Source organism: Leucopleurus acutus (genome assembly GCF_964270905.1).
Source record: "Leucopleurus acutus genome assembly, chromosome: 15".
Taxonomy (NCBI): Eukaryota; Metazoa; Chordata; class Mammalia; order Artiodactyla; family Delphinidae; genus Leucopleurus; species Leucopleurus acutus.
The window spans coordinates 12753914-12893859 of NC_139157.1; the positions used below are offsets into that span (position 1 = coordinate 12753914).

At 39.6% G+C, this 139946-nt stretch overlaps 1 protein-coding gene across 1 annotated transcript; it reads left to right on the forward strand.

Moving 5' to 3' along the window:
• Window positions 1-19979: 19979 nt before the first annotated feature.
• IPCEF1 (interaction protein for cytohesin exchange factors 1) lies at window positions 19980-109717 on the forward strand (the record flags this gene model as incomplete). The annotated part of the gene is made up of 10 exons (XM_082855417.1): window positions 19980-20006; window positions 32795-32834; window positions 33438-33607; window positions 66173-66246; window positions 67656-67727; window positions 73747-73805; window positions 75131-75219; window positions 84973-85345; window positions 100598-100791; window positions 109502-109717. Exons 1-10 carry the CDS (start codon window positions 19983-19985, stop codon window positions 109715-109717), a joined length of 1311 nt encoding a protein of 436 aa, XP_082711543.1. The 5' UTR covers window positions 19980-19982.
• Window positions 109718-139946: the final 30229 nt, after the last annotated feature.

Below are 139946 nucleotides of genomic sequence, written 5' to 3' on the forward strand. Positions count from 1 at the left end.
AGAGGCCACTGCTGCATGGGGTGCACCTATTCCTTTTAGTGAAAAGAGGGTTCAACGGAGGGTTGTTTGGCAAAGCTGAGTTAAAGTGAAGGGCTGCCTCGGAGCAGTGTGAACACAGTCTGGAGTTCACAGGCAGAAACATATACTCTCTTCCAGAAAGCAAAAATATGAATATAACTCATGTGGAGAAATTTAGGGCTGCAAATGACCGAAAGGTAAGGGTGATCATTTGCCATTCTTGTCCGGCCCATCTTAGTGCATTGTATCTGCTCTCACCCCACACAGGCTGGAGTGAAGTGAATTTATGAAGCAGGTGTTGTTACTCAGGGGCTGCCATTGTAGACGACCAGGGTGTGCTTATGCAACAGACTGTTGTTGCCCTAATAACTGATGCTTTGCCTGTGGGCTACCAGTGCTGCCTGTGGTCTTGTCACAGGCCTGGTGGCCCCGTCCCTACTTGATGGAGCATCCTGAGGCTAGTACAAATCGGTGAAGAGGTTCTGTGGGTTTCCATCACAAATCTTTTAAATCCAACCTAAGCACACAGCTAGTTTGGATCTTAGAATGACTGGCTCCTAGAAGTGCCTTGGATCTCTCACTGGTCTAGGAGGCAGGTGCCTTGCAGGTTTTATCTGCATTGGTGCACGAAGCTGCTACTACGGCATGTGTGTGTGTGTGTGTGTGTGTGTGTGTGTTGGGAGGTGTGAAAACATATTTTGCAGGGCCCCTACCTTTATAAATAATTTGAAGAGCCAAAAGTCAGTGTGCTAGCCCGATTCTGGAGGGCTGGTGGGATCAATCACTTACTGGGTGGTGCTGTGGAATTTAAGACAATTGCGGAAACAGAATCAACCCTACAAAGATGAGTTCTGGTGGTCTCTGGGCATCTGGTCGACCTCACTAGCTGGTGAAGGGAAAGCACCTCGGTTGGGAGCAATGGGCACAGGGCGCACATGGGCGGCTCCTGGCTACTGCCCGGAGGTGGATTGGCAGGGCCCTGCCCCCTTGCCAGAGCCCTAAGGGCATGCTGGGACACAGACCATAATCTGTGACTCTTTCGGATTCTGGAGGCTGCACTCGGGCATATACGCCTGCCGCAAGAGATGCGAGGGAGCTTCGTGCCTCCCTAAGGGGCAGGTCCAGCAGCCCTTTCGGTTTGGTGCAGGTTCTTCCAGGACGTAGAAGAGGCAGATTGTTGGTGATCACTTACAGTTTGCCACCTGCTTGTTACTTTGGTAAAATGATCCTTTGGGAATAGAGAATGACATTGTTGGCTGAAAGAAGGGTTTTTTTCCCCCCCTTAGATTTGTTAGATTTTATGTCTAAACCTTGATTGTCAGGGCTGACAGCTTACGTGGGAATGCAGGAGAGTAAGGAAGAAGCCTGCCAGTCTCCTCAGATGATGGATCACGGCATTTCAGTGGTGTTGAAAATAAAATAATTTTATTATAGTTTCTGTTTTAAAAAAGTCGCAGCTCTTAAAACCATCTGTCAGATTATTCTCAAAGTTGAGAGACTGCAGAAAAGAAATGCAGTGAAATGAGTGGAAAAGTTAAAGATAAAAAAGAAAATAAATGACAGAGGAAGAATGAGACTTTTAAAGCGTGTAGGAGATGGATTGGAACAGAAGACAATAGAGCTAAAATTAAAAAGGAAAAAGTTTGAAATAATTTGGATAAATATTTCCATTTTGTAAATTTCCTGGACAAAGTAACAACCCCAGGCCAGCCCACCCCATACATCCCTGCAGGTGTACTCACAGGAAGGTCATCTTGCATTTTGCTCCCTTCCCTCCTGCTCTGCCTTAACAAGAGATTTCCTGCTAAGTAGCAAAGCTAATGGATTGTTTCATGTCCTTTGCTTTTATATCTGAGCAAAGATGAATTTTCTCTCCTGCTTCCCGTGGCATCACTACGATGGACAATCACTTAACAGAAGATGCTTACAGACAGTTCTCATTGTTAGTTAAGCGTACACTTTGTTGTTACATGTTTTCCATGCTTTTCGATGATTGAGACTTCTGCCTCTAGGGTGACCTGCATCTTCTGGCTCCAAAGAGCTCTAGTTTTTGGATTAAGGATAATGCCATTGTTTGCCTCATGGATTGTCCATAAATCCATTCACTGTTCTGAGAATGTCTTGTCAAATGCTAACACTGTAATGTTAAAGGGTAAACATGTGAATTAATCTGTTGGTGTTTTAAATTTTTGTTCAGTTTTGTTGTTTTCACTTAAGGCTCTATGAAAAAGAGAATAAACCTGGCTCATAGTTTTCTTTTAATTGGAAAATTATCTCAAAAATCACAATAAATTGTATTCTTTTAAAAAAATCTTTAAAACAGTAGGCATGGTACTTGTTTTGCTGCATCATCCCAAAGATTATAATGTTCACTGAGGGATAATCAAGACAGTTACTTTGGGATCAATTGAACCTATAACTGCCTTTAGTGAGTTTTTTTTTAAAGATTTTTAAAAAAATACCAGTTATACTATCTACTGTCTGCTTTATCAATAGTGCCTTTGTTGCATATTGATATTCTTGGTTTATTTTCTGGTTTTAAAACGATACAGGACCAGAATCCATATTTCTGACTTAACTGATTTACCAAACAGTTTCTAAAATAAATTGCTAGAATGAACTTTTGTTTGTGTAAAAGGAGAGGGACTGATTCTTCACCAGTGTCTTAGTCAGTTTGGGCTTCTATAACAAAATACTGTAAACTAGGTGGCTTGTCAACAACAGAAATTCATTTCTCACAGTTCTGGAGTCTGGAACTGGCATTATGGTGCCAGCACGGTCAGGTTCTGGTACGAGCCCTTTTCTGGGTTGCAGAGTGCTAACTCTTCTTGTATCTTCACATGGTGGAAAGAGTGAGCTGGCTCTCTGACCCCTTCTTAAAAGGGCACTAATCTCATTTATGAGGGCCCCTGCCATTATGACCTATTTACCTCCCCAAGGCCCCACCTCCAAATACTACCACACTGGGAATTAGATTTCAACATACGAATTTTTCAGGGACACAAACATTCAGTCCATAACAACCAGTATATATTAAGGAAAAAATCTCTTCTTTGAAATTAGCTTTATTATGCATTTGGTAATGAAATGTGTTTCTACTTTTCAGTTACAGAGCTTATCAGAAATACATTTTATGTCATTGCACTAACTTAAAAAGTATTAATAACCTCAGTGTTTTGGCTAAGTCTCATGTTGTGGTGTGTTAAGGAATTGTTCTTTAAAGAAGGTAACTGTCTCAAATATGACTGAGAAAACTATTCCCTTAAACTCTGATATGGTACCAAAAATGTCTAGAGGAGAGTAGGTTAGGGAGTTTAATCCACCTCCAAGTGTGAACGCTATTTTATTTGATGAAAACTGCTGTCACCCTAGCTCAGACCCTTCAGTTGTGTGCTAAGTCCATTAGGAAGAATAGTTTTCTATAACAAAGCTGTTTCTAGGTAATTGCTCCCATTCTATGTAATTGCTACCTCTTTTTGAGCATCCACGTGTTTCCCATATGAGATTTCACTTAATTCTCACAAAAACCCTATCAGCTGGTTATTATCATTTCTGTTTAAGAGATGAAGCTCTTACCATTTATAGAAGTTAAGTGATTTTCCTAAGTTTCCACATTTAGCAAGTGGCAGAGTGAAATCTGTTTGACCATAATCCATGTGTGTGCAGTAGTTTTAAAGCTTTTTTTTTTCTTTTTTTGGTTGTGTACCCATAAAATAATATGGAAACCCTATGTGCTCCTTCACAGTTTACATGGTCACTCAGAGTTTTTATCGTATGTTTAAATAGATGTGAAAGATGTAATTTCTGGCATATTATAAATCTTCATAGTGAAAAAGGTAAAATTTCTCTTTAAATATCACTTAGGCAATATAAACCGAAATCTGACATGTCTTGCTATTTTTTTAAAGTAATCTTTGAAGTTTTACATAGCTCTTTTTTTTTTTTTTTGTGGTATGCGGGCCTCTCCCTGTTGTGGCCTCTCCCGTTGCAGAGCACAGGCTCCAGACGTGCAGGCTCAGCAGCCATGGCTCACGGGCCCAGCCGCTCCACGGCATGTGCGATCTTCCCTGACCGGGGCACGAACCCGTGTCCCCTGCATCAGCAGGCGGACTCTCAACCACTGCGCCACCAGGGGAGCCCTACATAGCTCTTTTTAATTTTTTTCCCCTGGAGCTCATTTTCTCATTCCAGTACTCCATAGATTTTTGTTCAATTATATAATATTTTTATGCTTGAAATTTTACTGAAAATTTATTGATAATAATAATTAATAAAATTATTATTAATAATTTATTGATAATTATGTAATACATTTCAACTATATATATATTTAAAATTAAATTAATTTAAAAAACATGAGGTGACATAATTCTTTAAGCCATAAATGATTTCATTTGGAATGAGTTATTATTATAATTCTTATTGGTACAAAACAAACAATATGAATGTTACACATTTTGATGGATAATGATAACTACAAGAGGTAAATTTTTTTTTTAACATCTTTATTGGAGTATAATTGCTTTACAATGGTGTGTTAGTTTCTGCTTTATAACAAAGTGAACAGTTATACATATACATATGTCCCCATATCTCTTCCCTCTTCAATCTCCTTCCCTCCGACCCTCCCTATCCCACCCCTCTAGGTGGTCACAAAGCACTGAGCTGATCTCCCTGTGCTATGCGGCTGCTTACCACTAGCTATCTACCTTACGTTTGGTAGTGTATATATGTCCATGCCTCTCTCTCGCTTTGTCACAGCTTACCCTTCCTCCTCCCCATATCCTCAGGTCCATTCTCTAGTAGGTCTGTGTCTTTATTCCTGTCTTACCCCTAGGTTCTTCATGACATTTTTTTTCTTAAATTCCATATATATGTGTTAGCATACGGTATTTGTCTTTCTCTTTCTGACTTACTTCACTCTGTATGACAGACTCTAGGTCTATCCACCTCCTTACAAATAGCTCAATTTCGTTTCTTTTTATGGCTGAGTAATATTCCATTGTATATATGTGCCACGTCTTCTTTATCCATTCATCCAATGATGGACACTTAGGTTGCTTCCATGTCCTGGCTATTGTAACTAGAGCTTCAATGAACATTTTGGTCCATGACTCTTTTTGAATTATGGTTTTCTCAGGGTATATGCCCAGTAGTGGGATTGCTGGGTCATATGGTAGCTCTATTTCTAGTTTTTTAAGGAACCTCCATACTGTTCACCACAGTGGCTGTATCAATTTACATTCCCACCAACAGTGCAAGAGGGTTCCCTTTTCTCCACACCCTCTCCAGCATTTATTGTTTCTAGATTTTTTGATGATGGCCATTCTGACCGGTGTAAGATGATATCTCATTGTAGTTTTGATTTTCATTTCTCTAATGATTAATGATGTTGAGCATTCTTTCATGTGTTTGTTGGCAGTCCGTATATCTTCTTTGGAGAAATGTCTATTTAGGTCTTCTGCCCATTTTTGGATTGGGCTGTTTGTTTTTTTGTTATTGAGCTGCACGAGCTGCTTATAAATTTTGGAGATTAATCCTTTGTCAGTTGCTTCATTTGCAAATATTTTCTCCCATTCTGAGGGTTGTCTTTTGGTTTTGTTTATGGTTTCCTTTGCTTTGCAAAAGCTTTGAAGTTTCATTAGGTCCCATTTGTTTATTTTTGTTTTTATTTCCATTTCCCTAGGAGGTGGGTCAAAAAGGATCTTGCTGTGATTTATGTCATAGAGAGTTCTGCCTATGTTTTCCTCTAAGAGTTTGATAGTCTCTGGCCTTACATTTAGGTCTTTAATCCATTTTGAGCTTTTTTTTGTGTATGGTGTTAGGGAGTGATCTAATCGCATACTTTTACATGTAGCTGTCCAGTTTTCCCAGCACCACTTATTGAAGAGGCTGTCCTTTCTCCACTGTACATTCCTGCCTCCTTTATCAAAGATAAGGTGACCATATGTGTGTGGGTTTATCTCTGGGCTTTCTATACTGTTCCATTGATCTATCTTTCTGTTTTAGTGCCAGTACCATACTGTCTTGATTACTGTAGTTTTGTAGTATAGTCTGAAGTGAGGGAGCCTGATTCCTCCAGCTCCGTTTTTTGTTCTCAAGATTGCTTTGGCTATTCGGGGTCTTTTGTGTTTCCATACAAATTGTGAATTTTTTGGTTCTAGTTCTGTAAAAATTGCCAGTGGTAGTTTGATAGGGATTGCATTGAATCTGTAGATTGCTTTGCGTAGTAGAGTCATTTTCACAATGTTGATTCTTCCAATCCAAGAACATGGTATATCTCTCCCTCTATTTGTATCATCTTTAATTTCTTTCATCAGTGTCTTATAATTTTCTGCATACAGGTCTTTTGTCTCGTTAGGTAGGTTTATTCCTAGATATTTTATTCTTTTTGTTGCAGTGGTAAATGGGAGTGTTTTCTTGATTTCACTTTAAGATTTGTCATCATTAGTGTATAGGAATGCCAGAGATTTCTGTGCATTAATTTTGTATCCTGCTACTTTACCAAATTCATTGATTAGCTCTAGTAGTTTTCTGGTAGCATCTTTAGGATTCTCTATGTATAGTATCATGTCATCTGCAAACAGTGACAGCTTTACTTCTTCTTTTCCAATTTGGATTCCTTTTATTTCCTTTTCTTCTCTGATTTCTGTGGCTAAAACTTCCAAAACTATGTTGAATAAGAGTGGTGAGAGTGGGCAACCTTTTCTTGTTCCTGATCTTAGTGGAAATGGTTTCAGTTTTTCACCATTGAGGACGATGTTGGCTGTGGGTTTGTCATATATGGCCTTTATTATGCCTACTTTCTGCAAGGTTTTTATCATAAATGGGTGTTGAATTTTGTCGAAAGCTTTCTCTGCATCTATTGAGATGATCATATGGTTTTTCTCCTTCAATTTGTTAATATGGTGTATCACGTTGATTGATTTGCATATATTGAAGAATCCTTGCATTCCTGGAATAAACCCCACTTGATCATGATGTATGATCCATTTAGTATGCTGTTGGATTCTGTTTGCTAGTATTTTGTTGAGGATTTTTGCATCTATGTTCATCAGTGGTATTGGCCTATAGTTTTCTTTTTTCTTTTCTTTCTTTTCTTTTTTTTTGCGGTATGTGGGCCTCTCACCGTTGTGGCCTCTCCCGTTGCGGAGCACAGGCTCCGGATGCACAGGCTCAGCGGCCATGGCTCACAGGCCCAGCTGCTCCACGGCATGTGGGATCTTCCCAGGCAGGGGCACAAACCCGCGTCCCCTGCATCGGCAGGCGGACTCTCAACCACTGCGCCACCAGGGAAGCCCATATAGTTTTCTTTCTTTGTGACATCCTTGTCTGGTTTTGGTATCAGGGTGATGGTGGCCTCGTAGAATGAGTTTGGGAGTGTTCCTCCCTCTGCTATATTTTGGAAGAGTTTGAGAAGGATAGGTGATAGCTCTTCTCTAAATGTTTGATAGAATTCGCCTGTGAAGCCATCTGGTCCTGGGCTTTTGTTTGTTGGACTATTTTAAATCACAGTTTCAATTTCAGTGCTTGTGATTGGTCTGTTCATATTTTCTATTTCTTCCTGATTCAGGTTTGGCAGGTTGTGCATTTCTAAGAATTTGTCCATTTCTTCCAGGTTGTCCATTTTATTGGCATAGAGTTGCTTGTAGTAATCTCTCATGATCTTTTGTATTTCTGCAGTGTCAGTTGTTACGTCTCCTTTTTTATTTCTAATTCTATTGATTTGAGTCTTCTCCGTTTTTTTCTTGATGAGTCTGGCTAATGGTTTATCAATTTTGTTTATCTTCTCAAAGAAGCAGCTTTTAGTTTTATTGATCTTTGCTATCGTTTCCTTCATTTCTTTTTCCTTTATTTCTGATCTGATCTTTATGATTTCTTTCCTTCTGCTACCTTTGGGGTATTTTTGTTCTTCTTTCTCTAATTGCTTTAGGTGCAACGTTAGTTTGTTTATTCGAGATGTTTCCTGTTTCTTAAGGTAGGGTTGTATTGCTATAAACTTCCCTCTTAGAACTGCTTTTGCTGCATCCCATAGATTTTGGGTCGTCGTGTCTCCATTGTCATTTGTTTCTAGGTATTTTTTTATTTCCTCTTTGATTTCGTCAGTGATCACTTCGTTATTAAGTAGTGTATTGTTTAGCCTCCATGTGTTTGTATTTTTTACAGATCTCTTCCTGTAATTGATATGTAGTCTCATACCATTGTGGTCGGAAAAGATACTTGATACAATTTCAATTTTCTTAAATTTACCAAGGCTTGATTTGTGACCCAAGATACGATCTATCTGGAGAAGTTTCCATGAGCACTTGAGAAAAAAGTGTATTCTGTTGTTTTTGGATGGAATGTCCTATAAATATCAATTAAGTCCATCTTATTTAATGTATCATTTAAAGCCTGTGTTTCCTTACTTACTTTCATATTGGATGATCTGTCAATTGGTGAAAGTGGGGTGTTAAAGTCCCCTACTACGAATGTGTTACTGTCGATTTCCCCTTTTATGGCTGTTAGTATTTGCCTTATGTATTGAGGTGCTCCTATGTTGGGTGCATATTTACAATTGTTATATCTTCTTCTTTGATCGATCCCTTGATCATTATGTAGTGTCCTTCTTTGTCTCTTCTTTTTCTTTCTTTTTTTTTTTAACATCTTTATTGGGGTATAATTGCTTTACAATGGTGTGTTAGTTTCTGCTTTATAACAAAGTGAATCAGTTTGTCTCTTCTAATAGTCTTTATTTTAAAGTCTATTTTTTCTGATATGAGAATTGCTACTCCGCTTTCTTTTGGTTTCCATTTGCATGAAATATCTTTTTCCATCCCCTTACTTTCAGTCTGTATGTGTTTCTAGGTCTGAAGTGCGTCTCTTGTAGACAGAAAATATACGGGTCTTGTCTTTGTATCCATTCAGCCAATCTATGTCTTTTGGTGGGAGCATTTAGTCCATTTACATTTAAGGTAATTATCAATATATATGTTCCTATTCCCATTTTCTTAATTGTTTTGGGTTCGTTATTGTAGGTCTTTTCCTCCTCTTGTGTTTCTTGCCTAGAGAAGTTCCTTTAGCAGTTGTAAAGCTGGTTTGGTGGTGCTGAACTCTCTCAGCTTTTGCTTGTCTGTAAAGGTTTTAATTTCTCCACCAAATCTGAATGAGATCCTTGCTGGGTAGAGTAATCTTGGTTGCAGGTTTTTCTCCTTCATCACTTTAAATATGTCCTGCCAGTCCCTTCTGACTTGCAGAGTTTCTGCTGAAAGATCAGCTGTTAACCTTATGGGGATTCCCTTGTGTGTTATTTGTTGCTTTTCCCTTGCGGCTTTTAATATGTTTTCTTTGTATTTAATTTTTGACAGTTTGATTAATATGTGTCTTGGCGTATTTCTCCTTGGATTTATCCTGTATGGGACTCTCTGTGCTTCCTGGACTTGATTAACTATTTCCTTTCCCATATTATGGAAGTTTTCAACTATAATCTCTTCAAATATTTTCTCAGTCCCTTTCTTTTTCTCTTCTTCTGGAACCCCTATAATTCGAATGTTGGTGCGTTTAATGTTGTCCCAGAGGTCTCTGAGACTGTCCTCAGTTCTTTTCATTCTTTTTTCTTTATTCTGCTCTGCAGTAGTTATTTCCACTATTTTATCTTCCAGGTCACTTATCCGTTCTTCTGCCTCAGTTATTCTGCTATTGATCCCATCTAGAGTATTTTTAATTTCATTTATTGTGTTGTTCATTGTTGTTTGTTTCATCTTTAGTTCTTCTAGGTCCTTGTTAAATGTTTCTTGCATTTTGTCTATTCTATTTCCAAGATTTTGGATCATCTTTACTATCATTATTCTGAATTCTTTTTCAGGTAGACTGCCTATTTCGTCTTCATTTTTTAGGTCTGGTGGGTTTTTATCTTGCTCCTTCATCTGCTGTGTGTTTTTCTGTCTTCTCATTTTGCTTATCTTACTGTGTTTGGGGTCTCCTTTTTGCAGGCTGCAGATTCGTAGTTCCCGTTGTTTTTGGTGTCTGTCACCAGTGGCTAAGGTTGGTTCAGTGGGTTGTGTAGGCTTCCTGGTGGAGGGGACTAGTGCCTGTGTTCTGGTGGATGAGGCTGGATCTTGTCTTTCTGGTGGGCAGGTCCACGTCTGGTGGTGTGTTTTGGGGTGTCTGTGGCCTTATTATGATTTTAGGCAGCCTGTCTGCTAATGGGTGGGGTTGTGTTCCTGTCTTGCTAGTTGTTTGGCATAGGATGTCCAGCACTGTAGCTTGCTGGTCGTTGAGTGAAGCTGGGTGCTGGTGTTGAGATGGAGATCTCTGGAAGATTTTCGCCATTTGTTATTATGTGGAGCTGGGAGGTCTCTTGTGGACCAGTGTCCTGCAGTTGGCTCTCCCACCTCAGAGGCACAGCACTGACTCCTGGCTGCAGCACCAAGAGCCTTTCATCCACACGGCTCAGAATAAAAGGGAGAAAAAGTAGAAGAAAAAATTAGTAGAAGTAGAAAGAAAGAAAGAAAGAAAGGAGGGAGGGAGGGAGGGCAGAAGGAAGGAAGGAAGGAAATAAAGAAAGAAAGAAGATAAAGTAAAATAAAATAAGATAAAATATAATAAAGTTATTAAAATAAAAAAACTTAAGAGAAAATAAAATAAAATAAAATAAAACCAAAAAAACGGACGGATAGAACCCTAGGACCAATGGTGGAAGCAAAGCTAATACAGACAAAATCTCACACAGAAGCATCCACATACACACTCACAAAAAGAGGAAAAGGGGAAAAAATCATACATCTTGCTCTCAAAGTCCACCTCCTCAATTTGGGATGATTCGTTGTCTAAAGGAGGGAAGGAGGGAAAGAAGGAAAGAAAGAAAAAAGATAAAATAAAAATAGAGTTATTAAAATAAAAATTAATTATTAAGAAAAATTTAAAAAACCAAAAAACGGACAGATAGAACTGTAGGAAAAATGGTGGAAGCAAAGCTATACAGACAAAATCTCACACAGAAGCATACACATACACACAAAAAGAGGAAAAGGGGAAAAAAATCATAAATCTTCCTCTCAAAGTCCACCTCCTCAATTTGGGATGATTCCTTGTCTATTCATGTATTCCACAGACATCAAGTTGATTGTGGAGATTTAATCCGCTGCTTCTGAGGCTGCTGGGAGAGATTTCCCTTTCTCTTCTTTGTTCTCATAGCAGCTCCCAGGGGCTCAGCTTTGGATTTGGCCCCGCCTCTGCGTGTAGGTCCCCGGAGGGCGTCTGTTCTTCGCTCAGACAGGACGGGGTTAAAGGAGCCGCGGATTCGGGGAGGGAGGGGCACGGAGTGCGGGGGCGGGCCTGCGGCAGCAGAGGCCAGCGTGACGTTGCACCAGCCTGAGGCGCGCCGTGCGTTCTTCCGGGGGAGTTGGCTCTGGTTCCCGGGACCCTGACAGTGGCGGGCTGCACAGGCTCCGCGGGAGGGGAGGTGTGGACAGTGGCCTGTGCTCGCACACAGGGTTCTTGGTGGCGGCAGCAGCAGCCTTAGCGTCTTAGGCCCGTCTCTGGGGTCCGCCCGTTTGGCCGCGTCTTGCGCCCGTCTCTGGAGTTCCTTTAAGCAGCGCTCTTAATCCCTTCTCGCGCACCAGGAAACAAAGAGGGAAGAAAAAGTCTCTTGCCTCTTCGGCAGCTCCAGACTTTTCCCCGGACTCCCTCCTGGCTAGCCGTGGTGCACTAACCCCCTGCAGGCTGTGTTCATGCCGCCAACCCCAGTCCTCTCCCAGCGCTCTAACCGAAGCCCGAGCCTCAGCTCCAGGCCCCGCCCGCCCCGGCGGGTCAGCAGACAAGCGTCTCGAGCACGTGAGTGCCGGTCGGCCCTGATCCTCTGTGCGGGAATCTCCCCGCTTTGCCCTCCGCACCTCTGTTGCTGTCTGCGCTCTCCTCCGTGGCTCCGAAGCTTCCCCCCTCCGCCACACGCAGTCTCCGCCCACGAAGGGGCTCCTAGTGTGTGGAAACCTTTCCTCCTTCACGGCTCCCTCCCACTGGCGCAGGTCCCGTCCCTATCCTTTTGTCTCTGTTTATTCTTTTTTCTTTTGCCCTACCCAGGTACATGGGGGGTTTCTTGCCTTTTGGGAGGTCTGAGGTCTTCTGCCAGCGTTCATTAGGTGTTCTGTAGGAGTTGTTCCACGTATAGATGTATTTCTGGTGTATCTGTGGGGAGGAAGGTGATCTCCGTGTCTTACTCTTCCGCCATCTTCCCGGAAGCCCAAGAGGTAAATATTTTTTATTGAAAATGCATTGTTTAATGACATAGATGAAGCTTTCCTTCTAATTATGTAACATACCCATGAATATTATTTACTTCTAGAATGAGAGTTCAGAACCAATTTTAATCCTATTATTGTTTTTTATGTATGCTGAGCACTTAAAACTATTTTTCACATAAATAAATAGATGGGAATGGAGCACTTTTTGGACTCCTTCCAAGGATATGCCAAATATTATGGTGATTTATCACAACTACTTTTTTTTTTTTTTTTCGATACGCAGGCCTCTCACTGTTGTGGCCTCTCCCGTTGCGGAGCACAGGCTCTGGACGCGCAGGCTCAGTGGCCATGGCTCATGGGCCCAGCCGCTCAGCGGCATGTGGGATCCTCCCGGACCAGGGCACAAACCCGTGTCCCTTGCATCGGCAGGTGGACTCTCAACCACTGCGCCACCAGGGAAACCCACAACTACTACTTTTAATGATTAAGAGACTTAAAGTAGATTTTTCTTCAATTTTGTTGAAAACAAAGAACTGGAAACTTGACTTACAATGTTATTTGTTACCCTGTCGTTAGGCTCTTATATGTTTTTAATTCCTGGGAACTATACAAAAATTCTTTATCAAGACATATCAAATAACTACTACTTCTTCCTTTAACTCTTTGACTCATGGGCACCTTGCTCAAACTGACATTCTCAGAAAGGTTGGGAAAATGGAAAAATAATTACTTCCGAAGCACTGTTGCCAGCATTATTATTATTTTTCATGAGTTACTTTTATGGTGTGCTTTATAAATATTTTTATCAAATCTTGTAGCTACATATTATTTATCATTGAATCATTTTGGTGAAATTTTAGATTTTATATATGTCAACTACCTCAGGGAACAAAGTACCGAAACTCCAAAATCATTAAGTAAACACTCCCATAGCCTCCACAAAGGTACATTCATTCCTAGGTCCCCTCACCTATGCTTCCTTGCACCAGTGATTGCATATTATTTCTACCCACTTGCTCTTTGATTTGGGAGGTTTGACATCAATCAACACAGTTTCATTTCCATATTCTTCAGATTGGGAAGATTTCTCATGGGATATTCATGACAGTACTATTTCACTAAATGAAAAAATTTGTAATTCATAGGTTTTCTTTATGGAAACTCATCTATAGTTTAGTACTTTCATTTTTTTGTATTTTTAATTCATTTGCTCAACAAATGTCTATTTAATCACCTGGTATACAATGACTGTGGATACAGCAGTAAACAGATAGAAAAGGTAAGACAGAGTGCCTGCCCTTAGACAAGTTATACTATAGTGGGAGGTCAGATGTTAAAGAACTAATTGCAAAATTAATAATTCTGTACAACTCTGAGACCTTCTATAAGTAAAAGATAAAATACTATGAGAGCAAACAAAAGGAGATTGATCTCTAATAAGGATCATGGAAAGCTTTCTTGACTAAATGATATTTGGTCTGAGTGTTGAAAGATTAGATGGTATAAGTCATCTTGGCTGGTGACTGTTGAAGAGCATGCACAAAGGTTCTGAGATTGGTAGAAACATGTTTAAGGAATTTAAAACATATCTAGTGAGTCAGGGAGATGGAAAGAAAGAGACATGGAAATGATCCAAGTTGAGGTTGGAGAAGGAAGCAAAGGGCTGGTAGTACAAAGCCTTCCTTTCATAATTTTGGTCTTTATCTCAAGACTCAACAGCTATTGTAGAAGTGTAAGGAAAGAGATGAATAGTTAGATGTGCATTGAAAAAACATGACTCTGGGCAAGAAGGAAAGCCAGGACATCAGCTAGGATGTTCCTGCAGTGGTCCAAAAGTGGTCCAATTGCTAGGGTGGTAGCAATGGGTATAGACAGAATGGATGCATTTAAGAGACAGTCAAGTGGTAAAGAGGTACAATATGTACAAGGGAAGTATTCCTCGAGTTCCAAGGAAGGCTTAATATCAGTGACTGAAGAAGTGTATTGTCTACCTATCCCAATGCTTAGGAGAAGAATTAGAGGTGAATTTTCCCCTTTGTCTTCCATCATCTCCTGTCATTTCTGTGCTTGTTTTACTGCTAGAAAGCTGGCTGAGTGAAGGGGTTTAGGTTTCCACTGAAAAAATAAAGTTGCCTGAGGGTACAGTCTAAGCTGTGTGCCTCACTGGGCTAGAACATGGGGCATAAAGAAGACTGGGTCTTGGCCTCTGCCTTTTTGACATTCTCATTGTCAAACCAGGGAGACCTGTCCAGAGCATCATGGTACAATACCAGGGCCATTAGGAGTTAGTGGGAGACTTTGAGGGAGCCAGGATAATATTGTGGTGGTTAAGAGAGCAGGCTCTGGAGTCTGGGTTTGAATTTGGAAATACCTATTTACTAACTTCCTCCTCTAAATTGCCTTATCTAAGACATGGGACTAATAATAGTATATTATTCATAAAATGGTTCTAACGATAGTATAGCATGATATATTAAATCATCAATTGGCCAGGCACATAGTAACTGCTTAATAAATGCAATCAATTTATGTTATTATAGGGGAGGGGCCAATTAGCCATCTGCATAGAGTCAGGAAAGGTTACACTGTGATCCCTTACAACTTATTTAAAGAGTATATATAATTGACCTTTAATAAATGCTTGCTTATGGAATGAGTATGTTTTATGACAATAAAATAATTTATTGAGCATTTATTCTATGTTAAGCCCCTTATAAAGGGCCTTATAAAGATATTTTATAGATATAGATAGATATTTTATAGATAAAGAAAATAAAGATATTTTCTCATTTAATTCTTATCTGATCCTAAGAAGAAAATACAATTCTTATCCACATTTCACAGATGGGAGTCCTGAGGTCTCAAAACATCAGTTATTTGCCCACGATTACAGAGTAAAAGCTGTATTTAAGCTGGGATTTAAGTTCAGTCCAGACCAATTCCAAGCTTCGCTTTTAACTTCTACAAGTTCTGCAAGCTTCTTTACCTAAAAGCGCTGCTGAATTAAAACTAGCTTTTACTTATTATGTATTTGCTCAGTTGATTGATACGAAAAATACATTAGTATACAGAATCAAAAAATATTCATAGTATTTTACCTGAACATCTTCATTTTATAAATAAACACTTATTGTAGGAAAATAAATAGGTATGGGAATAAAAAATAACTTATTATTATAACTCATAATTACTATACACATTTTGCTGTGGATTTCTTCAGACTTTTTTCCCCATTGCATTGATGTTTGAGTTGTATGTATGTAAACACACATTTTTATAATAAAAATTGAATGATGTTAAATCGCATATATTTTACCCTACTTTTTCATTAAGAATATATTGAAAACTCAGTAGTACTAAGCATGGTTGATAGCACATAGTAAAGATGCAGCAAATGTCAGCAGCCGTTGTCACCACTGTCATCAACATCATCTTGCCCTCCAGTAAGGCTGTAGTAATTTGACATCCCAACAACAAATTATTCTTTTCACCACACCTCCAGCAAACTTGGCTTCTGACAATTCTTTTGTGTATGCCAATCTTGAAGAATGAAAATGGAATTAGGCTGTTGTTTTACTCTGCACATATTTTATTACTAATGAGATTAAACATTAGTCATTTTTATGTTTTGAATTTTCCTTCACTTGCTATTTTATTCGTTCTCTATTTTATTTTTTTAATTTTTAGTTTTTTTTCTTGAAGTATATTTGATTTACACTGTTGTGTTAGTTTTTGGTGTACAGAAAGGTCATACAGTTATACATATATATGTATCTACACATATGTATATATAGTTTTTCAGATTCTTTTCCGTTGTAGGTTATTATAAGGTATTGAATCTAGTTCCCTATGCTGTACAGTAGGACCTTGTTGCTTATCTGTTTTATATGTAGTAGTGTGGATCTGTTAATACCAAGCTCAGTTTATGATGGAGGATGTTCTGCCTATGTTCTCTTCTAGGAGTTTTAAGGTGTCCTGTCTTATATTTAAGTCTTTAAGTCATTTTGCATTTATTTTTGTGTTTGTTGTGAGGGAGTGTTCTAACTTCATTGATTTACATGCAGCTGTCCAGCTTTCCCAACAACACTTGCTGAAGAGACTGTCTTTTCTCCATTGTATATTCTTGCTTCCTTTGTCGAAGATTAATTGACCATAGGTGTGTGGGTTTATTTCTGGGCTCTCTATTCTGTTTCATTGATCTATATGTCTGTTTTGTGCTAATACCATGCTATTTTGATTATGTAGTTTTGTAGTATTGTCTGAGGTCTGGGAGTGTCATGCCTCTAGCTTTCTTCTTTTTCCTCAGGATTGCTTTAGCAATTCTGGGTCTTTTGTGGTTCCATGTAAATTTTAGGATTATTTGTTCTAGTTCTGTGAAAAATATCATGGGTAATTTGATAGGGTGCATTGCATTAAATCTGTAGATTGCTTTGGGTAATATGGTCATTTTAACAATATTAATTCTTCCAATGCAAGAGCATGGGGTATCTTTCCATTTCTTTGAATCATCTTCAATTTCCTTTATCAGTGTTTTATAGTTCTCAGTGTATAAGTCTTTCACCTCCTTGGTCAAGTTTATTCCTAGGTATTTTATTTTTTTTTGACATGATTTTAAAAGAGGTTTATTTTTTTTTGACATGATTTTAAAAGAGGTTCTTGTTTTTTTTTTTTTTTCTGACAGTTCATTTCATTTCTGTGTTTCCTGTACCTGAATATGTTTCCTTCTTTAGGTTTTGGAAGTTTTCAGCCATAATTTCTTCAAATACTTTTTTGGTCCCCTTTTCTCTTTTTTCTCCTCTGGGATCCCTGTTATGTGTAGATTGGCATGCTTTTTTTTTTTTAACATCTTTATTGGAGTATAATTGCTTTACATTGGTGTGTTAGTTTCTGCTTTATAACAAAGTGAATCAGCTATACATATACCTATATCCCCATATCTCCTCCTTCTGCATCTCGCTCCCACCCTCCCTATCCCAGCCCTCTAGGTGGTCACAAAGCACTGAGCTGATCTTCCTGTGGCACACTTTATATTATCCCGTAGGTCTCATGTTGCTTTCATATTTTTCATTTTTCTTTCTGTCTGCTATTCTGATTGAGTGATTTCCATTATTCTATCTTCCAGATCACTTCTTCTCTCTTCTGCATTATTTAGTTTGCTATTTGTTGCATTTAGCTCAGTTTTCATCTTGGCAATTGAGTTGTCTAATTTTAATTGTTCTCTTTATAGTTTCTATTTCCTCATTACAGTGATCCACACTTCTATCCATAGTCTTTCTTAATTTCTTCAGGATTTTTATTACTTCCTTTTTGAACTTGGGGTCTAGTAAACTGGAGAGGTCTGTCTCATTGTTTGTTCTTTCAGGGGATTTCTCTTCTTTTAATTGGGAATGGTTTCTCCTTCATTTTACTTATATTTCTCTGACTCTATTAATTTAGGAGAAGCAGTTATCTATTGTGGTCTTGAAGGGCTGTTTTTATTTGAGTCTAATATTTTTAGGGTCCTGTATGAGGCTGATATTTTTCGTGCTAGGGCTGTTTTCGGTATGGATGCCTGCCACATCTTTCCTCAGTGTGTGCTGGCCATTATTCCCTTGATAGAGGGTGTGATTGATGTTGTGGTGGCCAAAGCCTGCACTGGACGTTGGAGGGGTCTCCTCTTTGCTCCATGGTTGTCATAGCCCTGTCGGGGGCAGGGCCTGCTCCCCACTTATTGGAATAGAAGCCCTCAGATCTGGTTCTAAGCTGTGGTGCACTCTCGCTGGGAAAGGGACTGGCGCACTCTCGCTGGGAAAGGAGCCAGTGGGTATTCCCCCGCAGGAGCCGTCCACTGAGACGTGTGCTCTGTGATGTTGCCTCTCACCCTTGTGCGTGCTTACAAAGTGCACTGTTGAAACTGCCCTCTGCCCCATCTCAGCAGAGGAAAAGCTGGCAATCAGGCTGCAAGTCCCTCAGGCACTGCGCTCACAAATCTGCCAGTGGCGTAAATCTGTGGAAGTCACGCGCCCACCAGCAATCAGTTCAGATTTCAGCCCCACTTCTGTGTGTGGGCAACCTGCAGGTGTTTGGGTGCGCCCAGAGCTTGTAGAGTTGGGGCTGCACCCTCTGTGAGCAGGCTGAGAATGAGGCTGCTGTGACAGGGCCATGCCCCTCCCTTTGCACTAGCAGTGACAATAGGGCTCCTATTTGCCCTCACACACCGCCAGCTGTGACCTGGACCACTCCTGAGGCCCTTGGGGCTGTCTCTGCGTGGCCTAACTGAATCTGCTCCCTGGGTTTGTCTGCTGAAGCCCGAGTATCAGAACCCAGCTGCCACCGGCGAGCACTCCAGCAGGTATGCGCTTCAGGCTGGGGCGTGCAGTGAGGTGGCCAGGACCTTCTGTGCAGGTCTCTCTTTGTCCTGCCTTCTACAAGCTGGCTGCTGCACTCACCTCTGAGCCCCTGAAGCTTCCTATCTGTCCTGGCTGATCTCCCAGCCAGTGAAGGCGGTTCCCAGGGTGAGGGAACTTTTCACAGCTCCCTCCAGGGGTACAGGTCCCGTCCCGCTTCCTTTTCTCCCCCTTTCATCCTACCCAGTCATGTGGTGGTCTTTCTTGCAGCTGTGGCTGTATGAGACCTTCAGCCAGCACTCAGTGGGTGTTCTGTGAGAACTGCTCCGCATGTGATATAGTTTTGATGTATCTGTGGGAGGAGGTGAGCTCCACGTCCTTCTATTTCACCATCTTCATCTCCCAGTCTGCTTATTATTTTCTTACTGGTGAGTAAGGACTCTTTATGTTATGATTCTCATGTATTAAATGTATATTGCAGATATTTTCATCAGCTTGTGGTTTGATTTTCTATTTATATTTTAGTGTATTTTTTAAACAAGTAATTTAAAAATTAAGTAATTAAATTGGTTGGTCTTTTTATTGTGGTTTTTCTCTTTGGCATTTTACAAATAAATGTTTTATTCATATTTATGTAATATAAATATGGCATTTTTGACATAAAAAAGCGGTATACATCTTTCAGAACTTGGGAACCATTGGTATAAGAAATAAAGTCACATGGGGTTTGGATCTGCATTTATGGTGTCACTGGGAAGAACTGAAAAGCTCTTTGCTTTGGGGAGAGTTTCAGTGGCTTGTGGATGTTTACCAAGTTTCTCGCTTGTCAAAGTCTGAAGATATGAGATTTTTTTTTTCTTTTTGTTTTCATCTCCTTTTCTTGAAACCAGAGTGTCTTGTTTTTCAGGCAATCCACTACAAAGTGCAATACATCAAAAGGGGCTCATCTTTATATTAAAGTTGGGACTTCTGAGGCAGAGGGATTAGTTACATTTTTGAAATTGTTAAATTAACACAATCAGAATAATAGTAATGGATCAAATATTTCTGCATGTTACATTATGTTGTTCATCATGAAGATGAAAATATTTTCACTTTTCAAAGATATACGTTTATGTATTATACAATATTAAGTAGATAAAAAATAGATACATCTTGCTGTAGACTTGAAAAAAATACTGACAGACTTGCAGATGAAATTCTGGCGTATTTTATGAACTCAGTTTTTAACAGTGGGCTTATTCTGGATTAAAAGGCCATGTAATGAATCACTTTTATTGTGAAATTCATCAATCAAAATAGAAATGCCCTTCTTCCCGTCAAAGAGATATACGCTTTTATGAACAATTTAATCCCACATTTAACTGAAAATCCTTCTTTTCTTCTAGTTTTTGTTTCTATCAAGTTGACATCATACATGGCTACTGATGGCAGTGATCTTGTAAGTACCCTTTGGAATACTTCAGACTTGAAATATTAATTGTCAGTTTGATGAATGAGTAAAAAATGTCGATTTTAAGTTTGGCTAGCTATTTATTGTCCTCCATTTGGTTATTCACAATGGAATTAAATGATCCTCTTGTTAGAGTCTGAGGGTTTCTTATGATCACCAAGCATTTGTTTAAGACTCCTAGCTATTTACTTTTTTTTTTTTTTTTTTTTTTGCGGTACGCGGGCCTCTCACTGCTGTGGCCTCTCCCGTTGCGGAGCACAGGCTTCGGACGCGCAGGCTCAGCGGCCATGGCTCACGGGCCCAGCTACTCCGCGGCACGTGGGATCTTCCCGGACCGGGGCACGAACCCGTGTCCCCTGCATTGGCAGGCGGATTCCCAACCACTGTGCCACCAGGGAAGCCCTCACTGTGGTTTGGTCAAGGGCAAAAGCAAATGGATGTCACAGATCTGTAAAGATAGAGTCAGGGAGACTCAGGTTCAGAAAAGCCAAAGTTTATGAAAAGTTTTAAAAAGAAAAAAATGCATGGGATTATAAGCATATGTGTCATGTGTATGTGTTATGTGGAACAAAGATATGAAAAGAAAGAATTAGGACTGTTGGATCCTTGAGAAAGGTAATGGAGGGTTTAATTATTACACTGCTTTGCTTTTTCTGAAGAAAAAATGTAGTCTTCCAGCTGGAAGGAGTTCATCTTATATGTTTAAGGGAATGGAAATTAAGATAATAAGAGACCACTTAAGGACGTTAAATGAATAAGTTCGTTCATTCATTCATTGAGACATTCATTTAATGCTCACTGATTACCTCTCCTGAGTTTATCAAGTGTCAACCACTGTAATAGGTGGGAATTGGAGATTTAATTGTGACTTGAAACAAGTTAACATCTCCACATCTTATAAAAAAAAGTATAGCCTTTGGTTTTGGAGCAAAGATGGCAGATGTGATTACCAAAGGACTAACATATCATTCTGTAGCCCCCAGTCTATAGCTGTTACTGCTGTAATAGGTAACCTGCTTCCCCTTGGTCCTGGGCACAAGTGGATTCTGTTCTTCTTGGTGGGAACTCTGGCTCTTTATGGGTCTTTCTCATTTCATGAGCCATTCTCCACTCCTAGACGCAATCAGCTCAGCTCTCCTTGTGTGTCTATTTACCTGTTATTTTTATCTCACAGCCATCAGCATCTGGGCAGTACTGCTTAATGTCTCTCTTAAGCATTTCTTCCAGCTGCTTTTCAGTGGTTACCCTACTTTATCTTTCCATTCAGAAAATTAGTTCAATTTTCTGCTGTCATTTGTTCTCTAAATAAAATGTAGCACAGGAGACCTATTTTTATGCTAGGTAGTTTCTGTAGGCGTGACACATTTGGCCTAATCGCATCCCGAATTACACCTCATTTCCACTAAACTAACATGTATTGAGCTACATGTGCTGAGCTCTCTGCTTGGTGCTGGGGTACGCAGAGGAGAAGCCGACCACCTGGTCGGGGCAGGGTGATATGGTGAAGTGGTGCTAATAAAACTGTTCAAGAAAGTAGATTCTAAGCATCTGAAATCTCATTATAGTATATTATAGAATAGCATGGTTAAAAAGCATTGCTCGTTTTTTGTTAAGCTGAGTTGCTGGTATCTGCTGGTATTCTTTTCTTTCCTCCGGTTTTCTCTCCTCTGAAGGGAAGGAGCAGAATTTTCAAAGCTAAAGCTTCACACAGAATCAAAAAGTATTAACTCACCAAGTTCTGTCTGTTTTCCCTCCTAAATATTTCTCCGTCTTCGCAGATGCGACGCTTGCCCGTCCTTCTGTTCACTGGGCTCTTTGCCTCTCTCTGCACCTGCTCTCAACTGCCCCGCCCCCGACTACTCTCCGCCGCCTCGCAACGGCCAGGGTGCATTTTCCTAACTGCAGATGCGACTTTGCCACCCCCCTGCTTCTGTCTGTTCATTGGCTTCGCTTGGCTCTCAGATGAACTTCATACTTTCACACATAACTTACATGACGTGGCTTGGCCACTCTGAATGTGACCACGTCCAAAACCTACCTGCACTCGGTGGTCAATGCCTCCTGGCTTGTACCTGCATCTCTGTATCACATCCTCTTAGGCGCAGGTCTTTATCTGGAGGGCGTGCCCTGACTCCCCAGTTCTAGGTAAGCACTGTAATGGTGTGCAGACCTCATTATCCTTGTTCAGCTCTCTTTCGTCTGGGTTTCACTGGAAGCTGTGTTAGAACTTGCTTGCCATTGAATCTCTGGTCCTTGGCACTTAGTAGCTGTGCAGTAAGTGGTGGTAATCACCTGTAGGATCCGGGTCACCTGTAGCTTTTGGGGAAATTTTTATCATAAATGATTAAATTTGGTACAATCGCTAAACATCCATTTGTGTAATTCTTGATGTTTATAAGGCTTTCCATACATTATACTGTGGTGATTAAGCATTATACACCAAATCCGTATGGCTTAGTTTTCTTTTATGATTAGTTTCTTTTTTTTTTTACATCTTTATTGGAGTATAATTGCTTTACAATGGTGTGTTAGTTTCTACTTTATAATAAAATGAATCAGTTATACATATACATATGTCCCCATATCTCGTCCCTCTTGTGTCTCCCTCCCTCCCACCCTCCCTATCCCACCCCTCCAGGCGGTCACAAAGCACTGAGCTGATCTCCCTGTGCCATGCAGCTGCTTCCCACTAGCTATCTACCTTACGTTTGGTAGTGTATATATGTCCCTGCCACTCTCTCGCTTTGTCACAGCTTACCCTTCCCGCCCCCCCATATCCTCAAGTCCATTCTCTAGTAGATCTGTGTCTTTATTCCTGTCTTACCCCTAGGTTCTTCATGACATTTTTTTCCCCTTAAATTCCATATATATATGTGTTAGCATACGGTATTTGTCTTTCTCTTTCTGACTTACTTCACTCTGTATGACAGACTCTAGGTCCATCCACCTCCTTACAAATAGCTCAGTTTTGTTTCTTTTTATGGCTGAGTAATATTCCATTGTATGTATGTGCCACGTCTTCTTTATCCATTCATCCAATGATGGACACTTAGGTTGCTTCCTGTCCTGGCTATTGTAAATAGAGCTGCAATGAACATTTTGGTACATGACTCTTTTTGAATTATGGCTTTCTCAGGGTATATGCGCAGTAGTGGGATTGCTGGGTCATATGGTTATGATTAGTTTCTTATTAAAATAAATAGATAGATAAATAAATAATAACGACCAGCATGTGAATCTTAAGGCTTGGGTAAGAAACTTCTCTGGTCTCAGATTTTAGTAACAACATTCTACCTAGAGAAGGAAAACAGCCTTAATTTAATGGTGACAAGGCTCAGAGGGAATGTACACATCATCTCTTTTACCATCGTACATAATTCTTTTACCTAAAGCTTTCAGGGATTACTTTCAGGGATTGCTCTAGTGGGGAAGAAATGTCAGAATCATCTTAGATCAAAACTTTATGACAGTGTTTTCTCGAAAATTGTTTAAAATAAATTTACTTCAGTAAATATTGCCTGGAAAAAATGTCAAGTGAAAACGTTTTCCTGAAACGAAAGTCTCTGCGTATAAATCATGGTTACATTGCTCAGTTTTCTGCTGATTAGGACAAGCTCACTGAACGTGAATGGACATTTGCTTCTGGCCCTGTGGTCACTGGGTTATCTGCTGTTGCGTGGACTGTCATCTGTGTGGTGATCTAACAGCAGACTGGGCCCCGATGCATTTCTTCACAAGAGAGCTCTCCATTCGTTGTTCACAGAACATGTATTGCCTGGCCTTTATGTGTACTGTGTGCTGTGAGCAGCCCAGATACGATTCCAGCCCCCATGGGAACCTGCTCTGCCCCCCACTCCATCCCTGTGCTCATGGTGTGTGTCTCAGGGATGTGGTGATATTCAGGGATGAAGTGAGGAATCTATTTTCCACCTTTTTGATCAACTAGAAAGAGCTGAAATGTTGGCACCTTGTTTTTTTAGGCTCCATCAACAGAACTCTATGTTGAATTGGCTGTGCCAATGCTGCCTTGGACGCAGGAGACTGTTTTGCATATTTTCTGTCCCAAGTAGGACTCGAGTGGAGAAGTGCATGACAGCTATCTGGGGAACAGATGACTGGGTGAGGGCTTGTTAGCTACCACTGGAAAACTTGTGTCCCTCCTCCCAGCGCCTCTCCTCCACCCCACGCCTTCCTACTTCTTGGGTTCCTGATTCTGAGTATTTGGTGGATATGGTTAAAACAGGATGCTGGAGAGCTACTGTGTTTTTTGAGGAAATAGTATTTTACCTTCAAGGAAACGCCAAGGGTCATCTCTCTGGGTGGGTTCAAGCTTAGTGTCAGCTGATCCCAGGGGCTTTTCTCTATGTATGTGCCTCTCTGGGGGAAGAAAGATGTTGGAGCAACTTTTATGTTGCTTTTCTCTGCTGATGTTAGCAGAGGTATTTTTCAGCTCTGAGTAATCAAACAGTAGAGATGGCTTTCCAGATATTTGTTAAATCTCCACTTGTACCAGGCACTATTATTAAGGCATTATAGGAAGTAAAATTTAATACAAGACCCGGGTAATCTTTTGGTAAATATTTATTGAATGCTTCCTATGTGCCAGGCATCCCTCTAGGTGCTAGATTTTGAAGTCATGACGTGTTCAAGAATGTCAATTCTATCTTGAATGCTTGGCCAATCACTCTAAGCAAAGTCGTCATTCAACTACAGAGCTGATAAAAGAGATTTGATAAAAAGCAACATTAACAGGGGAAGTGATTGAGCAGCTGTGTGGGATAGAGGGTTGGACCATTAGATGGATTGTGTTACTACCATGTATGTACCACTCAGATATATAAACAGATAGATTATAATATCCATTTAAGAGGCATCAGCAATGCATTGTGGAATATGAAAGACAGAAGAAGTAGTAACACTGAGTTAAACAATAGGCGTAGGAGCCTGGCTGGCCTGGGTCCTAGTCTTGGCTCTGCTACTAGCTATGCGTGATCTGAGGGGAAGTTACTTAAGCACACCGAGATGAAGTTCCTTTCGTGAAAAGGAAGGTAAAAATAGTACCTACCATGAAGATCTTTGGGAAATAATATAAATCAATAGTTACAGTGACTACAAATAAATAACACTGGGTGAATGTAAGATTTTTATAAGAGCTCATGCCTTCTAAAGTCAGAAAGGGCTTTATGATGGAGGTGGCATTTGACCTCGATCTGAAAGGATGAGTAAGCATTAAGCAGATGAAAAATGGGGGAAGAGAATAAAGCATTCAGAAGTATGGAGTTGTTAAAGTGCCTGACATTTCTCTAGGATAGAAAAAAGTCTAAGGTGCCAGGAACGGAATTGGACAGATGTCTTGGTGGGATATTGAAGCTACTGTGGGAAGGGACTCGCTTGACACTTAAACTGTGATTTCAAGATGGAATCTCATACATTAAATGACTGGCTTCCATTCAATAATGGTTCTGCAGGTTCACACGTAGACACTCCACTCTGCTGTAAATACAGAGCAGTGACAGACAAAGAGAAACATAGAAAACAGGGAAAGCACAGTTAGGCTCAAAAACACAGTAACCATCTCTATGGATCAGAAATAAAAAGTGGCAACATGACGGAAGCTACGGCCTGCTGGGCACCTACCTCATCTGGAGGCAGGAAGCAGTTTGCCTCCTGGTCCAGGTTAAGGAGGTGGGAAAAGGCTCCACTAAATATGAGAGAACTATGGTCACTTCTTTTTTTAAATTTTATTTATTTTTGGCTGTGTTGGGTCTTGGTTGCTGACCACGGCCTTTGGTTGCGGTGAGCACGGGCTACTCTTCCTTGCAGTACACGGGCTTCTTATTGCGGTGGCTTCTCTTGTTGTGGAGCACGGGCTCTAGGAGCACGGGCTTCAGTAGTTGTGGCTTGTAGGCTTCAGTAGTTGTGGCTCTCGAGCTCAGTAGTTGTGGCTTGCAGGCTCTAGAGCGCAGGCTCAGTAGTTGTGGCGCACGGGCTTAGTTGCTCCGTGGCATGTGGGATCTTCCCTGACCAGGGCTGGAACCTGTGTCCCCTGCACTGGCAGGCGGATTCTTAACGGCTGTGCTACCAGGGAAGCCCCTACGTTCACTTCTCAATGACAGTGGTAAACGGCAGCTCCCCCACTTGTGAAAGGGGCTAAAGATGAAAAGAGAAAACAGTTGTTAAAGCACTGCCTGGGGTTACACAATTCGACAAGCTACCTGAGGGCCTAAGAAGGAAGGAATAGGGACACGTATCAAAATCAGGAGCTAAACCTAGTCACCAGCCAGACCAGCAACTGGATAGGCAGGAGTTCCCATGACGGCGTCAGGACCTGATTGTAGGACCGATTCCACATCCGGTGGAGGCAACGTCCAAACGGATAAGGAGGGAGGTGCGGCCGTAATGGGGGAAAGGGGAGCAGAGAGGGAGGGAGAGACTGAGAGAGAGAGGGGGAGAGAACATAAGGCCCTTCCACTCACAATTCTGCAAACTTAAAAGTCCAAAACAGATTTGAGAAATGCTAAGAAAGATAGACTCTCAAATACAAAATTCAAGTATAGCTTTATTTTACATAAAAACAAAATTTTAAAGCATGACAAAAAAGTTTAAGTATGAAGCTCAAAGAATCTTTTGTACAATTTTGAAAGAAAAGCAGGCACAAATGAAAAAGTATAAAATGCAAGTGGGCTTTGAAAAAACTGAGGTATTGGAAAAGAAACCATAATGTTTGAAATAGAAAGCTCAGTAAATGGCATACCTTCCACGTTGGATACTTTCTAAAAGAGTGTTAGTAAATTGACAAATTTATGCAGGACATGTATGGCACAGGGAGATAAACAGATTAAAAATTAAGACAGAAAATTAAGAGCAGAAAATAATGGAATAGTTAAAATAAAAAAAGAAACAGGTAGAAAGATTGCTGAAATTTTGAAAGAAAAGACCAAAACATATTCCAGTTTGTAGAGAACTAAAAGTTTTATATATTGCAGGAGGGATTATAAGTAGGACACTTTGAAAGCAATTTGGGGATACCTGCAATATTAAAGATGCATGTATCCTATGACCATGAAGTCCACTCTCAGATAAATACTCTAGCCCAGAGGAACACGTGTCCAGGGGCACAGTGCAGTTATACAAAGTTGTTAATTGCAACAGTGTTGTGATAGTAAATTAAATGTGGGTCATTAAGTGAATGGATAAATAAATTGTGTCATTTTCATTCATTACAGTGCTATATTAGAATTAGAGCTACTTGTCTCAACATGGAAAAAAATCTCAGAAACACAATACTAAAAATTAAGTATCTCTATTAATGCTATTATTTATAGTATTGTGAATGTTGCTTATAAATACTAAAATCGCATGGGAATGATAAAAATCACATTCAGCTTAGTGTAACCTGGGGTGAATGAGAGGGAAGTTGTACATAGGGAGACATGAGTGTATTTAGATTTCATTACCTTAAAAGTAAAATCAAAGAGTAAGAAAGAAAAGAAGGAAGAAAGAGCTGTGTGCTCAGTGAGTTAGAATATGATAGAGTTGAGACTCTTGATACCATGTTGTTAAATTGCTTTTCAATTGCCACTCCCCACTATCAGTGAGTAAGTGTGTATCTGGAATTTACTGCAGGAGAGATGATAAGCACAGGAGTGTGGTTTTGAAAAAACACGTGACGATCTCTCTTTTGGCCCTAGGCCCTCCTGTTACTGTCATGTCTCCTCTTTTCAATCAAGGCTCTGGTGAGACTAGTCTTCAGTGCTGTGTTGACTTCTTTAATTCCCATTCCTCCCCAACCCACTGGAATTTGTTTCCCAGCCAACACGACAATGAAACTGTTTTGCCAAGGTCTCCAGTAACTTTTTCTTTCTCTTTGACACTGGTAGTATTTAATGGTTTGGGCTCACCTTTCCCTTCAATCTCTCCCTCACTTCCATGGCAGCTCCTCTCCTGGTTTTCTTTTGTCCTGTGCTGTTCTGCTCAGTCTCCTAGACCTTTCCTGCTGCTTCCGTGTAAACATACTGGTCTTCCTTCGGATTCTGACTTCAACCCTTTGACATTCTACACATCTGGGTTATCTTATCCAAACTCAAGACGTCCACTCTCTGTACACTGATGATTCCTAATTTTATGTCTTTATTCCAGATTTCCTCCAAATTCTTAAACCCTTAAGTACTATATATACTATTTCCATCAGATGCCTCTTATGTACATCAAACTCAATATGTTTATTACTGAATATATTATAATTCAGTATATGTGACCGTGTCCTCTATTGATGTCATTTATCCCATTGCTTAAGCTAGAAACTCTTTCCCTGGCACACTGCTCTCCCTCACTTTCCATGTTCTAAAATCCTCCTCCTCTTCCCCCTCAGCTCCCTGTCCGTGCTTCCTTTTCTCCTCTCTCTTTCTTCTTCCCCTTTGCCCTAGTCTTTCTTTTTTTGTTTTTCGTTTTGTTTTGTTTTTTGCGGTACGTGGGCCTCTCACTGCCGTGGCCTCTCCCGTTGCAGAGCACAGGCTCCGGACACGCAGGCTCAGCGGCCATGGCTCACGGGCCCAGCCGCTCCGCGGCATGTGGGATCTTCCCGGACCGGGGCACGAACCCGTGTCCCCTGCATCGGCAGGCGGACTCTCAACCACTGTGCCACCAGGGAAGCCCCCTAGTCCTTCTTTTATAATATTTCTCGAATTTCTCTTCTGTGTAGAAAGTGCCATTGCTTCCAGCTTCCCCTCAGACTCTAGTTCTTGCTTCTCTGTCCTCTTCCGTTATACAACATCAACAACCAAAGCAAATACCTTAAAGCCTACTACTTTGTGAATTTTACTCTTGAAACAAATATTTGCATTTTACCATTTACTCCTGTGACTTTGGGCACAATACTGAACCTCCGTTTGCCTCAATTTCCTCATCTGTAAAATGTGCATTATAATAGCACCTAAGCCATAAATGTTGTGAGAATTCAATCCAGGTATTTATGAAAAGACTCAGAGCAGTGACTGGCCTATGGCAAACATTATATGAGTATAAGCTTTATATATATTTCTTAGCTATCATTGTTTTCAATTACTGTCTATTGTTATTATAAAGTCTCTTATCTGTCTTCATTTTTCACTATTAGAGATTTTCTTTTCATATTCACTTATTAAGTAATATTAAAGTGGTTAGTCTTCTGAAAAAAACTAAGCAAGTTTTTCATGTATTTTTACAGGTAAAATTTTAATATATAAAAGCTTTAAAATTCTCTTTACAAAGTTGAGTTTATTTTGCCAGGAAGGGGGAAAGATGTTTGTGGGGCAAAGGTGTTTGTGGAGAAACATGCCTAATAGCTTTATCAGCTGGAGCTGGCTTGGATCTAAAATATTTAGGAATTGTTGTGGCTTCGTTAAAGTAGCGCTAAAATTGGCAATCGTGAAGTTTTACACCATGGAACTTGGGTAAATGCCACAAATCAAGACTAGCATAACACTATATAATTTTGCTTAATACCAGGACCATTGTGAAGTTTGATGTAATAACAAACCACTTTATGGTGAATTTTAATATATCATGGGGGGTAAGTTGTACCTGTAAGAGTTAATAGTTACTATATATATTAGAAGTCAATAGAATAATTACCCTGATCTTGGTTGTGAGCACCATCATTCAATATCAGAGGAGGTCCATTTGTATCTTTTACACTGGTTCCTTTTTAAGTTTATACAACGTGTGATTTTGAGTGATTAATGACCAAGTGAATTTTTTTAACCACCTTAAAAAGTAAAAGAAAAATAGTCTTTTTCAATAAAAAGGGAATATTTATTTAAAAGAAAATTTTCTCAAGTTTTAGAACCAAGTTAGGGCAAATTCAGAATTTAGAGTAATTCTTCGGTTTTACCTACAACATGCCAATGGGAAGAAAATTGTGTGAGAAACTCTCTGATTAGGCTTCGGGTATTTGTTATGATTGTTATAATTCCCTGTGGAAAAACTGTCTCATAAAATACACACTGCTTGCTGGGCTTTTTGTCACTCACCAGTGAAATAAACCACATGTAAGACCTTTATGAAACTGACTAGTTTGTGGGTTCCATTTCCTGTTGTGAAGGGTTAGATGTATCTCAAACTCACTAAAGTTCTCAAGATTGTTTTCATTCTTTCATGTAAACCAATTTAGGTTTCAAATTCATATATTTCAAGTGAAACTGAAATCCTCTCTAATTTATCATTTCTATAATATGCAGTTCTGCTTCTGGTTGGGGGAAACAGTTTGAACAGTTATATAGATTTTACGATCATTTGCCTTAGGAGAAGTACTGTCTGAGGAGGGCTGACTCAATGAGTAAACTCCCTGCCCCCCATTAAAAAAGTCTGAATAAAGTCCTCTCGGTGTTGGGTGCTCACATTCCTTGAGGTATGGTCCTGCTTAGAGCCCCACTTCTCATCCAGCCCAGGTGCAAGAATCCAGCGTAGACGGAGGCCTGGCGTGGGGCAAGGTTGAGACGGAGCCTACAGTTTGATAGGGGGCTTTCTCCAGAACCAGCCGTAAGGTTGGGTGGTAGAGCTGGAGAGCCCTTGCTGCACTGGGAGCCCATAAGCGATGGATGGAGGAGATTCACTGGCTCCCAGTCAGGAGGCTTGGAGTGGGTGATGCTTCCCTTTACAGATCCTACAGCTGTCCTCTCCTACTTCCTCTCTCTCTTCTTATCAGAGCTGCTTTTTTTGTATGAGCTAATGTGATTTACCTTGTTCGCATGGGGCCAGAACGTTCTAGGAATGCCTCTGTCTACAACTCCCTTTTCTCCCTATTCCCCTGGTTCTTAGTTTGTCTTGAGTGCTTCCTGGGGTCTCCTGGAGCCCAGATTTTCTAAAGTGTTCCCACTATCTAAATTGACTTACTCTCTTCTTCACCTTTCGTCCTGGCTCTCAACTAAGTTCTAGCTATCCAAGTGGTATACATTATGCAAATAAGATATTTGGGCTAATATATTTTGTTAATAGGTTTTGCTGACCTCAGATCATTGCCTATAGAAAAGACTTCAGGAGACCATTTGAGGGCATGGTGGGAATTTTAGACCAAGATGCAGGTCAGTGTGGGAGATATCTTATGAAGCTGAGACTAGAACTTGGTCAAAAATGCCTAAATTTTAGTTGTGTGTCATGACTCTAGCATGTCTACTCTTGACTAAAATTTAGAGCAATTATTGCCTTTGTCATGTCCTTTTTTCACAAGGATGATTAATTTCTTCAGGAATAAAATTTTCTTCTAACATTTGTAAAATAAAAAGTCGGTATGGGATTTCCCAGGAAATACAATTTAAGCACTTTAACTTCATCATTGTTGCTGAAGGAAATACAAATCCTACCTATCTTGAAAACTAGGAAATTTTTGTTTATTAGATATGAAGTACTTGTTTATATCTATAATCATGTATTGTAGTACATGGTCACATAAAGTATTTTTAGTTTTTAGTGCATTTTCAGGTACAATCTTGTTAAATATTTTTGAGGCCTACAGGATTGGAATTATTATAAATATCTTGATTTTACGAATGAGGAAGTTGGTTTCGAGTGATAAACGGATTTTTCCCCGAGTAACACAGCTACTACGTATGACGACCATGAGTTGATTTCAGGCCTCTGGATTTTAAAATCCCATTTTATTTCCGCTCTGTCATATTCCCTCTTCAAACATATCGTAGAACCATTGTAGCTATTAGATCAATAGTTAGATATGGAGAATACTAGCCAGGTACATCGAAAATAACATTATAAAATCTTGTAATAAGATTGCATACCAATTTTTAGAACTGCTTTTCAATTACGTAGAATGTTTTTCAAATTCTCCACTTGTTACCAGAAAAGATTAAGTCAATTAAACTTGACTAAATTCGGTTTAGATATTGTGGAGGAAAAATGAAACTTCTTTAATCTAAAATGTTGCTCTCTCTGCAGACACACACACAGCCGTTGAAAGCATTTTTTTTTTGTTTTCTATTTTTGCTGATAGTCTGATGATTTTACATGAATTGTTTAAAATGTATTGTGAGAAACATGTATTTCAGATTGTCTTTTGTCTGATTTGAATATTTGAAGAGCTAATATCAAGTAGAAATTGGCAATTAATTTATCTTCCATAAAACATACGAGAAACATTCAGAGATACTTAAGGCAATATGCAATTTAAATCTAGATGTAAATAAGAATTTCCTGATAAGGAGGGTTGATAGGTACTTAGATCTCACCAAAAGAGGTTGTGGAACTTCTTTTTTCTGGGATGTTTACTTCATGTGGCTTAGATGCAACCCCATGGTATTAGCAGGACCATGAATTTAACAATCTGATGTGAACCTGTAGTATTGTGACATTGCAATGGTTATCTTGCAGGTTTATTTAAATAATTGCTGTTATTTAGAAATGGCACAAAAAGAAGCACAACGTAATTTTGTCTTCTCTCACAAAAAATAAAAAGGGAAATATTTTTATTATTTTTAAGAAATTGAGTGAACGGTGTCCTGTCATAACTAAAGCGGTAGTGGGAAAGATGCCTGTGGGTGCAAACAGGAAACATTAGTGATAAATGCTGTTAGGTATTTTTTTCAGGTGCAGCTCCATGTCTATTGATTCTAATTAGCACATTTTGTGCCTCAGCTAGTAGCTCCCCTTTAGCTCTGCTTGGAGAGTTTTTTTTTTTTAGCTTCCATCCTGCTCGTACATACTGCCACCTCCTCCCTCTTTCTCTCGTTACAAATGTTACAACACAATCAGAAATTTCCTCTTTTCTTTCCTTGCTGCATTTCCAGCAGGTTCCCTTGCGTCAGAAGCAGAGAAAGAAAACTAAAGGTAATTAGATCTTTTGTTTCTTTATCCCGTTTGTGTGTGTGTGAGAGTCCTTTTCTCCTGGATGCCTTCTTTAGGATCTGATTTTTGTCCGTCTTAATGCTAGTATCAGAAGGTGGATGGCAGATTAATTTGGGGTTCTTTTGGATCGATTTTAAGAAATGACGGCATGCTGTTCGTTTGGGTTAATCCCCCGTGGTATGTCGATAGAGCTTAGAAAGACTGGCACTGAGTCGGGGAAGTGGCCGTGTTTCTAGGTGGGCATTAACCCTTTAGCATCTCTTGCATAACTACTGCTATTATTGTTGAAACGAGCTGTGTTAGTGCAGTGATGTGCCTGCCAGACTCATGATTTTCATGTTTTCAGCTTATTCCATTGAAGAATATTCTTAGACTAACACTTGCATGTGAGTCTCACTGTTTCCTTGATCATATCTTGTACCTTCTAAGCACCAAATGAATGGTTAAAAAGAAAATCGATAAATTACTTTCTTTTTGCATTTGCTTTGCATAAATCTTGGTACAAAAATCCAACTTCCTGGAGGTAAACAGCGAACACATACATCAGGGTACGATGTTACCTACCTTTTCACATAATTGTTGCAGGTTTTTTCACCATGAGTCGGAGGAGGATATCATGTAAAGACCTGGGGCACGCTGACTGCCAAGGGTGGCTATGTAAGAAAAAGGAAAAAGGAACTTTCCTAGGCAACAAATGGAAAAAGTTCTGGGTGGTCCTGAAGGGATCATCACTGTACTGGTACAGCAATCAAATGGTGAGTCCACTGTCTTCCTCCTGTCCCAGGACCCTTTAACAAAGGGTGGGTCAAAGATCATTGTGGAGCAGGTGAACCCCATGGGAAATATCATTTTTATTTCTGGGACTTGGAACAGGGCAAAGAAACAAATAAGTTCTAGAAACTGTTTCTGTAGGTATGTAGGTTATTCTATTATACTTGATGGAGGAGAAAACCATCCTGCTTGACTAATCTTTGGTTGAAGAGGGGCATCCAAATATATATCCTTATTGAAGGAGGATTTCAGGGCCTATTAATGTTACTCTTCCATGGTCGATGCTAATCATTTCAGGATTTCCTTGGACAGCACTTGATATGGGAACGTGACATTGTTAAGATCTCTACTAAAAAAAAAGGGACTCAACTTTAAGACCTATTGGGGTGTAAATTGATTCAGTCCACAGGAAGCTATTTTCTTTTCTCCTCTGACCTTCTCTATTAGGTGGGTTGGTTTTGGAATCGCTAACCTGTGTGCCGGCATTGTGTTGGTGACTGTCATCTCTCGTTCTTTGGCATGTACAGTGAAGGCATTAAACTAATGATGCTTGGACAGCACTTGATAAGAAACCTGCCTCATTTATCCTGTAATAGGCACTTCACTTTTGTGGTCTGCTTTGCAGGCGAGTTTTCTGTTGGAAAGGGCTGCAAATAAAGTTACTGTTAAAATGTGTACTGATCTTTTCTGGCTTGAAACATTCTGAAAACAACGATATTTGTCGAATACTGAGTAGAGACCTTTCACAAAGGAACTCTCTCCATGAACGCCGAGTAGCCATTTGCTGATCTCAGGAGAGCCTGAGTTTCCCTTTGTGGTAGAGTGAAGGTCAGCAATGGATGTCCTTTAATCCATTAAGGGAAAATCATTTAAAAATTGACCACAAGCCAGAAAAATTCTTTTTACGTGATACCATTATTTTAAAATGACTTGTGTATGCCCATCTCTCAAGCAACAGAGCTTTAGGGCAAATAACTTTATAAATGTAAAATAAGTGCCCCGTGTAGTTTGTGGGTGAAATTTTTAGTCGATAAATTTACATTCACTGGCCACTAATCAAAAAGTTGTGTACCCACATAACCCAAGGCACCTGTCCTGTAAGGATTTGATTAAACTGGACCCAAATCCAATTCCAGTGCCCTGGAATAAGCATCCTCCCCTGTGCTTTTCTCTGTACTCCCCCTCCCCTGTCCCCTGTTCCCAAGCTTACAGATTTGGTTTCACCCAAAACATGGTACAAAATTCTTCACTGAGTTTTATAAAAATATATATTTTTGAGCTTTTGGCGAGTTTTAACAATTTTATCAAATATTTGGGAGCTTCACAAGGAAGAAGCACCTTGCAGAGTATGCAGTCTTCCACTATCTTCTTTTTCTCTCTTTTCTTCTCCCCTCCTGGATACGTTTACCATCTTGTCTAGCATGGGATAATTTTACCCAAATTAAGGCAAACTGGAGCTGGGGTCTCACCTTCTATCCTAAGGGATTTTTCCTGAACAAATACAGCTTCCTTCTTAACGAAGGTTAATGAATTATGGTTAATACAACTTTCTCCCTCTCGTTTATAATATTTTAGGCTCTTGCTTTTGGTTAGTTGTGCAAGTGATAGTTTGCATCTTCTATGAAATGAGAGGGCTTACCGATTTACCTTTTAATAGCTCTCTAGGAATTTTCCGAGGCTGCTGGAAGGATTGGGTGCTGATGGAGCATGACACATCTGTGGGAAGTAACAAAACTCAGATATAAGCATGGCATCAATTTTCTCATTCAGTCACATTATTCTGCACGTATGTTCTGGTACTGCTCCTGTCTTCATAGGATCGAGCCCCCTCGGAACCACACACACTTACAGATTTGGCTTATTTGGCTTCATAAGTTCATTTGGCTTAAGTTTCTCTTAGAAGAGCAATGAATTACCTATTTTAGGCATTAGGAATCTCACGTACTCGAATAGAATTAGATTAGCAACATTGAATGGAGAATAAATTGACTGTTATTTGGCCACAGAATTACTCTATTAAACTTGTGGTATATAACAGAAGGACCCTTTCAACTTCCTAATTCTATGACTCTGTGTTACAGAGGAATAATCTCTACACACACACACACACACACACACACACACACACACACACACACGTGCGCGCACACACCCTGACATCTTAATTATATGTTTGTTTGGGGGAAAAAAGGCTACTCAGTGAATACTTAATTAACGGTCATAGTCCTGCTATCTGTGTGAATATCAATTGTGAAATAATTGCCGAACACATACCCTCAGGCTGAGAATATTTATTTACTTTCTGCCACTCAAGGAATTCAGATTCAACGGAGTAGCTCCCAAGGCACCAACGTCTTATGAACAAACTTCTGTTTCTTCTACCTTCCCTGTTCCCTGTGCTTTCTCATATGGTAATGGAGCTGATAGCATCACAGCCAGAGCCACCTCTTATCGAATGCCTACCATATGTCAAGGGAGAGTCGAGGTACCTTTCATACACACTCTTTTTAACTTCTCCAAAATACCCTCCAAGGTAGCAATTGTCACCACGTTTAGAAAGTTGGGAAGGCTGAGGCTCACAGAACTTGTGTACATTCTTCAAGTGACCCAAGTCCTAAGGGGAGGGGCTACAATAGCTCCTCTTTAGCCCCTTTGACTCTTCAGCCCCCGGTTGTTGTCATATGCCAACCTGACCCCATGCGGGGACCAGGATAAATGATGTGGTTCAACTCCCCTATTGTCTGCGTTCAATGGGGTTTGGAGAGAACAACTCTAGAAGTGAAACGTGGGGCCGTTCTTATGTGCAAGTACAAGTGAGCTCATGGGATCCCTTTGCTTGTCTCTCTTGTTCCCTGACACAACCCCAGGAGACATCACCCTCACCTCTCTCAGCGTTTTGTCATTGTTGTTACCTAGTAACTGACGCATGGTGTACTGCCTTCTTCCGTCACTCTTTGCTGCTTTAAAAAGTACTACGCAGATTTCCTTGAGAAAGGTCAAGTCCAGACACTCATCTACCATTTTTCACACCCCATATTATGTGCATAGAATGTGATGCAGCACACAAGAATTTATGCCATGCCTTACAAAACCGTATTCAAGTTGAACAGCCTTAAAAATCCAGGCTGTTTAAAATCCTGGATTGAAATCCACACAATTGTTTTCCTTTGCCTCTAGATAAAGTACCAATTCATTTCCTGGCTCCTGGGCGTCTTCTGACCTGTACCTATCTTACTTCCCCAGCTTCCCCACCTCCACCCAAGCTTCAACTACACAACTGCTTTTAATTCCTTATTAATGTCCTATATGCCGGCTGTCTCTTTAAGCCTTTGCATATGCTGTTTTTCAGCTCAGCAAACTCTTTGCCTTCATGCTGTACAGTCTTTCTCCCAACCCAATTCCATCAAGCTTATTCCTCCTCATAAGTCAAATTTTAGTTTAAATAGCGCATCCTCGAGGTGTTCTTACCTTTCCTCTGACCCAAATTAGGCTGCCTCTTCTTCTCCCGTAGCAACCTATACTTATTACACTTACCTTCCTCTTTCGTACATGTTGTTAGACTTGCTGTTTTCCATAATTGATAATAATCTCTGTAGAGAAAGACCGTAGTATATCTTTAGTGCCTTAGGTAGTGTCTGATACTTCCTAGGTACTCAAGTAATATTTGTTGATTTCATAAATAAATCAGATTTAGGAATCATCAGCATTTACCTTACCCATGGGAATTTTGAGAAATGGGATGGTGAATAAGGACTGCTTTTTTAAAAAAATTTTATTTTCTTTATTTTTATACAGCAGGTTCTTATTAGTCATCCATTTTATACACATCAGTGTATACATGTCAATCCCAATCTCCCAGTTCATCACACTACCACCCCCACCCCTCCACTTTCCCCCCTTGGTGTCCATACGTTTGTTCTCCCCATCTGTGTCTCTATTTCTGCCCTGCAAACCGGTTCATCTGTACCATTTTTCTAGGTTCCACATATACGTGTTAATATACGATATTTGTTTTTCTCTTTCTGACTTATTTCACTCTGTATGACAGTCTCTAGATTCATCCACGTCTCTACTAATGACCCAATTTCGTTCCTTTTTTTGGCTGAGTAATATTCCATTGTATATATATACCACATCTTCTTTACCCATTCGTCTGTCGATGGGCATTTAGGTTGCTTCCATGACCTGGCTATTGTAAATAGCGCAGCAGTGAACATTGGGGTGCATGTGTCTTTTTGAATGATGGTTTTCTCAGGGTATGTGCCCAGTAGTGGGATTGCTGGGTCATATGGTAGTTCTATTTTTAGTTTTTTTAGGAACCTCCCTACTGTTGATAGTGGCTGTATCAATTTACATTCCCAAAAACAGTGCAAGAGGGTTCCCTTTTCTCCACACCTTCTCCAGCATTTGTTGTTTGTAGATTTTCTGATGATGCCCATTCTAACTGGTGTGAGGTGATACCTCACTGTAGTTTTGATTTGCACTTCTCTGATAATTAGTGATGTTGAGCAGATTTTCATGTGCTTCTTGGCCATCTGTATGTCTTCTTTGGAGAAATGTCTATTTAGGTCTTCTGCCCATTTTTGGACTGGATTGTTTGTTTTTTTAATATTGAGCTGCATGAGCTGTTTATATATTTTGGAGATTAATCCTTTATCCATTGATTCATTTGCAAATATTTTTTCCCATTCTGAGTTTGTCTTTTCGTCTTGTTTGTAGTTTCCTTTGCTTTGCAAAAGCTTTTAAGTTTCATTAGGTCCCATTTGTTTATTTTTGTTTCTATTTCCATTACTCTAGGAGGTGGATCAAAAAAGATCTTGCTGTGATTTATGTCAGAGTGTTCTTCCTATGTTTTCCTCTAAGAGTTTTATAGTGTCCAGTCTTACATTTAGTTCTCTAATCCATTTTCTTTTCTTTGCGGTACGCGGGCCTCTCACTGTTGTGGCCTCTCCCTTTGCGGAGCACAGGCTCTGGACGCGCAGGCTCAGCGGCCATGACTCACGGGCCCAGCCGCTCCGCCGCATGTGGGATCCTCCAGGACCGGGGCACGAACCCGCGTCCCCTGCATTGACAGGCGGACTCCCAACCACTGCGCCACCAGGGAAGCCCCTCTAATCCATTTTGAGTTTATTTTTATATATGGTGTTAAGGAGTGTTCTAATTTCATTCTTTTACATGTAGCTGTCCAGTTTCCCCAGCACCACTTATTGAAGAGACTGTCTTTTCTCCGTTGCATATCATTGCCTACTTTGTCATAGATTAGTTGACCATAGGTGCATGGGTTTATCTCTGGGCTTTCTATCCTGTTCCATTGATCTACATTTCTGTTTTTGTGCCAGTACGATACTGTCTTGATTACTGTAGCTTTGTAGTATAGTCTGAAGTCAGGGAGTCTGATTCCTCCGGCTCTGTTTCTTTCCCTCAAGACTGCTTTGGCTATTCAGGGTCTTTTGTGTCTCCATACAAATTTTAAGATTTTTTTGTTCTAGTTCTGTAAAAAATTCCATTGGTAATTTGATAGAGATTACATTGAATCTGTAAATTGCTTTGGGCAGTATAGTCATTTTCACAATATTGATTCTTCCAATCCAAGAACATGGTATATCTCTCCATCTGTTGGTATCATTTTTAACTTCTTTCAACAGTATCTTATAGTTTTCTGCATACAGGTCTATGGCTCCCTAAGTAGGTTTATTCCTAGGTATTTTATTCTTTTTGTTGCAATGGTAAATGGGAGTGTTTCCTTAATTTCTCTTTCAGATTTTTCATCATTAGTGTATAGGAATGCAAGAGATTTCTGTGCATGAATTTTGTATCCTGCTACTTTACCAAATTCATTGATTAGCTCTAGTAGTTTTCTGGTGGCATCTTTAGGATTCTGTATGTATAGTATCATGTCATCTGCAAACAGTGACAGTTTTACTTCTTTTCCAATTTGTATTCCTTTTATTTCTTTTTCTTCTCTGATTGCTGTGGCTAGGACTTCCCAAACTATGTTGAATAAGAGTGGTGAGAGTGGACATCCTTGCCTTGTTACTGATCTTAGTGGAAATGCTTTCAGTTTTTCACCATTGAGAACGATGTTTGCTGTGGGTTTGTTGTATATGGCCTTTATTATGTTGAGGTAGGTTCCCTCTATGCCCACTTTCTGGAGAGTTTGATCATAAATGGGTGTTGAATTTTGTCAAAAGCTTTTTCTGCATCTATTGAGATGATCATATGGTTTTTCTCCTTCAGTTTGTTAATATGGTGTATCACATTGATTGATTTACATATATTGAAGAATCCTTGCATTCCTGGGATAAATCCCACTTGATCATGGTGTATGATCCTTTTAATGTGTTGTTGGATTCTGTTTGCTAACGTTTTGTTGAGGATTTTTGCATCTATATTCATCAGTGATATTGGGTCTTTTTTTGTAGTATCTTTGTCTGGTCTTGGTGTCAGGGTGATGGTGGCCTCATAGAATGAGTTTGGGAGTATTCCTTCCTCTGCAAGTTTTTGGAAGAGTTTGAGAAGGATGGGTGTTAGCTCTTCTCTAAATGTTTGATTGAATTCACCTGTGAAGCCGTCTGGTCCTGGACTTCTGTTTGTTGGAAGATTTTTAATCACAGTTTCAATTTCATTACTTGTGATTGGTCTGTTCGTATTTTCTATTTCTTCTGGTTCAGTCTTGGAAGGTTATACCTTTCTAAGAATTTGTCCATTTCTGGACTTCCCTGGTGGCGCAGTGGTTGAGAGTCTGCCTGCCGATGCAGGGGACACGGGTTCGTGCCCCGGTGTGGGAAGATCCCACACGCCGTGGAGCTGCTGGGCCCGTGAGCCATGGCTGCTGAACCTGCGCATCCAGAGCCTGTGCTCTGCAATGGGAGATGCCACAACAGCGAGAGGCCCACATACCCCACCCACCCCCCCAAAAAAAAAAAAAAAAGAATTTGTCCATTTCTTTCAGGTTGTCCATTTTATTGGCATAGAGTTGCTTGTAGTAGTCTCTTAGGATGCTTTGAATTTCTGTGGTGTCCGTTGTAATGTCTCCTTTTTCGTTTCTAATTTTATTGATTTGAGTCCTCTCCCTCTTTTTCTTGATGAGTCTGACTAATGGTTTATCAGTTTTGTTTATCTTCTCAAAGAACCAGCTTTTACTTTTATCTTTGCTATTGTTTTCTTTGTTTCTGTTTCATTTATTTCTGCTGTGATCTTTATGATTTCTTTCCTTCTGCTAACTTTGGGTTTTGTTTGTTCTTCTTTCTCTAGCTCCTTCTGGTGTAAGGTTAGATTGTTTATTTGAGATTTTTCTTGTTTCTTGAGGTAGGCTTGTATAGCTATAAACTTCCCTCTTAGAACTGCTTTCGCTGCATCCCATAGGTTTTGGATTGTCATGTTTTCATTGTCATTTGTCTCCAGGTATTTTTTTATTTCCTCTTTGATTTCTTCAGTGATCTCTTGGTTATTTAGTAACGTATTGTTTAGCCTCCATGTGTTTTGTACTTTTTTTTCCCTGTAATTGATTTCTGATCTCACAGCATTGTGGTCAGAAAAGATGCTTGATATGATTTCTATTTTCTTAAATTACTGAGGCTTGATTTGTGACCCAAGATAGATCACAATGTTGTGATCAAGATTTGTGATCTATCCTGGAGAATGTTCTGTGTGCATTTGAGAAAAAAAGTGTAATCTGGTGTTTTTGGATGGAATGTCCTGTAAGTATCAATTAAATGTATCTGGTCTATTGTGTCATTTAAAGCTTGGTTTTCCTCGTTAATTTTCTGTTTGGATGGAATGTCCTTTAAGTATCAATTAAATGTATCTGGTCTATTGTGTCATTTAAAGCTTGGTTTTCCTCGTTAATTTTCTGTTTGGATGATCTGTCCATTGGTGTAAGTGAGGTGTTAAGGTCCCCCACTATTATTGTGTTACTGTCCATTTCCTCTTTTATAGCTGTTAGCACTTGCCTTATGTATTGAAGTGCTCCTATGTTGGGTGCATATATATTTATAATTGTGATATCTTCTTCTTCAGTTGATCCCTTGATCATTATGTAGTGTCCTTCCTTATCTACTGTAACATTCTTTATTTTAAAATCTATTTTATCTGATATGAGTATTGCTACTGCAGCTTACTTTTGATTTCCATTTGCATGGAATATCTTTTTCCATCCACTCACTTTCAGTCTGAATGTGTCCCTAGGTCTGAAGTGGGTGTCTTTTAGATAGCGTATATATAGATCTTGTTTTTGTATCCATTCAACAAGCCTGTGTCTTTTGGTTGGAGCATTTAATGCATTCACATTTAAGGTAATTATCGATACGTATGTTCCTATGACCATTTTCTTAACTGTTTTGGGTTTGTTTTCGTAGGTCCTTGTCTCCTCTTGTGTTTCCCACTTAGAGAAGTTCCTTTAGCATTTGTTGTAGAGCTGGTTTGGTGTTGCTGAATTCTCTTAGCTTCGCTTGTCTGTAAAGCTTTTGATTTCTCCATCGAATCTGAATGAGATCCTTGCAAGTAGAGTAATCTTGGTTGTAGGTTCTTCCCTTTCATCACTTTAAGTATATCGTGCCACTCCCTTCTGGCTTGTAGAGTTTCTGCTGAGAAATCAGCTGTTATGGGAGTTCCCTTGTATGTTTTTTGTCGTTTTTCCCTTCCTGCTTTCAATAATTTTTCTTTTTCTTTAATTTTTGCTAATTTGATTACTATGTGTCTCAGCATGTTTCTCCTTGGGTTTATCCTGTATGGCACTCGCTGTGCTTCCTGGACTTGGATGGCTGTTTTCTTTCCAATGTTAGAGAAGTTTTCAACTATAATCTCTTCAAATTTTTTCTCAGACCCTTTCTTTTTCTCTTCTCCTTCTGGGTCCCCTGTAATGTGAATGTTGTTGCGTTTAATGTTTTCCCAGAAGTCTCTTAGGCTGTCTTCATTTCCTTTCATTCTTTTTTCTTTATTCTGTTCCGCAGCAGTGAATTCCACCAGTGTGTCTTCCAGGTCACGTATCCATTCTTCTCCCTCAGTTATTCTGCTATTGATTCCTTCTAGTGTATTTTTCATTTCAGTTATTGTGTTGTTCATCTCTGTTTGTTTGTTCTTTAATTCTTCTAGATCTTTGTTAAACATTTCTTGCAACTTCTCAATCTTTGCCTCCATTTTTTTTCTGAGGTCCTGGATCATCTTCACTATCATTATTCTGAATTATTTTTCTGGAAGGTTGCCTATCTCCACTTCATTTAGTTGTTTTTCTGTGGTTTTATCTTATTCCTTCATCTGGTACATAGCCCTCTGCCTTTTCATCTTGTGGTTTTTGTTCCACAGGCTGCAGGATTGTAGTTCTTGCTTCTGCTGTCTGCCCTCTGGTGGATGAGGCTATCTAAGAGGCTTGTGCAAGCTTCCTGATGGGAGGGACTGGTGGTGGGTAGAGCTGGCTATTGCTCTGGTGGGCAGAGCTCAGTAAAACTTTAATCCACTTGTCTGCTGATGGGTGGGGCTGGGTTCCCTCCCTGTTGGTTGTTTGGCCTGAGGCGACGCAACACTGGAGCCTACCCAGGCTCCTTGGTGGGGCTAATGGCAGAGTCTGGGAGGGGTCATGCCATGGAGTACTTCCCGGAACTTCTGCTGCCAGTGTCCTTGTCCTCACAGTAACACACATCCACCCTCTGCCTCTGCAGGAGACCCTCCAACACCAGCAGGCAGGTCTGGTTCAGTCTCCCTTGGGGTCACTGCTCCTTCCCCTGGGTCCTGATGAGCACACTACTTTGTGTGTGCCCTCCAAGAATGGAGTCTCTGCTTCCCGCAGTCCTGTCGAAGTCCTGCAATCAAATCCCACTAGCCTTCAAAGTCTGATTCTCTAGGAATTCCTCCTCCCGTTCCCAGACCCCCAGATTGGAAAGCCTGACGTGGGGCTCAGAACCTTCACCCCAGTGGGTGGACCTCTGTGGTATAAGTGTTCTCCAGTTTGTGAGTCACCCCCCCAGCAGTTATGGGACTTGACTTCATTGTGATTGTGCCCCTCCTACCATCTCATTGTGGCTTCTCCTTTGTCTTTGGATGTGAGTATCTTTTTGGTGAGTTCCAGTGTCTTCCCGTCGATGATTGTTCAGCAGTTAGTTGTGATTCTCGTGTTCCTGCAAAGGGAGTGAGAGCACGTCCTTCTACTCCACCATCTTGAACCAATCTCCCCTGTCTTTCTCAGAGTCGAATGAAGGAGCTTTCAAATTATATGGAGGGGAAAAAAAATCTGTTTTGAAATTATGTGGACTACTTACTGTCTTCCTTCTTCGATCCCTCGTATCACACAGCACAATCCTTGGTATGATTTGCTAAATTCTTGTTAGAGTGAACGTATCTTATTTTGTTGTTGTTTTTTACATTCAGGCAACAAATGGGTTGGGGATTGTTCCCATTAAGCAGGTGAAGATGATACTTCCAGTTCTCTAGTGAAAGATCTTTTCCAGCAAGAGACAGTTATAACCAGTGAGTCTTACAGAAGCTCAAGACCTTCTCCCCCTTTTTTTTTTTTTTTTTTTTGCGGTACGCGGGCCTCTCACTGTTGTGGCCTCTCCCGTTGCAGAGCACAGGCTCCAGACGCGCAGGCCCAGCAGCCATGGCTCATGGGCCCAGCCGCTCCGCGGCACGTGGGATCCTCCCGGACCGGGGCACGAACCCGTGCCCCCTGCATCGGCAGGCGGACTCCCAACCACTGTGCCAACAGGGAAGCCCCCTTCTCCCTTTTAAGATCTGAATGCCAGAAGAATCTACCGTAACCTGGGTGGATTAAATAACAGTTTTTTTCCCCCCTCACAGTTCTGAAGGCTTGGAAGTCCCAAGGTTAGGGTGCCAGCATGGTTGATTCCTAGTGAGGGCTCTCTTCTTGGATTGCAGACAGCCGCTTTGTCTCAGTGCCAGAGAATGCCCCAGGACTGCTTTTGCTGGAAAATAATTTTCCAGCAAAACTATGTCTCTTTTAAAAATAGTCACGTATAGTCACGTCTATTCTTAAAAATACAGGAAAAGGTCCAATTTGAGATTTGCTAGAAGGGCTCCACGGTCCCAAATAGGTCCCACACAGCAGTTCCCATTTTGCTAACATCTTATCAGAGTTTATTTTATTAGATTCTTTCTAGCCATGGCCTCTGGCTGAAGACAAGGGTTCATTCATCCAGATCACCAGGCTGGGGGCAGAAACGTTGAAAGAGAGAAAAGGTTTCCCAGGGAATTCCCTCCACTCTAGCATTTCGCCTGGATTTCAGGCACAGCTGGAGACTGATGTTTGGGATCAATATCTTCTCTCTGGAGAAGGAGAAGCAAAGTTCTGAATTATTGTTTTCCTTCAGGCATGTTGCTACGAAATAGTGACAGTATAGGTCCTTAAGATGTGATTACTTATTTGTTAAAACTATCTTATATCTTTCAGTTTTTAGATTTCCCTCTTTTGCTATAACTTCTTATTTTTCTTTTCTAAGAATTCTTAATTAAAATTTAGCGTAGTTCCTTGGGAAATATATTGTGGATTTTATTTATACCCAAGACCAATCATATAGTAAATATTATATATATTATTATGTTATACAACCCACTTAAAATCAGTGAGGTTCTTAAATATTTCTACTCAAGGAGCATTTACTCATCTTAGTGGTGTATTTTCTTACTTTATCCAAGAGCACATGTGAGCGATCAGAATACATCAAGGGAACAAATGCATTATGCTGGTATAAACTTGGAGGCATTGCCTGAACAATTTAGGCTTTAATTACAAAGCACAGTTTAATATTAGTTACAGATAACAGATATTAAAAGTCTCTTCTTAAGTGAGCCCAACATGAAAAGTTTATCATCCATCCATCCGTTCATCCACCTACCCACCCACCTACATATCCTTCCACCAGTATTTATCGAGGACTTAAAAATAATTTGGGCTAACTGTTGTAAACGTAGAATTAAAAATAAATGAGAGACTACAATTCTCTCTTAAGAACTTATAAGACTGGTGGAGAGGAAAAGACCTATGTAAGTGACATGATCAAAGAAAAGTTGGTGAAAAATATGGCTCTGAGATTGAGCAATACAGATGAATTCTGGAAATTCCAGGGGTAAGGAAAATATTTTGGGTCGAATGTGAGAGAGTTCTGCCAAGCAACTTTTATTCCTGGAAGATTCTTTCTCCTTTCTACCTAGGAAGGTGTGTTTTTTCTTTTCTTATCATTTTCCAAAGCTGCATCATTTCCTTGGTCAAAGAGGCCAGCCTTCTTTACTAGATAAACATAATTTTCACCAATCAAAAAACATGATTCCTGTGGGTTGCAGTGGATGTAGAAAGTCTTCATGGAGAAGATTCTCTTAAGATCAGCCTTGGAAGGCAGGTTTTTTTTGTTTGTTTGTTTGTTTTAAGGATAGAGGGTAGTGTGTGGGCATTCCTGTCTGGGGACTAATGTGAACAAAGGAATGAAAATATATATGAACTGTGCCAACCCATTGTTTTAGGTATTATATTGAATTCTCATAATAACCTGGCAAGATAGATTGTATTATTCCCATTTTTCAAGGGAGTTTAATGAAGCTCAGGGAATTTAAGTAATTTGCTCAAAGTTGCATAAAGAGTATATGGCAGGGCTGGGATTAAAAACAAGATCCACCAACACCAAAGCCAGGCTATTTCCTGGGCTGCACGGCTTCTCCATTTAGAGGTGAGCCAGGGCTGGTAAATGGGGTCTCAAATGCACAGGGCAGGAATGTGGATTTGATCCAGTAGGCAGTAGGGAGCCACTGCAGATTCTTGAGTCTGAAGTTGATCTCATGAAATTGGAATGTGAAAATACTAACCAAGCAGTAATAAAGGGGATGTATTGGAGAATAAAGGAGTTTTCAGAGGGTCAGTTAAGAGACGGTGACAGAATGCAAGTATTGAGACATGAACTCCTAGAGTAGAGGGGAAACTGAAAATTTGGGACACACTACGCAATATGAAAGGGCAAGGTATGTTGAGCACTTGATATAGGACACAAAACATTTGAAGCTAAAATAAGAATGACTCCAAGTTTTGGAGCCTGGGGAGACTGGGAAAATAATATGAAAATCGAGGAAGGACAAGTTCGTGGCTAACAATGTGGAGTTCCATTTAGATTCAATGTCATTGACTTTTCTGGTCTATTTTAGCTTTGTACACTCTTTCTTTGGATAAAATTACTAGAAAGCCATGTTCTTTAGTAGTGAAGTAACCATTTATTGATGCCATTTGTGCTATTGCATCAGTGGTTCAAGGGAGCCCAGTGGTTCAAGGGAACCCTGGGTCTCTTATAGAAAAGGTGAATCACCAACTCCTTATTTCATAAAAAACTTTTGGTAAACTGGTGAGGTTTGTGGGTTACTATGTAGTTTAATACATATTATGCAGACTTTTCAGTTCTTTGAGAATCCAACCTGCCTACCCTAATGTGATTGTCTTTCCTCCTCACCATCTGAATTATTCCACGTGTCTGCAGATTCAAGTAACCGGGACTATATCAGATGTTTTTAGTATTTAGCTGTATATGCAGGTCATGCGAATTTTGGAGGATCTTAGATTTGGAAGGGATTTTTCTTGGAATCGGTTTTATGAGAATCTCTATAGAGAAAACCTAATCCGTTTTTAGATTAAACTGAATATACCTCTGCAGAAAATGTTACTTGAAAGCCAGAATTTCTCTTTTCATGAGAACTGTTCTAAAAGTTTCAGTAAATATAGAGCACCTTTTTTTTTTTCAGCATAAGAAAAATAAGAAATGGGTTAATTCTCCCTTTGAAAGAGACATTTAAGTTTTCTTAATTTTCATTATTAATCACCTATCAGCATAGATTTTGGAAAAAGTGTCTCAGCAAGTTTAGCATAGGTTGAAAAAAAAATCTGGGACTTCCCTGGTGGTGCAGTGATTAAGAATTCGCCTGCCAACACAGGGGACACAGGTTTGAACCCTGCTCCGGGAAGATCCCACATGCCATGGAGCAACTAAGCCCTTGAGCCACAACTACTGAAGCCCACGCGCCTAGAGCACGTGCCCTGCAACAAGAGAAACCACCACAATGAGAAACCAGCGCACCGCAACGAAGAGTGGCCCCCGCTCGCCACAACTAGAGAAAGCTGGTGCACAACAACTAAGACCCAATGCAGCCAAAAACTAAATAAAATTAATAATTAAAAAAGTAGATTAAAAAAAAATAGATTAAATAAAAAGAATCTGTAGGAATTTATAGTGCAATCAGAGCTTATTATATTCTTGTTTTCTTTTCCTATTATAATGGAAACACCTGAGGGCGTATTCTTTACCTCTCAGGTTTAAACTGTGTCCCTAGAGCCTGGAACCAGTAGGCACAGGGTAGGCACCAGTCCTTTTTGAGAAAATTGCTTATTACATTACTTAATTATCAACTAATTATATAAGTCAATGAATCAAAGCATTTCGAACACCTAATATATCCTGAGAGTTCTACAAAATGAGATGCTTTATGAATTATGGGCTTCTAATGTGTTTGCTATCCATATTCATTGTTTCGGCTAACAGCCAGCTTCTGTGTGTATCCCGAACAAAATTCCAATATTCAGAAAAGTTTCTTCAGTGAAGACAATTCAAACCAATTAAGTAAAACTGATAAACTCTTTGCTAACCTGTGTTTCTAGAGTTTGTATGGGAAAGGAATATGAGAAAGTGAAATGATGACAGATCCACACAGGGCAAAAGATGTTCAGCAGCTGTTAAGTGAGCAGTTTACTTCAAGATGACCACAAGGTGAAAGGGGTAAATGGGACGGTTTAGGTACCACTTGAAAACCTGAACATAGGAATTATTGAGGACTTTTTGAATTCTGATACTTCCCTCATAATTTCAGGTGAGTGAAAAGATCTTTAAAATGGATGTTTGTTTTTAAAATTGGAGTATAGTTGCTTTACACTGCCATGTCAGTTTCTGCTCTACAGCGAAGAAAACCATCCATATGTATACATATCCCCTCTTTTTTGGATTTCCTTCCCATTTAGGTCACCACAGAGCACCGAGTACAGTTCCCTGTGCTATACAGTAGGTTTTCATTAGTTATATATTTTATACATAGGGGTGTATATATGTCAATCCCGATCTTCCAATTCATCCCACCTGCCCCCCCCACTCCCGTTTTCTCCCTTGGTATCCTTATGTTGTTCTCTATATCTGTGTCTCTATTTCTGCTTTGCAAATAATATGATCTATACCATTTTTCTAGATTCCACATATATGCCTTAATATATGATATTTGTTTTTCTCTTTGTGACTTCACTCTGTATGACAGTCTCTAGGTCCATCCACATCTCTGCAAATGACACAATTTCGTTCCTTTTTTAGGGCTGAATAATATTCCATTGGATATATGTATCCCGTCTTCTTTATCCATTCCTCTGTTGATGGACATTTAGGTTGCTTCCATGCCCTGGATATTGTAAATAGTGCTGCAATGAACATTGAGGTGCATGTATCTTTTTGAATTATGGTTTTCTCTGGGTATATGTCCTGGAGTTGGATTGCTGGGTCATATGGTAGTTCTATTTTTAGTTTTTTAAGGAACCTCCGTACTGTTCTCCGTAGTGGCTGTATCAATTTACGTTCTCACCAACAGTGCAAGAGGGTTCCCTTTTCTTTTCTCCACACCCTCTCCAGCATTTATCGTTTGTAGATTTTTTGATGATGGCCATTCTGACCAGTGTGAGGTGATACCTCATTGTAGTATGTTTGGTTTTGGCTTAATTTATTTGTTGTTTATGATGTTATCACCATGTCCTAACATTTATTTTCCTTGGTAGGTTCCAGAATGTATTTCTAAAATAATGGTTCCCCACCCATATCTTTATGACCAGGGCAGTCAATAGCTGAGGCAGGCTTTTTTTTTTTTTTTTATTAATAACTTCTTGTTGCTAAATTCACACAGTGTGGGAACAATTGCTTATGTTGCCAATATTATTTTCCTTTCAATTCTTCCCAAACTTTGCAAAAGCAGTTGTGAAACACCAAGGCTGTGAAATGTTTCATTTGCTGTCTTGTTCTCATGAGGCTGTGGTATGCTTGGGCACTGCTGATTTGGAAGAGGACGCCAGGGTTAATGACATAGGTTGGGCTGTATCAGAGGATAGTCTTCTTAGCTCACAGCAGTGACTGAAATGCCCAGTCAGGGGGATGCAGCATTATCTTCTCTCGTCTGGTAGGCAGTGCATAGTGCTTTTTCTGGTGTTTCCACAACCTTTCTCTCTTAAATTACTTCATCTTTTTTTTGGTAGGATCCAGCTTCTTCCTTCTTGAAAATTTAAATAATTTTTAAAATGCCTTAAATAATTAAAATGCTTTAAAATATCAGACAGATATGGAGGCAGACAGAAAGAAATAAATGAATTAAGATCATTTATTTATTTAAATGAATCAGGATCCCACCACCTTGGTGCGATCACTGTAAACATTTTAATGTATCTGTTTCCAAACATTTTTCTGTGTTTTCCAAAAATAAAATTATAACTTGATTTTCTCACTAAGCAATATATTATAAACATATTTTCATGTCAATATGCATATATATCCACAACATCATTTCTAATGGCTGTATTACATATGGATATACCACAGTTTATCAATCCATAGAATTTGAAATCGGAAATCCTGTTATTTTAAAATCATTTAAAATACCTAACAGAAAATAGAATATACAAGCACACATATGCTAAATTGAATATAAAGCAGTATGTATTTATAGTTATGTATGTTTAATATATGTGTTTATATAATTACTAATATGTGTATAAATATATTGATAGGTGTGTGTGTGTATAACTCAGTTATTCTTTTAAGCAAGCAGGCAGGAAGGTGAGTTTCGCCAGCATGGGTAGGAAGGACAAACGTCACCAGGACTCTAGTCCTGCCCTTTCGTACTAAGTTGTGTCATCCTAGGTCAGTGATGTAACTCTGTATGCATCCGTTTTCTTACAAGTACACTTTGACCAAGAATGCTGTCCCTACGTAATTCAGAGTGTTATTTGAGAAAATCAAATGCATCTTAAAGTGATAAAATAAAATCATATAAAGAAAGACAATTATATATATTCTTTAGATGAGATGTGCTTACATAATATTGTGATTTTAGTATGCAGAAGAATTATGCTAAGGATTTTCAGACACCAGAAATGTTTGTTTGTTTGTTTTTGTGTTTTGTTTTCTTGGTGACAATGGCTATCGTGTGCTGGAGATTCTAAAAATATGCTTACTGACCCTGTGTCAAGGGTGATTTTAAGCCATAAAACAGGACAGTGAACTAGGAGGCCCTGGGGGATTCTTCAGCACAGTAGTTCCTAACCTGGAGGAAGAGTTTAGGTGATTACGTGATTTAGTGATACGGGCTGTGTGCACATTTCCGGAGCAATAGAATGAGAAGTGCCCCATGGGATGAGCTGAACTTTTGGTTAGATTTGAGGATTTTCCTGAGAAATCATTATGTGAACATTTATCATCCTCCTGGAGCAAGCTTTTTAAGGACCAAGGGCCCAGCTTCTTCTACCGACAAGCTAGCTGATAAACTCGTCTGTCATTGTGCTGCTGTGTTTGGTTTCCCATAAAACGTGTTTCAAGAACATTTGGAAAGGAAGCTATGCAGTGGAAATGAAATATATATATATATATATATATATATATATATATATATATATATATAAAATATATATTTTTAAAGGAGTCAGCATTTAAAACATGTTTGAAACAATGTCTTCAATAAGGACACAAGGAAATGACGTGCTATAGTCGAAGATGTCCCTGGGTTCAGAATCAGGACGATGGGTCCCACCGTGACGCTGCGGCCACTTAACAACTTAGGCCAATCCCCAACCCTCTCTGGGCTTTCTTCCTTACCTGTGAAATAGGAACATGAATAGCTGGCTGTTCCCTGGGAAAGAGGTGGCCTCACGAACACCATAGTAACCACTGATGTTTTCCTATTTTGAATCTTAGGAAACCTACTGTGGCAAATGCATTCTCATCCTTTACTGACAAATGAAGATTTTCAGAGGAGTAACTTAACATTTTTTAGAATTTATTTTTGAAAAATTGTGGTACACTGCACATAACGTGAAATTTCCCATCTTAACCATTTTGAAGGGTATACAGTTCAGTGGCATTAAGTACATTCACATTATTGTGCAACGATCTCCAGAAGTCTTATCATCTTACAGAACGGCAACGCTGTATTCACTAAACAATAACTCCGCATTCCTTCCTTCCTCCATCCCTGGCAACTACCATTCTACTTTCTGTCTTTACGAGTTTGACTGCTCTCGGTCCCCTGTATAACTGGAATCATAAGGTATTTGTCCTTTTGTGACTGGCTTATTACACTAAACATAATGTCTTCAAGGTTCATTGCATCATATTGTAGCATGTGTTAGAATTTCCTTCCTTTTTAAGGCTGAATAATATTCCATTGTATGTGTATACCATATTTTTTTATCCATTCATATCTGTTGACAGGCACTTGGGTTGTATCCACATTTTGGATTTTGTGAATAATGTTGACATGAATATGTGTGTAGAAATGTCTTTTTGAGACCCTTCTTTCAATTCTTTTGGTTATATATCCAGCAGTGGAATTGCTGGATCATATGATAATTCTATTTTTAATTCTTTGAGGAACTGCCGTACTATTTTTTTTATGGTGGCCATTTTACATTCCCACAACTGGTGCACAAGTGTTCCCTTTTCTCCACATCTTCACCAACACTTGTTATTTTCTGGTTTTTTGTTTGTTCTTGTTTTTGGATAGTAGCCATACTAGTTGGTGTGAGATGGTGTCTCACTGTGGTTTTTTTTTTTTTTTTTTTTTTGCGGTACACGGGCCTCTCACTGTTGTGGCCTCTCCCGTTGCGGAGCACAGGCTCTGGGCCTGCTGGCTCAGCGGCCATGGCTCACGGGCTCAGCCGCTCCGCGGCATGTGGGAACCTTCCCGGACCGGGTTACGAACCCGTGTCCCCTGCATTGGCAGGCGGATTCCCAACCACTGCGCCACCAGGGAAGCCCTCACTGTGGTTTTGATTTGCATTTCCCTAATGATTAATCATCTTGAGCATCTTTTCATGTGCCTTTTGGTCATTTATATATCTTCTTTGGAAAACTATCTTTTCCCATTTGGGGTTGTTTTGTTGTGGCTCAGTAGTAACTTACTGGCACTCATGAAACTTATGAAAACAGTTTGAAGAGATTTGAAAGTTTCTGAAGTATTCGAAGATTTAATATGCATTGTGTGAAGGCACAATTATGTGCTATACTAACTGTGATTTTGAAAGAACTAACCTTATTTTTAATTTCTCTTGAATTTCTAATATTGAAAGCAAATGCACCAGATTTCAAGTTTTCTTATGTGATGTTCCTTTATTTACTCTTCCCTCACTCCTGCTCTAACCATGGATGGTAGATGAAATTTACTGGGAAGCAAGAGATACAATTTATTCTGTAATAGCGAAATTTAATCAAATGTCTTCCTATTCATTAAGAATTTTTCCTTCCTTTTTAGTGCTTTCTTTCTTTTTTTTCTGACTATGTTGCTGAAGAGACCAACTCTACGTAGGGGAACGTGATAGCATCTCTAGGGTCTTAAGGCTTCTAAAAGACTGATGAGAGTTGAAGCTGCATGGGGCAGATGACGAATGGCCTCGTGTACTAAGGCTTGTGCCCTGTGGTGAGGATATTATATTACAGAGAAAAACAACACAAGATTGTTTTGAGCTAAGATTTCCATCTTAATTGTTTCTGAAAATATTTCAGAAGATAATGACTATCTTTTATGTCAGACTACCAGAAAGTTCACTAGTAACTTAATTTCATTTAAAATATGATTTCATAGGGAGAGAATGGAAGAATGTAAGTCAGAATGGCTAGCTAGAGGAGCTGATTTATAAATCATACAGTAAGATGCCAGTCACTTCTTGGTCACCACTTAAATATGACCTAATATGATAATGAAGTAGTCCCATTCTTGGGTGATTTTTAAAAGGAAATAATGAAGAGGGATTATGGTGTCAAGCAGATGGGCTGTTCCTGAGCAGGAACCACGAGTAAGGACATTTTCAGTGAGAGGAATAGCATCTCGATTTAGATTTCCCAGAAGCAGACCCTGAGAAGAGAATTTGGGTTCAAGTAATTTATTTGGGTAGTGATACCAGAAATACTTGGAAAGGGAATAAGGAAGTGAGAAAGGGTGGAAAGTTAGCTGATAAAGCTGTCTTGAGGGCTTCCCTGGTGGCGCAGTGGTTGAGAGTCCGCCTGCCGATGCAGGGGACGCGGGTTCGTGCCCCGGTCCGGGAGGATCCCACATGCCGCAGAGCGGCTGGGCCCGTGAGCCATGGCCGCTGAGCCTGCGCGTCCGGAGCCTGTGCTCCGCAACGGGAGAGGCCACAGCAGTGAGAGGCCCGCGTACCGCAAAAAAAAAAGAAAAAAAAAAAAAAAAGCTGTCTTGAGCAAGCAAATTATGACTGTGGGTAACTTAATTCTGCTGGGGAACTCCGAGGGCCTGAGAAAAACATGCACTTCTGGGTTTTCCTCCCAAGGGACAGGGGCACTGGAATATTTATATACCCAGTCCCAACGGTCATTGGTTGAGGGCTTGTCCTGGGGGCAATGCATCTCTGCACAGGTGGGGAACTGGAATCTGGCAGCCAGAGAAGTCCTCCCACAAAGAGATGCAAGGACTGGCAGTGAAGTCTGGCCAGTGTGCCCCAGGTGATCCATGTGGCTGGGTCGCTGGCAGCATCCGCTGCAAGCGGTCTGCTTCCTTCAGAGCTCTTTTCTCCTCCCCTTGCTGAAGCGTCAGCCTTTCAGAACCATCATGATTATCACCATCAACACCTTCAGTCCATTTTTGTAATGAATGCCAGGAATCTGTGGGTTCTGTAGGAAATCAGGTCTTTCTGTTTATTAACCAAGAACACTTACCGAATGTTTTCTATGTGGAACGTCTCTTTGTAAGAAGAAAGACCTTCTGGGTGAAAATCTCATTATATTCATAATGTAATGCTAGATAAACCCCAATGCAATAACATTTTAATAAAAGCATACCCCAGATAATGTATGAAGGATACAGAGAGCTTGCTAACATTATTGTTCTCCAAAGAATTTAAAATATTTTGTACAGCAGTTAATCTGACACAGAGGAAACAGGGAGCTTAGACGCAGAAAGAGCGACTCAGAGGGCTCGGCTGACAGTGGACAGAGTGAAAAACTTATTTTACTTCACCTTTGCCTTTTTGGGTCATTCCTCCTCTTATTTTCTTTCCATGCCTTTTCCCAATTCTTATCATTAATAATAAAATCTTAAATTATGTATTGCCCTGACAATTTTACAGTATTACATAGATTCATGTTAACTCTAGTTAGCCTGAAGACTCTGGTTAGATCCACCATGTGGTGCTGGCCTGAGGGGTTAAGTTGCTCAGCCTAAAATTACACATTAAGTGGCTTGCTTCAAGATACTCTGATTCAAATCCAGGATTCTTCCTTCCATGCAATCCGTCAACTGCAGATTCTCTTCTATTTCAGCTCTTGTCTGAGACTGAAGAAATTTTTGTCTAGAATTATTTAACTGAGTTCTGGCTTCTGGTCTGAGTTTTGTCACTTTAATGACATCACATAACTTTCCTATTGTGTAATGCCAATCCAGTTTGATGTCTAGGTTAAAAACTGATCCATTTCTTAAATTCTGGCATTTGAATATGATTAATTGTCCTCTAAAGGCTAATAGTACCTAGATGGCATATGCTTAGCACTCAGTAAATGTTAAGGTTTTATTAGATATTACTCAAGATTATTATAATTATTATATTTCTTAAAAGGGTTTCAAGCATTCTCACTGCCAGGCCTGCTTCTGATATCTAAAAACAAAACAAAACAAAACAAAAAATTATTTTTTCTTCTTCCCTTGCAGTGCTTGTCATAGCCCAGTGCTAATACGCTCGGCTCTCTGCCTGCAGGCCCAGGTAATACTCGTAAAATGGAGATTGCCTTGGTGTATAATCTTCCTAGTTCCTTTACTGAAAGGAAGAGGGAGTCGAGTTGCTTATCAGAACAAAGCAGCATCACATAATCTGTCATCTGAAGAGAAGGAGGGAAGCTTTAGATTTCATGCAATTTTTGAGGGGAAGAAACACTACTAAAACTATCTAAAAATAGTAACAATGTCACTACTAAACGTTCTTAGACTGTATTCCACTAAATATGTATAGTCAAAATTCTGTGCTCTATTATTATTTGTGTGGGGTTATGTCACCGTGTTTGTGTTCAGTTAGGTTCATTTGTTTCTATTTGTTTTAAATTTTTGGAACTGCTTTTTTGCTTGTTTGTTTTTGGTTTATTTATTTTTTTAATATAAATCATTTACTCAATTCCAAAGTCAAAACTATTTACAAATTACAACCAGGTAAGCCTCGCTTTCATCCCATTCCTCTACCCACTTTCCTCCCTCCTTTTATTTTTGTTTAAAAAATGTTTTTCTACTGTTTCTTTTTACAAATATAGGCAAGTATGTATACTGAGGGGTATCCTATCTCTCTTTTCTTACATGAAATTAGCATACTGTATCTATTGTACTGTACCCTACTTTTTCTCTTGCTTTGTCCTGGAGATTATATGTATATATGTCATTTTTCATAGTTATTCATTATATGTAGATGCCATAGTTTATTCAAATGTCCCCTGATCATAGACATTTGAATTCTTTACAGTCTTTTGTTCTTGCAAATAATGTTGCAATACATATGCCATTTAACATATTTATATTGAGGACAGATCTCAGAAGTGGAATTTCTGCGTCAAAGGGTAAACGCATTTTTGTTAGTTACTGCTCACTTTCCTTCTACGGGGTTTCATTTTGCATTACCACTAACAGTGTAATGAGAATGACTGTTTCTCCATAGAGCTAGAACTTTAAAAATTGATTTCACCTTTTCTTTCACCTCAGTTTATTCTTACCTTGTATTTTAGAGGATATAATTCAAATTTCTTTAGTGTCATGAGTCTGTGTACCAATAGAATTTACTTATTTATTTATTTTTCATTTTGATTAAACTACAGTTGATTTATAATATTATATTAATTTCAGGTGTATGGTTTAGTAATTTGATATTTTTATAGATTATACTCCATAGAAAGTTGTTATAAAATATTGGCTATATTCCCTGTGCTGTACAATATATCCCTGTAGTTTATCTATTTTATACCAGGTAGTTTGTACTTCTTAATCCCCCTCACCCATTTTGCTCCTTCCCCCAGCCCTCTTTCCACTGGCAACCACCAGTTTGTTCTCTGTATATGTGAGTCTGTTTCTGCCTTGCTATGTTTGTTCATTTGTTTTATTTTTTAGATTCCACATATAAGTGAAAACATACAGTATTTGTCTCTCCCTGTCTTACTTAAGTCACTAAGCATAATACCCTCCAGGTCCTTCCATGTTGTTGCAAATAGCAAAATTTAATTATTTTTTATGGCTGGGTAATATTCCATTGTATATATATGTATATACACAATATATACAACATTCCATTGTGTGTGTGTGTGTGTATATATATATATATATATATATATATACACACACACACATATATATATACCACATCTTCTTTATCCATTCATCTGTTGATGGACAAGAAAACTGGGTAGCAATACCCATATCAGACAAAGGTGACTTTAAAACAAAATCTATAACAAAAGACAAAGAAGGACATTATGTATTGATAAACAGGTCAATCCAAGAAGAGGTTATAACATTTGTAAACATTTATGCACCTAATACAGGAGCACCTAAATATAGAAAGGAAACATTAACAGATATAAAGGGAGAAATTGACACTAATATAATAATGCAAGGGGACTTTAACAGCCCACTTATATCAATGGACAGATCATCCAGACAGAAAATCAATAAGAAAGCAGTGACCTTAAAAGACACATTAGATCAGATAGACTTAATAGATATTCACAGAACCTTCTTTCCAAAATCAGCAGAATACACATTCTTTTCAAATACACGTGAAACTTTGTCCAGGATAGATCACATGCTAAACCACAAAACAAGTTTCAATAAATTTAAAAAGATTGAAATTATTTCAAATATTTTTTCTGACCACAATGGTATGAAACTAGAAATCACTTATAGGAATAAAACTGGAAAAACCACAAACACATGCAGACTAAACAACATGCTACTAAAAAAAACCCAATGGGTTAATGAAGAAATCAAAGAGGAAATCAGAAAATACCTTGAGACAAATAAAAATAGAAACACAACTTTTCAAAATATATGGGATGCAGCAAAAGAAGTTCTAAGAGATGTTTTTAGCAATGTAAGCCTACCTCAAAAAGAAGAAAAATCTCAAATAAACAACCTAACTTACCATCTAAAGGAATTAGAAAAAGAAGAACAAACAAAACCCAAAGTCATCAGAAGGAAGGAAATAATAAAGATTAGAGAGGAAATAGAGACTAAAAAAACAGTAGAAAAGATCATTGAAAGAAACTGAGTTGTATCTTTAGAAGATATTGATAAAATTGATAAACCTTTAGCCAGACTCATTAAGAAAAAAAAGAGAGTGGGCCCAAATAAACAAAATTAGAAATGAAAGAGGAGAAGCTATAACCAATGTCATAGAAATACAATCATAAGTGAATACCACAAACAGTTACATGCCAACAAATTGGACAATCTAGAAGAAATGATTAATTCCTAGAAACATAACAATCTTCCAAGATTGAATTAGGAAGGAATAGAAAATCTGAATAGACCAATTCCTGGTATTGAAAGTGAATCAGTAATCAAAAAACTCCCAACAGACAAAACTCCAGGACCAGATGGCTTCACAGGGGTATTCTGCCAAACATTTAAAGAAGAATTAATCCTTCTAAACTATTCCAAAAAATTGAAGAGGAGGGAATATCCTAACTCATTTTATAAGGCCAACATTTTACCCTGATACCAAAACCAGACAAAGACACTGCAAAAAAAGAAAATTATAGGCCATTAGAATTTAGTGACAACTGTTCCAGAGTGACATGAGAATGGACAGCTCTGCTTAGAGTTTAGATTTTGCTCGTTTCCAACATACTGGGGGTTTCAGGGCAGAACTGAGCAAACCACGGATTTATATGGAGAACTGGAGCTTTGCAAAGCTCCTAATTCTGATATTCATTGGGTAACTTCCCTTAAATTTATTTAAAGTAATTCCAAAACTGTCAAATCCATATTCACACATAAATGCAAAAGCATATTACAAAGAAATCTATATTTTGTTTTCTAAACTAATTTTTCTCTTGAACTTAAGATTCTATTCACTTAAACACATACTTTATTTAATAACAGGGTTTTGGGGGAAATGATACAATGAAAATTCATATAGATTCTAACGTGCCTCTTGATTTCAGAACTATTGAAATGTAAAAAATCAGATTTCTCAGAATCAAGGAAATAGAGTTCCACTGAGAATAGAGAGATAACTATACTTTTTGTTTTTCACCATGAAATACATAATAATTTCCTGTATTATACTTCATTTGCTTCTGGTTTGGTCTTCTTTGACCTACTTATCCTCTGGAATATATATATCATTCTTATTTTTCTAGGTCTCGTCTCTACCTTTCTGACATATGTAGTCCCTTAAGAAGTGATTTTATCTATTTTGCAAGGTTCGTAGTATGAGAAAGCCAAACTTTATTGATGGCAATGAACACTTTGCATTTAAATATTAAAATTTGATGTCCTATCTTAATTAATTTTTAAAAATATGTCTGAGTGTGGCAAATTCTATGTAAAATATTTTGACTCTAAAATTCCTGTAGTCCAAAATTGAAGCAAGTAAGAAATATTAACCTACTTTTGTGTCCAAAGTTTGAACAAATTGTATTGAGTCATCAGCGGGATCGTCAGAGACCTCATATTTCACCTTCATTTAAGTCTTACTGGTAGCCAAACAGGAGGGATTTCATTCATTGTTTTTTACTCCCCAAACTTTTCCTGCATCTCATGTTTTTAAAAACAGCTTTATTGAACTATGTTTTACATACCATAAAATTACCCTATTCAGATTTACAATTCAGTAATTTCTGGTAAATTTACTGAGTGGTGAGCCATCATAATACATCAGCTTTAAATCATTTTAATCATATCTATAAAATCCTTTATGCCGATTTACAGTGAATCTCCATTTCCACCCCCAACTCCAGGCAACCACTATTCTATTTTCTGTCTCTGTAGATCTGCCTTTTCTCTACATTTTATCTAAAGGAATCATACAGTATTACATGATTTCTTGCGTCTGTCTTTTACTTAGCAGTATGTTTTCAAGACCCTTCCATGTTTTAGCACGTGTCAGTTGTTCACTAAACAGTATTCCATTGTATGAATATACCACACTATTTACTAGTTGATGGATATTTAGATTGTTTCCCATTTTTGGCTATTATGAATAGTACTGCTATGAATATTTGCATGCAAATCTTTGCCTGGGCAGATGCTTTCATTTCTCTTGGGTAGGTACCTAGGAATGGAATCGCTGGGTTGTATGGTAATTGTATGTTTATATTTTTTAGAAACTGCCCAGTGTTTTTCCAAAGTGGCTTCTGCATCTCATTTTAGCACTTTCTTTATTGTCAGAGGAAAAAGACCATGTTTCTGTCATTCACTCATTCACAAAACTCATTTCTTTATTTTGCATGTGTTGAACACGTACCTTGTCCCAAGAATTAATGATAAAACCATAAACACAAAATTGTTTCCTCCAAAGTGCTCACCATCTGTTGGAGAACCAGAGGAATACCTAGATAACTAAATACAGTTAAGAGAAGTATGGTAAGCAAAGTCCACCGCTGGGGTTGAGGTGCAAAGAAGAGGGCACAATTCCAGGCTTGGAGGAGCAGGAAAAAGTTTTGGAGAAGGTCACACCAAAGTTGATTTGTGGAGACATATCTAGGGGAGTGAGTGAGGAAGGGCATTATAAGCCTAGGAGCAGAAGGCATCCTGCCCTGCTTGCAGTCAGAACCCCTTTACCCAGATCACCTTTACTTTTCTTCATAGCAATTATTGCCTACCGTGTGCTATGTAATTTATGTGTTCATTTGTTGAGCTATTGTCTCTTTTCTCCTTGAAAGTAGAGATCTCTGTCTGTTTTGTCCACTGATAAAGCCCAAATATCTGACACGGTACCTGACACAAAGAAATGGTACTCAATAAATATTCATTGAATAAATGAATGTATAACCACAAACAGTTTTGATAAACATGTGTGTTTAATGCTGCATAATACACCAACTACAGATGAAACTTCACTGAGTTGAACAAAATCAGAGTTGCTGGGTAAAGTGGATGGATGGGTACATGAGGAGGAACACATTTAAGATTGTAGAACATCACGTCACAAAGTGGAGAGCAGTGTCTTGTTTCAGAATTTAAGACTAGATTTGGTAAGACAAGTTTGCACAGTGACCAAAGGATGGTTTGATACTTCTGGTAAGAGAACAAGATTTTTATTACATTAGAATCCAGAGAAAAAATTGCAGGTACCGATGCAGAAATTTCAAGTAACTTTTCAGAAATTTAGGAATGATTAAAGAGAAAGGATGCCATTTGAGAAAGTTATTTAATTAATACAATAAGGAACAAGGGATCTGAGGGGGTGGAGGAGGGAAAGGAGGAAGAAGAGGAGAAAACTGTCATTTCCTTAGGATTTTCCCACTGTGATTGTCATTTTTGAGGCATTTTTTGCAAGTCAAATAAGCAAAGACAATTTTTGACACAATTGTGATTTTGAATACACCTTGAATGTCTTAGGTACAATGAAAAATGCCTTTGCTCATAAAGGAAACATTACTGGGGAAATACTAAAGCATCTTTTACTCATATTCATTTTGGCTCTTGTTTGAAGGAATCTCAGCCGTCTCCATTTTGCAGGAAAGGAATCCACCCAAATGAAGACTTACAATTTATCTTTTACATATATCTGTATTTAGTTTTTTGTTGATTGACTTTTGTGTTGTTATCATTTAATATGGGCTTCTTGTACTGAAAAAAAATTGTCTAGAGACTAATAATGCTATAAATTGGGTGCTAATTGTAATTCAGCTCAATGGAGGTATTTTTCTCTGTGTTTTAATTTTTTTGTTTATTTTGGTTGAATAAGGGGTAGGGACCCTGGAGGAAATGAAATTGTATTATTAAGCAGGGCTTGATCATGAAGCACCTTTTATACTCTGCTAAGGCTCTTAGACTTTGTCTAAGAGCAATTGGAAACTGTACAGGATTTTAATGAAAGAAGAAGTTCATGGAGTGAAGATTTGCTGTGACTGTGATTTGGACACTAAATCAGAGGAAAGGACAGAACTAGAGAGAGGGATAATGGTTTAGAAGACTTTTGCAGTAATTCAAGTGAAAGTTAATGGTGGTCTGAAGGAGGTGGTGGATAAGGGATCCATTAAAGAGCTGTGGCAGATGCAGCAATGATACAACTTAGTGGTTATTTGCACAGAAGCTGAGAAGGAGATTGAAGCATCAAAGGTGTCTTCCATATTTCTGTTTTTTTTTTTTTTTTGGACAACTGGATAGAAAGTGGTATCTTTCACTGAAGAGGAGAACACAGGAGAAAGAGGAACAGGCATTTCATGGAGTAAAATGATGAGTTTGGTTGTGGATTTTCCACTCTTGGGGAGAGTCTTAGTTTGTGCTGTCACATAACAAAATACCATAGTCTGGGTGCCTCCAACAACAACTATTTGTTCCTCCCAGTTCTGGAGGCTGGGATGTCCAAGATCAAGTTCTGGCAGATTCCATGTCTGCTGAGGGGCTTCATTCTGGTTGGCAGACAGCTGCTTTCTTGCCATATCCTTAGATGGAGGAGGAGTAGGGAGAAGAGGGGGAACCACTGGTCTCTTCCTCTTCTTATAAAGGCACTAATCCCATCATAGGATTAGTAAGGGCTTCACCCTTATGACTTCATCTAAACCTAATTACCGGGCTTCCCTGGTGGCGCAGTGGTTGAGAATCTGCCTGCTAATGCAGGGGACACGGGTTCGAGCCCTGATCTGGGAGGATCCCACATGCTGTGGAGCAACTGGGTTCGTGAGCCACAACTACTGAGCCTGCGTGTCTGGAGCCTGTGCTCCGCAACGAGAGGCCACGACAGTGAGAGGTCTCCACACCGTGATGAAGAGTGGCCCCCGCTTGCCACAACTAGAGAAAGCCTTGACACAGAAACGAAGACCCAACACAGCAAAAATAAAATAAATTAATAAACCTAATTACCTCCCAAAGGTCCCACCTCCAAATACCATCACTTTAGGGTTTAGGGCTTCAACATATGAATTTGGGATGGGGGAGGCACAAATATTGGGTCTGTGGAACACCCATTGAATAGGTACACTAGGCAGTTGTATCTTGGGACAGAAGCACCAGGATTGAAATGAGTTTGAAGTATAGGTTTTGGATATGTGTGTACAATGGTTATACATGCAGTCATGGGTGTGTGTATGATTCCCTGTGGAGAGTACTGGAATGAGAAGAGAGTAGGTCTGTGGTTAGAAACCTGGGAAATACTGACATTTAAGAAACAGACAGGGGGAAGAAGACCCTGTGAAAGAAAGCAAGGAGTAGTTAGAGGAGAAAGGGGGAAGCAGGAATGTGTTGTTAAGAGGCATTTCAAGAGGGAGGAAGTGGGCTGGAGTGTCCATTCCTAGACTTCAATTAAATGAGGGGTAAAGAGGGTAGTGGGATTTAGCAACATGAAAATCACTGGGGTTCATGGTAACTACCCCTTCTGTGGAATTGTGGGCATAGAAATGAATGAGGGGAGGAAGTAGAAACAAATGGTGAATATAAATTGTTTTATTCTTTCTAAAATAATTACAGGAATTTACACTAAAATACCCTAGCCTATCATAGGGTTGTTTTAATCAAGGTGAAATTTACATGAGATTGTCCATTCCTTAATGAACAATTCAGTGGTATTTAGTACACTCACAGTATTGTGCAACCACTATCTCTGTCTAGTTCCAAAGCATTTTCATCAACCCAAAGGAAAACCCATACCCTTTAAGCAGTGGCTCCCTATTCCCTACCCCCACCCCAGCCCCTGGCAGCCACTAATCTGTGTTCTGTCTGTAAATTTACCTATTCTGGATATTTCATGTAAATGAAGCATGCAGTATGTGATGGTTTTGTCTAGCTTCTTTCCCTTTGCATAATGTTCTCGAGGTTCCTCCACATTACAGTATGTATCAGTACTTCATTTGTTTTTATGGCTGAATAACACTCCATTGTATGGATAGACCACCATTTATTTATCTGTTCCTCTGTTGATGGGCACTTGGACTGTTTCCACCTTTTGACTATTGTGAATAATACTGCTATGAACACACATGTACATGTATTTGAGTACCTGTTTTCACTTCTTTTGAGTATATATCTAAAAGAGAAATTGCTGGAGCCTAACATCGTTTTTTAAAACTATACTTTTAGTGTGGGTGGGGGAGGGATGGCTTGGGAGTTTGGGATTGGCAGATGCAAATTATTATCTATAGAATGGATAAACAACAAGATCCTACTGTAGAGCACAGGGAACTATATTCAATGTCCTGTGATAAACAATAATGGAAAAGCATGTGAAAAAGAGGGTATCAATATATATGTATAACTGAATCACTTTGCTCTAGAGCAGAAATCAACACAACATTGTAAATCAACCATACTTCAATAAAATACATTTTAAACACTATACTTTTTTTTTTTTTGCAGTACGTGGGCCTCTCACTGTTGTGGCCTCTCCCGTTGCGGAGCGTAGGCTCAGCGGCCATGGCTCACGGGCCCAGCCGCTCCGCGGCATGTGGGATCCTCCCAGACCGGGGAATGAACCCATGTCCCCTGCGTCAGCAGGTGGACTCCCAACCACTGCGCCACCAGGGAAGCCCTAAACACTATACTTTTATATAATGCTAACTGAGAGTTCACAAGAAGCATTGTGCATTGTAGAAAAAGTTGACGTACCCAGTCTCTTTTCAAGTTCTTTACATTCTCTTTGAGATAGGATTGGTGAAACCACCATTCAGTAATTAAATAACACATCAAAAGAGAGACAAGTTGAGTGAAAAAAACATGTATAATTTTTAAAGAAGGAAGTGCCCTTTCGAATTGAGGTTTGAGTTTCATAAGAAGAAAGCACTTCAGGTGAAGAGTTTGGATAAGTTGACTCATGCAGGAGAGAGAAGACAGGACAGGGCTAAGGTTGGAAGTTTCACAGTTTAATATTTCTGAAGAAAGAGTGCAAGTTGCACCCTATTTGGTGATAAGGGAAAGAAACACAGATGAAGAGCACCCATGGTGCTGATTTCATAGCTAGCTGAACTCTAAAAATTAAGATTGTATTTTTAAAACCAATTTTTACTCATCTCCCAATAACTGACTCTTTTATGTTTAATCTTGTGGATTGTAATTCTCCATCAGAGACACCAGTGTAGATGGAAGATTTGAGTTCTGTCTGTGGTAAGCAGTCTAGCCTCCTATGGTTCAGTTAAATTTTTATTCATAAAGTAAAGATTAAGACATTTTTAGAGGTGGAACAATGATTACATTTCCTGTAAAATTCTTGGTGTTTTAAAGTGGCATTCATTCTACATCCTTAAAAGTGTCATTTTCCTCTGCTGTCTTTCCTTTATAGAAAAGACTCCTGGGAATTGATTATGGAACTGAGATTTTCCAAGACATGGCTCTGTGATTTAACCCCCAAGGAACTTCCTAAAGACTTGGGAGAGGAAAAAATGTTTGTTCAGTATCTGTTAAGTGTTTTATTTGTCTGAGCTCACTTAGGTCCTATTACAACCAGTAGGTGGTAGATCCATGATATGAACCTCAATTTACTGACTCCAAAGTCAGGCCTCTGCTCACCATATAATAGCGTGCTAATTAGGTTTCTTCGTATGTGCCTGTGGCTTGTGAGAGAAGTAGGATGAGAAAGATGCTGAGGATAGCAGGAAGTGGAGCTCTGATAGGTGAGCTCTGATGTTGTCTAGGAAGACAAAAAGGGGTCGGGCAGGTCCTACTTGTGCCACACATTGGCTGTCCCTAAACTGTGCCATGTTACTTCTCAGGGAAAGATTCTGGATGATTTATCAGAAGAATATTAATTCCTCTTAAAAATATGTATCTAGGATAAGTCCAATGCTGATTCAGAGGGGTATCTTTTTTTTTTTTTTTCGTGGTACGCGGGCCTCTCACTGCTGTGGCCTCTCCTGCTTTGGAGCACAGGCTCCGGACGCGCAGGCTCAGCGGCCGTGGCTCACGGGCGCAGCCGCTCTGTGGCATGTGGGATCTTCCCGGACCGGGGCACGAACCCGTGTCCCCTGCATCAGCAGGCAGACTCTCAACCACTGTGCCACCAGGGAAGCCCAGAGGGGTATCTTTTGACACACCTCCATTTCACTTACTCTATCTCTATTCAAAATATATGATCCCAATAAGTGAACTGCTAAGATGGACACTTTTATTCATATTTGTGTATGTATTTGTTTCAGGCAGAGAAAGCTGATGGATTTATCAACCTGCCTGATTTCACTGTAGAGAGAGCATCTGAATGCAAGAAAAAGCAGTAAGTTGTCTATCATTTTCCACAAAATATGGAGCCAGGATAACATCTGTTTATAATGTTCCTCAGGTGATAAGGTGATTTGGAAGTTAATGATGGTGACATTCAAATGTCTGAGAATTTTGACTTTATGGGTTGGAACCCCAAACAATAATAGAAGCTTTTAACCTCTTGTTTTCTGGAATTCATTTTGTGGAGCAGATGGATTTTAAAACCCCACGGAGCCCTAGCAGGGCATGCTGTTAATGATGGTGTCTGTGATCCAGTGAAAAGCAAGCTGCCATCCAGGACTGGCAGGGTGACGAGATGTCAAGGCTGTGTCCTTGTAAAGAGAATGACTACATAGGAGTCACCAGAGCTGCAGATATGATACAAAATCAGTTTCTTTTTCTTAGTTCATGAAATTGTCAGTAACATCCTTGAAATTGAATTCTCTGAGATGTCTTAGACTTGGGGATTAGCCCCCTGATATAACGGAAGTCCAAAAGATTTGAGAGCGGATAGGAGCCAAGAGTCACCAGCCCATGACTCTAGACCAGCTATCCAGACTCCCAGTGAAGTGCTCTTCCCATGATAGGATCCAGCTGCATTTTGCATATGTGCCCTCTTCACCTTTCACTTATTCTTTATTCTGCTTTTGACATCTTTTCCTGTTTTATTAGAGTGGGGCAGTTCCCTATTGACCTGTGTTCCTAGTAGCAGCAATTGGTGTTGGCTTTAGGTCTTTGCCATTCTGATATAGCTTCCTATCTTTGGTGATACACGAGGTTGTGGTTTTGACCACACTGGTCATTTACAAAATCTCTGGCCCATACAGCAGGACTTCCTGTCTAAATGGTAAAAGGGAAATACTTTGTTATCTTCAATGTTCTATACTTTTCTTTTAAACGAAAAATCTGCCTTATATTTTTCCTTTACTAATAGAGAATAGCTTGGATAAAGTTTTTGATGTGTTTTCACAGTGTAGAAGTTTTATATTTGATTGTTTTTCTGTAAATACAATTATTGTATATGCTTGATTGAATTTGAATGAATACTTTGCTTGAAGGAATTGATCTGAGTATTTTGAAGTGATAATCTATCACTTTATATTTTAATTTATTGTCTATTTATAGCAAAACAGCAAATGAAAATAAAAGAATATATCCATATGTTTTAAATAGAAACTATTGATCAGCCATGACTCAGTCCTGGTCTGGATGTCCTGACATGATGAATTACCCCTCTGCTCTCTACATAAAATAGAGATTAGACAATGGGTATTTAACGTAACTAAAACTTTTGTTTTTGTAAATTAACAAAGAAAGCAGATGAACTTACCATACTTATTACATTTGACTGTTTTACTTTCGACTACATTGTTGACTACACTAACTTCTAATTTCTTATGTGTCTGCTTTTCCCCCTTCAAGTGCTTTTAAGATCAGCCATCCACAGATCAAGACCTTTTATTTTGCAGCCGAGAATGTGCAGGAAATGAACCTGTAAGTAGAGAAACATCACTAAATCCAATCTTTATGGGAATAGATTACTTTGGTCAGGTTGTCTGAATTTTAAGCACATGTGCATATCAATTATGATTTTTTTATTTCTGCTGCTTTAAGGATTAATCTCCTTAGCAGTTATAAAGTCTTCTTGCTTTCTTTTCTAGTATTTAGAAGCCTTTTGGAGAGCTACACAGATCAAAATGGCTATTTTAGGAAGAAGTAATAAGATTCTTCTGAGGGAACCACTAAGTTGAGAAAGGAATAGAAGACATTATAAGAAAATGTTAATATGAGAATCAGCATCACAGGGAGAAAGGCTCAAAAGAATTGTGTAACCGATCTCACAGCTTTCAGAATTCTACACGAAAAATATCTCTGCAGCATTTCATAGTTGCTGTGTGATTATCATGATGATTCATGGTTATCATCTCTCCATGTTCTATCCCCAAATTTTGCAAAACATCTTTGTTTAGAGTACCTCTAATATAAATACATATCCCTAACTCCATTTCCTGTTTGCTCAGTTTAAGTAAGTGGAATATACTGGTAGAGTGTTACTCGTCTTGCGACATCCCCTGCTGGTTTAGATTACGGTGTGATCGCAGTGGCTCTTACTTGGATGAGGCTCTATATATTTAAGGTGCTTGAGGCACCAGAGGGCATTCTGTTTAAGTCCTAGTCTCAGAATTCAGTGTTTCTTATTACTTTCACTTAATTAATTAAAAATATATGTATGAAAAAAAATGTATATGTATGGAATAACTATTATGCGCTTCCTTGCAGCAGATCCCAGGCACTAGACCTGAAAAATATAGACATAATTCCTCCATTCACAGAGCTTATCGTTTAATCTATTGTAATCTATTTATATTTTTATATTTAATTATATATTTATATCTATTAATTAATCAGTTTATCTTTTAATAGATCTTTATTGGAGTATAATTGCATCACAATACCGTGTTAGTGTCTGTTGTACAGCAAAGCGAATCAGCCATGTGCACACACGTGTCCCCATATCCCCTCCCTCCTGAGCCTCCCTCCCATCCTCCTTATCCCACCCCTCATATTAATTTATTTAGACATAATGATTTTCTTATCTATCTGTTCTCTGTAATTTCTCTTTGGCCTCTTGCTTTAGAAATGTAAAGGAAAAAAAAGCTGCTTTTTACTAAACATATATGAGCAGGAGTACACACACACACACACACACACACACACAGAATGCCTTACACCATATCCCCAGGGAAGCCTTTTCTCCCTAGAAGCATTCTCATCTGTTCCCTGCGTTTATCTCGCCACCACAAACCTTTAGATGAGTGCAGAATTGCTCTTTACCAGAGAAAGTTAGAGAACCCTGCGTTAGAAATGACAAAGCAAGGTACTGACAACGGCGTCTTCCAAACAAGTCTTTAATTTACTTGGACAAGGAGAGAAGTTGTTTCTATCCTCTTTTTGACTTTTAACTCCCCCCCCACCAGCTTTCTCAAGCATCTGAGAAAAATAAGAGCAGATACACAAAAGGAGGAGATAAAAACCTCACAGTCAAAGCTCTTTATTTCTCTTTTTATTTGCGTTGGTAACACTAAATCCTATTGACTAGCAAGGTCTAGGTGCGTGGAAAGCTTAATGTCTTGCCCAGCGGTCCTTGGAATCATATAGTAGTGAGTGTCAGTCCGGAGCCGAGCCATCCATCAATCCCAAGTGGTCCTTTCTAAGCTTTAATGGTGGTGAAACAGGGCTGCCCGTCAGCAACCTCTCCCCACCCCCATAGGCTCCCTTGGTGACTGGCTTCTCCCAAACAGCTTCTTGTATCTCCAACTTTCTTCCGGTCCACATCCTTCCCATTCATCCTGTGACTGGTTCTTTCAAAGTCGTTCTGTTCTCTCCAACAAGGGCAGAGTAAGACTGAGTTTACCAGAAAAACAATGACTGCGAAGGGTTTTGTTACCGAGAGAATTTCTCTACCTACACAGTGAAACACATTTTAAGCCAGTAAAAGTGTGAGACCCTTACAAGATTATCTGAGTCAGCTCTATTTCAGGCAGATGTGCTTTCTAAATCACACATCAGTTATTTAGCTCCCTGCCCACCCAGTCCTCCAGTTTTTGTTTACATTTCTGGTCCATTTATCTTCACTTTTCAACATACTCCCTTTGCAGAGCTCTATCTAATGGCAAGTACAGTTGCATGATTATTAGCTACACACGCTGCCTATTTGACTGTTAAACCAAAGCCTTTTATAGTTATGAAAGCCAAGATCTCATGGCCTATCTATGCTGTGAAGATCTGTTAATTTTACTTGAAATTATTTTAGTATTTGTTTATCTTTCCAGCTTACAAACAAGATGTAAAATTGAAATTTGAATGTGAGGTGTCATGACCCATATATTTGAATCTCTCAGTGACCTTTATACTCAAAAATTGTGCGTCTGGCTACTCATAAATAAATGGCCCATTTTGTCTGTGCCTGAATGTATCACAATTAATGTATCATAATTTTTCATTTATAATGTCATTATTAAGCTTTATTATTCTGAAGATGGTTTTTCTAATAGCCAACAATGCAGAATCCCGAAAGTTAACTTCTCCCACAAGAGTAGGCGCTGCGGGGGAGGGGGGTTAAAACTTTTTTTTTTTTTTTATTAATTACTTAATTTTTATTTTTGGCTGTGTTGGGTCTTCGTTTCTGTGTGTGGGCTTTCTCTAGTTGTGGCAAGCGGGGGCTGCTCTTCATCGCTGTGCGCGGGTCTCTCACTATCGCGGCCTCTCGTTGCGGAACACAGGCTCCAGTCATGCAGGCTCAGTAGTTGTGGCTCACGGGCCTAGTTGCTCTGCGGCATGTGGGATTCTCCCAGACCAGGGCTCGAACCCTTGTCCCCTGCATTAGCAGGCAGATTCTGAACCACTGCGCCACCAGGGAAGCCCTAAAGCTTTGTTCTGCAGTAGCCCCTGAAGAGCTTCCTAAGGTCTGTTTAAGCTAGGACGGAGTGCATCTGGGTATTTCTTAGTGAGATGCAGAGGTGCTAGGGAAGGACGGAGTGGTATTTGGAGAGATGGATACTGTTTCAGAATTTCGCCTCCTTGGGAAACTGCCTTTTTGGGTGGTGACGTTTCTCTCAGTGATGATGAAGGAAAAGGTAGTTAAGTTTAATAGAAGCACTGTGTTCTGCAGGGACCCTCAATTTACAAGTATAGGGGTGAGTAATTAAAGGTAATGAAAGGGTTGGTTTCTAAACAAAGACTGGTGGTAGCTGCCTTTCTCAGACGGTGTTTGTGGGAAAAATGTCATTTTGTACATCAGTTTCTTAACACTTGTGCTTCTTCAACACACACATTCTCATCCAGTTAACATACAACAAACTCCCAGGAAACATCTGTCATCTTCTTTTATGTAAATATGTCTTTTTGTGTATCCATCTATTTAGACACAAATAGAAAGTTTGCTACTGCCTGGATGTTTTTTAAAAAAAGTGCTTAGCAAAGGAGGTACTCCAATCCCGTGGGTTCTAGAAAGAAAACAAACAAGATTCTGAACAATCACTAGTTTTTCCCAGCAGGTAACTGATGGTGGCAATTAAAGGTATATGAGTTTTGGGTAAGGGCTGAGAGGAATCTGCTTTACTGTTCAATACTCTTCTGCTATATCTGGAAAGGAACTTAGAAACGTCTTTTCTTATTTCAGGCATTCTCAATTCATCTATTCTTTTGTCTTGTTATGTTAAAAAAAGAAGTTTGTCTATTTCACTTTGAGATGATTGTTTTGCGGGCAGGGTCAGCTTATACAATTATGAAATCAGGAATAAACTAGGAATTAGTGAGCCATTAAATTCATTGTGCTTTGCCTGATCAGTTTTTGAAAATGTACTTTTAAGTGTTTCTTTTAGTTGAGTAATGCATAAAACATCTTCTTGTAAAGAATCATGTAATACAGAAGTATGTAAAGTGAAAACCTTCCCATTCCCCCAACTTTACCTTCCCGTTCTACTTCTTTCCCTAAGATAAAGCCCCTTTTCACAATATGACTATGGCCTTTCTGAGGCTTTTCTTTGCATACCAAGTCTTGTATAATACATATGCAAATATATAGTTTTAGAAGCACATTGAATCAGGATAAACACTTTGTTTTGTACTTGCTTTTTTCACTTAATAGTATGTTAGGATTTTTCCAGGCCATTACAAGGCCCCCCACCCCATCTCAGTCTTTTTATTAGCTTCTTAATAACATGGTACTTTTGGAATTGGTACCATACTTTATCCGTTTTCCTGTTAATGGAAATTATATTGTATCAGTTTTTTCTTTTTACCTTTGCAAGCCTTATTGAATTAATATTCTTCCACATTTATTTATGTACGTGAAGGTGTGTTTTGTAGGATAGATATTTATAACTAGGATTACTGGGCGAAGGGGATGAAAATTTATGTTTTGAATAGTATCATCAAATTACCTGCTTAATATTGGCTGTTCCAGTTTTTCATGGTCGACTCAACAAGGGATGAGAATGTTTTTCCTAAAATCTAATAGAAATCAGCAATATTTAAAATTTTTGCCAATCTAGTGGTGGAAAATATTTTCCTGTGCATTTCCCAAAATACTACTGAGCCTGAGAATTTTCCCATATATTTATTAGCCATTTGTACTTTTTTTGTCATTTTCTGTTTCTTAGTTTTGTTTATTTTTCTACTGAGTCTTGATGAGCATTTTTCAGTTCCCGTGGCATGATCTGGGCCCAGGTATTGGTCCAGTTTTAAGTGGCCATGAGAGACTCATGTTTATCATGGTGCAAAAGGGGACTTTCTAAATGAGGCTGGAGCTCATCTTCCGTCTTGTAGGCAGTTCTATTTTATTTATTTTTTAAAATAAAATTTATTACATATTTCCCGTTAAAAAATAATCAGTACAGCAAGACCATGGCAGGATGAGGGTTGGGTAAGGGTTCATAATTTGTTGACAATTGCAGACTTGGGAATGTGCAATATTTGTGCTATGGTAGGAGTGTAGCTGGGTAATTTACCAGGAATTACAGGACTAGAAAAAATAAACCATATAGGTGAATCAATAAATGCATAGCATTATTATTATCATTTTGTTGATATTGATTGACTTAGGCTACTTATGTTTCAAAACAAGATGAATACACATTATGGGATATTTTTTAAAAATAAAGAAAACTGGAAAGAAGTGGGAAATAAATCACTTAGATTATCTCTACCCCCAAATGATATTTTCCCTTTAAATAGAAGGTTATATAGCTAGGAACATATGAAATAGATACATTTTGTGTCTTTTGTATATTTAAATAAGTTTCTAATTGAACCCTTGAAAAGGAACTACAGTGGCCTGAAGTCATAAGCCAAGTTTGTGTTCCTTAAGGTTTGTCTAGTTCTTTTTTCATTATTGATGGGTAGTTGAAATTCATTGCCAATAAATGGTAAATCAATGGAAGATGAGACATTGTCAATTTTTACCTTACATAAAATTTTTCAAGAAATTGAAATTTTCCCCAGCTTAGGAATAACTGTGAAGCTCTGGCCAGATCTTTTTACTGATTGATATAAAGATTGTGGTTTAAAAATAGATCATCTTCATTTTGTGTGTGTGTGTGAAATAAGCTTACATTTTAAGAATTAAAGAGATAGAACTTTAAAGGTCAAGTTAAGAAATTCATTTTGATGGTTGACAAGAATTTCAAATACACAATTACAAAACGTATATTTATTCGTATATTTAGAATATCTAATGTAGTTGCCCACTTTAACTGGCTGTATAATGGGCCACCTCATTTCTTATCTGACAAAGAATGCCCTAAGTACGGACAGTATTGTGAAACCAGAGGTCTTAGGTTTCCATACCACAAACTTAGGCTGTTTCTAGAAATGTTTAGACTGACCATAGCACTATGACTTAATTTTGTTATAAAGTCTGGTACAAGACCTTCCTTTAGGGTCTAGCATAAAGGTGAATATGTTGGGAACCAGTGTCTCTGGTCAAACATTTATTTTCTATTTGTTTTAGGTGGTTAAACAAATTTGGATTAGCTATAATCCATCTTGAATCCACTACAAAGGATGAAGGTATGTTCTATTTTCAATTTCTGAAAATTTAGCAAGAATATTAGAATAGGGTGAAAATACAATGTCATGTTCTATGTAGTCTTGTTCTAATGAACCATACTTTGTTATTTAAAATTATCTGAAAATATGTATAGACAGACATAGACACACAGGCTCACCAACATGGAATAGAGCTTCCCATGCTGGCTAAGAATGCTTTTCACACTTCACCCACACGTTAGCAGCTGTAGGCTTCACTGGGATCTCAACCAATTGCCAATGCAAATGTTTTATTGCCCCACTTACTGAATTCTTACTCATAGACATGATCTCGTCATGTTCGAGACAGATAACTTTCAGCCCACTGTTTCCTCTCTGATATTTTAGTATTTCCACCAGGTGTGTGCTGAGACTAATTACCCTAAGTTTGTACCAGGAGCCTGAATGTCAGATTGGGACAGAGGCTGTATTTTTAGCTCAGTCTGTAGCTTTCAGGGTTCAAAAGCTACAAGAGTCTAATTCTTCTTAATGATGAAGTTACTCCTTAATATTGAGAAGAAAGAGGATTTAGGTGCCAGGGTCACAGAGCTGACACTATTTCTGAAATGCTCAGACCACATAAAACTTGGAAATTGGAAGTAGGGAGTTATATCTTTGGAGAACAAAATCATAAAATCTTAAATTAAGAAATGAAAAAGTGGCAACTTGATTTAAAACAATAAAGAAGTGTAATGCAATACTGTGAAACCAGTGTCCTAATCATCTCCTTGGTCTTCTTTTCCATAAAATAAGCACCCATTATATATGTGAAGTATATTTATAGATTGTGAGCAAAAAGTAACTACACAAAACCCTTCTCCTTTTCCTGGTATGTAAGACCTTCTATGATATGGCCTCAAGCAACCTTTCAGCTTTGTTTTCCACTCTGTCCCGTAGGGAACTCTGAATACTCGGCTCAGTCTGTATCCTCAGCCTGGTACTCCCATTACTCTGTGTGCACCATTGATGGTTTACTTATCCTGCCATTTTCAGCTCATTAAGATTCCTATGCTCAACATTAATCACTACTGATCTTGTGCTCCCTTAGTGTATGACTCACACCTCTTTTGAGGAATTAGTTTCGTTTTCCCTGAGCTATGGTTAGTCGTCTTTCTGCTTATTGGACACTCTTTGAGGGCAGAAACCCTCACAGAGGGAAAGTCTTATGTATCAGGTAGCTCACTAGATAAGTGCTTTCTGAATTGGGTTGGAAATGCAATAGCCAGATGGAGAAGAACCTCTGCTCATGCATTATGGAATAAGTGATGACAGTGCTGAAACATTCAGCGTTTTCCTTTTTGTTATAGAATGCTACAGTGAGAGTGAACAGGAAGATCCCGAAATAGCTGTCGAGACACGACCCCCTCATTACTCTGCGGAGACTCTCTCTCCTTTGGTACGTACTGTCGTAATTGGTCTGTTGGTCATCGATCAAGTGTGTGGATGTCGTTCCTTCCAGTTGGGTAGAAACTACCTTGACTAATACATTTTTAGAGGACGCTAAGTTAAGGTACTCGCCAAAGAGCAAGTGCAGTTCTCAGGGCGCTGATTTTGAGCCTTCTCCATAGCAACCCATTTATATGACAGATTTGGTGCATTTGTGTGTGACCCACAGATGTATTATGCTCAGAGCGTTCATGGTAATGCAGAGGACTTCTAGGTAATGGGCCAATGCTTGCAAAGATTTGTTTTATAATGTTTATTTATATCCTACTTGTTCTCAGAAAGAATTGAAAATACCTTGCCTAGGTGCATGCACTCTAACGATGTAAAATGAACGTAAAGGGGATGAAGGCAATAACATGAAGAGAAAATTAGAATCAGAAAGAGAGCAGGAAGCCAGGAGTGGGGTTGGCGCATTAAATCTGGGTATGGAATGGTTCAGTATATTTACTAGAGAGAAGTCCAAGCTTGAGTCTAAGCTTTGGAAGCATCCAGTGTAAGTTCAGGTTATTAATGGACGTTAAGGCTATGGAGAGTTGCTTTATATTTGGATGTTCATGGGCGTTATAGCGACGGCATGCAGAAAGAGTCAAGCAGAGATCTTTGGCGAGGTTGATTTATGGCTTTTATACCTACCATATACCAGCACTTATATAGGTACTTTAAATATATAATCATTTGCTTCCCTCAGATAACCCTGAAATGCAGTATTATTTAATCTGCATTTCCCTGATTACTAATGAGGTCAAGCATCTTTTCATGTTTTTTTTTGATATTTGGATTTTCTGTTCTGTTAAGCGTCTCAAGTCTTTTGTACATTTTTAGCTGTCTTACTACTATTATTTTGGATTTGTAGGATTTCTTTATTAATCTGTACCTTAGTCCTTTGTCAGTTAAAAATAAGGCAGATCTTCTTTCCCAGTCTATGGCGTTTATATTTTTTAAACTCTGTTTCTTTTTGTTGACAGATGCTCTTGATTTCTATGTGTCAGGTTTATCTATCACGTCCGTTGTGGTTGGTGTCTTTGTTTCTGGCTTACATATTGTTTCCTATTCCCAGGTCATGAGGACATAGATATTACTATCTCGTTTCATGGATTAGGAAACAGAGGTTCAGAGAGGTAGAATGGCCTAGTCATACCCCCAGAAAATGGAGCACCTGAGATGGGAACCCCGGTCTGTCTAGCTTTATAGCATATGCTCCTTCCATTCTACTATGACACTCGTTCATCCATGGACCCGAATAACTATAAGTTCTAATAGGTTACTGCAACTCCTTCACTTACCAGACCTCTTCTGCCAGAATTTTCTGTTTTGTGTGATAAGGTTTTCAATCTTTATTTGCCAGTTCCTGGGTTTAAGGTGTTAATATCATTTAAATAATGACTTCTACTGTTTTTGTCTGCTGCCAGTGGGGAATTGTGGTCGCTTTTCTAATTTATTTGGCTAGCAGCTGAGACCAGAAATAAATAGTTATTGAATGAATATTTATTAAAAATCTATTAAATAGGATTAGCCAAAGTTAAGCAAGACATAAATAAAATTAAACTTTGGTAAAACGTCGACCAATTTTTGCACTAGATTTACAATATAGCCTCTCTTAATATAGTTTTCCCTTGAAGTAGTCTATCTCTTCTTTTAAAATCAGTTTCTGCATTTGGAAAAAATGAAATAGATGTGCCTTGCTGGTTTAATAGAGAAGCCTGTGTTTCTGTTTAGTTTCTTTTTCCCTTCATCTCTGTTTCTCTGTGTCTCTCCATTTTTGTCTGTCTCTTATACAATTTAGTTTTGTTCTAAAATACTGTGATTTTCAGTTTTATAATGGCAAACTATATCACAGATTACAAAGAACATTGTCAGGCATCTAGAACTCTACTGGATGAAAGTAAAAGCAACAAAGTTGTCTTCTTAGATGAAGGATCATATACAATGATAGTCTTACATAATGTTAGAGTAGGAGCCCAGAGAATGCTTGTTTCCCAACAAATAAATGAAGGGATGGATGTGAGACCAGTAGGTTAGGTCACTGAATTGGGAGCATTCTTTAGAATGTCATTCTAAACGTCAATCAAATGTTATTCCTTAAAGTTCTGAGAAGTTAAGCATGTTTTTGAAGACCACTAAGGCTAACATTATTCTTTCTGAAGAAATGTATTAGAAATAGATAAATGTTGAACAGTTAGATTTTATTTTCCTTAGAAACAGAGTATGTTGTTCCCGCTCACGTATTTCCCAGGCAGATTTTGTTTTCTCTTGTTTCTGAAACACAGACATGCCAGACACTTGGTTAAAACAACATTTAAGCTTTTTATCTAAACAGATGAAATTTTAAAAATCGTGGTAACTTTTATCCAGAGCATGAAGCAGCTTATTGTTTTGGCTCCATCTGGCGTAGGCTACATGACTGAGCTATACAAGCCTAGGCGAGAAAACAAAACCAAAACAAAACCCAAAAACACCCAAACCTTGCCCAAGTTCTTGCTTTTAAAAAAATTTTTGGGTAATGAACTTTCATTTTGGAATGGTGAATTCAAAAGTATAAGATCATACTATTCTGGAAAATTATCTCAAAATTATAAAATCTTGAACTAAAAGTTTAATTCTGTGTCCAGTCATTTTGATTGCTCTAAAGATAAACAGTAAGACTTCAGCACCAGACCAATTTGGACCTGTTTCTAATGGGTGGGACCACGTTCTGCAGAGAATAAAGAACATTACAGGGTCTCCTTTGAGGGAGCAGCAGATTTCTCTTTATGTGTTTCCTTCTTGAGAAAGCTCCACAGGATGGATAGTGAAAAGAACATCCATTTATTTACAGAGAAATTAAAAATGGAGAGTTTTTCCGCAGGCTCAAAACAGACGGAACTCTGTAGGTTTCACTTCGGAAGATCCTTTGTGGAAATCACTACCTGTGATTCCTTGAAATTCACAAAAGAGCAAAAAAGGAACTGACTTCAATTATATTTCCAACTCAATTTTATATGTTATAAAGTGATTTTAAGAGATCAAAGATCATTAAAAATTTGTTACAAATATTTTCCCCCAAGTTTAATTTTTAAAAAGTGTCTGATAACTTGAGCTGTGCTTATATGCTTATTCATTCATTTAACAAATATTTATTGAGAGCTACTATTCTAAATAGTACTTGGGACTCAACAGTAAATGAACAAAGATTCATTTCTTCATGCAGCCAAACTTCTGGTTGAGGGATACTGAAAATCAACAATCAACATAAGTAAATTATCTGCTAGGTCAGTAGACGAAGGGGAGCTGAAGGGGTCAGGACAGTTCGTGACAATGAATAGGGGAACCAGGATAGGCCTGAGTGAGAGTTGAGATCTGAGCAAAACTCTTGAAAGGTGGTATAAGAGTCAGCCAGGTGGATATTCAGGGAAGGTGTTTTCCAAGCAAAGGGAGCAGTTAGGGTCCAGATCTCCTTGGTGCCTAGATGACAATGCAAAGAGGCCAGTGTGGCTGGACCAGGGTGGACCAAGGTGAGAGTTGCAGGAAATGAGGTTGGAGGATAATTGTGTCCATATGTATGGGGCCTGTGGACCATGAAGGACTTTGATGTTTTGAGTTCCTTAGCCTTTGGAAGTTTTGAGCAGAAGAGTGATGTGAGTGATCTCCATTTTAAAAGGGCCACTCATGCTGCTGTGGGGAGAGACCCTGTGGCATAGCGGGAAAGTATAGAAGCAAAGAAGTCTAAGGGGGAGTGTACAGTAATCTAGTGTAGTGAACGTGATGACTGGGATGAGGTCATAGTTGAGAAATGGAACGGTTGGATTTTGAACGTAGTTGGAAGGTAGACCTACAGGTGGATCAGATATGAGAGAAGGTAAATATCCCAGTTTTAAGCAGCTCATGCAGGTTATTTTAACATGAGAGTCCTTATATTTTGATGCTTTTTCAGAAGTACAATTCCTTTATATCCAAAGGATGGGAAAAAACCCTGTGTACTCTGGCCCATTGGCCAGAGGTCAAAGATTAAACACAAAAAAGGGTAAAATCAATTTTAGAAATTCAAATTTAATCTTAGTAGGATGGCTCTTGCACAGTTGTTTACTAAAAGACATGATCTTTCGATACGTGTACTATGATAAAATAATAGAAATGCTTTCAAGTGAGATAGTTGGATGAAAAGTTGTTAGTGAGCACATATACTTACAAAGAGAAGGTAGAAAGAAAAATTCACCCTCTGTCCTCAAGATGCAAAACATTTCCTTAAGCTCTATGGTTGAGCACTTAACTGATTTTAAGATTTTTCTAAAATTAGATTTTACATTTCGCCTCTTGCTTTAACGGTTCATCTTCTGGCCGTCAGTCACAGGCAGGGGGCTGTCCGGCAACCTCTCCCGGGCCTCCATGTTTGCCCCTGCCCCAGTTGGGGTTTGCACTAGCTCTTGCCCAGGCTATTTTGAAATAGCAGCCTCTTTTTTTTTTTTTTTGTCTCTAATCTCTCTCTCCTCTTAATAAAACCACTTCCAAATTAGTCTTCCTAATGTGCAGTTCTGATAAATTGATTCAACAACAAAAGACCTTTCAGTGAATCCTCATTGCTTATCAAATTAATCCTCAATTCATTGGCTTGGTATTTCAGGCCCTTGGGCTTACTTCTAACTGCCATGACAGTCTTGTTGCTGATTCCTCCTTTTTCATCAGCCCAATAAACTGCTCCCTATTTCCCCAAGCTTTCCAGACTTTTCTGCTCCTGTACCTATATTTACAAAGTTTCTCCACTTGCAGGAACCATTCACTCTCACCCCAATTCCGCCTTCTAAATATCTTTCAAGACTGGTTTAAATGTGACTTCTTTCATTAAACCTTCCCTGGTCCTCTGAGACAGGAGGATCTTTCCTTCTTCTAAACTCTTTATATTTCTATAGTGCATTTTCTGGGATATTTTTTTCATGGTGTTAGCCTCTGCCTTGAATTATAGATTTTGTGTATCTGGTTTATTTATCTAATTATTAAATTCTTAAGGTTAGAGGCAGTGTCCAATATCTTTTTCTTTACCTGCAACATCTATGACCTTGTCTAACACATATTTGAACCTAATTAAATATTTATTTAATGGATTGATAAATGGGCGGGTGGGTGATGATTGTCACTTCCTCCACTTCCTCCACAGATCTGTAGCTATACAAATATTCCCCCATGTGAATTAGAAAGTTACTTTACACTTGTCTAGTGATTTCACTTGGCTTTCAGAAGGATGACTTCATTTGACTCATAAAAGTCCCGTCTTTTACAAATGAAGTCAAGTGCCAGAGAAGTAAATAGAACTGTCTTAAGTAACCTTTGCAAGCTTAAGTTTACCTTTTATTATGAATATCTTTTATGTTCTCTCATTTGCTCTTTTTGATAATCTAAGTCAGGCAGACAAACCACTGACAACTTTTTTTTTCTGTATCAACCACGTGCCAGGTATTTTCCAAAGAAGGGGATGCTGAACTGAGCTGGACAGTCTCTTCCGTGGAGCATCTTAAGTTCTAAGTTGAAGAAAAGTCACGATAATTTGTAATTCAAACAGTCTAAGTACTGATAAATGCCATGAAGAAGCATTAACTGGGGCAGTGTTCTAGGGAGTGGCTGGGGTTGAGGTCGGGGAGGATATTGCTTTGCTTACGACCGTCAGGGAAGAGCCTGCTAAGGAGGTGATATTTGACTTGAGACCGAAGTGATGGGAAGGAGTCAGCCAACCCCAAATCCACAGAGTGAGCTTTTCAGGCACGAGGAACCAGAGACGTGCTCAAGGAACAGAAAGAAGACCATGTGGTTGGAAAGGAGAGGGAAGGGGAGGTTGAAGATGTTGCTGGAGAGGTAGGTAGGGGTCCATGTGGGTTGTCTTGGCTGTAATGATGACTATGGATATTCTACTCATGATGGACAGTCACTGGAGGATTTTCAGCAGGACAATACTATGATGCATTTTCTGCTTTAGAAATGCTCTAGCTATTGTTTGGTGGATGGACTAGGGTAGGGAGGGGTTGGGTAATGGTAGAGGCAGGAAGTCAGTAAACTAGGACCTGGAAGTAAAGTGGTTTCTGCAAGGCCACTTGGATACTAAAGATTGGAGTGAGGAATGGACGGCCTGCAGCTCATTGCCCAAGGTCATGCAGAAGGCCAGTGACAGAGGGGGCAGTATACCATACAAAGTCTTTGGGTTTTTAGAATAATGTTTCTACTAGCATGTGGTAGAATTATAAACACAATACCTCCTAGGGCTTAACAGCAATTGGTTAGTTTATTTTCATTAATATGGCCAATGGAAGGAAAGAACAGCTGTGTACTTTCCTTTTTTTCTCATTTGGTTGTATTTTGTTTAGTCTTAAGTTATTCCTGTATTTTCTTTTATTTTTTATATACTTTGACTAATGCTGCTTAAATTTCTATGCTGACTCACTCCTTTCTAATTACAGGCTTTTGGTGGCCATTTTCAACTCTTTTTTCTTTTCTTTAAAACTTGTGTTTTAAAAACAATTCAGAGAAAAGAATTTTAGAGCTAATCAGCTTTTGAACTAAGCTGCTTCAATGAATAAAAATCTCTTATACAGAAAATGGAGAAAAGCAATATTGATTCTTTTATTTAATCATGTACATACTCTCCTCATTAAAACTAAGATTTTTAAAATATCTTTCATTTTCTCATTAAAAAAATAAAAATTTGAAGCCCAAATGTTCTGAAATAAATGAAACAACATACAATTATTAATGTCTAATAAATAAAATAATTTTATTTGAGATTCTGAGAATACTTTGTGGGAGTATCTGCATTGCAATCAGTAATGGTCACCCCTGGATCCCAGGATTAGGATAAATCATCCATAGCAACTTCACAGAGAACTTCAGGGTGCTCCTGAGTAAGAGACTGAACTGCTCTGGGCTGTTTGCCTTCACATAGCTGGTTTCCTAGACCAGTCTTTGTAGCATTAATTTATTACCAACTAGCTATTAACTTATTAATTTACTAAGGTCAGGCACAAATGCAAAAAAATGGAGATGCAAAAATGATTAAAAGCAGGCTGCTCTCAAGTAACTCACCGAAAAAGAGGAACAAATCCATCAGCAATTACAGTATTAGTTGACAAATAAAACGATACTCTACCTGGTGTGATAGAAGTAAGCCCAGGATAGAAGTAAGCCCAGGAGCACGGGGAAAAGATACCTACCTCGCCCTGAGGCCACTGGAGAAGGCTTCCTGGAGGAGGTGGCCCTTGAACTGACCCTTGAAGGTTGGGGTTGTGTGAGCCAAGCCAGGGGTGGGCTGGAGAGGAGAGACTGTCGTTCCTTTCTACCTTCATATGATTTGCAGTGGGGAGTTTTCTGGGTGTGTTACTTGGATGGTTCCTAGAGGCACTGAGCTAAAGGTTCTCTGTTTGCCTTATGGCTATGAATAGCTAGAGGGTGGTAGAAATAATAAAGCAGGATTTAGCTTTATTAAACCACAGGGTTTATAAAGCACATTCCCCTATCGATCCTCTGTAACTGCACTCCAGGTAACCTTTGATTTGTGTCAATCTCTCTTCTGATGAAAACTCCCTCTGACCTGGTACACACCATCCTTTTCTCATTTTGATTTTCCTTCTCTCTGGTTCTTTTCCTTATGCCTTTTTCCGCCCCTCGCTCTTCTTTTCTCCGTTTGAAAACCAACTTTATACGTGCTACGTGGTGCTAGAGAAAGTGGGTTGGAAGCATTGGCTGTGTGTTTGAGGAGTACCACAAGCAGAAATACACTCCCCGGAAATTTCTGATGCTCATTGAATGTGTCTTTCCTCAGTCTTTTAAGCAGAGTTTTGAGGTTTAAAAAGGCTTATGGGACGTGCTGCAGCAACAGCGTTTTTGCACAAATAGCCCATTTTGCTATAATCAAATTACAGTAGTATCAGCAGGAGAAGCAGGAAAAGCTCGTGTTTGGTCTCTTTTCAGAAAAGGAAGCTGATCCCACTGAAGCCAAGTTTTACTAAAATAGCTCACAATACGGAACTGTGTCAGGACTGGGCCTGAATGGGTATTTTTGTTAACATTTATTCCGTAGATCCTGCTAACGAGTAAACAAGTCTTGGCATTTATTTGGACAGTTTGGTAGGGGGTGCGTTACCTCCTCTGGGTAGCTAGGGTTTTGTTTAGTGAATTACAGAGCTGGATCTCCTAGTTAAGTGGTCTGGGTGATTGAAGGCAGCTGGTTTGAAAGATTTTTGACACATTCCTGAAAGGAAAGTTTTCACGTCATGCCAAATATATTATTTTTAAGACGTGTGTGATGAGTTAGTATCTTAACTAGATGTTTTAGTGTCATGCTACTAAAAAGTGGATTTATTGCTTATTTGACAATCCATGTCTAGCATGCAGCCAGCTAGGCACTCATCGGACACTTCCTGACTTTTTCCATCAGAACTCAGAGCTTAGAACTTGCAAAATTCTTGGGCACATATTAATTTGGAACAAAGTCAACTATCTCGAGTTAGTTGCGGTGATGCTGAGGTTTTGGGGGAGAGGAGCCTACTTTGCTCTTTGGCTTCTTCCCTCTAACAATCTCCTCCCTACCAGTTCCTCCACTTCCTTGGAGATCTGAATGCTTGGAATTGACAGGAGTATCTCATAGGGTGACATAATGAAACCGAACCAGAAAAAGCCTTCTCTATCTTATCTGCCATTGGAGATATAGGGTGACCCCTAGAGCACTGGTGTTTAGATTTTTTGGATTTTTATTGACCAATGAAATTAAAAATGGAGGAACAACATATAGTTGCCAAATCTTTATTTTGCTATGGAGAACATTAAAAAAAAATCTCCAAAAGATAAAAACTAATAGCTACCATTACCATTTTCCAAATGAAGGCATATATTTTAACATCAAAATGTAACAAGGATAAAATCTCAGAATAAATGAAGTCCTTCCCCAGAGAGGACATTGGTGATGTTGCATTGATGTTTTCTCCATGGACTGGTGAAAATTTTGCCAAGGATTCACCCTTGGATTGTATGTCAGGAGCTGCTTTCAGAAGATCCTACACCCACCATCAACCCACTTCTCGTAGTTTTTGGTTTCCCTTTAATGAATGAGGAGACTGCATATGTATTCCCGTCTTCTTTGGTGAAAGTTTATTGATATTTTAAAATTATTGAAGAGTGAATGAGTTAACATTATTTCACTTAACTCTGCAGTTATGAGCTTATACTGGTCATGTGCTAAGGAACTGTGACAAATGTTTGAGGGTGTAAATGTATGTGTCGTACCCACATCACTGGTCTTCCACTCAGTTAATATTATTTTGCTTCCCGTCTGGCTCCAGCTTTTGCTTTCCCTCTCTTAATCACCTTTCTCAAGATTTTTTGCTCAATTGGTAAGAATTCAGTGAGAGGTTGCAATCTACTTTTTGCTCAAAGCGTCCTTCAGTGTTCCAATGAATTCCTCAAAGGAGTCTTTTAGTTACCTGGAGAGCATTGAAGAGTAGGGTAATTCATGACATGGAGATCTTTCAGATCCTAGAGTAGTGAATGCAAAGTTATACAGATTGGTTTTGGAAAATGGGATCATAGTGTCTGTCATACCGGTATAAATACCATCTCTTTTTCTTTTGATTCTTTTATTATTGGCAACTTTTTGAAACGCTGGAATACCTTCCTTGAAAATGAAAAGTAGAGAATGCTGACTTAATCATGATTTATTTTATTCTCTTTTGCTTTTATTTGTGAAAAACAGGCTGCCCAGCGGGCATCTTCGTCTTCACCCAAATTGAATGAAACGTCGCGTTCTTTCTCTTCCATGGAAAACATAAAAAAGACGCCCAGCAGTTTGTCTTCTCTCATATCTAGAGAAAGACAGCCCTGGATGGACGTGGTTGACAGCTCGTCTGCCGCTGAAGACGTGGGACAGTCTGTGACATGCGCTGTGCAGGCCTGCTCACCTGCACCCTCGGAGGCAAATGGTCGCAGGGCCCTGGAAACCAGCTTCGCCACATCAGAAAGTGGAGTTTTGAACTCTTTATCCAGTGATGACGCTTCTTCATTGAGTAGCAACCTAGATCATCTTTGTGTCCCAGACAAGCCGGCTGGATCAGAGATGACGGATAGAGGTAAACCAAGAAACGATTTACTCTTTTTCGAGAATGAATATTTGTATGTGGATGTGGAATGCTAACGTCGATTGTAAAAAGAATGTTTAAAGTCACGAATGATTCAGTAATTAAACGGTCAAGTGGGGCTAAGTCCAGGGGCTACTTCTGTAGAGGAGAGATCGCATGTAGAAAACTCCAGCTTCAGGACCATTTATTACCCGCTGTAAGTGTCACCAACCACATGCTTGCAACTATGAGACGTGTTCAGAAAAGAATGATACTTTTTCACCAATCTGAGGTAAAACTTGAGTTTTTTGTTTTGTTTTGTGTTGGTTTTTGTTGGTCCCATGTGCTGTGCTCCGGAGCTTGTGGTGATTAGATCGACATTTTGTAGATGACATCACCACCATGGTTCCAAACATACGCAGAGCTACCACCTTCCCTGGGCTATAAGCACAGATGAGGTCTGGGTCCTCGCAGGTCAGCTCCTGAGGGGCCTTCCTACATGGTGAGCAGGAAGACAGACAGTCTACGTGCACTTTGTGGGGCAGCACGAGGACTTTAGAACTGAAGGAGAGCACAGCTTATGTGTTTGAAGAAAAGCATGTTAAGTCTTAGCAAATGAAAGAGTTTATTGGAGTATGGAAATGAAGAGTGTGGGCTTTCTTAATACTCCATGATTGTTGGTCCTTGTCTTTTATTCAGACTAACTTTTAAAAAATGATTAGTTTTCAGTCATGATGGGTCTTTCCTGATGGTCTGTGCCTTATTCATTCCAGTGTAAAACAAGTTTACCTGATAGCAGATACTTAAAAATGAGGGAATGACGAGTTTGATCTGTATTCTTTCAGTGCACCATTGAGGGGAAGCTGACTGGCTAAAGTCCCATGATCGCCAGTCGGGGTGGCCTGGTGACGTAGGTGACAGCTGTCCCCTCTCCCCCAGCCTAATCAGGGAAAGTTTCTTTAAGTTCTCAGATTTTCATAGTTACCCTATTAATTTGATATTTGGTATCAGAGTAATTTAGGCCAAGAATTACAACTACAGACCCGTGTGTCCGTTGTCACTGCTCCCTGTGACCTTATGTGAAGATGCTTTACATAAGGCAACTCAACATAAGTTGAGTTACCTGCCTGGCCTCTGATGTCATTTTTGTTTGATACCCCTCATTTAGGCCAGTTATCTACTTTACAATTAGAAAAAATGGAGTAAATGAAGTCATTGCCAAAATAACCTACTTTTAGAGGTGAATGAGGTAGGGGCAGGGGGATCAATATTGGACTGTACAGAATGGAAGGTAGTAGACCCAAGCTGGCCTCAGCTCTGTGAGGTGTTTTGATATGAAGATATTGGGCTTAATTTGTACCTCTGTGGAAGTATGAAATTGATGCAAATTTTGAGGCCCGTGGTGCAAGTAAAAAGGAGATAATTTTAGGTTCAGCATAAGAAACTTCTTTTTAACATTGAGAACTGTTCAAAATTGAATAGGCTCAATTGCATGTTGCGTGTCGATTACAATTTTTTCTCTTATGAAGATATACTGAAGAGGGAATTTAAGTACCTTGAACTAGATGGCCTCTAACTTGATACTTAGAAGATCCTTCCAGATATAGGCCTGGTGGAACTAAAGAAAATAATGAAGAGGACCATATCTATTATTTTCCTGCTAAAAACTCTGGCTTTAATTATTGGGCCATTAGTAGAACTAAAATGTTTGTTTCATGCATGCACAAATACACATACACTCACGTGCGCACACACACACAGCACCCCGGGATGAGGATGGCTTCAAAAGAAATATAGAGAATAAAATTGCATTTGCATTCGTTCTCAAGAGATAACACCGCGGATTGAGTTTTCCTTTAGGACGAGTAACCTGATAGTCATGGGAAGATGCACGCAATTCTTGTCCATGTCTAATGTCATTCTGGGCACGAGTGTGCTGCAGAGCCTGACTGAGTACCAACAGCTCTTTTAATCTAAGAAGGAAGAAACCAGGTATTTTAAAATTTTGAGTTAGGTACAGAGTGACCAACAATATCTGTATGCTTCTTCAAACAGCCTGACATAAAGGTATTCCTTGGAGTAGAAGGAAGAGAAAATAAAACTATTTTTCCCCTCACTGATCTGTTGGCACTTGCCGTATGTTACAAAATTTTTGCTGATGATTTTCTCCTGCTGCTGGGGATTTGGTTAAATTCCCAGCAGAGTTAAACTACATAAAGTCATTGCTATGGAAACAGCAACCCAGTTTTCGCTTGCGTTTGCGATGACGTGCTGTTGAGTAATCAGATTGAGTACTGTGCTTTTTTTTTTTAACGTGTGTTGGAAAAGAAGGTAGCGTTTCATTTTTGTGTCTTCTAAAATTATTATTATTTTAGCTGCCAATTAAAAAAAAAGAAAAGTGCTGAAATTCCTGTGTTTGAAATATTGTTCAGCATTTTTTATAATAGGGATTGAAGTTCCGACATGGTCCATGACAGGAGTTAGGATTTTAGATTAAGTCCTAGTTTCAAGATGTGTTTGCTGGAGAAAGAGGCTTTTATCGTAGAAAAGATTCTTAAAGGTTAATAACTGAGCCCTGAAACAAGCAGACAGAATGTATTATAGCCTTCTTTTTATTTAGACAATGAGAGAAATATTTTGCAGTTGGTATGCGATTAAAATTGTGGTTGCTACAATTGTATACCGAATGTAAACCTTTTTAGACATTTTTCCCCTGCAAAGTAAGCTACTTAAACAATGCAGGGTGTTAATTGCATTCTATTGCCTTTCTACATTGGGGGTTCCAGAGCTCTTGAGACTCTTCACTGAGTCTTTCCACAAAGTGTAATGGGGTAAGAGGTGATGGGGTTAAATGGAATATTCGTCTCAGCTCAGTTTTACTCTATACCGTTTCTTTCTTTAATGAAAGGTTATTTGACCCATGACTCACGCCTGTGTGATGATGACTCACATTGTATTTCTCTACTTACATTATGCTGGCAATGTGGAGACAGTTTGACTTCTACTTACTCCATGAATGGGGTGACCCTACCCTGGGTGCTATAACCACTAACAAGACTAATACCCAATTTATGCAAATAAATTGTTAAGTACAAGTACAGACAGGATGGACCTGGGGATCATGTTGAAAAAAATGCATTTTTAATGAAGATATAGACGTACTAGCACATGCATGACATCTCAGAAAAGTGACATAAATGGGCCAGATTTTAGGATTTAACAATTACCAAAAATTTTACACAATTTTAGGGCAAACAGTACAGATGCGACATTATTTTAGCTAGCTACCTCAGATGATGCTGTAGGAATTACGAGGTATGTCTCTTTAGGAAGCAAGATAATAATAAAAGAAAAAGTTGATTAATGAACTCCATTCAATTAAGCATTATTATTATTATTTTTGAGTACCTAACATGTACTCATGTACTTTGTGCTAATAGGAATACAAAAACAAGCAAGATACAATTTCTGGTCTAAAATATTTTAATGTGTAATGGGGAGAGTGGGAAGAATAAGACTCATTTAACAAAAGAAAGCAGAGTAAAATAAGTGCCACAGAGACATACAAAGTACTCGAGGGATTTGAAAGAGAGCAGGAACTCAAAATACGGAAGATCGTATCTAAGTGATCTAAGCTGATCTAAGATCTGAGTGGGAAGGTCTGCAGGTAGAGAGGTGAGCCATGGAAAAGAGGAATGGAAAATAAATGTGGGTGATGTTGAATACTGGGCTCGTTGTTAGTTTATTTCAATAGATAATAGATGACTATTTCTAATCAGGGTAATCATATAATTGGAGGTGCACTTTAGAAAAATTACATGAGCTTAAGAATTTGGGGGTAGAAAAGTGTAAGGGGACAAAGGAAATTAGAAGAGTTAGGAAGCTTGTGTAATAGCTGGGGTGGCAGTGGGGATAAGAAGCAAAGGAGAGATTTACCTGAGGGGTTCTATAGCATGTCTATCAAGGTGAAGACCAATCTTGGTTTTTGTATCTCTGCTACTTAATTTAGTCCCTAGAAAATTTCCTAGTGATCCTATCTTTTGAACTATAATTTGCGAAGTGATTTGAAAATGGGAGTAAATATTTACTACTGGAAAAATCTTGAATCTATAATTCTTGACCTCAATGGCATTAATCTCAAGCATGGATGACTCACTATCTGCTTTCTCTGCTTCATGTCAAGTGGCCAAAGATCCCTGGATGATGTCATGAAATAATGCTGATGAGGTTACCTGCAAATTTATGCCATATAACTAGGTCAATTATAGTTCTCAGAACCTTAATCTCATTTTTTTGGAAATATAGTTGATGAACAATATTATGTTAGTTCAGGCATTCTATATAGTGATTTAACATTTGTGTACATTAGAAATGATTACCATGGTAAGTCTAGTGACCATCTGTCTCCGTACAAAGTTATTACAATATTATTGACCATATTCCTTATGCTATATGTTACTTCCCCATGATTTAATTGTTATATAACTGGGGTTTGTACCTCTCAATCCCCTTCATTTATTTATCTAGCCCTCCCCCCCCACCCTGCCCTCCTTTCAGGCAACCACCTATTTGTTCTCTGTATCTATGAGTCTGTTTTTGTTTTGTTTTTATTTTTTAAAATTTTTTCTTTTTTAATAAGTTTATTTATTTATTTTTGGCTGCATTGGGTTTTAGTTGCTGCACGCGGGCTTTCTCTAGTTGTGGCGAGCGGGGGCTACTTTTCGTTACGGTGTGCGTGCTTCTCATTGCGGTGGCTTCTCTTGTTGCGGAGCACGGGCTCTAGGTGTGCGGGCTTCAGTAGTTGTGGCACGCGGGCTTTGTTGCTCCACAGCATGTGGGATCTTCCCGGAGCAGGGTTTGAACCCATGTCCCCTGCATTGGCAGGTGGATTCTTAACCACTGCACCACCAGGGAAGTCCCTGTTTTGTTTTTTAGATTCCACATATAACTGAGATCAGTAGTTTTTCGGTGGCATCTTTAGGATTTTCTACCTATAGTATCATGTCATCCGCAAACAGTGACAGTTTACTTCTTCCTTTCCAATTTGGATTCCTTTTTCTCGTCTGCTGTGGCTGGGATTTCAATACTATGTTGAATGAAAGTGGTAAGAGTGGACATCCTTGTCTTGTTCCTGATCTTAGAAGAAATGCTTTCAGCTTTTCACTGTTCAGTATGATGTTGACTAGTTTTCTCATGTATGACCTTTATTATGTTGAGGAATGTTCCCTCTGTAGCCACATTGTTGGGAGTTTTTATTATAAATGGACGTTGAATCTTGTCAGAAACTTTTCTGCATCTATTGAGATGATCATGGGGTTTTTATTCTTCAATTTGTTGATGTGGTGTATCACATTGCTATAGTTGCAGTTACTGAACCAGCCTTGTATCCCTGGGATAAATCCCACTTGGTCGTGATGTATGATCCTTCTAACGTATTGTTGCATTTGGTTTGCTAATATTTTGTTGAGGATTTTTACATCTGTGTTCATCAGTGATATTGGCCTGTGATTTTCTTCTTTTATAGTATCTTTGTCTGGTTTTAGTGTCAGGGTGATGCTAGCCTCATAGAATGAGTTCAGAAGTGTTCTGTCCTCTTCAATTTTTTGGGAATAGTTTCAGAAGAATAGGTGTTAACTCTTTAAATGTTTGGTAGAATTCACCTGTGAAGTTGTGTGGTCCTGGACTTTTGTTTGTTGTGAGTTTTTAAATTACTGATTCAATTTCATTGTTGATGATCAGTCTCTTCATATTTTCTATTTCTTCCTGATTCAGTCTTGGGAGTTTGCATGTTCTAGGAATTTATTCATTTCTTCTAGGTTCATTTTATTGGTGTATATTTGTTTGTAGTAGTAATCTCTTATGAGCCTTTGTATTCATGTAGTGTTGCTTGTAACCTGTCTTTCATTTCTGTTTTTGAGTCCTTTTTTTCTTGATGAATCTGGTTAACGGCTTAGCAGTTTTGTTTACTTTTCAACGAATCAGATCTTAGTTTCACTGATCTTTTCTACTCCTTAGTCTCTTACTTATTTACGCTTTGATCTTTATTATTTCTTTCTACTAACTTTGGGGTTTGTTTGTTCTTTTTTTAGTTCCTTTAGGTACAGGGTTAGATTGTTTATTTGAGATTTTTGTTTGTTTGTTTCTCAAGATAAGCTTATATTACTATAAACTTCCTCCTTAGAACTGCTTTTGTTATTCCCATAGACTTTGGATCAGTGTGTTTGCATTTTCATTTGTCTCCAGGTATTTTTACACAAAGCTGGGGAATATTCTTTGTGCCCCTGGTCTGAGAATGACGTCCCTGATCTGCAAGTCTTCTTGAACGCATACACCTGCAGTTTACACTTTACTTCTGTGAAGAATCTTGTGCAGTCCTTTGAGATGCTCCCAACCTAATGGTCTCAGATTCATTTGTTTGTCTCTTTGATTATACCCTCCTGGCCCTTCCTGGCTGTTCCGGAGACTCCTGAATATATGTCACCCTATGCATCAAGAGCAAGGAACTAGAATGATATGAGCACGTGTCTGAATTTTCAACTAGAAATGGAAACTGTGAGATCAGTTTTTACAGGTAGATCCTTCTTGTCTAGACAACACCATAAGCCTTTGACATCTTTTCCTGCACTACCCTTTGGTTGTTAATTTTTAATTTCTCTCCCTATAATTTTATTTCTTCTTAATTAAAGCCAAGGCAAATAAGGTTCTATTTGCCTCAAACTACAAAACTATAGTAAGCAGCCAATTGACAAATATTTCAAAGTAGATTTTAATTTTTAGAGCAATTTTAGGTTCACAGCAAAATTGAGAGGCAGGTACAGAGACTTCCTGTCTACCCCTGCCCCTACGCATAATAGCCTTTTCCATTATCAATATTCCTCCCACTAAAGTAGTGTATTTTTTTTTTTTTTTTTTTTTGCGGTACGCGGGCCTCTCACTGTTGTGGCCTCTCCCGTTGCGGAGCACAGGCTCCGGACGCGCAGGCCCAGCGGCCATGGCTCACGGGCCCAGCTGCTCCATGACATGTGGGATCCTCCCAGACCGGGGCACGAACCCGTGTCCCCTGCATCGGCAGGCGGACTCTCAACCACTGCACCACCAGGGAAGCCCCTAAAGTAGTGTATTTTTTAAAACTGATGAACTTACACTGACACATCATAATTACCCAAAGTCCATAGTTTAACTTAGGGTTCACTCTTAGTGTTCTACATTCTGTGGGTTTGGACAAATGTATAACAATGTGTATCCATTAATGCTGTATCATACAGAGTATTTTCACTGTCCTACAAATTCTCTGTACCCCACCTTTTAATCCTTCCCTTCCCCAATGCCTAGCAACCACTGATTGTTTTACTATCTCCATAGTTTTGCCTTTTCCAGATGCAAATTCCTGTCATATATGAACAAAGATAGTTTTATTTATTCCTTCCCAATCTGTATACTTTTATCTCCTTTTCTTGTGTTATTGTGTTGGCTAGGACTTTCAGTACAACGTTGAAGAGGAGTAGTGGGAGGGGACATCCTTGCCTTGTTACTGATCTTAGTGGGAAAGCTTCTAGTTTCTCACCATTAAGTATGAAGTTAGTTGTAGGTTTTTTGTAGATATTCTGTATTGAGTTGAGGAATTTTCTTTCTTTTTTTTAAAATTAATTAATTAATTTTATTTATTTTTGGCTACGATGGGTCTTCGTTGCTGTGCACAGGCTTTCTCTAGTTGCAGCGAGCAGGGGATACTCTTCGTTGTGGTGCCGGGCTTCTCATTGCGGTGGCTTCTCTTGTTGCAGACCACAGGCGCCTATGGGCTTCAGTAGCTGTGGCTCGAAGGCTCTAGAGCTCAGGCTCAGTAGTTGTGGCACACGGGCTTAGTTGCTCTGCAGCATGTGGGATCTTCCTGGACCAGGCCTCGAACCCGTGTCTCCTGCATTGGCAGGCAGATTCTTAACCACTGTGCCACCAAGGATGCCGCCAGGAATTTTCTTTTTATTCCTTGATTACTGAGAAGTTTTTTTTTTTTAATCACAAATGAGTATTGGGTTTTGTTAAATGCTTTTTCTGTGTCTATTGATATTATCATGTGTTTTTTTCCTTCTTCCTCTTAAGCCTATTGATGTGATCAACTACATTAATTTATTTTCAAATGTTGAGCCAGCCTTGCATATCTGGGATAATTCCCACTCGGTCATGGTGTAAAATTTTTTTATTCTTCAATTTGCTAATATTTTGCTGAGGAATTTTGCATCTATGTTCATGAGGTATATTGGTTTTCAGCAATGAAATGTATTTGTCTGGATTTGATGATTAGGGTAATGCTGGCCTCATAGAATGAGTCAGGAAGTATTCCCTCTGCTTCTGTCTTCTGAAGGAGATTGTAGAGAATTGGTATAATTTTTTCTTTAAATGTTTGGTAGAATTCATCAGTGAACCCATATGGGACTGGTGCTTTGTTTTAGAAGGTTATTAATTATTGATTCAATCAGAAGATTTTTCAATTATTGATTGAATATAGGCCTATTCAGATCATTTATTTCTTCTTGTGTGAGTTTTGTTTCTTTTAAAGAATTGGTCTGTTTCAGCTAGGTTATTAAATTTTGGGGCACAGAGTAGCTCATAGCATTTTCTTACTATCCTTTTAATGTCCCATGGGTTCTGTAGTGATAACCCTCTTTTTCATTTCTGCTGTTAGTAATTTGTGTCCTTTCCCTTTTTCTCTAACCAAAAACAAATTTTAATTTTTACTTTTACTCTATCTAGACACTTGACATTTAGTAAGAATAGTTTACTTACTGAGTTTTTAAAGAATCCAAATCCAGAATTAGTTTGCTGTGTTTATTATGTATGGATATATGAAGGAGGTGATGTATGGATATATGAAGGAGGTGAGAATGAGATTAAGAATGGAAATTTTGACCAAACAGTGAATGTTTAACAAATACGTTGTGAGGAGGTATTATATTTCTGGCTCAATTGTTGGCATTTGGAGATGCTTTTTGAAGATAACAAAGGCAATAGCCCTCTTGCATAGAACTTACAGTCTGGTGCGTATGTCTGTTTTGGCAGGGTTTGGAGACAATTAGGTAAGTAGAAGAACAGGATAATTTCTGGTAGTGAGTAAGTTCTATAAGGGAAATTAAGTAAGGGTATATAATAATGGAGGTAGGAAGAAGGACCTTTATTTAGATGACTGGTTGGGGAGGATCTCCATGAGGAGGCAATGTTTGATCTGGGACCTGAATTTCACAAGGAAACCTACACATATAAACAATAGCTGGCAACATACCCTAGACAGAGAGAACGTAGAGTATAAATGCTATAGGACTGGCACAAATTTTGCGGTTCAGGAAACAGAAATAAATCCAGCATGGCTGGAGCAGAGTGGGTAGGGGCAGCATAGGAAGATACTGGAGAATTCAGTAGCAGCTGGCTATGTGGCAACTAGTGGATCCTTTAAGGTATTTGGATTTTGTTCTAAGTGCAATGAGATACTTTTGGAGGAACTGAAGCTGAGGAATGTTTTGGTGTGGTTTACATTTTAAAAAGATCACTTCACTGTATGAAAAATGGGTATTAGGAATGTAGCTGTCGAAATAGACCAACAATGAAATGATGGTAGCAATGGGGTGGGGAGCAGAAAAAATACACATATTTGGGATATATTATAAACATACAATGTAAGAATGTAAGATTCATAAAGGATTGTTGCCTGGTTTAGTCTATCCCTAGTCTTTCAGCTGCACTGCCCGAGTACACAGTGGACATTCAAAGATATGTGATGGTTGAACTTAATAAGGGGATCAAACGTGTGAGGGAAAGAGAGGAATCAAGGATGAGTCCTAAGTTTTCCAGGACATTCAGTCCTCTGCGGAATGAAATATAATCTCAACTGTATAGGATTTTTATCACTTCCTGGGAAAAGGTTTATTAGTAGGGATTTAATGGCCATGTTGAAATATGTAACTCTAAATGTGTACACTGAGGATTTCCTATAAGGCAAAAATAAGGATGTCTTGCAAGTAATTATAGATCACACTAGATTATAACCATAGACATAAGGACAAGAGAGCACCATCTTGAAAAGGTAAGGGCATTTATCTGCTCCAAACCTTCATTTTCTGCTTGTGAAATTGTATTGGGGTAACTTCTTCTTCCTCTTGCCTCACTGCTCTTGGCATGAAGTGCTCCTCATATCTTTCCCCTCCTTCTGAATCTTCCGTGTTTTGTCTTTTGCTAATGTCAACAAGAAAGATCTTCTTAAAAATATATCATCCCCTTATTGAGTCTAAATCATTAGATTATTGACCTAAGTTTGGAGAACGTTTTCTAGACTGACCCCTCCAGACATTCTGAGCCAGTCTAACAGAAGTAAAGGGTCACTAACATTTACCTCAAATTCCTACCAACTCAACAATATTGAGATACTGATGCTTTAGAGCAGGGATTCTGGAACCCTCCCTTGAGCAAGCCAGATTTTTTAAGAAACTATGGTATGGCACAGAGAAAATAGATGCTGCTTTCTGGACAAGTCTCAACTTTCTAGCTGTAATTTCAGTCCTTTTCTCTTCCGGTGAGCTGAGGCTGTTTCTGCATGACTAATTGCTGGGAAGCAGTCTAGCCTTGCTACTCAGAGTATGTCCATGGACCAGCACTTCAGACATCACCTAGGAGCTCCTTAAAAATTTAGCATCTCAGTGCCCGCCATCCCAGACTGAATGAATCAGAAATTTTAGCAAGATCCCTAGGTGGTTGTTTGCTTATTAAAGTTGGAGAAGACTGCTCCGGAAGTGCCTGGGCCTGCACAGTGTGGAAGCAAACTTTTATTCCTCATTCCACACTGCTTTACATTTTGGAAAGATCACTTACTGTTTTCCAAGAATCTCCACATTTTTTCTCATCTATAAAATAAAAATAGTTTTCATCTTCCTTGGCAAAGAACTCGTGAGGCGTGATGCCTTATGTGGAGAAGGAAATTAAAGTCCTGTTATTTTATGTAAGAGACTAAAATATGCACTTGAGAGGAAGGATAACAGTTGCGTTGAAAACACTTGATTGTCAGACAAAAGTCTTTCATTTTGCCACAGAAGACAAGGGAGATAGAAATAATTAACTTGGCTTCTGTTTCCAGAGGGAGAGAGACCAGTGGTCTTTTCTGCCAATCTTTTTTTTTTTTTTTGCTCTTTTTATAATCTGGTAAGATAAGGGAACAATGTAGTGTTTCCTAATATGATATTAGAATTTAGAAAAATATTTATATAAAAAAGGTGAAATGGAGATTTTTAAAAATATTACTCTATTGAGAAGCCTTTGAAAGGTACAGGGATAGCCCTGTAGGATTAGCCAGCCAGCGCTAGTCTTCCATACAACCGTTAGGAAGGACTCGGTTCACCTCGGCTTTGGGGTCAGGTGCAAGCTGTGTTTTCCTGTGTGCTTGTACCCTTTGGGTCTTTTTTTCCTCCTATTTATCATCTGCTTCCATTATTACTGGATGTTCATTTTATTGTCCTGTGAAGACCTAGGCACCCGCCATTAGTAATAGTAAAACAGTATAAAATCCCCATTTAGGTCATGGATGAGGTTAGATCACAGGTCTTTCCCATGAGTATCTAGCAATATGTTGTATATCTCTCAGATTATGATACAAAAAAGGCAAATAGGGACAGGAATATGTGTGTGGAAGGGCGATAATCTCTGATATTTTTAACTTAAAGGTAATATATATTGATATAAATATATTAAATAATAATAAAATTATCCAAAGAGGCGGTCCTCTTTATTTTTCATTTAGGGAATGTACTTTATGCCATGTTATTTCAAGATTCTAAAGTTTATTTTCATCTTTACTGATTTAATATTGTTGAATTAGATGTAAGATCTTAATATAATCATTTTACTCTGACAGAATTACAAATTAATGTGTTAGTCGAAAGTATTTTTATTTTCTATCACAATATTTAGCAGCACAACTGAGCAGCTTGGTGAACACAGAGAAAGTAAAGAAGTCATTCTGTTTATCTTCTTTGTTGTATACTTGTTTGGTTTGTTTCTTGAGGTTTGTTAAATATATATTACTTTAAAAATACTGTGGTATTAAAAGCTATGTATTCAGGCTTTATTTGAGGTAGAGTCCCCACCTGCCTATCTGTAAAAAAAATGATGTGTACAATTATTGTGTTCTTGTGGGACTGAAAACTCCCAGAGTCGCCAATGCTAATGTTCCGCTCTAAGAGTCAGATGTCTTTTCATTTAGATTTCTTAAGACTTTCTAATGTCTCCAGCTTAACTCCAGGACTGTTGCCATGCTTAGTATTTCTCCTATGCAAGTGTCATCAGTTATCATGATAATCTTATAAAAGTCTACTTTTTAATAGCGCTATTGACATATGCTTCACATACCATAAAATTCACACATAAAAACATACAGTTCAGTGGTTTTTAGTATATTCATAGACTTGTGCAACTAGATCCACAATCTAATTTGAGGACATTTTAGCACCACACACAGGAAAAACCCCATACATATTAGCAGTCGCTCCCCATTCCTACTTGTCCCTTCCTCAGCCCCAGGCAACCACTAATCTACTTTCTGTCTCCATGGATTTGTTTATTCTGGACATTTCATTATAAATGGACGATATAGTATGTGTCTTTTGTGACTGGCTTTTTTTACTTCAAAGAATTTTTCAAGGTTCAGCCATGTTTTAGTATGTGTCAGTACTTCATTTATTTTAATGACTAATACTCCATTGCATGCGTGTACCACAATCTGTTACCCCACTCATCAGCTGATGAGCATTTAGGCTGTTCGCACCTTTTGTCTATATCATTCATGACATTCATGCACAAGTTTTGTGTTAACATGTTTTTAATTTTCTTGAGTATATAACTAGAAATGGAATTGGTGGGTCATATGGTAACTTAAAATGCTACATTTAGCATTTTGAGGAATTACCAAACGGTTTCCTAAAGTGGTGGGTGCATTTTATATTCCCACCAGCAACTTTAAGGGTTCCAGTTTCTCCACATCCTTGGCCACACTTCTTATTGTGCCTTATTGATTTTAGCCATCCTGGTGAGTGTGAAATAGTGTCTCATTGTGGTTTTTTTGTTTGTTTTGGTGGTACGCGGGCCTCTCACTGCCGTGGCCTCTCCCGTTGCGGAGCACAGGCTCCGGACGCGCAGGCTCAGCGGCCATGGCTCACGGGCCCAGCCGCTCCGCGGCATGTGGGATCCTCCCGGACCGGGGCACGAACCCGCGTCCCCCGCATCGGCAGGCGGACTCGCAACCGCTGCGCCGCCCGGGAAGCCCTCACTGTGGTTTTGACTTGCATTTCTCTAATGACTGATGATACTGAGCATCTTCTCACGTGCTTATTGACAAAAACCTACTTTTGGTGTCTGCACAGGCTGAGCCAAAAACTCTCATTGTGCTCAAATGTAGTTTTGAATATTTTCTCCTTTTTTGATAATATTGTGGTAATGAACAAAGAAGTTTACTGACCAATACTTTAATTTAGTTGCAAAGTTAGCCCAACAGCTTTGCTCTTCATTTTATGAAAGAGTATTGGGCACACCTGTGGACTTTCTGGTAGTAGAAGGGGGAAAACTATTGCCTAAAGACACTTAATCTTATAAGAGTAAATGTAAAGTAAGTGAGTGCGCTTAATTTTGATGCTTCTAGACTACTGTTGTATGCTTTTCTCTTTGGTGAGACCTTTTCTGCAGTTCTTCTAAGGCCATACTTCCTATATGATCCTCTATCAAGCTTGTTCTCAGGACGGGAGCTAAAATGCATAGACGCTAGGGAGTACATGGTAGAAAACAATCTTATGGTCTATCTTTCCCAACATTATTTTCAGACTGAAGTGAATAAAGGACTGAAGTTCTTAGTAAGAAATTAAAGCACCATCAAGAGATGGTTTTCTTTGAGTAACTTTCTGTATCATTTGAGACTCTTTCAGCTGCACATGCTTGAAAACGACACTCAGAATACCTTAACAAAGGCAATGTACTGGCTCCCATAAGCTAAGAGGGCAGTAATGGTATCACCAAAATCCATGTGTCAGTTGGGTCCTATGGATTGGCTCCGTTCTCATGATTCTTGGCATGATTTCTGGAATCTTCCAGGTTACATCATCACACCACTCCATTTAGGAAAATAGAGAAATTGATTCCCTGATACCCCAAACCAAAGTCTCAGAATTGAGTCTCTTTGGCCCCAGTGGGCCTGATCTGAGACACGTGCTCATCCCTGGGTGAATGACTGTGGCTAGCATGATGGAACTGCCACTGGCTTAGCCTAGCACATCCGGGGTCCCCCCGGATCCTGGGTGGAGTCACTTTACTGGAAGCATTTGAGCTGAGGCTGGCAAGGTGTGGTTAACAAAGAGAATGGAGGTGTGTGGCATGAGGAATTATTATTATCTGCTGAAAGCCACAGACCACAGGTGGATTCCTTCATTCAAAGAACAGTTCTAGGAAGGACATTAAAAAGTGATCTGGGACAATGGTTCTCAACCTTTAGAGCGTGTACTGGTTTGTAAGGTTATCCTGCCCCACCATTGTATTTTAGAAACAGAGAACTTACTTGGTTTCACAGGTTTATAGGTGGAGAGGAACTTTGCCCCAGGATGAATCATTCCCTGAGTCCCACCAATCTCTGATTTAGATGATATTTGGGTGAGATTTGAGACTTAAGAGTTGATGTTTGAATGTGTTAAGACTTTCGGAGATGTTGGGATGAGTGAATGTATTTTGCATGTGAGAGGGACATAAATTTTGGGAGGTTAGATTGTGTACTATTATGGGTTCAATTGTGTCCTTCCAAAGTTCCTGTGTTGAAGTCATAACCACTGAGACCTCAGAATGTGACCTTATTAGGAAATGGTTATTTTTTACAGGTGTAATTAGTTAAGAGGTCAATAGGGTGAGCCCCTAATCCATATGACTGGTGTCTGTAAAAGGGGGAAATTTGGACACAGAGACATGCACACTGTAAAACACCATGTGAAGATTAGAGTTATGCTGCCACAAGCCAAGGAACCACCAGCAGCTGGAAGAGAGGCTGGAACAGATCCTTCCCTACAGCCTTCAAAGGGAACATGGCCCTGGTATGACAAAGTACCACCAACTGAGCGGCTTAGACAATAAAAATTTATGTCTCACAGTTTTGGAGGCTGGAAGTCTAAGATCAAGGTATCAGGAGGGCCTTGTTTTAGGACCATGTCAAATGTTCTGTCCTTGATTAACTGGGTTTATTGGTATTTATTTTAATAGAAGAGACAAAAGTGTCTGAAGATGATGAAATGGAGAAGCTCTACAAATCGTTAGAGCAAGCTAGTCTGTCTCCTCTTGGGGACCGGCGACCTTCAACCAAAAAGGAGTTGAGAAAGTCCTTTGTCAAGCGGTGCAAAAATCCATCCATAAACGAGAAGCTCCACAAAATCCGAACTTTGAACAGCACATTAAAGGTAAGAAATTTCGGACTGTGGATGAACTCTGTGGATGTGGCGTGAGAAAATGCTGGTTCTGTAGAATGATTTATGCTAACCACATGTGTGGGTGGAGGGTAGGGAAAGGCAGTAAAAGCCAATACAGTCTCTATAGGGTGAGTTGACCCTTGACATTCTTAAAACAGCAGGAAATTCACACAGTAGCACCCAATGCAGTTTTTTTGTTTTGTTTTTTTTGTTTTGTTTTTACAATAGACCTTGATTTTTGCATTCACTCTGGTGTAAAATTTCAAATACTAAGCTCCTAGATGGCAAGGATCATGTGTAATTTGTTTTTGTACCCTATGACCTGGAATAATAAATGTTGCTGAGAGCCTGAGATAGTCAACTGGTGAGAATACACAGTAAAATTTAATAAGATCTTGGGATTTTGCCTGATTCATTAAAGGGTGCCATTCTTTTACACTATATCCAGAAGAAACTTCCTACGTTTCAGATATAGCAGACTTACGTGATGCTAAGCTCTTGCGTCTGGAGCCAAGAACACCATGAGAGCTGGGCAGTGGGAAACAGACACTTCACGGTAGCAGGCGAGCAGATGTTTTCACAGTGAGAATAAGGGACAGGGCACAGGATGTACTGAAGCTATGTTCATGGCCTCCCATAACTAAAATGGTTCTTTATAACAAAAGCATCCCGCTTTCACGTTGAGATTACAGCACAAACAAGTAGAGGCCAGAATACTTTGTAAAACAGTCCTGAATTAGCGGAAGATTTATAGATTCTGGAAAGCCTTGTAGACCCGCAATTTAATGCTGTTTTGTACATGTCCTTTTGCATCATGAATTTGAATCCCTCTCCAGGAAGAAATATCAGCAATCAAAAGGACAAGCCTACAAAAGATGGTGGAGTGACTCTCAGTCAGATGTCCCAGTGAGTCAGTGGAAGACCTAAGCCCCCTAAAAGCCTTGTAAAAATAAGGCTGAAAAATAAAAGGCAAAGGTGTATTTTATTTATACAAAGAAAACCCAAATGTAGAGGAAATTCCCTAGCATTTAATGATGAAAGACATCACTAGCACTCATTTCAAAGTCAAATACGTTCTATTCCATAGTATTTACAGAGTTGATAAATGTGTTTGGTCATCCAATGTAATATGCCGTACTGTGTTGGGATTTTACTGTCTTATTTGCGATAACTGCTATGAGTGAATACATTTTTTATTGAACAAATACTTCCCGACTCTTACTATGTATGAGGCACTACTCTAGGACACTGGGACCACTGAGAAGACCCCACTGGACAATGGAAACATAAAGGAAAACAATTGCTATGAGTTGTGATAAGTGCTATAGTTGATATCAGCTTTGGTAGCCCAGAGGAGGGAAACAGCTGCCTACCTGAGGCCATTAGGGACAATGCCATGGAGATGCTGAAACTGGCCCATCATAAGAGATGAAGAAAATCAGGAAGAGAAGGAAGTGCATTCAAGGAGGAGGAGCTGGCCTAGGCAGATGCATAAAAGTGGATGAGGTGTTGCAGCCCACATTGGGAGAAGTAGGGAATAGAGGCTAAGGAGAGCCCGGACAGTTCAGGCTACTTCTAGAAGGAGAAAGACGGTGGTCTCAGCTTTCCAAAGAGCAGGAAACTCAGGATTCTGGACCTTCATCCGACCATGGCCAGGGGCTTGGACACTGGGAGCGCAGGTTTGTACAAAGAATTCAAAGGTTTTACTGACGCAGCTGGTTCTCTGTGATGTCTTGTTCTCCATGCACTATGGCCACAGGCTTGAGGAACTCAGCATCTTTTTCTTTTCTTCCCAGGTATTAGTTATCTATTGCTAGGCAACAAAATACCCACAAACTTAGCAGCTACAGGCAATAGACATTCATCATTTCACAGTTTCTGTGAGTCAGGCATTTGGGTGTGGCTTGGTTAGGTGCTTCTGCTTCAGAGTCTCTTATAAGGCTGTAATCCAGGCATCAGCTGGGGCTGCATTCATTCCTCCACTGGGGGAGGGTGTGCTTCCAAGCTCTCTCACGTGGTTGTTGGCAGGATTCAGTTCCTCGCAGGTTGTTGGACTGAGGGTCTCAATTGTTCACTGTTGGCTGGAGGCCACCCCCAGTTCCTTCCCATGTGAGTCTCTTCATAGGGCAGTTCCCAAAATAGAAGCTGGCTGCCTGCAGAGCAGTAAAGCTGCGAGAGTGAGCGAGCAGGGTGGGTTATACCCCAATCTCAGGAGTGACATCACATCGCATTTACAGTATTCTGTTCATTAGAAGCAAGTCACTAGGTCAGCCTTCCTGCAGTCAAGGGAGGGGAATTACAGAAGGGCATGAGTACCGGGGAGCAAGGAACATTGGGGCCATCTCAGGGGCTCTCTACCCCACCCAGCTGAAGAACTGCACTCTCTGAACATTTCTGGAAAGAAGACCTTTCCACAGATCCCTTACGCTGGGGCTGATGAAATGGACCCCACGTTATGTATTCCTGTGAACCTCCGAGGAGGACATGATGATGTGGAAATTGACCTTGTTGAAAAAAAAGAGAAAAAGCACATCAACCTATTCATTAGAGAAAGATTATTTGGTACATCATGTTCATTCATGTCACAAAGCTATCAGAATTATTTTAACTGTCTTTAAAACTCAAAGCAGTCAGGATAGTGGTTGCCTTTGAGGGGGAGGGGAGGATATGCACTGGGAGAGGCCACAAGTGAAGCTTCTGAGATAAGTCTTTTTTGACTTTGATGGTGGCTACACAGATGTGTTCATTTTGTGATAATTGCATCAAGCACAAACCTTGTATGAGCGTTTTTCTCTACGTGTGTTACGTTGCAATATAAATGTTTACTTAAGAAATACTTCAAAGCCGGAGTGTGGACAAGCAAAAAGAACAGTTTCATGCAGAAACAAGGAAACTGTTTGAATAATAATGTTTGTCTTAGTAATAGGCACATTCCAGAAATGAAGAAAAATCCTCTCACTGGGACTGTATTGGAATGAATGCTCTTCATGGAAATTCTTAGGAAGTTGAGCAAACTATCATGTCACACACTAAAGGCCTTTAGATTAGACCTTTAGGAGTTTCTGATAGCTCCACATCCCCGGACTTTGGGCTAAGCCTGTATTTATTTTTAAATGAATAATTAATGGGTCCAACTGAAACTTTCTCCCAAGATTCCTCTTGCCTGTGTCAAAAGAGGAACGAGCACTTCTTTGCCCACCTGCTCTGGTAGAACACATTTCCAGTGCTTAGGTCTTAAGGCAAGCCATGTACTGAATATTCGGAGTGAAGAATGGAAGTACATTATTTTTCAGAACCCCTACCAGACCCTGCCTGCCTGCCAGAAAGCCAGGAGTATGTTGTCAAAGTGGTTCAAAGCATCCAGTGAGCCCGCTGCTCTATAGGGGAGAAGCAGGGCCTTTGCGTGATGCCTGTTGACCCCAGGGTGCCGAGTCAAGGAAGGCGCTCAGAGGGTTAAGTTGTTTCATTAATTTCCTTCCTCTCTATTCTTATCTACAGTTTTTTCTTTTATCCATAAAAGAACTAACACGGACTTGAGCTGAATGGTAAGAAATTTGAATTATTTAGAGCTAAAAACCATTTGAGAAGTGTTAGTTGAAGAGACCCTTTCCTAAAACCTTTTATCCCCTTTAGAGTGGTGGTGAATTCATTTTTGCCTTAAAAAAATCAATTTTCCAAATTTGGTTGATCTGCAAAGATCTTATTTAGTTTTTTTCAATAAAATATTAGGATCTCTCTCTGCACAGATATCAAAATTTCTTAAGAACAAAGTAACAGTCCTTAAGTAACTTCATATGAATAGAACTATGGTAATATTAGAGAATGAAAGCATTTTTTTTTTTTTTCGGAAAAGATTGTTTTTGGAAGTAGAGATGTGGAGAACTCAGAGAGAAGAAAGAAAACTCTCTTGGTCCTGCTTGACTTTCTACCAGCAATCCTTCCTAGTCACCCACTTATTAACTAACCTTTCTTCCCTCTGCTTCTGGGTCCTGGCCAACCTGCTTCATATCCCTCTTTGGTTACTTTCCTACTGCACAGTTTTCTCTCCTTCCTGAAACCCAAATATATCTTTTGATCTCCATTTATCACCACACCCTTGCTCTCTTGCTGTAAAATTATAAATCTCACCACTCAGATTACTATATGTGTGGTACTTTTCCCTCGAAATCCATATTATTCTGACCAATCTAGAAGTAGGAAAAGAAGAAAAGAAGAAAATGTAATAAAACACCCCAAATAAAATGTAAGTTAAAGCTAATTGTAGAGGACAGAAAATACATTTGTGTGCCACTAATATTTGGGATCATGCATGAGCAGATACCTCATTTGGATAAAATACATGCTGCCAATGCTTAGAATCCCTAAAACTATATGCAAATGTGTGGATATATCTATGTCTATATCTATGTCTATGTCTATGCCTGTATCTACCTATATATCTGTAATATATATCTATATAACATATTATATATTATTTAGATATAGTACAGATATATTCAATAATACGTATATCACATATATAATTATATATATATATTTTTTGTTTGTTTGTTTGTTTGTCCGTTTATGGAGTGGATTTCCTCAGACTCTAAATAGGATTCATGATGCAGAAGAGGTTAAAAGGCAAATGGGTGACTAGTGCTTTCATTCACTTCTTATTTGATATATTCATTTTTTTCAACAGGTATTTAGTGAAAGTATACTGTGTGTCAGTCATTCTTTCAGACACCTGGCTTTATATCAGACAAAAGTGCTTGACCTCATGAAGCTTACATTTAGGTGGAGAAAAAAATAAACAAAATAAATACGTTAAATTTGTAGTGTGCTAGGTGATGATACATTTGATAGCAAATAGGAGAGAAGGGGAATAAGGAATGTTGAGGGACTGATTTGTAACTAGGATAAGCATGAGAAGCCTCTTTAAAAGATAGCATTTGAGTAAAATCTGAAAAAGGAAAGGGAGTGAGCCTTCAGTCTACCTGAGGCAGAATGTTTCGAGTAACAGGGACAAAAACGCACATTCCTTGGGATGGGGGTGTGCCTGGTCCATTTAAGGACGGGTAAGGAGGTCAGTGTGGCTGGAATGGGGTGGGGAGGCAAGACGGGGAGCAGAGCCATGGGTCCAAGGGGCAGCAGGGGATCATAGCCTGTAATACCTCACTGACATTGCAAACACCTTGGCTTCAACTCAGAGTGCGATAGGAAGCCTTTGGAAAGTTCTCAACAGAGCTGTGCCATAGCTTGACATATTTCGAAGGTAGAACCATCTGAATTTTCTGGTACGTTGGGAGTAAGAGAAGGAGTCAAGGACAACTCCAGTGTCTGGCCTGAGCACCTGGCAAGATGGAGTTGCCATGAGGTGCTTTGAGGATGACTGTGGTAGGAGCAGGTTTCAGTACGTATTGGGAGTAGATGGGGGTATTGAGAATAACAGGAAGTAAGTTTTGGATACGTTCTATTGGAGACGCCCAAGTGGAGCTGCTGAAGGGATCAACAAGTATGGTGTTCAGGGCGATGGTAAGGCTGGCAAGGTAGATTTGGGACCCTCAGTGTGTAGGGAGAGGGGAAGAGAGTACGTGAAATTTCCAAGAGCACGAAGGTAAATAAAACAGAGAATAGGCTAAATCTGGAGCTCTGGGGCATACCAGTGTTAAGAGATTGGGTGGAACCAGCAAAGGAGGCTGAGAATAAGCGGTCACTCTGGGACGAGAAGATTCAGGAAAATGTGTCACAGAAGCAACATGATGAAGGTGTTCAAGAAGGAGTAGTCAGCAGTTTTAGATGCTGTTGATAAGTTGAAGATGAATAATTGATCATTGGACTTAGCAGCATGGTGGTCATAGACGGCCCTAAGCAGAGCAGTTTTGGTGGAAGGATGGGGGCAGAAGCCTGATTGGAGACATTCTGTGAAAGAACGGGCACAAGGACGTTGGAGGCAGAGAAGAGCTGAACGTTAACAGGAATAGTGAAGTGGGCTCAAGGGAGGGCTTTTACGATGGGAGAAATGAGAGCTTGCTTGTACGCCCGTGAGAATGATCACATGGAGACGGGAGATTGACGAGTCACGGGAAAGAGGGGAGAATTGCGGAAGGGAATTTCTTGAATGTGAGGGAGGAAGCACTTGTACAAGTAGAGAGATCGGTCTTCACTAGGAGCACAGATACTTCACCCAAATGAACAGGAAGGAAGGCAGCTTATGTTGGTGCTGATGTAGTAGAAGGTGCTGGGAGCTTGGGAGAACTACTCTTCTGATAGTTTCCGTTTCCTCAAAAAAATAAAGAGCAGGGTCATCAGCGACAAGGGAGGATTGGGGAGGAGATTTGAGTAGAAATGAGAAGTTTTGAAATAGTCATTTGGGAGAGGGGGAGAGAAAAGGGATAAGAAAGCACAATTATTGGATAGTAGTGAAAGTGCATTTAATGGCAGTGGTCATGAATTTGAACTTTGACCCATGAGCACAGTTGTGAATATTTAGCACCTGCTGACCTGGATCTAGGCAGAGAGATTAGTTCAGTAGTGAACAGGCATTGAATGTCTACCTGTCATTCATGACTGTGTTAGGTACAGGGAATACAGGAATGAATAAAATATGTTCCCTGTCACCTTCCTTAAGAAGCTTTAGAATAGGTGGCGTGACAGAGCCATGAACATCTCAGCGTAACATGGTAAGTTCTAAGAGGGCTGGATCCCAGCATTGGAAGGCACGTGAACATACAAAAAGCTTCTCAGTTCAATCTGGGGGTTCAGAGGTTTTTTTGGAGAGCATGATGCCTGAAGTGAGTATACCTTTATGAGGTGTAGTAAAATCCAGTAAAAAAAAACAACTGGGAAATGTTCCATGTGAAGGTCCCTCAAGGAATTAGAGTCCCCCAGTGAAGGAAGGTGAAGAAGGTCCTCTGTGCGGCACATCCCGGGGGTATGAAGTAGCAGCGTGTCGGGGAGAAAATCCACATCAACACTCTTAGAGAGGAAAGGAAGAAGGAAGTGGAGGATGGGCTCATGTCCATGGAACCTTGGGCATGAAGGAGAACTATTAAGAATACTTGGAATTTTAGGGGGACCCCTTGCACTGTCAGGCAGAGGGTGGATACAAAGTGGGGACTGGAGGCAGGAACCTCACTTGGGAGGCTGTAGCAGCAGGTCAAGTGTGATATAGTGGACTTTGTATCCGAAAGTGGGATTATGTGCACAGGGATGAAGGGAGCAGGAATAGATTTGAGATAAATGTCAGGTTGAGAGATCTTTTTTTGAATGTGGCGGCTGATACCTCTTATGTTTCAGTCCATTCCTTGACTACAGAAAAATCCCCTAACCTGAGACAGACATTTTGGAAATGTGTCATTGGTTACAGAGGAGGCAGGTGAAGTAATATGAATAGATTGTCTACTAGCATCATTGAAATATGCACTATTTGGATGGAAGTTTAATAGTCTTTTCTTTGAATAAAATGATAACCTACATATTTATTCTGTATATATTAAATGTGTGAAATTTATTAAAAAATGGTATAATTTAATAGAAAATAAAAAGATATATATTTTTAAAAAATAAATTTATTTATTTTTGGCTGCATCGGGTCTTCATTGCTGTGCATGGGCTTTCTCTAGTTGTGGTGAGCGGGGACTACTCTTCGTTGCGGTGCGCGGGCTTCTCATTGCGGTGGCTTCTCTTGTTGCAGAGCACGGGCTCTAGGTGCATGGGCTTCAGTAGTTGTGGCCCACGGGCTCAGTAGTTGTGGCTCATGGGCTCTAGAGTGCAGGCTCAGTAGTTGTGGCGCGTGAGCTTAGTTGCTCATGTTGGCATGTGGCATGTGGGATCTTCCCGGACCAGGGCTCGAACCCATATCCCCTGCATTGGCAGGTGGATTCTTAACCATTGTGCCACCAGGGAAATCCCTAAAAAAAAAATATATATATATATGTATATATATATATATATTTCATTATGTAAGGGTAGAATGTATTGGGATCAAGGCATAAGGAATAGGATTATCCCAATATAATGAGCTCCCTGATAAAGGGATTTTCTTAAGGAAAAAGGGTAAGATATATGCAAAGCATAAGGCAACTGATGAGTTTTTAAGTGGGCTATTTCAGTGTTGGGCCAGATCCAATATATATCTCTATCTCTATCTCTATTTCTATCTCTATCTCTATCTCTAAAAAGATATATTTTTGTACTGACTTATGTCTTAGGAAAAGTGCTATGTCCCAGCTTTACTTAGTGAAGTTTGGATGGTTAACGGCATGATTATACAATTATCCATTCCAGGAGGAATAAAGCTCACACCGAGATAGAAATATGACTGTAGTGTGGAATAGTGGATTGATCAGGGAAGAGCGACATAGGAGACCTTGGTTATATGCTTAGTTCTTCCCCTAAGTCTTGGGTGGGATGCCTGTCTTCTTTGTGGTCAGCCTATGTAAATGGGTGTCTTGCCATATCTCTTAGGGTTGTTGTAGGGACTTGAATATTAATATGTAAAAACACTTTGATAATTTTACAGTCAAGGTATATGTGCGTTTATTTGTAAAAGGGCTGAAGATGGTTTATTGAAATTAAGATAGTCACCACATCTCACTCTCTTCTCTCTCTCTCTCTCTCTCTCTCTCTCTCTCTCTCTCTCTCTCTCTCTCTCTCTCTCTCTCTCTCTCTCTCTCTCTCTCTCTTCTCTCTCTCTCTCTTTTTTCTCCTTGGACAGTGTAAAGAACATGACCTGGCCATGATTAACCAGCTGCTGGATGATCCGAAGCTGACAGCCAGAAAATACAGGGAGTGGAAGGTCATGAACACTCTGCTCATCCAGGATATCTACCAGCAGCATCAACAGCAGAGGACCCCTACATCCACCCCCGAAGGCTCCCTCCAGGGACTCGAGAAACCACCTTCCTCTGCCTGCATTGAAAATTCTATTTGAGAACAAGCCAGGATGCTCTCCCCCCAGCATCTTACCCCAAAGCAACTCTTCAAGATGTTGTAGTAGCTTAACATTTTTCCTTATAAAGGAAAACTGAAAGCCAGTTCCTGGAAGCACCAGCTCCTCCTCTAGGGATGCAACTGGGGTGAAGACAAACACTGATGCTGCATCAGCAGTTTCAGTGCTTCCATTCCAGCTGGAGGGATGGAGTCCAGCTGAGCAAATGGTCTCTGTGTTCCTTCTGGGAGCCCCCGGCCATGCTAAGTTCTAGGTGGGATGTGAGAACTGTCACCTCTGTTTGTTGCTCTCAAGAGAATGACAACATTCCATGGACAAAAGATCAGTTTTTACCAGGGATACTTCTTCATAGAAATACTCTGTTTTCCAAAAGAAGAATGTATACATTCCATTTGGTTGCGTAGCTGAGTTCCCTAAGTCATCTTTCGAGTGGAGGAATGCTATCTGCAGCAGTAACCGGGGCAGGACAGATGTGATATTGTGGAACCCAAATCGTTTGCCTTTGGTCCAGAATGGTGGTGCCTTTTCCACGTGTTGAGAAATACTTCATAGCAAATGGTGTGCGGGAACGCCCAAGGAGGAGGCGTGGCCTATATTCCACTCACTCAAAGGACAGCTTAATATTTTCAGACTTTATCCCGTTTGGGTAAGGGACCTGATTAATGTTTCCTTTCCACAGAACAGCTAAAGAAAACTCTCTCATTACACTTGGACACCTCTATTCCCTCTGAGATTTTCTAAACCACTGTAGGACATAGTAATATGTCCAGCGAGGAATGTTTACTGCCTTTGCCCTTGGGGGTGGTAGCTATGCACAGTATAAATGTACAACCAGGGACTTCCCTGGCAGTCCAGTGGTTAGGACTCCGCAGTCTCACTGCCGAGGGGCCGGGTTCAATTCCTGGTTGGGGAACTAAGATCCCCCAGGCAGTGCAGCACGGCCTAAAATAAATAAATAAGTAAGTAAGTAAGTAAATAAATAAATAAATAAATGCACATCCAGATTCCCTAGGATCAATATTGACAAGATGATTCTGGTGTCTGAATTGTTTTAGTATCTTTAGTATCTAAAAAAAATCAACCCAACAGAAACAGCAAAAGAGTTAAAACATGACTGTTTTATTTTTGTATGTCTATGTGTCACTTTGTGTCCTATGTGAATAGCTAAATATAATATATTTGTTATTTAAGAATATTTATAGAAGTTCAAATTACTAGTGTCTTAAAAGATGATATATGTTTTATTCAGTATATGTTTCAAAGTATATACTTTTTGCTTGAGAAAAATAGGAATACTATTGATTCACTGGAGTTACTATGTTGCACTATAATGTCTGAGGAATGCTCAGGAGACCTTGTGGGATAAATGTAGGGCATGCATTAATAATCTTTATTTTCTGGCTTTTCTCTCTGCTTCTTTCTCTCTTTTTTCTCTCTCTCTCCAGAATGCTTAGATTTCTATCTGTTGTAAACGATCTTCCTAACCAGGAAAGGACTTCCCCCTTACATTATCCCTTCTAGTAAATATACTTTAAGTTTTATGCCATTTATGCCTACATATCCTAAACCAGATGAAGCACAATTAATGCAGTCTTTTGATGGAAGACGAATAGAATTTTTGGGGTTTACCGTTTAAGAGAACTCATTTTATTAGAGAAACAATAGGAAAGTTTTCACCCGCTAATTACCATGAATACTTCTCACCATAAGAATAACCGAAACCCATGAAAGACCCATTTTGGCCTAACCCCTAGCAAGTTGTCAACACAACATCGTTGGCTTTATAGTGTCAAAGTGTGTGGCTTGACATTCAAATGGAAATAACCCCCTGAATTTTATCTGCTAACTAAATGGAAATAGTTGTTGAAATTTTCCCTAAGCTTTACTAAGAAGTCTTAATACTTTGTAAACAAAAAACAACCTTAGCATTAAGAAAAAAAAAAACCCAAAAACCCAGGAAGCAAGTTGTAATACTAGAAACTTCTGAAAGGCCATGCTAGTCAGTTTGGCCCAGTAAACATTTAGGTGCTCCTGCAACAGTTGGAGCGTACTGGGCAGGGCTCAGACCCTGCAGAAGAGGGGACCTGGCCCTCTGTGAGTTTACTGTTGGCACAGAGAGAAGCAAACATTTAGGTCCTCAGACTGGACCCTGAAGTTTCTGGTTTGAAGGCCGGTGCTCTAATCTCTTTACTCTAGAAATCAGCATTGATTCTTTCTGTAATTAGCAGCATCTAATTCTTCCCATAATTAGGTGGACTGTTTAGGATTCACAAAGTAACCGAAGTGGTGAGGAAAGGAGAAATAATCGCAGAGGAAAGGATGGGATGATAAGGCATTCTTCTACCTTTTTCTCTTTGGTTTCCAGCACCAACCTATAAACGTTAAACCAGTTTTTCCTAAAGTGAAGTGCTTCGAAAGCTTTTGGCCAGGGCTTGCAAATATATTCTAACGCTTTACTTTGACTTTTCATGAATACATATTTAACTGACCTTTTAAAGTCCATTGGTACCACTCCAACTTAAAGGCAAAACAGATCCGTGAGATTACTCAGTCTAGCTTTTCAGTCACTTTTCAAAGTCAGGTTCGTCGAGATGTTTTTGCTTTGTTAGTTAGAACAGTTACTATGCAGAACCTCCCAAACGAAAGTTAAACTGAGATGCACGATTTCGCACCCGGCTCTTCTAGACCAAACTCGCCTGCTCACTTGTGACTTCCCTTCTGAGGATGCTTTCACTCTGTGTTACGTTGTGCTAGGAAGTAGGGGCACGGCTGCTGTGAGTCTCCCTCCTCCCTGTGCCTCTGCCTTGTGCGGTGGCTGCGGGGATCCAGCAGCTGGACTTGGACTGTACGTGCCATCGCGCTGCAATGGGCACAGGGCCGTGGTAGCTTTTGCGAGGTCATCCACTGGAAACCCAAAGGCCCCTTTTCCTTGAGTACAGTCTCTTCCTCATGGCCTGAAAGGTTACTGTCCCTCCTGCGGTGACCTGCTGCTGGGCTGGCTGTGGGTTGGGGTGTAACTTATCACTCTGCTTCCTTTCCTTCCTTCTGTAAAGTACACTGCTCGTTAGGAGCTGTGAGATCCTTGGATGGAAGGGATCCATTTATTTTGTTTTCCTTTTAAAACGTGTCAGGAGATGCCAGAGACGAGCTTAGTGATTAAGGGTTAGGACCTTAACTTTCCTTTCAATTCCTTTTCATGTAATTATGCTAATTTCCTCAGACAGCCTCTAAGTCACAAACAATATCATAGAGACGATCCAGATACTTTTAAGTCTTTTGAAGAGAGGTGCTATACCAATTCCAGCCATATTTAAATTCATGGACACGTACCTCTTTGTACGATACTCTGATTGAAAGATAATATTTTGATGAGGCCACACAGATGATTGAGTGAGTAATTTAGGCACACAAGGTGCCCATCCAACCATCACTTTGTGTTGCGAAGCTGCCGTGTCCAAATGAAGTTTTAGGATGCATCTCTTCTTCGTCTAATAGAATTTGATATTTGATTGGGGTTTTCCAATGTATTTCACCTTTCAATTTTTTTTTGTACACTTATAAGAGGAATGGAGTCCTAGAAATGTGAGGTGACTGTCCTGCCTATGGTTTTGTAATATGTCACTAAAAATGGAAGCCCCTGAAACTAGATTTTAGCCACTCATAGGAAATGGACTGAGGATGGGCCATCCTTCCACCCAGCACCGAGAGCTGCTCGTCTCAGCAAACAAGATAACGAACCTCTACGTGTTTCTCTATGTTGTGAGACAGGAAGTGATGTTCTTACCTCCTCTGCACATCTCTATTCTTCCTCACATCACCACAGACCACAGAGAAAATGAAGAAGAAAAAAATAGATATTTATAGATACTTTAAAAAATAGTTCAATTTCTCCTGCTGTGAGAAGACTTCACTGCCCTGTTTTGATATTTCTTTGAGTCCGAAGGGGAAGCATGCCCCAGGGAGACGTCGAGCATCTCTTAATAAAGCCCAGGATTTTATTTATTTAACATCTTTATTGGAGCAGAATTGCTTTACAATGGTGTGTTAGTTTCTGCTTTATAACAAAGTGAATCAGTTATACATATGTTCCCATATCTCTTCCCTCTTGCGTCTCCCTCCCTCCCACCCTCCCTATCCCACCCCTCCAGGTGGTCACAAAGCACCGAGCTGATCTCCCTGTGCTATGCGGCTGCTTCCCACTAGCTAGCTATTTTACGTTTAAGCCCAGGATTTTAAACCACCATTTTAACGCCCTTGCATGATGGGGATGTGACGTTTTGCACTGCATGGTGTTTGGGGGCAAGATGTTAATGTAGGAATGATACCTTCAATCTCGTTGTACTTTGTTCTGTCTTCTACCCTCTTTGACCGAACTGAAAAAAGAGACATGACTCATTTCTCCTGCTCTATGTTTGAGGATGACTTGTAAGATAAAAACAGGAGAAAATAGATCTAGTAAAATGACCTGGAAAACATTGGAAATGTCCCAGTGGTGTTCGTTTTCTGCCCTGCAATGTTGCTTCCTCAAAATAAAAACTCCTTGGGAAGTGTGGCATGGCTGGGCTTTTATCGTCTACAAAGGGTTATGGCGCCCTCTGGTGGCAGCCGCAAAATAATTGATTCGCGACGATCGATGTTTTTATTATTAAATGAAAGATTTAATTATGTTGGGAAATCTGTTTCCACAACAACTGATGTGGCCTCCTCCAATGGTCTTCAGCTTACAGATTTCTTCGTACCGAGATATTTATATTTTTCCCAATTGTCGGTGCACACAATTTGACTCGTTACTAGGCACCCACATTTTGTTTAGAGAATCTTAAAAATTTGAAGATTATAAAAGTTACAACCAGTAACACATAAGCTCCTTAAAATACATAAGATATCTCTGTGAAAAAGGAACAAAGAAAATATTGAAGTAGATAATAAATTGCCTTTATTCTGGATCCACTGATGAGAGGAAGTTAGCCTGCACTGAACTTGATTCACACCTCCTTGTTTGCTGTCTACACAAAGTGTTATTTTGTTTCCTCTCTCTCTCCAAGTTTTCACTTTACATGCTGAGGCCCATCCTCTTTTTCCTCCATCTGCCACCACCAAATCCGTCCAGGCTCCCACACGGAAGCAGTAAAAATTATTCTAGACCAAAGAGATTAGCAAAAGGCATTGATACAGTACGTTCTTGATTTCTAGAACAATCTTGCATTAGTTTCCATTGCTGCTGTACCAAATCGTCACAAATGCAGTAGCTTGAAAATTGTGTTTTCTTCCAGTTGTGGATTCAGAAGTCTGACACCAGTTTCCTTGAGCTAAAATCAAGGTGTGGTCAAAACTGTTCCTTCGGGAGCCTCCGAGGAAGAATCATTTCCTTGCCCTCTCCAGGCCACCCACATTCTTTGCCTCTTCCTCCATCTTCAAAGGCAGCAAGGGATCTCTCTATACCTTTTCTCTCTAGTCACACCTTCCCCAGACTGACTCTTTTTGTTTTGTTTTTTTTTAACATCTTTATTGGAGTATAATTGCTTTACAATGGTGTGTTAGTTTCTGCTTTATAACAAAGTGAATCAGTTATACATATACATATATCCCCGTGTCTCTTCCCTCTTGTGTCTCCCTCCCTCCCACCCTCCCTATCTCACCCCTCTAGGTGGTCACAAAGCACCGAGCTGATCTCCCTGTGCTATGCGGCTGCTTCCCAAACGTAACTACCTTACGTTTGGTAGTGTATATATCAGACTGACTCTTTTAAGGACCCTATGATTACATTGGGCCCACCTGGATAGTGTAGCAACAGGTTGCTTCTCTGTTTTAGCAACCTGAATACAACCTGCAACCTTTATTCCCCGTTGTAACATAGACTCAGGTCCAGTGATTCATAGTCATCATTCTGCCGACTGTAAACCTCCATTTCAAATATCCTGCTTAGTCCCCCTGAACCATCAATTTCTTCCAGAAATTCCAGGACATCTAAATTTTCACGACAAGCATGAAATCCTTTGTCATACCATGTGGCTTGAATTTGGTTTCATCAAAGTATGTTCACCACAGGGAAAGTAATTCCATCTTTACAAGGAGAAAGGGGAAAAATTTTCTAGTTTTTAAAGTCACACAGGTTTGACAGGTACAGTAGTTTCACAATCAGATCAAGTTTTAATAATACCTGCATTTAAAGACAAAGCATTAGAATGTCACTGTTGAGAATTGAGTATCATGATGCAGAGGATAATTCAGGCCTCAAAATCTTAGGTTCATGAGCTGCTCTGTGCCATGTCAGACTGGCTGAGGGCTCTGGACGAGTCCCAGCTTTCTCTCCCATGAGAGTCGCAGAGACTCTTGTGAGAGCGTGATGGTGTTCAAATGTACTGACAGGCATAGAATTTCGATAGGCCCCGGTCCTCATAAATCACAATCCGAGTATTATATTTGCCTTTTCTCTTCAAACACCCAAACAAGCCTATCTTTACAGGTAATTCCTGGATGCTGGTCTGCTGGTTTATCCCATCTCGTGGTTGAGGAAGCCATACGCACTCTGCCTACACCGAGGTCTCTGCTGAATGTGTGTCGGCAGTTCTGTCCAGAGCAGGTGGTGTGGGGAAGGGACAAAATTCCCAGGCAAACAGGGTGCCTGGCTGTTTTGCCAGTTCTTATCCTAGCACCAAAGGTGGTTGTCGTGGACACCGTGGATGCCCGCCCAGACCCCTTCACTTGGCCAGAGCTTTCATGCCTCAGGATTTGCACTTAACTGCGTCCCCCATTTCCAGAAAACCGTCCTCAGCTAAATGAGAGCCACTTAGCCAGGACGTCATGTCCCTCATTCTCAACCAGGGTGGCCGTGGCCAATTAACGCCGAGGCCAGATGGCAGCACTTGAGAATCACAAGCAAATGTAGTCAGAATTACTGGAATGGACGTAGTGACAGCCTGGGTCTGCTGCTGACCGTATGGGTCTTTGGAGACTGCTAATAGAAAATGGTACCCCAGCGACAAAAATACATGGGAAGCCAACAACATGTAGAAATACCTTCAAGGGAAATTGGATACAGGGTACAAATTCTCAGGAACCACCCCCAAATAATATGGCCAATGGGTTACAGGAGGGGCGGGGCATATACACGCCAAGTGATAAATAGCCTATGTCCTCTAATTTATTTCTTCCTTCCTTCCTTCCTTCCTTCCTTCCTTCCTTCCTTCCTTCCTTCCTTCCTTCCTTCCTTCCTTCCTTTCTTTCTTTCTTTCTTTCTTTCTTTCTTTCTTTCTTTCTTTCTTTCTTTCTTTTCTTTCTCTCTTTTAAAAAGTTTTGGCCACACAATGTGACATGTGGGATCTTAGTTCCCTGACCAGGGATTGAACCCGCACCCCTTGCAGTAGAAGCACGGAGTCTTAACCACTGGACCACCAGGGAACTCCCTCTTATTTCTAAATGTACAATTGGAAATGCCATGCTTAGCAGCTGGAAGACTTCTCATGTCAGTTCTTTGACCAGTAATAGCTACTGTAGTAAAAAAAAAAAAAGGCCAAATAGAAGTCCCTGAAGCTGCCTTCTTCAGGAAAGATAGTAAATGAAAATCAACATTGCATCCAAGGGGAATGGCAGAGACTAGCGCCACCCTAAAAGACTTTGAGGTACAGGGGTAGTGGTTCCCACTCATACCTATTCAATTTACAAGTTTGTCTCCTGAAAAACCAAGATGAATCATGGCAAATTATGGTGGATCCTTGCCAACTTAACCAAGTTATAACCCCAGCTGTAGCTGCGGTGTTGGATGTGGTCCCTTTACTAGAGCAGATTACAGCCTCAAGTACATAGACCTTGGCTGGGTAAGGGGACTCTTCAATATCCTTCATTTTACATTTATAGGAGATGGATGACAATACACATTTATGGTCTTGCCCCAGGTCTATGTTTATTCTCTTGCTATTGTCACAAAGTAGTTAAAATGGAACCAGACCATTGGAACATTCCACAGAAAATCACATTGATTTACCATATCGATGACATCATGTAATAAACAATAAAAACTTGATGAACAAGAAGTGGCAGGTGCTTCAGAGGCTATGATTTGACACAGGAACTCCAGAGCGTGATAGATAAACCCGTCAAAGATTCAAAATCTTGCTAAATATGTGAAATAGCTAGGGGTCCAATTGCTTGGGGAAAACCAGGACATCTCAAGCAAAGGGTAACTTATCATACCTTAGACTACTACCAATAAGAAAGAAGCGTTATGCTTGGTGAGACCGTTCAAGTTTTGAAGGCAACACATCCTGTAATTGGGAGGATTGTTCTGACTTTATCCACTGAGTGACAGGGAAAGCTTTCAGAGCCCAGAACAAGAATGGGCTCTACAGTGAGAATAGGCTGTGGTGCAGGCAGTCCTTCTCTTGCTTGGGCTATACGACTTGGCAGCTCCCATGGTAGTAGAGGTTTATACAGCACAGAAAGAAAGAACGTGGAGTCTATGACAGCTTTCAACATGAGAGTCACGGCACAGATCGCTAGGGTTCTGGACCAAGGTCCTGCCATGGCGTATCTGCTGGCTTTGCAGCCAGAACTAACCATCAAGAGGTGAGTGCTGTGAGACATAACTTCAGGGTGGCCCAGAAGTAATTTCTTGTAAAATGGAAGGGGCACATCCAAGGCTGGGCTTAAGCAGCTCGAGGGGGCACAAGGAAATGGCATAAGCAGGTGAATCGGACACCTCGGCCACCTGTCACTGTCGCACAGTCATCTCCCTTAGTGTAACATTGACCCCATGGGAAGTCTTCATTGTCAGACAGAAGAGGAAAATGCCTGAACCTAGGTCATCGGTGGGTTGACTTTATATGTTAGTTCAAGCCAAAAATGAACTGTGCAACTGCCCTACCGTCTCACGTATGGGTGACTCTGAAAGCCAGTGGTGAGCAGCAAACCTCCGTCAGAGCTTCCGGCAGTGCGACTGGTTATCCAGTTTGCGTGGAGAGAGGGGTGGCCCAAGTGACACTGAGGACAGAGAGGCCTGGGGGAGAAGCTTGAGGATCTACCCACGGGAGAGGGCGTAATGTGTGAGAACCTGATCTTTGTCTTGATGTTCATACCCATCAGAGAGCATCCCTTTCAGAAGAAGCACTAAGCAACCCAGTAGACGGATGCGTCGGCCAATTGATGCCCACTAAGCTGTGGCTGGAGGTGGATTTAGTGTGACTCCAGTTTGACTTTGGCTCCGTTACTGAAGCTCCGACAAAACCGTAGGTTCTACTGCTCGAGAGCTGAGAGCAGAAATGGCTCATTTGTTCATTTGTGCTTCTCCAGGGTCTAATATTGGCCTATAATCAGAATGTGACAAATAACGATCGCTTTGACCACACCAGCACAGCAGCTGAGGGATTAGGGTGTAACGAAAGGGAAGCGGTCTGCAGGAAGTTTGAAGAAAGGGTGCCCTTTCCCAGACTGTAGTCAACTGGGGTGAAGGTAGAGATGGCGCCCCCTGGGAGTTGACCTGTTAAATCTCTGTTTCTCTGTCCAGTAGCTTTTTAGAGTTTTCTGAGGCTGCATGTGATTCTCGGCAGGCCCTTCTGTGAGCAGCCGCTCATAAATAAATGGCTGAACTTTATTTTTAAGGTTGATGATGAAATAAATCATAGGTCTGGGAAGAGTGTGAGATGGAAAGTTGGAGTTCTTAAAAATCTTACTTCCTCTGGGGAGGATGAAAGCTGTGGTTCTTTTGTTGTGATAATGACAGTCTGTCAGTGTCTGTCTGCCTGAGCCCTGCTCACTGACTTAATGCTGGTAACTGCTAATTGCTTCAAGAAGAAACTGACTCACAGCCCGAGAGTGACTTGCATATCAATGTTTCAGGCCCCTTGTGCTGGTTTTCTTTGAGAGATGGAGTGTCGTTACTGGAGTCTGCACACTGGTTTCTCCAACTTCCTGCAGGTTAGGACCGGTTCAAGTGTGACTTTGGCCAAGAGATATCCTTACCGGGAAATGTAACACGTGGGATCAGTGTTCCTTGTTGCTGGCCATTTCAGTCCGCACATCATGTTTTTCATTTTATGTACACTGGAGAAAATGAAAAGCTTTTGATTAAATTTCTAGCAAGCTAGGCGTTAGGAGCTGATGTAAGTGGCTACCCACACTTGCCGGGGTCCTTCAGTGTTTTCTACTCTGACTGCTTCTCTGAAAATGTATTAGCCTACTACAGACTGATGGCTGTGTTAAACACAGCTGCAGCCATGATGACACCCTTTCTTTCCTTCAGGACAATTCTAAACTAAAAGCGTGTTCCGACACGGGGAGGGGGAAGGGTAAACTGGGATGAAGTGAGAGAGTAGCATCGACGCATGTACACTACCAAATGTGAAACAGATAGCTAGTGGCAAGCAGCCGCATAGCACAGGGAGATCAGCTTGGTCTTTGTGACCACCTAGAGGGGTGGGATAGGGAGGGTGGGAGGGAGACGCAAGAGGGAGGGGATATGGGGATATATGTATATTTATAGCTGATTCACTTTGTTATACAGCAGCAACTAACACACCATTGTAAAGCAATTATACTCCAATAAAGACGTTAATAAATAAATAAATAAATAAATAAATAAATAAAAAGCATGTTCCCAGTGTATACCCCGCCCTCCACTTTAGGGGCTCTTTCTGACACTCCAGTGACCAGATGAGAGAGAGGGAACATGGTCAGAGCGAAGATGGACAGGGGACTCCTCAAGGGGCCACTGTTATTGATTGCTGTCCTTTTCCGTTGCAGCTGCTGAACTCTGTGTATTTTCTGGTTTGTAGTTTGCTCCTAGTTGGAAGAAAAGTAAGAGGCAAGAGATTGCAAGGGGAGAAGTCAATGACTTGGAGATGTACCATGAAGGGGACACATTTTTATGTCCCCTAAGGGAGAAATATAACCTTGCTCATGATCTCTCCAATGTCTGTTACACATCTGATACATTTCCCATCTTTTCTGCGGGATTCTGATACTTGCTGCACAAGGCAGGACTCATCAATTCTGGGATGCCCACCTTGGCTGTCTCCCTGCCCTCCAAGCATGTGGGCAAAGCTCCCAAAGGTCTCTTCTGTGTGTTCAACCTGGAAGGCATGCATATGAGAATTACCTGGGGACTTCTAAAATGTCCTGATGACCAGGGCCCACCTCCAGACACTTAACAGATATAATTCATCTGGAGCAGGGCCCAGGCATTGGTAGTTTTTATTTGAAAATAATCAGATGATTTAAATTAATAACTGGGATGAGAATCACTTCTGTATGAAGACACTCTAAAATATTAACACTATCAAAAGCCACATAACTGTCACTTTTTTTTTACTGAAAACTTTCTGCATATCGTCTAATTTAATCCTCATGTCAGTTATTAATGATTATGCCCTGGCAGAAACAGGCTCAGGGAGGTTAAGAAAATGCTAGTGAGTAGAAGGGGTGAGGGGTTAAACCTGGTCAGTGACTCGAAAGCTCAGAATTTTAATTACTACACCATTACAGACGCTGCTTTAATATTCTTTTACACGGGGATCTGAGCCCCTTGAAGGAGAAGATGGAGTCTTTTTATGGCTCTCTTTCTAGTGCTCGGCACTATGCCTGATGGTAGTTGGACACGATGAATACTGTATGTTGTTCAAGAGTTCCAGGGCCTTTCAGTAGCGAGATGGGTCTTGGCACTGACTTCTGGGTCTTCAGAGAGTTCAAAACCAAAATTCAGCTGAATACGTTTCAGAGATCCTAATGGCTTTATTCATGAGTCAGGCAGCATCCGACCCAGCATATAGAGAGGAGCTCCAAAGAGCTCTACAAGGCAAGAGATGTTGTAGGCAGAGGGGAGCAGGACGAGTAAGTTGTACTAGGCAGAAAAGTGGGTTGGTTATTGCAAGTTTACCTTCCTTACAGAGGAGAGCGGGGATTTGTCAGGGAGATTACCTATTAATGCTGATCAGGTGATTCCTAAGTGACTGGTTTAAGATTCCATTTCTGGGAGAGCAAAATCTGTATTTCAGTCTTGGTTGGGTGACATGTGGCTTAGCACAAGTGACTCCATTTTGAGCCTTTTGCCTTTTTTTTTTTGCAGTACGTGGGCCTCTCACTGTTGCGGCCTCTCCCGTTGCGGAGCACAGGCTCCGGACGCGCAGGCTCAGCGGCCATGGCTCACGGGCCCAGCCGCTCCGCGGCATGTGGGATCTTCCCGGACCGGGGCACGAACCCGTGTCCCCTGCATCGGCAGGCGGACTCTCAACCACTGCGCCACCAGGGAATCCCCTGCCTTGTTTTTAACAAGAGTCACTTCTACTTTTGCACCTGGCTCCTGCGAATCCCTCTGCCTCCAATGTCACACTATCCTATCCATTGATCTCCACACCACACTTATTCGCTTTATCTTACCCACATTTTCCTACTTACTTTTCCAGGCTAACTTGGCTGAAATGGTTTTTATTTCTTTGACCTCTCATGGCACTTAACACATGTATTATATTATTTGTTTTATGACTAAATCTGTACCATTCTATGTTGTATGTATAAAGATCATATACTCCCATTTGGATTTGTAAGATGATTGGAGTAAGACTGTAAACAGACCAGAATCTTCTGTTTTGAATTTCCAATAACCCCCAATACTCCAGCTATAGAGCACTTGCTAATTAATGTCTGTTTAAATTAGTCTGTCCAAATTACAGAAAAAAGTATTTCTAACATTAGAAAATAAAATTATTGGCATAAAGAACTGAATATGTAAAGGTTTATCTCTTTATTTAACCATAAAATAATTCATTAATCTTGCACAAGACATGCCACAGAAAATAAACATATTCAGCGACAGATACGTTTTTAAATAGTAAATATACTCTTATCTGATTCTTTTTATCACTGTAAATAGCTGTAATTCTTCTCCTTACCATAAGCTCACCTCTAGCTTTATTTTTCCAATCATGGGCTTTTATTTATATTTCATTTGAATGTTGGGAAATAATTTTTGAAAGAAGTAGTATAATGTAGTATACTGTATACTACATTAGTATGTAGTATAATGTAGTATACTGTATACTACTAGTATAAAGTAGTATAATGTGAAAGCATACTTTTGAAATCATTCACTCCCTGGTTTAAGGAGAATATAATCTCTCAGTCTTGATTTCCGCATCTGCAAAATGGGATAGCAGTGGTATTGCCTGAGAAGGTTGTTGTCAAGATTAAATGAAATAATAATTATAAAGCACTTAGTGGAACAACTGTAGTTTGCACTTGATGAATGTTCACGATATCCATATTATATCTTTATTATCATTATAAGAGTTTTAAAATGAGTGCCCTTTATATTCCCAACTAGTCGTGGGGACTTTTCTCAGCAGGTAGGTGTGGGCAGCTACCTACTACTCTGCTTGCCTCACTCTTTTGCCTTCCTATCGTGAGCGAACAGGTGGGAACCCCTTCAAAGCTCACTCCATCCACATTGCGTGGGTGGATCCCAAAAAGCAGTAGCAGTTTTCATTGCACTCCCCACATATTGGAATCTAAGGAGCTGTACCTTTGTGTTGTGCCTACATTTCAGAATGTGGCTTGGCCTCTGTCTATGGGGATGCTGGGCCAGTGGGGGAAGAGGACTCAGGAAAGGAGCTGAGTGGCTGAAGGTTTAGGTGGGACATGAGGTCCCCTAGCCATTCTAAAGAGGGAGCAAAAGGTCAGCATGAGAGATTTAGATGAGCTTAGTCTGCAGAATCACTTGGCTACATATGTAGCATCTCTTTTTACATTATTCAGCTGAAATTTGATACCATTGTTTTACTAGAAGAGTCCAGAATAGGCGAATGTCATAAATTCCTATAGAGGTTTCTCTCATTTCTACTTCTGTCCTTCTACCTTGGGCAGAGTATTTTTCACATTTAATATTCAGCCTCAGAATGGAACTCTGGTGCAGTCAGGAATGGGGAAGGCAGGGGGGAGTGGTGACAGAGAGATGGAGAAGCAGGATCCCAGGAAAACAGCACTGGTGACAGGTTGTGACACAGGTAAGATTGTGCATAAGATCCCTTTGATATGGCTTCTCACTCTTTTATGATAACCAGGTCCCAACAAATTCATTCAGTCACTCCCATGTGACCAACCAGGTCTCGCTGGGTGTAATGTCTCAGGCTTTCAGCATGGGCAGAACTGAATTATGTCTTTATAGGTTCTAAACATGCAAAAGATAGTGGTTCCCCACCTTCCATATGTAAATTAAAATAGTGAAAATACTCAACACTAAAAAAAAAGAAAGTCCAGTGAGCTTGAATTTTTCTATTATGATTATATTGGTTCTTCCTTAGGGAATATTGAATATCAAATTCTTTCAATTTTCCCTCTATCTCAGCGTTTTTAATACACCTGCTTTGATTTTCCTCTAAGAAAGGGCATGTCTAGATTCAGTTGGGGAAGCTTGGCACTGCTCCAGTATCAAGGTGCAATAGGAAGAGTCTGAATGGGGCTCCAACTACTGCTTTCATCGTCTTAGAGCATCCGTGTGTCCCTGCCAAAGCTGAGAGGCACTGGAGGCCTGGATATGAGGCCCAGGTGGCTCAGAAACATTGGGCACTGTGGCTGGTCCAAGCCTTTCCTATGCCACCATGGAGCCTGTCACTAGGGAGAAGACAGAATTTATTTAGTTATTTCAATGTCATAATTTTTAATATGCATTATCTGCAATAGCACTGTGACAGCTCCATGCCGTGGACTGACACACAACACGTAGAACAGATTGATCCTATTTGGTCTTTAGGGAACTAATCAATGTTTTAAAATTGCCTAAATCTTCCATTCTGAGCCGTCTCATTCCACTAGGAAAACACGGGTTTTTCCTCTCTTTAAACAAAAAATTAAATACCAATAGAACCACCCGTGGGGCTTCCCTGGTGGCGCAGTGGTTGAGAGTCCGCCTGCCGATGCAGGGGACGCGGGTTCGTGCCCCGGTCCGGGAAGATCCCACATGCCGCAGAGCGGCTAGGCCCGTGAGCCATGGCCGCTGAGCCTGCGCGTCCGGAGCCTGTGCTCCGCAACGGGAGAGGCCGCAACAGTGAGAGGCCCGCGTACTGCCAGAAACAAAAACAAAACAAAATAAAACAAAATAACTACCCGTAAATAAATGTTATGACAGTAACGTGTAAAAATTCACAATAAGGCCAAAGCCCTCTTTCTGTTCGCATGCTGCTCAGCTCTGGCCCGCAGAACCCTCTGGAAAGGTGAGTGGCTTTCTTTCGGAGGAGCGTGGGCTGAGGCCGTGCGGGCCTCCTACTTCTCCTTCTCTCGCCTTTGTTTCCTTTCCTCTCGCTTTTATTTGTTGTAGGAGAGACGTCAGCCTTAGTACTGGACTCGGTTCTAAAAGGTTGAGGAGCATTTCCTGTTGCAAAGCTGGGTGTTTCCAATGCTTACCCGGACGGAGGGCGCCTGCTTCCAAGGCCCTGGCGTTAACAGGCAGCTTCTGCTCCATCCCAGCCGCTGCTCCTGGCTTGAGCGGGGGCGAACCGCAGCATCACTGGGCTGCCGGCTGGTCGGACGATGCCGAGAGCTGGTGATGGTACCCAAAATAGCGATCGTGCGTCGGAGAGGTCTGTAACGTTTGTTTGAAAAGGGTGTGTGATAAAAGATTGAATCTTTTTTTTTTCCAAATGAAGAACCAATAGTTCTGTCGTTTTAAACATACACAATACGTAGGAGACTTGTTTGACTTAGAGTGGAAAATTATGCCAGGGACAAAGTCAACACAAAGAAACAAACAACAAAAAGTAGCAAGAAAGAGAAGTAGGTAAGTGCAGCTCTGCGAGCCTGGCAGCTCTTTACGTCAGGGTTACAAGTGGCCCTCGGGTGTCCATCTGTGTGTCTGTCGGTCCTACACACGGAAATGGAGGTGGATTAAATTCATCAGGTAGCTGCTCTAACGTGGAAAATTTGCAGATGTCAAGGGAGAAGACAGAAATTAAAAGAGAACTAAAGTTTCCCTTAGATCCGGACAAAGATTCAGGCTATCAATATCCCTTAGGATGGATACACAGACTTGATAAGGGAAAACAGCTGTTCTTATAGACTTCTAGTTATTATGGTCTATCTTGGTTTTGCAAAAGACATCTACAATCAATTCCATGATACACACAGTGAACAAAGCTTTGTCAAGAGGTGGAGTGCAGATTTGACCTAAAGAAATGATCTAAGGTTCAGTCTGCCATCAAACTGCCCCTGGAAGTCCCATGATCCCGTAGGGGATGGGTGGGAAATAAAGAAGAGCTCAGAGGTCTTCTCTTTTCAACATAAAATTTAATTTAGGTAGATAGTTCCTGCCACCTATTTTTGATAAGTGGTTTAGCTACTATTCCCATTTCCTCTTCTCAAAGAGTGTTTTCCTTTGACTCTTGTCCTAAAAATGCGTATGAATTTTTAAATGAGCTGCTCAGACAGGCAGTTTCTGGGAGAGAACTGTCTGTACTTTTGTAGGACTGCCTGACTGCTCCGGCTATCTGGGTCAATAAGTTGGAGGGGAAGAAACCTGAGTCATGGTTGAATATCTTTTAACGAGTTGCTGTTTTATGTGCATTTTACTGCACACAATGTGGCTTCTGGATGTATTATGTCCAGCCCTTTTAGTGCTGAGAATGTTCCCTGCCTCAGTCTGGGAGTTAGATGAAGGGGAAGGGATGGGTGGAGAAGAGGATGGGTAATTTGGGCACAGCTGAAGTACCAGAGCCATTGTATCTGCTCTCATCATCTCAACATCCCAGAGAACTCCATGTCTTCCATGCAGATATAAAGTGGTTCAGAGAGGGTAGCCTGCCTCTCCTACCTCTCAGACCAAAATTTGGACTGAATGTTGGTGCATCGGAAAGGAGCACATTGCTGGCTGTGTTTACTCTAAAAGGGGACGACATTCCCCCGCCACCACTAGGCATGAAACAACTTCTCTGCTTTCGGGTTCTCAGCACCTGGGCATGAACATAACCCTACTTTCAAGGTAGGCGTCTGGGAATTTCGGTGGATGGAGTTGGGTATTGATGCTGCTTCCTGGTGATCTTTCAAAAATGCCAATCTAATCATCTGACTTAATAAAGTATACATTTCTTAAATAACATCCAAGTCCCTTAAAATTTGGCTTTAGCCAAAGTTAAAGCTTCTTCCATCATTCAGCTCTCAAACCCTATGCCCCAGTCATAAGCCATTTCCGGTAGGCAACACTTTATATTAATCAAAATGCCTTTGGCCTTTTCTGTAGAAATCAACAAGCTGTCTCAAAAATTTGTATGGGAACTTAAAGGGCCAAGAATAGCAAAGTCAATCTTGAGGATGAAGAACAAAGGAGGCCATATGCTATTAGATAATCAAGAATCATTGTAAAGTTATGGTATCTAAAATAGACCAATGGCCCAGAGTAAACATAAACAGACCCACACATATAAGGTTACCTGAGTTACAGCATAGGTATACTGCAGTGCAGAGGGGAAATAGTCTTTTCAGTCAGTGGTGGTGGACCAATTGGATGTCCATATGGAAACAACAATGAATACTGTGCCTACTGTTCCTTCTTCATTTAATACATATAAATAAATTAATAAATACATTTGTTAAAAACTGACAAAATGAAACATTGGCAAGGTTGTGTAGCAGTGGAACTCTCTCACACACTGCTCGAGGGAGAGTAAATTTGTGAAGTCACCTGAGAAAACCATTTGGTATTCATTTACCAAATAATTCCATCCCCAGGTACGTACCCAGGAGAAATGCATATATTGATATATGTGCACCAGAAGATATGTATATACTAGTATTGTTTATGATAGTCTCAGACTGGAAACAACCTGACTGTCCACCAATAAGTGAAGGGATGAATAAATTGTGGTATATTCACACAGAGTATGAAGTCCCTTGGATGTCATGCAAAGGGATTGGACTTTAATTGTTAGGTAATAGAACACCATTCAGAGGTGTTCAGCAGAGAACAGAGTTGTGAATGAAGAAGTTGCATCTGGTCATGCTATGCAGAGAAGATGTTTGCACATATTGGGATTTGGACATAGGTTTTTCTTTTCAAAATGTTCAGGTTTACAACTCTTTATTTTATTTTATTTTATTTTATTTTTAATTTTTGCGGTACGCTGGCCTCTCACTGTTGCGGCCCCTCCTGTTGCAGAGCACAGGCTCCGGACGCGCAGGCTCACCAGCCATGGCTCATGGGCGCAGCCGCTCCGCGGCATGTGGGATCTTCCCGGACTGGGGCACGAACCCGTGTCCCCTGCATCGGCAGGCGGACTCTCAACCACTGCGCCACCAGGGAAGCCCTACAACTCTTTTTTAATATATAATCTGGAGTGATCCAATGTTATTTTGAAATACTTTTTTCTTACCATAAAGTGTTTTCATGTCAAGATTGCTTCTACATTCAAAAGATCATACCTAACAAATTAAAGTATGCTTTAACTTTCACCCTGTTGAGCTTCTTGTTTCTTGTAAAGAATTTCATTGCTTAAGACATTGAATTCATTTCAAAAAAGGGACTAGAAGTGAATGAAACTTTGTTTATTTTCAACTATGGACTTTACAGCAGAGGATTTTTTTTTCTCTTTGTACAGTTTGGTTGGCAGTTCTAGCTGAAGGAGTCATGAAGTTAAGATTAGGGACACTTTAGTTCTAAAAATAGAAGTAATTCGTGAAGAGAAAAAGCCCACTTCTTTCACTCATTTCTAAGTTCTTATTCAGAATCAAAGTCATCTGTTAGTCTGATTCTTAGGCTCTTTCCGTACAGTGGAACATTTACCTGGAGAATATTCTTCTTAAACAGGCCAGTTATTATGTGTGAATGAGAAAGACAAGAGGAAATTCTAGATTTCTGTTATTATCAGGTTTTCTTTATTGGTCATATATATCATCACACATTACATGCAAAGAAATCACAATATAGACCAAAATGTATATATATTCCGTCACAAGAGTTAATACAGTGCAAAAGTTTATGTTTTTACACACAACTATCTTAAACTGTCAGATAGGAATAATGTAAAATTAATTTAGCGATATGCTCAGTTTGATGTACGGGTCAACATTTTGATCTGCATATGAGACCACTGTGATTTGACAGCTCATTCTTTTGAAAGCTACAGCTGATCATCCTATCCTGCTCGGAAATGAGCATTAAATGATAGCTTGGTCTTTACTGCAAGTGAAAATATTTGTTTTTCAACAGTGAAAAGGACATTCTGATGGGACTAACACACTAATTAAAACCAAAACATAAACAAAAAGCTAAAGAAAAACTACCAGACCATCAAAATGAAAAGAATGCTGTATATTTTTAAAACGTTCTCTTGTGTGTGTTACCGTAACCAACAATATATTTATATGTCTCTATTTTCCTGGCAGGGGCACATAGGTGAAGTACAGATACCAGGCAATACTTTTGTCTTATTGTGATGAAGACAGATACGGGAGGAAGATCTGAAAAATAAATACAGGAAGCATGTTGTATTCATTGTTAAATTTATGGATTTCATGGTATGTTTCAAAAGATGTGGTTATGGGCTTCCCTGATGGCGCTGTGGTTGAGAGTCCGCCTGCCGATGCAGGGGACACGGGTTCGTGCCCCGGTCCAGGAAGATCCCACGTGCCGTGGAGCGGCTGGGCCCGTGAGCCATGGCCACTGGGCCTGTGGGTCTGGAGCCTGTGCTCCGCAACGGGAGAGGCCACAACAGTGAGAGGCCGGCGTATAGAAAAAAAAAAAAAAAAAAAAAAAAAAGGTGTGGTTATGATTTCATTACTTGGATACAAAAATCTGTAAAACATGAACTATTCTAGACTGCCTTTTTATGTTACTAGTTGGCATTCCTTCTACTTGCTCTTTAGATAATTAATTGCTGCAGGAAAGCTGAATCCATAGGCAGAACAGCAGATCTGTTTCTTTTCTTTTACTCCCAATACTTTCAAGGAAAATGATCAATTCTGCTCTTCTCTCAGACCCTGGATGGGAGCCACTTGAATGGGATCCATGCATTGAGCTGATTGCTTATGTTAGGTTTGACTTTAAGCTATAGAAACAGGAAGTAACAATTCTGCTACCATTTCTATTGCTGGGGAGAAAAGCAGTTTGTGGGCAAGGACTTGATTAAAAATATTTGAACTAAGTCAACTACAGAGAATCTCATTTAATGAAACACATTCCTTTATGATATTTTCCCCACAGAAACATTATGGTTACCTTTATAAACTAAATGTTTTTAGTTACCTGAATTTCAAATGTAATTGAAAACATACAGCACGTCTTCTCTTTTCTAATGGAAATTACCTTTAGAAAGCAAAAATGTCTCAATAATGTTACAAAAAATTTAATAACAAGTGACAGAGCACCTAATATTGATTCAGACTTTTTTTAAACTTGTCTTTTTTCTCCATTTGATAGAGCAGATTTTTCAATTTCTTTTTTCTTTTAAAGCACCACTTGCAAAGTGGTTTTTTTTTCATTTAACAGAACAAAATGAAAACAAGAAACTTGTTATTTTAAGTTTCCAGAATTACGTCAGTAGATGAAAAGTTTCAGAAAATGTTTTACGAAGGGAAGGATGAGTTAGTGGAAACTGGCATTTCTTCTTTAATTCCCATTAAACTAATGGGAATTTATATGCCAATATAAATATATAGGTAAGTTTATATAAATATATATATTCCACTTATATGAGATATATATTCACATTTAATGGGACATATAATGGAAAATATATATGCCAATATTCCTAATTTGTTTCTCATTAAATTAATGGGAATTTATATTCTGATATTCATAGAGCAGAAATTTTTTATGGTGGGAGTATTAAATTATAAACAGCAGCCTTGAATTTTATGGATTCAGAATTGATGACCATTCAAGCTTTTCATTGAAATTGATGGTTTGGGTGGAGACCATAGCATCATTTAAAGTTCAGCTTAAGATTTAAATAGAGAATGTGTAGTTGAAAGCATTTTCTAATTTTCATTTTAAGTTTACAAGTAGTTTATTGAATCTAGACTTTCAAATAAGGAGCTACATTTTCGATAAATTTCATTTTATTAATTGCTTTCTATTTTGATTACAATTACCACATAATTTCCAAGGCTTCATTTTGCTATGGGGTGTGTGTTGGTATGTGTGTGCCAATGATAGCTATTTTAAAGGTTATACTGTAGTTATACTGTAAAGTACCTGATTGATAACAGAAACTTCATCCAAACTAGCCATTTAAAAAATCACAGGGTTCTCTGATCCTCGAGAGGCTGCAGAGCTATTCCTAACAGTTAGGGAGTCACATGTTATCAGGCCATGAACTAAATAAATATGTTTGAGAATATACGTAGAACTATCTTTCAAATGTATGTGGATATTCTTAAAAGAAATAAAATACAATCTAAAAGTATGATTGATGTTTTAGTTTTTCCATTAGGCATTTTCTCAAACAGGGGCACTCAAATTCAAATAATATTTGTATGTGGACGTCTCCAATATTATATCATGTTGACATGAACTTCTTAGATTTCAAATACTTTAAAATACGGATACAGGCTGAAACTATGCTCTTTTAACATAACAGAGTCAAACTGACTTAGTTTATAGATCCAACCTAACATTAATTTCCTATTATTTACAAAGATATCTGTGTGCTACGCAAAAACAGAGCTAGAGGAAACACTTCCGGTTTTCCAGTTTATGTCAGAGACAGCATGGCTGTTACAGGCATTCCCCTCTCTTCTCCCTCAGCTCTGCGGGAAGTATAAGGCAGCCTTTTCTTTTCTTTTCTCCTGGTGTCTTTAATTGCTCAGTGTTCACTTGTCTCTAAGTGCGAAACCAGCCAGTTAGAAAGCAACTGGCAGAATTGCTTCAAAGATCTTCAGAATCAATAAGAAAACTAACCAAATTGATCTCCCAATTTCCTACTGAAATTGGTATGTGAAATGGTTATGATAAGATTTAGTGCATTCTTGGGGAAGGAAGGATTTCATAATAAAAGTGAAAAAGGAATCATGTAATCAGGGTTTACTTCCCCCCCACCAACCCCCGCTAGTAAATGGATGGAGTTTATGAAAACAAACAAACAAACAAAATCATGGGTCAGTTTTTCATGTAAACCCAAGTTTTTCTTACTGTTGTTATTTTTCCCCAGTCCATGTAGAAGTTATGTGATTGGTTCACAGGTAGCAAGGGGATCCTGAGAACATCTGCCAGGTTCTACTATTTGCAATATTGAATTTGTAAACCCTGGAAATAATTTATTTCAACTTAATTTATGTAGATGCAGGAGCTTGTACGGAAAGTACCCAGCTGGTAGGAGGTCTCCTGGTTTTTCCATTCCCTTGAGAAATAAGGGCCATGAATTTCCATAAAGCAAATTAGTTAATACAGCAGTGATCGGTAGCAGCTTCCAGCTGAGTCAGAGTGCTAGGTGAGCCTGGGGGCAGATGGGAACAAATTGTCTCACAGCCAAAGAGAGTAACAGGAAGACATTTTTATTTTTCTGTTTCTGAATGGACCCCTGTGGAGGCCCCGGAGCAGGCGATAGGAATCACCTGCAGAGATGCAGAAGAGATTCAGAAGATGGGTTTCCTGTGCTAGATAGGATATTGGAGATTGAATTCTGACTAGTTCTAAAATCAAAATTATGTAGAGGAGGGGGCCATTGTTTGGTGAAATGGATGTAGGTGGCTCCTCTATGATGTCAAGCCATCAGCAAAGGTAATCGCAATTTTCCACTTTATTCCTGTGATGCTGACCTCCTACACTGGTCATTGCAGAGGGAAATCCATTCAGTAGAGAGAATAGAGGAGTATGTATCTGTGTGGTGACAAGCATTCCAGAGAGACCTGAACAGCAGCAGCAAAAACCCCCTAACCATCTAGCTAACCAGCCAACTAACAAAAAAGTCTCCAAGGGTCAACAAATGAGGAGCAGGCATTCTGAAACACCTAACTGACCATTTTATTCAAATTCACTTTATAAATGGGAACTCTTCTCTTTTGGAAGTCTCTGGTTGTCAGAAAGCTTAGGCAACAATATGCACGTGGTCAGGACATCAGAGCATGATATCTTGACCACAGCAAGAGAAAAGTCACATGTACTACTCTGCCAGGAAAACTATAGAATTTGATACTGCATTTCAGTATTGCGTTCTATAATGGAAATTTCATGCAAATTACATTTTCTTATTTGGAAAAAGTAAGAACTCTAATCTGTCATTCAAAAACTGGGAGGATCCATGGGTTTACCTGTGATTGGAGATCCTTTGAGGTCTTAATGAAGACCTTCTGCTTGTAATAGGCTTTCCTAAGCAGAACTGGAAGCCAAATCTACCCAGGCTTTTCTTGCAGCCCAGAAAAGCCACGATCTCTAGGCTTGGTTGTTTGGGTGTCGTGGCAGTGTGGGGTGGTGACATTATGGCCACAACCGGGTATGGAATATGAAAAGTATCTCTGCAACCCCAAAGCTCCGTCTAGGAGCTTCCCTCCATCTCTGAGGGAACCAGAGAAAGGAGCACCTAGGAGACGTATGGATCTCGCAAATATCACATAGGGTTGGGATACTTCTGCCCTCCTTGAAATGGGAAAAAATAATTGCTGTTCTTCCCAGAGATTTATCTGCTTTGTCCTCCACTGAGGATGGTGAAATCACAATCATCAGGTCACACGAATGTCATCTCCTCTCCCTTTTCTCTGGTATTCATTAATTAAAACATTTTTACTGTGTTAAATTTATGAAGCTCAGTCATGTTGTCCAGTGTATGTGAGTATGCTCAGTTTCACCCAGACTCTTAGGAAAAGAGTTGCCTCCTTTATTCTCTCCTATCCCTTCTTATATCTCCCTCAGCTTGGACTACTTCTCCTCTCATTTCCATTTGGTGTTTTGTAATCCTGTTGATTCATTGAAAAATTTCTAACATTAGTAGGTAATGCTAATTCAATAGGACATTTATGTATTTTAAGTAAAACAACAGAAAATTTTTTAAAGAGATTTGACAACAAATATGATAGCCTGTTCTCAAGATTTAGGTTCTTTTAAAAATCAAATTGCAAGGTAAGAAGAAGGAACTTGCAGATAATGTTTAAAATCACCTTGTCCCGGGAGATTTTTTGCTGCTAAACATTCTTATTACAGGGCATGTGACAATACTAAGGTGAATTTTCCTCACTGTCTCCAAAAGGACCCCTGTGTTCCTTCTCTGAAACCATTAAACAAATATGCATTTTTCTTTATAGACAATGTAAGTCTATAAAGACTTGCTAAGAATGGGATACTATTAGTTCGAACATAAGTAATAGGCACCCCCTTTTTTGATTGCACTGATCTAGACTTCATGCACATGACTGTGGGGTGAAAAGCAAAGCATATTTGATTCATGAGGTAGATTTGAGTGACAGCAAATCATTAGAAGTGCAATCATTGAGATGTACAGACAGAGGCAAATTTAGTTACTGTGAAAACTGTATCTCCTTTCATAAGATATATACTTGTAACTCAGGTGTCAAGAACCATTCTTTCAAAGCCAAAACTGAAGAAGACATACTATCTGAAAAATATAAACATATTTATGCTTCCGTTGAAAAATTGGGAGCTGCTATGATTAACACTGGGAAATTTTTACACTAACATAGGGCTGTTTGTGCTATTGCCACAAGTGCAGAGGTTTTCCAGAAACACAGAGCTGTAAAACTATCTAGTGTAGCTGTCTGCACTCAGATGTGGTTTCAGTAGGTCTTGCTTCTGGTCTGATAGATGCTATAGCAGCGGTCCCCAACTTTTTGGCACCAGGGACTGGTTTCGTGGAAGACAATTTTTCCACGGACCGGGGGTGGGGGGAAGGGATGGTTTCAGGATGATTCAAGTGCATTGCATTTATTGTGCACTTTATTTCTATTCATATTACGTTGTAATATATAATGAAATAATTATACAACTCACCATAATGCAGAATCAGTGGGAGCCCTGAGCTTGTTTTCCTGCAACTAACGACAGTGGTCTTAAGTATAATCTGGATGCCGTGTTCTGTGACTATGAATCCTGAAGCATCTCACACCAGGGAAAATGCAGTGGTTAGGCCAAGACATTGATGAAGATTCATGCTTGTTCCCATCTCCTGCCTAACCCAAACAATATGGCTCTTGAAAAAAGAATTATGTTGAGAATCTAGGCAAGAATTTTGTTGCTTCTATAATGGCAGTAAGGATTCCTAAAGGCACTCACTTCCTGTTGGTGGATAGCCTATGAAGAGGATAGTGTTTCTGATTATGACCAACTTCTGCAGTTGCACAGCCATAGCAGAGACATATGTGGTCAGTAAAGAAGCCAAGAAGCTGAGGCTACCATGTCCTATCCTAAGTCTGCTCTGGCTAGAACACTGCAGAGCTTGGAAAACCCCAAGGGATAATATCACCTCCTGCAGTATTCATGGCTGAAGCTGGAAAAGTCACCTGTGGGCCACCTCATCTTGGTAATTGCCAGTATACAGAGAAGAGGTCTGTATAAACTGATTACTTCTATTAAATGAGATGCAGCAGACATCTTATCATTTCCATGCATTTTGAATGAAACATTTAGTCCAAGCTTTATCAAGAGGATCTTATTTTCACTTTTGAACATATAAATATACTTTACTTACATAATAAAGGCCATATACATCAAACCCACAGCAAACCTCATTCTCAATGCTGAAAAACTGAAAGCATTTCCTCTAAGATCAGGAACAAAACAAGGATGTCCACTCTCACCACTATTATTCAACATAATTTTGGAAGTCCTAGCCATGGCAATCAGAGAAGAAAAAGAAATAAAAGGAATCCAAATTGGAAAAGAAGAAGTAAAACTGTCACTGTTTGCAGATGACATGATACTATACATAGAGAATCCTAACGATGCCACCAGAAAACTACTAGAGCTAATCAATGAATTTGGTAAAGATGCAGGATACAAAATTAATGCACAGAAATCTCTTGCATTCCTATACACTAATGATGAAAAATCTGAAAGAGAAATTAAGGAAACACTCCCATTTACCATTGCAACAAAAAGAATAAAATACCTAGGAATAAACCTACCTAGGGAGACAAAAGACCTGTATGCAGAAAACTATAAGACACTGATGAAAGAAATTAAAGATGATACAAATAGATGGAGAGATATACCATGTTCTTGGATTGGAAGAATCAATATTGTGAAAATGACTATACTACCCAAAGCAATCTACAGATTCAATGCAATCCCTATCAAATTACCAATGCATTTTTTTACGGAACTAGAACAAAAAATCTTAAAATTTGTATGGAGACACAAAAGACCCCGAATATACAAAGCAGTCTTGAAGGAAAAAAATGGAGCTAGAGGAATTGGACTCCCTGACATCAGACTATACTACAAAGCTACAGTAATCAAGACAATATGGTACTGGCACAAAAACAGAAATATAGATCAATGGAACAGGATAGAAAGCCCAGAGGTAAACACATCCATCTATGGTCAACAAATCTATGACAAACAAGGCAAGGATATAGGTTGGAGAAAAGACAGTCTCTTCAATAAGTGGTGCTGGGAAACTGGACAGATACATGTAAAAGAATGAAATTAGAACACTCCCTAACACCATACACAAAAATAAACTCAAAATGGATTAGAGAACTAAATGTAAGACCGGACACTATAAAACTCTTAGAGGAAAACATAGGAAGAACACTCTTTGACATAAATCACAGCAAGATCTTTTTGGACCCACCTCCTAGAGTAATGGAAATAGAAACAAAAATAAACAAATGGAACCTAATGAACTTCAAAGGTTTTGCACAGCAAAGGAAACCATAAACAAGACGAAAAGGCAACCCTCAAAATGGGAGAAAATATTTGCAAACGAATCAACGGACAAAGAATTAATCTCCAAAATATATAAACAGCTCATGTAGCTCAATACTAAAAAAACAAACAGTCCAATCAAAAAAATGGGCCGAAGTCCTAAATAGATATTTCTCCAAAGAAGACATACAGATGGCCAAAAAGCACATGAAAAGCTGCTCAACACCACTAATTATTAGAGAAATGCAAATCAAAACTACAATGAGGTATCACCTCACACCAGTTAGAATGGGCATCATCAGAAAAGCTACAAACAACAAATGCTGGAGAGGGTGTGGAGAAAAGGGAACCCTCTTGCACTGTTGGTGGGAATGAAAATGATACAGCCACTATGGGGAACAGTATGAAGGTTCCTTCAAAAACTAAAAATAGAATTACCGTATGATCCAGCAATCCCACTACTGGGCATGTACCCAGAGAAAACCATAATTCAAAAACATACATGCACCCCAATGTTCACTGCAGCACTATTCACAATAGCCAGGTCATGGAAGCAACCTAAAAGCCCACTGACAGATGAATGGATAAAGAAGATGTGGTACATATATACAATGGAATATTACTCAGACATAAAAAAGAACGAAATTGGGTCATTTGTAGAGATGTGGATTGATCTAGAGACTGTCATACTGAGTGAAGTAAGTCAGAAAGGGAAAAACAAACATCGTATATTAACACGTATATGTGGAACATAGAAAAATGGTACAGATGAACTAGCTCGCAGGGCAGAAATTGAGACACAGATGTAGAGAACAAACGTATGGACACCAAGGGGGGAAAGCGGCCATGGGTGGGATGGGTGGGAGTGGTGGTGGGATGAACTGGGCGATTGGGATTGACATGTGTACACTGATGTGTATAAAATTGATGACTAACAAGAACCTGCTGTATAAAAAAATGAATAAAATAAAATTCAAAAAAAATATATACCTGACTTAAGTAAGGACTTTGAAAGCTTTGGGGTCTTTGTAATAAATGTGGTCAGAGAGAATCTTTTCAGAGTTACTTTCTTTGTACCTTAGTTACATTTCTCTAGTAGGTTTAGAATCTGTGCTTCTGAATTTCAACTTTTGCCTGTATCTTGAGACATAAAAGGCCCGCTGTGATAACGCTGAAAATAGAACTTTATCAGCATCTTTTTTGGGGGGTAATATTAAATAAGCTAAGTGTGCTTTTTCAATAATGAAATTTGCAAGTGAATGGATATCAGTTTTAGCAAAACACGTCATATTATCTAAGGAAATGAATATTCTCTTACCACCTCAAAGCTGTTTTTTCGATGACTTTATTTTAAAACTGCCAACTGTCTATTTCAATGTTGAGAAGTATTTCAAGTGGCCAAACTAAGAGTCTTGTTCTTCTGATGGCAGAGTTGGGATACTCTTCTATCACAGGAAATTCTGCTTGAGGTGCTTCCTGTTTTCTTAAAAGAGGTCCCTCTCAGGGTTTTGTGCCAAAGGTGATTAGAGGTGATTCCCAATGAATTCACCAAGTTACTCTCTCTCTCTCTCTCTCTTTTTTTTTTTTACATGGATAGTTTTCATTTATAATTTTCATTCCACATAGGGAGCATTTGCTACATGGTAGGTCTAGATTTTTATATACATTACCTCACTTGATCCTGACCATAACCCCATAAGGGTGCTACCAAAGGCCTTACTTTTAAGAGAAGGCTGAAGGTAAAAGGGCTGAAATACATTGCTCAAGGCCAGAAAGCCAAAAAATGCCACAATATGTTTTCAGACGTGGATCTTGGTGACCTTGAAGCTCAACCTTTTAGCTTCACCATTAAACTCTTTTATTTGACATCATCAGATTGTTAGGGTGGATCCAGAATATTACAGCAAAACTTTAAAACAAACGTGTGATCAAATCCCCTTCCGAGGAGCCCCTCCCCTGAGTAGGGCATTGGCAGTAAAGTCCTGGTGACTCACTTTTGCTCCAGCTGAGCCCCACCTCCCTCCGGGGAGAGAAGGATGCCGGAGCAAAATAACAGTGAAGGTAGAGACCAAAGAGGAAAGGCCACTATGTACTAGAGATGAGAAATTCCACAGCAAGAAATCAGGTGAAGAAGCAAAACTTCCATTTCGTGTCTAGAGTCGGCATTACTGAAATGCCCAATGAGGAAGAAATTCCATGCATAAGGACAAGGGTGAAAAAAAAGAATAAAAGAACAAAGCAGAACATTACATTTTCTTAATCTTGATTTCATAAGAAGCTTTAGCTCATCCAACCGAGTCCGGACTCTTACTTCTCTATTTGCCACAGAATTGCAATGTAGTTCTAGCAAATTTATGATAAAAAGGAGTAGTTATATGTACATGTATAACTGATTCACTTTGCTGTACACCTGAAACTAACACAACATTATAAATCAACTATACGCCAATAAAAATTTTTTAAAAAAAGAACAGGAGAAATGTTTCCATGAAAATAAAAAAATGATTTTGAATGAAAAATATAAAAAACACACTACTGTATTATTCACTTTAGAATGTCTTAACTAAGAGCTGGTCATTAGGCAGAAATAATGATCATTGAGAAACAGCCTTATGAGCAGAAAGCTGTACTATGTAATCCCTTGAGAAAACTCATGTTATTATGGCCCATTAAAAATAAGAACTTTCCTCCCCAATGACTTATATACAAATATTTCATTCTCCCTTATTGTGCTTCGTTTGAATCACCTCTTTTACTTGTGGAGGCTCTAGTAGTGTATATATGTATGTAATGTATATAAACAAATGCATTTATTTGACTTTCTAACTCTTTTCACAGTCCTGGTTTTAATTATTTTGATCAGGAAATGTAAAAAATTTAAAAATAATGCATATCCATTCTCGGACATTATATTTGAGAAATGGTGATTGTTAGAGGCAAATATAAGACTTCATCAGAAGGAAACACTAAAACACTTATCCTTTGTTTTGTTTTTTTTTCTCCTCCAACAGAGATGTGGGCTGGATCCACATAACGACAACCTATAGGATCTGAGATAGTAAATTCATTTATTCCAATCCACGACAGCTGTCTTCCTGAAACATTGCCCTTGTATATCTGGTGCATATTTGTGCCTTGTTAGATTGAAGAATGAATGCAGATTGTAAGGTTGAGACTACTGGCAGGTTGTAGATTCAGGAATATTCTTATAAGGGAAGCTGGCACCCTGTTTTCTACTGTGTCTTCAAAGGAAACTACCGAGTACTTGATTCATTTAATCAATGCAGGCAAAAGTTCAAAGTGGAGAGCTTTAGGTCATGGGCCATCTAATTTGATTGTCGATATAGATCAACTAAAATGGGTGATTGCCAAATCTCTAACTGTATTTCATGCCAAAGAAAACCAAAGAGACGAATTGTCTTA